This window comes from Cibotium barometz, chromosome 26 (assembly GCF_041138505.1).
Source record: "Cibotium barometz isolate CiBa-2024 chromosome 26, ASM4113850v1, whole genome shotgun sequence".
NCBI classification, from domain to species: Eukaryota; Viridiplantae; Streptophyta; class Polypodiopsida; order Cyatheales; family Cibotiaceae; genus Cibotium; species Cibotium barometz.
Window position 1 is genome coordinate 23,452,255 of NC_141071.1, and position 144,179 is coordinate 23,596,433.

The 144,179-nt window shown below is 43.3% G+C and overlaps 2 protein-coding genes across 3 annotated transcripts; both read left to right on the top strand.

Moving 5' to 3' along the window:
* The first annotated feature begins 6,509 nt into the window (after positions 1 to 6,509).
* LOC147623789 (transcription factor-like protein DPB) lies at positions 6,510 to 69,787 on the top strand. The gene is made up of 11 exons (XM_086820397.1): positions 6,510 to 6,820; positions 57,655 to 57,777; positions 58,249 to 58,516; positions 58,606 to 58,685; positions 58,800 to 58,843; positions 67,313 to 67,375; positions 67,464 to 67,610; positions 67,728 to 67,796; positions 68,187 to 68,288; positions 68,523 to 68,593; positions 69,024 to 69,787. Exons 1-11 carry the CDS (start codon positions 6,808 to 6,810, stop codon positions 69,313 to 69,315), a joined length of 1,272 nt encoding a protein of 423 aa, XP_086676523.1. The 5' UTR covers positions 6,510 to 6,807; the 3' UTR covers positions 69,316 to 69,787.
* Positions 69,788 to 115,217: 45,430 nt separating this feature from the next.
* LOC147623790 (putative beta-1,3-galactosyltransferase 2) lies at positions 115,218 to 123,464 on the top strand. 2 transcript variants are annotated; one of them, XM_086820399.1, is made up of 11 exons: positions 115,218 to 116,092; positions 116,427 to 116,493; positions 119,992 to 120,059; positions 120,161 to 120,363; positions 120,629 to 120,692; positions 121,237 to 121,309; positions 121,414 to 121,534; positions 121,659 to 121,746; positions 122,046 to 122,171; positions 122,287 to 122,396; positions 122,773 to 123,464. In XM_086820399.1, the coding sequence occupies exons 1-11, from the start codon at positions 116,001 to 116,003 to the stop codon at positions 122,919 to 122,921; spliced, it is 1,161 nt and encodes a 386-aa protein (XP_086676525.1). In that variant the 5' UTR covers positions 115,218 to 116,000; the 3' UTR covers positions 122,922 to 123,464. The 2 variants fall into 2 exon arrangements, with proteins under 2 accessions (XP_086676525.1, XP_086676524.1); XM_086820398.1 differs by having other exon boundaries at positions 115,357 to 116,092; positions 116,424 to 116,493.
* Positions 123,465 to 144,179: the final 20,715 nt, after the last annotated feature.

The following is a 144,179-nucleotide window of genomic DNA, read 5'->3' on the forward strand; positions in this document are numbered from 1 at the left end:
GGCAATATGATCCCTCGATCCACAATGATCTGCCGCCATACATCTGCAATGACCATGCATACTCCTCCCTGTCCACCCAAAGGACCAAACCCTGCAGACCAAAAGGTGTCCCATCTAGGCATCACCGAACCATATCTCCGGATCCTGCTCTCACCCAAGTGGTGCTCCTGCATCATCAAAATATCAATGCTGCCACCAACCAGGCATCTCTGAAGCTCCTGCCTCAAGCAACCACGATAGCGTATATAATGTGCCCCGCCAAGGCCCTGTACATTCCATGAGATGATCCTCATAGATGACCTGCTGAGGTGGATGCTGTCTCAGCCGTACGGCGGGCCTTCGCAAGCGGCTTAGATGGAGAATAGTCCCCATCCGAGTAGCTGCAAATCTGCCCACCCGGTGTACTGCAAGAATCACGGATCAAGCGCTAGTAGCTGTGTCCCATGGCGACTGCCTCCCGCTCAGACAGAGCAACCTTGTGTATACATACATATCCAGGGTCACGTGCTAAGTCTGCCACTATGCGAATGACCAAATGACGAATCCCTGAGGCATCCACACTCCCGGGATCCAAGAAAAAATGAGCCAACTCCCATAGTCGGCCTATCACATCTATCACCTCCAGATCGCTCACATGATGAGAAAACTCAATTGCCTGAGTCTTCAAAGTGCTAAGAGCGAGCTCTAAAGTCCACTCCCGGTCGCATGGGCCACATAGAGGGAACGAGAAGGCCACCGCTGAATCAAGTGCCTCCTCCCCGTGGGCCGGAGGAATCACTACGTGAACTCTGATGGGTGCTGGCTCTGGGTGCTGGCTCATGGGGGCCCTCTGCTCCAAAAAGCCGTGTGACGGCGTAATCAAAAGCCTCCGAGCGCTCTCTAGTGTCGAGGCGACTCAGCCGATTGCGGATAGATGATATCCGTGAAGCCCAAATCGGCATGGTAAGTCTCCTCTGTGGTGCTCGAGCGAGGTCGGTGCTCAGCGTCCTCCGGACTGCAGGTGAACGCCAGGGGACTGCCACAACCTCCCGCGGAGGTGAGGCGGGCGGGGGGGGGAGGAGGGGGGGGCGAGGGGGGTGGAGAGGGAGCCGCTGTCAAAACCGGAGCGGGGACGGGAGGAGGGGGGGGCGAGGGGGGTGGAGAGGGAGCCGCTGTCAAAACCGGAGCGGGGACGAGAGGAGGCAAAGGTGGAAGCGAGGGGGTGGGGGGGGACGGGGGTGGGGGTGGGGGGGGTGGGGGTGGGGGTGAAGGAGGGGGTGCTGGTATCTCCTGGTCCTCAGTGGACACAGGGGTCTCCTCCTGGAGGGGAGCAAAGCTGTTCCTCACGGAAACCCAGTGATGCTGAGACTGTGGCTGCCTGCTGCTGCAGCGGTCTCTGGGCGTGCTCTCTGGGCATGCTGTTGTGGTTGTCTCCCTCGACGGCGCCCCTGTCCAGGCTGCCACTCCGAGGTCTCTGTGGCCTGAGCAGGTGTCCGGGAGGCTGCCTGCTGCCGAGCCGCATCTGTGGTGGGCGGGCCATCAGGGGCCTGCTGTGGTGAGGGTCGGGGTCTCCTGCGAGGGCAGGCCTTGGCCAGATGACCGACCTGCCTGCAAATGAAGCACTGGTTCGGGAGCCCCGAGAACTCCAGTCTCTGATCAATCCATCCCCCCTATCCTAGGTAGCTGAATGACCTTAGGAAGGGAGGAGATGTCAGACACCAAAACTCTGACCAAAGGTAGCCCAGCTGCTCTGGCCACCACTGAAGCTGCTATGGGGCCAGTCTCTAGTACCGAGCCCACCAACGTTCCTAGCCTAAAGATACTCCCGGCGGAGTCCAGGGAAGCAAACTATAACATGGAAAAGGCGCTCTTCCTGCTCGGCCGCCTGCTGGGTCAAAGCCATGCTGCCAAGGTCTGAAGAAAGCCCGAGCACCCCTGATGTCAAGGGGACTCATGGCTAGGACCTTGGCCATGCTCTGGGCGGTCTCGAACTCGATCTGGTAATGTCCACGGCCCAGTAGCTGTACGTCCAGGATCTTGCCCACATCTGCAAGAAGGCGGGCTTGGAGAAGATCCCGGATCTCCCCTCTGCTGGGGCGAGTGCCGACTATACGGCAGATGGTGGAATGAGCCTGGAGGCGTTCCACCTCTGCGGTGAGGCTCGCTTCCTCTTCTGGCAAAAGAGAAAGCCTGATGGTCCTCAGGGGCGGGCGAGGGGGCTGCAGGGGAGTCCCTTTGAGGCAGGGCGGGAGGAGCCTCCATCAGAGTCTCAAGCTATGGCGAAGGCGAGGCGAAAGCGGAGATCCTGCAAGAACCAAGCTGCACATAGAGAGGCGAAAGACAAAGGCCGGAGAAAAAGGAAAAAACCCCCTGGGGGCGAAAATCTGCAAGAAAAGGGAGGGGGGGCGAGGCGGCAAAGGAGTAGCCCTAGGGGGGGCGGGAGCTGCGCGCAAGAGGGGTGGGGGGGAGAAAGAGCTGGCGGAGGGGGGGGGACGGGGCGCTACAGAGGGGAGGTGGGCGCGAAAAGGAGTAGCCCTAGGGGGGGCGGGAGCTGCGCGCAAGAGGGGTGGGGGGGAGAAAGAGCTGGCGGAGGGGGGGGGGACGGGGCGCTGCAGAGGGGAGGTGGGCGCGAAAAGTAGGGGGCGCGAAGGAGAGGTGGGGCGGCGGGCAGAACAACGAGGGAGGGGGGCGCAGTAGCGAGGGCAGGCGGGGGGCAAGGGGGGGCGCGAGGAATGAGGGGGGCGCGAGGGGGCGCGAGGAATAGGGGGGCGCGAGGGGGTGAGCAGGCAAGTAGGCGGGGGGGCGCAGGTGTGCAGGTAGCGCGAGCAGGGAGGGGCAGGAGCTTCAACGAGCCAGCAAATCAGCCGAACGCTATCTATCTATTTCACTTATTCTTATCAATCTACTTTTGAGTGTTGTGATTCCATCTTTGTCTTCTTGCTTGCTCAATCTTTATGTGTGTTGCTACTTTGATCTCCACTCCAACAAGAACAATGTGTCCCCCATTTGCTTAGTCCAACACTCACTGATGTGTTTGCATAGCCCACACAAGCATGCATCCTACTTTGGCAGGCATAATGCCAAGTCTACATAAGCCATCTCCTAACCATATGGCCACATTTGGTTATCATCTCAGTGTTTAAACTAGGAACTATGGGTGGGTGCTTATCCCAACAACTACTTATATACATAGGGGGCCTTGGCCATGTGTCCACATTTTTGGATTTCATATTATTCTACTCATTTTGTATAGTTAGGGCATTGATTTATAAGCTCACATACTTTAGTCATTTATTTTATATAAAACTTTATATGTATGGTAGGGCGTTGATTTATGAGATTACATGCTTTAGTTATTTAGTTTATGAAAAAATCTTATATGCTTGGATATATGGTTATTTTTGTAAAGGGAAGCTCAATTTTGATAGGAAAGCTATTATTGGCTCCTTGGTCTAATTTTTGCAATAAAATATTCAAATACACATATGAGAAGAGAGAGCCTCTCACGTTAGGGGGGAAATTGCACCCAATGCTTTTATCTTATGCTGTTATTCATGCTTTGACTTGGGTTGTTTAATTTGCTCATGTCATATATTTAAGCTCTCTAGTTGTAGATATGTATATGGTGAATTAATAGCTCCTTGACTAAGATATTTTCAATGATACTAGAGGTAAGGTCTTTTAAGAAGAGATTTTGGAGTTTGGAAACCATACAGAAAAATCACTTCTTAAAAGCTTCATGGAGAAAATCAAGATTCAAGGGCTTTGTGTGGAGAACAAAGGGAATGTAGACTATAATAATTGATGAAATGTGGAGAACAAAGGGAATGTAGACTATAATAATTGATGAAATGTTGTAAAAGCATTTACTCAATGCTCCACCCTAATGTTATTACTTGCGAGTGATGGATGTAGATGCTAGGTTAGCCATGGAAATAGAGAGGGGGTCGCTTTTATGAATCACACACAGGAGTTGGCTCCAATGTTAGCACTTAGACCACCCAAGAGAGTAAAACGAGTTCACATCTCCAAATTGATGATCAAATTTGAAGGACCCATTGACCTCACCTCGAGATGTTCACATAGATTTGTGAAACCTATGGTTAAACTAAAAAAATACTTCGTATGACACCATAGCAGATGTTCACAAGTCATGTATAGCCCATCATCAATGCAGCGCTTGAGCGCCATCACACTGCTATCCATAAATGTCGACGATGTCATTTATTACAATAATTCATGTAATCCACACAATCAATCCCGACATGACATTGCAAAATAGGCACAAACACATATACTAATAATACATTAGCTAAGTATTTTAACATGGAGATCACCCACACTAGCATGGCCCCAAATACATATACCAATAATACTTTAGAGACTAGATTATGGAATAAGTGAGTTTTGGGTAGTGGACACTTGTGAATGCCCATAACTTAAGTTGTAAATAGCTCAAAATATTGAGGCTCAATAATAGTGAGCTCTTGTTCTCTACTTCCCTCACGGATGCTCTTTGTTTTCATGCTTATGCTGCACTTGCTTGTATTCTCTTGTTTCATATGAGCGACTAGTTTCATTGGAGCTTATGAGTGTTGGTTTTGCTAAAGGGAAGTGGTACTAAGCTAAAAATTAAAGTTTATAGAAGTTTGGGAAGCTCCCATGGGGTGAACTTCCTTTGGGGTGAGTCTTCACATTAGGAATGAAGTGAACTTTAGGGTGGGAAGTGAATGAAACTTGGGAGATGAGATAAAGTGACGCACAAGAGAGGAGGAAGAGCTAACTAGAGAAGCTGTGGAGAAGGAGAGTGAACTTGGAAGAAGACTTGTAATAGTTCCTTGGTAGAAAGATCTCCCAATGCATTTTGCCTTGTGTTTCTTGAAGTAGGAATAGGTGTAAGGTAGCATAGACCATAAGGGAGAAGGAGGGAGGAGAGTGAAGTAGGCTTGCCATATTCTCCTCAAGCTTAGGCGATTAACTTCTCATTTAGTTTTGCACTTGTACTTGCATTGCAATTACAACTAACTCGCGCTCACATTCACCACCATGTCACGCTCACGCTTGCACACTTACACTTTCGTTGATATCTCCCACTTCTTAGTTCACTTGAGTTACAAGTATCTCCCACTTCTTAGTTCACTTGAGTTACAAGTAAGTCTATGGAGCTTGGAGCTTAGATCGCTTTTTCTATTTGGTGTAGCTCTTCTAGGAGACACATAGAAGAGGGGGGAACAAATAGATCCAACTAGGCCTTGTTCAAACAATGTAGATCCAATGGGTTGTCTTAGGCCTTTTTGTTTAGCCCACGCAGCTAGGAGTGCAATCCTCGAGAAAGACTTTGTGCACCCTCAATGAAATAAGTTAAAAAAATGGGGTTATATTTACATCATTCATGAAGTTAATACCACAAGTACCCCCTTAAGGACATGCTTTATTGATGATTCCATTTTTTCAATAATGATGTGGTTAAGATTATGAGTTTTGCACATGTTTGTCATTCTTACTTGAGAGTTTCTCACTTGTAAAGAGTTTGAGAGCTAGGTGTCATTCTCACTTTTGGACATGTTTGTCATTCTTTCTTGAGAGTTTATCATTTGCAAGAGTTTGAGAGCTAGATGTCATGGGCTATGTCATCGACTAGCTTCATAATGTTCACACTCTCTTGTGTAGCTAGAACATGATACATGGCACGTCTATGGCCTCTATACTCCAGAGAATGGCATCAATACAGGTTTGGAACCACAAGCCCTTATGTTTTTGTGGGGTTCATTTATCATTATCACCTTCCTCACTCATTTGGTTTGCAATGATCCTACTACACTAGGAATCTACCTTGTTTCATGTAGACAAATCCATGTTCTTTGGAATGATTCCAAATTCTATCGTATGACAAGTTCTTGCATGATGTACTAGTAACTCATCGTGAAGAACACCAAAGAAATCATTGGTGGGTCTAGAAATTTAGGAGAGGAGTGCTTAAACAGGTTGGTGTTGAAAATCATCCGTAAACTTAAATTATGTTTCATATTTTGTTACATGCTTTTCCTAAGAAAGGAAACATACAAGATCGCTTTTTAAACAAAGAAAAAAATCCATAGAAACATGTGTGTGTGTGTTTAGAGAGAGAGAGAGAGAGAGAGAGAGAGAGAGAGAGAGAGAGAGATTGGGCACAAGCAAGATAACAGTGGATAAAAACAAAAGACATGCATTTTCCACAGAGCATGGCAGTTTACCAAGAATAATGGTGCCAAGTGAATTCCCTCAAACTTAGCCTTACCTTCTGTTAACTATGCCAAAATTGGCATTGTTAACAATATCAACTTAATGTGGTCAAGTATGCTCTAGAGTCTAGGAACATACATAGATTTTCAGCATTAATTGTTATCAAATGCTACACGGCCCATCCGAAGGGGAGTGAGTCTTCTTTAATATGACATGACTAAGGATTCAGGCCAAGTATTTTCTTTTTGGCATTAAAGAATTGGCTATGTTTAGCACCCATTCTAAAGCATGATGGGTCATACAGAACTGATGACATGGCAATTAACACAAAATCTTCACTCATAAAGGGCCACAAACAAACATAACATACACGGTTGTTGTTGTGCAGCCTTGACACAGGTGACAGAAGTACCCTCTTCATTGTCTTGTGACAATACACCCAGAAACTTTTCCTCTTGTTTCTCTCTCTCTCTCTCTCTCTCTCTCTCTCTCTCTCACACACACACACACACACACACACACACACACACACACACAGAGTTGTCCTCTGGAAATCACCCTTCAACGCTGATCGCCTTCAAATGCATGTGTTAGCCTCCTTCCAACATGTTGCCCCGAGGTATGGCTCCGTTTCTTCAATTCTGTTGAGAGCATCTGATTTGGGTTTTGAAGAGTCTTTGATGGGTTAATCTTTTCTTTGTAGGCTCTTGAGATTCCGTGAAGCTTTTCTGAATTAAGTCGTGAAGATTCTGTCGATGTGGGTTAAATTCTTTAAAGATTTCCTTTTTTGGGTTAAGGTTTTCTGATTTGGGTCGTGAAATTTTTGCTGATTTGTTTACTGAAGCCTTTTTTTTTGGGGGAGGGGAGGTGGGGGGAGGGGCATAATCACATGCCTCCGTTTCCACCATTGCAAGAAAGAGAGGCTCTGTGTGAGCCTTTCATAATGATGTGAAGTCATATCATTCTTTTTTTTTCAAAACTGCACAGTTGCATTCCTTGAAAGTTTCTCAAAGAGTGGTTATTGCACAACTTTTTCTTTTCCTGTTGGAGAAGTTTGTGGGGGGATGGGTTAGTAGAAAAAGGATTGCTTGATTATATTCACTGTCATGCTTTTTACTCAGTAAACTTGTGCCATACACATGTGGTGCATCTAGAACTCAGCTGCATTTATGGGCGCAGTAATGAAAATCTTTAGTTGGTGTCTATGCCCCCTTCTCTGAGGTCAACCTGCTTCGCCCAGGTCCCTGACCTGCTGCCCAACCGCCTCCTGGGCTGCTGTTGACTGCCCAAGCAGCCCGACCAGCCTGTCCGCCCGCCCAATGGTTGACCTGTCCAGCCTGCCTGCCTGCCCACGCTGCCCGATGTCCTGGCTGTTGGTGCCCAGTCTGTCCACAGGGTGTAGGTTGGTCACAGCAGATCCAGCATTCTTTGTAAGAGTACGCTGGTGTTGAGAATTGTCAAGATTTCAGCTGTCATTACTGCTCCTTTCTTTACTCATCTCAGTGTATTCTGAGTTTCATGCTTTGGAGAAGTTCAAAGATCCAAACTTCGCACTGTGCACCCTTGAGAACTCGCAACAAGTATAAAGTGTATGAGCCTTCTAGGACTCTTTATTACTTTTTAAAGGTATTCTAAAAAGCACATTAACAAGAGCAATGGGATAATAAATGTGACTATCCTTGGTCATACAAACATCAGGGCCTTGTCCTTAACTATAAACAACATGAAATGTCCTTGATAAGCCATGTCTAATGTTAGTGCGGAGAGGTGCTGCCTGCAGCATAGTCTAATAGGCTGACAGTAGCATGCCGTGCAATTAAGGAAGAGTATGTGTGCTCGTTATTTGAGAACCTTCCAGCAAGAGCTTACCTTCTTCCAAGATCACCAAATAATGACCATAGCTTCCTACACTGGCCAAGTCAGCGATCAAATGCATACAAACTCTTTTCCCCACATTCAGCATATCTAAGGTTGAGTGTTTATGCCATTTGATGATTAGTCATGCAGTTGACCCAGAGCAAGCAAACAATTGCTTAACTTATAGTTCTACGTTGTCAAGTCATGCAATACCCTTTAAATAACCCCTCCCTCATCAATCAAGCAACCAATCAACCATCAAGCCTTTCCTCTTCAGCAGTTGAGCAGGGTGAGGGAGTTATGCCTGCATTTTAAGACACAAGAGAATCAGGTTTGGGGGAAAGCAGTGATTTCTATCAATTGGGGTTTCTATCTGAGTGCTTGTCTTTGTAACCTCAAGATATCCATTTGCACTTCTACTGTATATATGGGCGTAGGCTCTTAGAGTCATTACAAGTTAGAGTAGATTACTTGTGTATGATTGTGTTTTTGCAAGTCTTAAATTGTACTTCTTTCTATGTTAGCACTTTTATAGCATCAATAGATATTTTTGGTATTAGAGGGTAGGGTTTTTGCAAAATTTTCTTTTCCAGCATCTGTGTGTTGTCTTCTAATCAAGGGTCAGCCCGTAGAATCATAAGAGCATAGTTAGGGTTTGGGTAGCCTTTACTTCATTTCTATTTTTCAGCTTTTCATCATGGCTACAGAATGAGCAGACGAAGGCATTGGCTCATGCATAGCCAGATTGCCTTTGGATTTCAACTCAACGCCACTCTTGGAACACAGTAGATGACCACGACCACGAGGAGGTGGTGGAGCAGCCTGAGTGCTCCAATCATCCCTCCCAATTGCACTCCATGAGTCACTCCCAATCTCAGGTAAGGCGCCGATCAGAATGGCATGATTCGCCCATAGTTGGCTTTCCGTATGAGCCGGTAATCCCCAGGGTGGGTTCCCTCTCCCCGGAGTTCCCATTCTTCTTCTCCATCCCCTGTTCATCGTTGAGATAGTGCAAGAATCAGGGATCTGCCCATTAAATGGGAAGATGGATGGCAAGATGGGTACGAACTGAGCCAGGGAGATGTGTGCCACTCTTTGTGCAGCAGATGTGCTCCAACATCATCTTGTCTGGATGGTCTTGATAGGAGCTGTGATTAAGTGGTGGGAGAATTACTTCAGAAAATTGGGGCGCTTGCTGTCTGGCGGTTTTGAGGGAGTTCACTTATGTTGATTACGAATGCGGGTTGTAGAAGTAGTGCAAGGTGGTTGAGTACTTTAGGTATGGATGCATATTGGAAGAATTGGCGGAAATCGGAGGGGCTTGGAGAAAATTGGAGGAAATTGGGACAATTGGGGAAAATTGGAAAAAAATATAAAAATAGGGGAAAATGAGGAAAAAATTGCAAGAATTGGGACAAAATGGAAATTGGGGAGGAAATTGACAACGAATGCAGCGTATGGGTTGCTAGAACGTAAGGGATATATTTTTTTTCATTTTAAACCCAAACTGGAGAGAGGAACTACATTATTGATACTTGGGATGGTTTCAAGCATGGAGTGTAGGTGTTGGCTTAGTGGAAGGGTAGGTCAAACAAGCCTAGGTGTCTCGCCTCACTCCTAGACGGATAAGCCAAGGGAGCAAGAATTAGGAGTCTTTTGCTGTACTTCTTTGTTAATACTTCCATAGCACCTGTAGATGTACATCTGCGAACTTCTATAAACTCATGGTTGTGAAACCTAGGTGTTGGCAATATCTCAATCTCATCCTCACATGAGGAGCCAATGACAAAACCAGTTGGGATGTGACGTTTACATCCCAACTTGCCAGCCAATGCTGCCAAGGATGTTTGAACCATGTGGACTTGTGTGCTTGAACATGTAACATGTGATTTCTATGGGTTTCGGTAAGCATAAAACCCACTTTGTCAGGCCTACATCACACACATGGACAATTTTTTTGATTGTGGCACCTCTAACTGACTTGCTCAAGGGCACGAAGACTTGTCGTCAAAAAGTGTCCGTCATGGGCAAGGCTCTAGAGGCATTCTAGGCAATGAAGAAAGTTGCCTTTGAGTCACCAGCTTTGAAGTTGGCGTCATGGGACGATCCTTTCAAGGGGATTACCTAATACCGATGCCAGTAACCTTGCCATTGGAACTGTTTTACAGCAAGATGGTAGGCCAGTGGCTTACTAGAGCTTCAAGTTGAATAACGCCGGAAAGAATTATTCGGTGTATGACAAAGAGCCTTTGGGAGTGATGATGGCTCTTAAGCATTGAAAGCACTTCCTTTACGGGAGGGACTTCACAGTTAAGACATATCACCAAGCACTTAAATGGTTGCAAACCATGTCCAGTGCCCAATGGAGTGACAGGTAGTCTAGATGGAGTCAATTGCTCCAACAATTTGGGGGAATGATTGAATACGTCCTTGGCAAAAACAAACCCGTTGTCGATGCTCTTAGTCAAAAAGGCACAATTCAGACATTGTAGGAGTCCATTGTGCGGGAAATTCAAGGCAAAGACTTGGACAGTATGAAGGCACAATATTTAGATTTGGCAGAGTTTGGGACTCAATATCAGTTGGCCCTTAGTTTAGAACTAGGCACTATCGTATACGGGATGGTTGGTTGTTTTTCAAGAACCGTCTCTGTGTACTAAAAGAAAAGCGCCAAGTCCCTTTCCACGATGTCCATGATTTTCTTGCTGGAGGTCATCGGGGTATCAACAATACTTTGGAGAAGTTAGAGAGGTCATTCCGTTGGCCTAAGATGCGACGGGATGTCTACCAACACGTCCAATCATGTCAGATATGTCAAAAGGTGAAAGTTCCTATACAAAACAGGCAGGATTACTTCAGTCTTTGCCTATCCTTGAGGGACCCTTTCACGACATCAGTATGGACTTCGTAGACTCTCTTCTCGTCTCAGCTGGATCTAGAAAGACAGTGTGTATGTCAATTGTGAACAGATTCAATAAGTTTTGCATGCTCATTCCATGCAAGCAGACAGCCACAACCGAGGACATAGCTCGCTTGCTCATTCGGTTTTGGTAACCCGTTAGTGGTTTGCCACGGACAATCACATCAGATAGAGATCCTAAGTTCATGTCCCATTTTTGGAGAGCATTGTTTGACAATTTTGAGACTAAGTTGGAGCTGTCCAGTGCATTCCATCCACAAACAGATGGCCAAACAGAAATATAAAATCAATTGGCCTTTGACGTTCTCAAATCATACTGCCATGGCTAGCAATCGAAATGGGAACAATACTTTCCCTTGGTTCAGGCAATCCTAAATGATACTCACTCATAGAGTATTGGTCGGACAGCGTATCAGGCAACATTTGGTCGCCGGTTCTCATCGCTTTTGACGAGACATGTATCACCATCTCTAGAGGCCAATAAGACAACTGAGACATTCTTGGAAATCATCGAGTCAGTTAAGGAGTGCCTAGCTCAGCAAGCATATACCCGGCAAGCCAACAAATCCAGGCGAGATGTCAACTTTAAGGAAGGGGATTGGGTATATCTGCGTATCATGAAACAACGGCTAAAGCAAGTGGGCAAGCATTGTCCCAAACTTTCATTCTAAAGTTTTGGCCCATTTCCCGTCATTCAGAAGTTAAGTGATGTCTCTTTAAAAAAGTTGCCGGAAAGTCGGATTATGCACAATGTCTTTCATGTTTCTCGGTTGAAGCCATATGCGGGTCCAACATTGCAGGATATATCAGAGGAGCAACAACTGGATATGATTGACGAAGCTGAAGTCATAGAGCCTGAGCAAATTCTCCTCCACAGATAGAAGCATGGATCCGGTCAAAGAATACGCCAGTTTTATACGAAGTTTAAAGACCTAGGAACCCATGAAGCAGTATTGCTGGATGAAGAGTTTTGTCAGGAGTACCCTTAGTTGTTGGTGGCGGACTACTTGGAAGCCCTGAACTTGCTGCCAAGTTAAGCAAGAGGGAATGTCACGTGCACCCCGCACTGTGGTACAGAGTGACACACTTGCATGATCGTTAGTGCAACATTCGTACAAAAGTAGTACCTTTTTATAGGAATATTTGTCGTACGCCATGTGACTCCATTGTGAGCCCTCATTCCAGGGACAGTCAGGCACGAGCTACGCAGGTTTGTCCTTGAGCCTTAGAGGTCAGTTGAGCGTCAGTCCGCTTAACCCACTTGGAGAATTCTTCAGATAAGTGCATGTAGAGTCAGCCTTAGCAGTGGGGATGCATTAAATAGCATTTGCATCTGCAGTGCCAGCCAAAGTGACAGCCCATGATGTCATCAGTCTGTCCAAGGGCTGTTCACAGCCTTGGACAGCAGATAGAGCCTGTCGGCAGCCTGTAGAAGCATTATGTAGGCAGTCGGCCAGTACAGGATGTAAGGAAGCATCTGTCGGTCAGCATATGGGACTGCCTAGGGTTGCTGGCAGCAGGTGGTTGTAGCCAATCAGTGGGCTGAGCAGCATTTAATTCCAGCGCAGCATTTTTATCATAGCATTTAATGCTATTTATGCTACTGGCCGACCAGCAGCCTAAAGGCATCTAAAAGCAGCGCTTCACTTTTCATTTATTTATTCATCAATGAGCAAAGTTCAGCAACAACAAATCATCCAATCATCTCTAGGCTAACAAGGAAGATCCTCTTCAGCATTCAGTCCTACAACTATTTGGACTTCCTACAACTATTTGGACTTGCATCAGTGGCCCGAAGAGTCTTCAACAGAGCCTTGGATTGGTGGATACTCAGCCGACGTACGGTCTTCCTCGTCCTTGCATTGGGCATTCATATCGCTTGTTTCTCAAGCGTTGTACAACAGTCTCCAAAGAATAATATAAGCAATACTCTTGTTTGCAAAGAGGGGGGGGGGTGGCCTTCAGTGGGTATTTGGGATCCAAGAAGGTTTCATCTCCTTCACTCTCTCATTCTCTTCTCTCTCTACTTTGTGAATTTGGATACTAAATATTCTCACCACATAAAGGTATAAAGAAAGCCCTGTTGTGCATTATCACGATCAACCTTAGTGCATGTAATATGTATGGTGAGCTCCCAAGATTTGGGAGAGATCTAGCTTTGCAACATGGTTCTACATGGTGCTCATGTACTTTTCTAATAAGGTGGAATACAAAAGAACACACTCCTAAAATCCATGAGGGTTACTATTTTTGGACAACTCCCAATGGAAATTCCGTTCATGTCTTACATCCGTAAGCTAAGCAAATGGGGGTTGACATAATGTCTACGAGTTGAGATATTTTTAGAGTTGAAGTTTATGAGTGGGAACCATCTCTTAAATTGGGACATGTGGCACGCTAGTGTATCAAAGTGAGACAAGTAGCCTCACACTTGTCACCTTAGCTCTACACGTCATTATAGCTTTTACTTGCCATTCTAACTCATGAGAGCTCCAAATATATAAATTGGAGCCCTCTCTCTTCATTTGAGCAGGCTGTGTTGCTGCAAACTAGTCTCTACACTACTTCACTTTCCTCTACAAAAAGGAATTCTCTACCCCTCTATCTTTTCTATGGTAGTATTCTTGGTATATGAAGTGTACTTGAAATAGGCCTTTGTAAGGGCTGTGGCACGGGCACTTCGCTTATCTTCAAGAAAACAATAATTTCATGTGTAATACCTTGAGAAAATCTTGAAATAAACAAAAGAGAGAGACTAGAGAGAAAAGACACCACACTAGGGGTCGAAATAGCCTTGGGTTCCCCCCCGATTTATATTAGATAAAACTCCTTGGAGGAGTCTTGAGTACAAGTTCTTAGAGCTAGAGAGCTCTCTTGTCCTTTGTACATGTCTTAACAATGAGAGAATAGCTGAATTTATAGTTCTTGCCCAAAAGCACTTGAGAAAAGCGCTTTCAAACTCACTTATAGTCCAAAAAGCATCTTTTTAATAATAAAAGCTCTTCTCTTTTTAGTTTTTAAAAAGCTTTTAATCTTTTGCTCTCCGAAAGCTAGTCGCATCATTTCAAGCTTGAAGGTGACCATGCGTTGCTTTCGTACCATGTGTTAGTGCCACGTCACCATCGCCACACCATTTCTTTTTCCAAAACTTTTTATAATAAAAAATTTATTTATTTTTTGGATTTTTTGCACGCGTGTTGCATTTTGCCGCCCCAGAGCCATCTCCGTCTGCTGAGCCACCAATAGCGCCACTGCCTAGAGTCACCTGCCATTACCTAGAGCCACCTGCCATCCCCAGAGCCACCTCTGCCGCCATTGCCCAAAAAAGCTGCCATCACCACTCTGCTTTGTTTTGCGCTGCTCTACCCTCTACCCATTTCCCCCTGATTTTCAGTGTTGTTTGCAAATAGCACCGCAGCCAACACCCATGTATTGGTTGATTTCTGAAAACAGCTTTTACTTCATTTATTGCACACATCAACGATGTGAGGCTGGAGATCTTTAGACTTGGATTTAGTACTAGCCCTGTGAGATGCTCTTGGGGTCATCCTTGTGGTGTGTTCGGCATCAGAGATCTTGTGCTTCGACACTGACTTCGACCCGGACTTGTACATTGACATATTTGTTTGATATTGTATTCATTGCTTGTACCGGTCGTGGCTTGGAAAAGCCCATGGATTGTTCGTGAATAAATTCTTGAAAGGGAACGGAGCGATTAATCCTATCGAATTGATCTACGAGCTCCGACGACGTGCTGAAGTGACGTGAACCTGCTCTGCTGCCCCTGCCTGTCGTCTGTTGCCTCTGCATGTTTCTTTGCTGCTCTTGCCTGCCTCTGCTGCCTTTGCCTGCCCATCTACTGCCTTCGCACCCCCCTTCGCCTGCCCAACTTCTGCCCTTCGCTAGCTTTTCAGTCCCCGCCTGCCCTTCAGCTACCCCCGCTAGCCCCTCTACTGCCCACCGCATGCCTTCGCCTGCCCCTTTTGCTGCCCCCGCCAGCCCCCCTTTTGCTGCCCCCGTCAGCCCCTCTGCTGCCCCCCTGCCTGCCTTCGCCTGCCCCCTTTTGCTGCCCTCGCCAGCCCCCTTTTGCTGCCCGCCCCCTGCCTTCTTCAATCCCCGCCTACCCCTCTCCGCCTACCCCTCTGCTGCCCCCGCCTGCCCCTTTGCCCTTGCTTCCCCAGCTGCTCCCCGCCTTTGCCCCCCTTCCTCTGCTCCCGTTTTCTGAGCAGCTATTTTACCTGGATTCAAGTCGGCCGCCCACTTTTCTTGATTGGTCTTATGGCTTTTCTGCCGCAGCCAATCGCTCAGCACCCCCACTGGCTGGGAGAATCATCAATTTTTCACAAGACGAGCTCACCTCTCTTCAGCACGACATTGACCTTGAGGTCGAGACTACCCTTGTTGCGAGAGTTTATGGTTCCCACCCTTCTTGTTCACAGGCCCGTGAATGGCTTCTAGCAGCTCTCCCTTCGGAGCTGATTGTGCACTTTCAGGATACTCGTTTACGTGGTCAAGGCTTCTTCCAGGTGGACTTTCATTCTTCAGAAGCTACTTCTCAGGCTTTGGCTAGCAGCCCCTTTCCTCTTGGTTCTAGGAAGATTTTCTTCTTTCAGTACCAGGTGGGCTTTGATCCAGTGGTGGAGGATCAGCGCCTTACCCCCGTCTCACTACGGTTCCCTGCTCTTCCTCGGTCCTATTGGAAGCTTTTAGCTTCCATAGGGGCATCCTTTGGCCAGGTTCTAGAGGTACCAATCCTCCCGAGCTCTCCCGCCTCAGCTTTCGCGGCCGTTACCACCACTCTTGATGGTGTACCCCGAGTCCTTGTGCTTGTTCCTGATCCATCGATTACTGATGATCATGTTATGCTTCAGAGACCTGACGGATCTCATTTCTGCTAGAGGATGGAGATTGCAGGTAGACCTGACCAGTGTCGGATTTGTCGTCGAGGACAGGGTCACATTGCTAGAGATTGTCCTAGATCGAGGGACCATGCTAGGAGGCGGCGTGGTCCTGCCCATCAGAGGCCTTCTGCAGATGTCGAGACTCCAGCTGCTCCTTTGACACAGCAGACCGCACAGCGTTGGGTTGTGGTTAGGGATGGCAGGCACCCTCGGACCCCCGTATCTGCCCCTTCACCCACACTCCCTGTGGAGCACCCTAACCCCTATGCAGCTCTTGCCTCATAGGATGTTAATCCTTTTTTGGAAGATGAGGCGTTGCAGGCACATGATCTGGATCCCTCACAGGAGGATGCTGCATTACAGTTACAAGATGATTGCACCCTTGAGGATGATGTTGCACATTCGCATTGTCATGGTATCTCTCCAGTTTTGAGGACTAGCCTTGGCTTTTCCCCGGAGTGGGAGAGAGAGGTAAGGTTTACATCGTCAGATTTTCCCTCCCTTACCTATGCGAGATGTACTTCCGCCTCTAAAAGGGGGTCCTTCATCGACCACGAGATCTGGTCGTTCCTACTCTGAGTCTTTATGAGGATTGTCTCTTGGAACATTCAGGGTCTTGGGGGTTTTTTTCCACGTCGACGGAAACAAATTGTAAAAACCTAGCTTCATTGTGCAGTCACAGGTGGACCTATGGATATATTGCTCTTGCAAGAGTATAAACTGGATGCTAGTCAGTGTGGGAGATCAAGCAAGCTTCTCTCGGGACACATCTTTTGGTCACCGGTTGTTGGTACCAAGGGTGGTGTTTGTATCTCTATTTCAGCTTTGATCTTGCCTTGCATCATTGGACATGGTGTCATTTTGCCTGCGAGAGCGCAGTGGATCCTTCTTATGCAGGGTACTACACGCATTGGTATTCTCAATCTCTATGCTCCTAACCATAGAAGTGAGAGGATTGCCTTTTGGAAATCTCTCACTACATTGATGCCTCTTGCCGACCATTGGATTATTGGTGGGGATTTTAACATGGTTGAGATGCCAACGGATAAAACATAAGGACTTGGTGCATCCTCTTGAAAGAGCGTCTTGGGAGAGGTTTATACTCTCCATTCATGGTAGAGATTGTTGGCATGAGGATGACATTTTGAGGAGTCCATCCACACTTCTTTATTCATGGTCTAACAGGAGAAGAGATGTAGGATGTATCTATGCACGGTTAGACAGATTTTATGTGGATGATTGGGTGCTTGACAGAGGTGGACATACTTTGTTTGCTACAGGCACCTCCAAATCGGATCATTGCCCAGCGGTTTTATGTATTAGAGATCATGGATCAGCACCCCATGTACGCATCCCTGATCATTTGTTTTCAGATGCAGAACTATCGCGTCATATGCTTGATATTTGGAGATCTCATGACTTCGTACAGGTCTCTCAAAGCCTGGCCTCTGCTCTCTGTGATATTAGTGACTTTTATCACACATGTGCCCTGTCTAAGAGGCAAGAGGCCTTGGACTTAGAAAGGGCTATTAGACGTAGATTGGCTGCCTTGCAGAAAGAGCACGAGAAACATCCTCATGCTCAATGGGTTGCAGATTCTTTATGTACTATTAGAGCAGAACTTCATCACTCTCTTGAGCAGCGCGCGGAGTTTCGTTTCCATGCCCAGGAATCCTTTTGGACACAGATGGTGGCAGATGTAACAAACATTTCTTTGCTTCTCACAGCCCATCTCATGCCAGAGATAGTGTCAGGCAGTTGCAGGATTCACATGGCACTCTTCACTCAGATTCTCTCATGGTTAGACAGATTGCCACCGATTTCTATTGCCAGCTTCTTTTTGCTGAGCCGCATTTTGATATGAGATACAGGGCACAGAGGAAGGTTTGGAATGCATTGCCACATTTGATCACCGAGGAGATGTGTGCCGCTTTGGATGCCCCTTTTTCTATGTAGGAGTTCAGTCATGCTCTTCATGCCTTACCTCATGGTAAGTGTTTAGGGGAGGATGGCCTCTCCCCTGTTTTTTTCACTACTTTTTGGGATGAGATTGGGGCTGAGATAACATCGGCTTTGCAGGAGATGTGGGACATAGGTTCTATGCGTTCTTCTCTCACTGAGGGGCTTATTTATCTTATTCCTAAGAGCGGGGATAAGACATTGATTGGCCAGTGGAGACCTATCACCTTACTTGGGACTGCCTATAAGATTCTTGCTAAGGTAGTGAGCATCAGATTGCAGCCAATTTTGCAGGATGTTATTCATGATACCCAGAATGGATTCTTACATGGTAGGAGCATCTTTGATAACATTTTCTCGTTTTGGGAGGCCGTCGAATAGGCTAAAGCGAGCAATCATGTGAGGATTATGTTATTAATCCTGCATATTGTGTACTAATTACTACTTAAGTAATTAACTTAGAACAAGAACCTTCAGGAGAACACTTGAGACAAGATTGAATTGACGACTTGTTATTAAACTGAGTACAATAGGTCTCTTATATATGAGATGAAGAGACACATTTGAAGAGGCATGTCCTTTGATGAAAGGACATGACCTTAGACGAAAGGGTACAACTTTTAGGCTAAGGGATGTGTCTAGTCGATGTAGAGGCACAACCATTCACTAAGGGATACAACCATTCGTCGAAGAGATGTGGCTATTCGATGAAGAGGTACATCCTTTGACGAAGAGTCGCAGCCAGTCGAGGGTAGGGGTTCCCTTTGGCTGGTAACTCTTTGCATCTGCAACAGTAATCAGCAATGAAGAGAGAATCTGATATATAAACACGTCACAATCGTGACATTCCCTCCCATTTAAAATAAAACCCATGTGTCAAATGATAGACATCCGTTTGTCGAAGAACTCCTGAAGAAGGTTAGGGTACTGCTGCATTTCTTCATCTGTTTGCCAAGTGGAATCAGACTCATCCAAGTCCATCCACTTCACAAGAAATTCTGTAGTCAACTTTCTTCTTGTTTCCTTCTGTCTTACGTCAAGTATTACTTCTGGAACAAGGATAATATGGTCATCTTCAATTTCTGGTACATATGAAGATAAGTCTGGAACAGGCGAATCTCCTTGAATATACTGTTTAAGCCAAGATATGTGAAAAGTCGGATGAATCTTTTCCCATGACGGTGGAAGTTCCAACTTATAACTGACAGTTGAATTTTTCTTAAGAATTTTGAAAGGCCCATAGAAGCGAGGTCGTAACTTTGGAAAAACTGACTTCACTGTTTTGTAGCGGTGAGGTGCCACATATAATAAGACCAAGTCTCCTTCTTGAAATTCTGCATGTCGACGATGCTTGTTGGCCTGTTTTTGATATTTTTGTTGCACATGGACCAATTTATCTCGAACTTGTACAAGCACATCTCGCATCTCCTGAACCAACTGATCTGCCAACGCCACTTTGTGTTGTAAAACAAAGTTTGTAGGCACAAGAGGAGTATGTCCATATGCTGCTTGAAATGGAGTTAATCCAATTGCTGAATGATGGGAATTATTATAAGCAAATTCCACGAGTGGTAAATAATCTTCCCATGATGCCAGACGGAATTGAATGTAATGTCGAATCATTTCTTCCAAAATCTGATTGACTCTTTCAGTCTGTCCATCTGTTTGAGGATGATAGGCTGAACTGAATAACAAATTCGTGCCAAGAGATTTGAACAAAGACGTCCAAAAATGTCCAGTGAACTTTGGATCTCTGTCAGAGATGATGGTCTTTGGCAAACCATGCAATTTGAAGACATGTTGCACGAATAATGACGCAACATCTGGGGCTGAAACAGCTTTCTTGCAAGGAATGAAATGTGCCATTTTGGAAAATCGATCAACCACCACAAGAATCTGAGCATTGCCTTTGGATGAACGAGGCAAGGTGGTGATAAAATCCATACTGATACTTTCCCATCTCTCATTGGGAACTGGCAATGGTTGAAGTAACCCTTGAGGAAGTTGTCGAGAGGCTTTCATTGTTTGACATGAATGACAAGCTTTGACAAATTTGATAACATCTTGCTGCATCTGAGGCCAGAAGTATGTAGCAGACAAAAGTCGATATGTCTTGTTGATACTAGGGTGAGCAGCATAAGGGACTTCATGATGTTCTTGAATAAGAATCCTCCGCAATGAAGTATTGTGAGGCACACAAATGCGGTCAGAGAAGAACAGCAACTCATCCATGATAATATAGGCTGCAAACATGTTCATTTCTGCAGGACTGGGATTAGAAGATTTGAGAGCACGGAACGCATCTCCAAAATCTCTATCCGTCAAATATTCATTTTTGAAACAAGCAGGGATTTCCATTTGCACATCTGTGATGGCAAAATTAATGGCTCGAGGCATGCGACTTAAGGCATCTGCAACCACATTCTGAAGACCAGGAACATACTGAATAATCATGTGGAAATTAGCCAAGAATTCAACCCATCTGCCTTGTCGAGAGTTCATAACAGGCTGAGTGAAAATATACGTCAGAGATTGATGATCTGTACGTACAACTGAATCTGCTCCAAGAAGATAATGTCTCCATGTTCGATAAGCATGCACGATTGCCAAAAACTCCTTATCATACACAGGATACTTGCTTTGAATGGCTGAAAACTTTCTGCTGTCAAAAGCAATGACACGATCATTCTGCATCAAAACTCCACCAGAAGCACGATCTGAGGCATCTGTCATTACATCAAAGGGCTGAGTGGGATCTGCAATGGCCAAGACCGGGGTTGTCGTCAAGGCATGCTTGAGATCATTGAAGGATTGCTCAGCTTCTGAAGACCACTGAAGTTTGTCCAGCTTTGTCAGTTCTGTCAAAGGGGCAGCAATCTCCGAAAATCTATGCACCTTGTTGTGATAGAAGTTAGCAAGTCCCAAGAAAGATCGAACATCTGAAATGGTGAGAGGCAAAGGCCAATCCACAATCGCCTGAATCTTCTTAGGATCTACTGCAATCCCATTAGCAGAAATGATGTGACCAAGATATTCCACATGGTTTTTGAAAAATTCGCTCTTCTTTTTGTTGATGTACAGCACATTGTTGCGTAGTACTTCAAAGACTATCTGTAAATGCTCTTTGTGATCGACCATAGATCGGCTAAAAACCAGAATATCATCAAGATAAACGATCACGAACTTATCCAAGTATGGCCCAAAAATTTCATTCATCAGGGTCATGAAAGTGGCCGGGGCATTGGTTAACCCAAAAGGTATGACCAAGAATTCATAATGGCCATATTTTGTCCGAAAGGCTGTCTTGTATTCATCACCATTACGGATACGAATTTGATGATAGCCGGACTTTAAATCAATCTTGGAAAACACCTTAGCACCAAGCAGTTGGTCGAACAATTCATTGATGCGAGGTAAAGGAAATTTGTTCTTGATTGTCAGCTTGTTGAGAGCACGGTAATCAATGCAAAGTCGCATTGATCCATCCTTCTTCTTGACAAGTAAAACCGGGGCTCCAAAAGGACTTTTGCTGGGACGGATGTGACCTTTGTCCAGCAACTCCTGTAATTGCTTTTGTATCTCCTGAGATTCAGAGTAAGAAACACGGTATGGAGCTCGGGTTGGAGGGGGTTGACCTGGAATAAGATCAATCGGGTGATCCACAGGACGACGAGGAGGCAATGTCGTCGGAAGATCATTCGGAAACAAATCCTGAAAAGGCCTGAAGAAGGGTTGCTCCAAATAAGCAGTAGTTGATGACGAGGCTTGAGATTGCTCACTGGTTTCTGCTTCAATCTCCCGTAACATAACCAAGGATGTTGCACTGTCACGTTTGCGAACGAGACGTTTGACTTGCAGGGCAGAAACAATGGTGATGGGTTTGGCACTGAAAAGGCCATGAAGTTCCAGCTCTCGACCATTATGATATAATTGGATTGAATGGGAACGAAAGCTGATCACCGGATCATATCGATACAGCCAAGATTGTCCCAATATCATGTCATAATGTGACAACGGCATCACTGAAAAATTAAGGTGATCCTGGTAATCTTGAATCTGGAACTGGAGCTGTTGCACCTTTTGGTTACAATTAAGGAAGGAACCATCAGCAAGCTCCACTTGAAAAGCATCCACAAAATGTCGGGTCTGTAGGCGAAGCTTATGAACCAAAGAAGTGCCCACAAAATTAGTGGAACAGCCACTGTCCACCAGCACATTGATGGGATGGTCGCCAATGAAGCCAAGAAGACTAAGGACCTGTTTGGAAAGATTCACCGGAACAGGGTTGGTACTTTGGCCATTAAGCATCAGGGTACTGACAAACTCCGAAACGCGAACAGAACAAGCCATCTGTTTGGTCTTGTCTTTCACAGGAGGCGGGTCATGATCAGCATGGTGACAACTGTCCACCTGAGAATTGCACCGAGTGTTGGAGGGTTTAGGACGCTGAGGGCATTCATACCACCGGTGATCGCCAGAACAAATTGTGCAGAGGCCTGGGCGACTAGGTTGGGATGAAGGGGCAGTTGATGAAGAGGTTTGCTGTCCTGAAGAGGGTTCTCGCTTGAAATTGCGCTGATCATTGTTGCGACGGTCCTGTCGAGACCGATCTTGGTTTCTGCTGCTGCCAGAGGATTCGGTCTGAGAGGATCTTGCATTTGACGCGGAAGTTTGCTCGGAAAAGCGCGGCCGAAAGGACTGTTGTCCAGAATATGGTTGCCGAGAGTTGGGTTGTCCAGAATTAGGACGCTGGGGTTGGCTAGTCCCATTGGATCGATTCTGCTGGAAGGAACAGGCGTCGGAGGAAAGATTCCTAGGAGGACGCCGGTAATCACTGATGCGCTCGACATACGAGATTGCTTCATCCAGGGTGGCAGGATTATACTTATGGACTTCGTCTTGGATTGTGGGTTCAAGCCCGTCAATGAAGCTGTGAAGCTGGTCAGTGGGGCTGAGTGTCTCTATCTCCAGAGCCAATTTTTGAAACTCTGAGATGTACGCGGCCACGGAGCCAGTTTGACTCAGGCGGCGGAGAGTAGACCTGGCATGAAAATTTGCATTTGCAGGCTCAAAAGCCTTGCGAAGAGCACGCCGGAATTTATCCCACGTTGGAGTAGACTTGCCATCTGCAATCCTGCGTCGCCACCAGAGGAAGGCGGTATCCTTCAAGAGGGTACTGGCCAATGCCACCTTTTTGTTCTCGGGCAATTCAGTATTCGAGAAATAAACCTCCATTTTGTAGAGCCAATGATCAATTAACCGCTTATCACGGCGGCCATTGTAGGGCTCAGGTAACTTGATGTCCATCTTTCGTGTTTGTGCTGTGGTCATTAATTTATATAAAAGTTTAAGTTCAACATTGTCTACCTCGGCAGTCGGATCGGGAGGAGTTAAGGGATTGTCCTGCTGGCCCACCGAGGATGATGATGATGAATGTGGAGAATGCGAACGATGCGCTCGCTGTGACTTCCTGGATCCCTCGCGCTGATGTTGGTGCCGCTGCTGCATGTCTTCCATCTGGGATCTCATTGATGCCATTCCGTCGAAAAATGCCTTTTGCAAGTCCTCCATCTGTTGTTGGAGAGTAGTCATCAGCAAGGCTTCCATCTGAGGATCGGCGGGCGGCACGTTGTCGTGCGAAGTCGACATCTGGAGCACTCAGAGAGAGTACTGTGGTGAAGCAGGAAAGGTCCACCCGAAATGTAGAATGGAAGGAACAGCTGCTGGAGAGGCAGTAATAGGATCCGCGTACGTGAAGTCGGGGTCTTCCACTTCGTCGGGATCGTTTTCCGAAGTTACTGCATCGGCTTCCTCCAAAGAACTGGGCACTGGAGATAATGGAGTATAGTCGGGGACGAAGATCTCGTAGTAAAATGTCACAAGAGGGCGCGTGGAGGAGATATTGCGTAAGCCATCCACACTGCACTCTGGAAGAAAGTGTGCCAACTGCAGGTACCGTGATAGAAAATACTCGAAATGAGTAAGATGCAGTGGCTCGCAGGTGAGGAAAATAGTCCAAATTGCCCAAGTGTCGGGTTTGGTTACATGCGGGCTGCTGACATGAATGCGGTACACCTGAGAGGCCGGGGATGCTGGGATAGGAGAGGTTGAAAGACTTGGAATCCACCCAACATCGGCGGGTAGTGGCACTGATTCCGGAGTGAGGGCACGAGGAGGGCTGTGTTCGGGAAGAACAGCTTCGGGGATCTCGTCGATGTAACTCAGGTAAGAGATGTGCATGTCGGGTTCCTCCGGGAAGTTGTCCATGAAGCATGCACGTAGAGGGCAAGAGCACACAGAGTATGTGGTGTGGGCAAAGCCAGGAAAACCCACGAACAGCCAGGAAGAAGGGCGCCTATTCGCTGGAGAGAAGGAGGCGAGTAAGAACTAGGCAACATCCTGACAGCCGGGTGGTGGTTTCCGAGTCGCCCACGGTGGCTTGTTCACACCAGCAAATCCCAAACGGGCGGCCAGTGCGCGCCGGTTACGCACGCCTGTTGGGTTTGTTTGGGTTTTTTTTTTTTTTGGTGAATTCCACGTGGCAGTACACTTATTAATGTTGTGTATTGTTGTTTTTTTTTTTGAAGGTTGACGCTTCGAAGGCCGTTGCCGAGTGGAGGTGACGCTTCGAAGGCTGAATCGCCGAGTGGAGGTGACACTTCGAAGGCTGAATCGCCGAATGAATCGCTGCGAACAGTGTTGAACCAGCAGTCACTGCATATAGGAAGGCGGCTCACAACCGGCAGCCACGCTCAGCAAACAAGAGCGCCCGTTGGCAGCAACCAAGGCGAAGAGAGGGGGGCTCCATATTCAGCAGCGAAGGGGGCAGTTCCTGCCATGTTGCGAACGCCACCGGCAGCAGGGAGGGAGGGCATTCCGGAAATACAGCAGGGGGTCCCTCTCTGCTATACACACAATACGTGTATATGGGTGTGAGACCTTGTGTACTTGTTTACATTACTACAAGCAAGGATTCACGCCAAGTCCACCATCGCTCTGCTTCTTCCATACAACACCGAGAGGAGAGGTGGATGAGGGAGTGCCGCGGAGAGGGTGAGGGCTTCACAACCCACGGGTAGGAAAAAATTAGCTCTGATACCACTGTGAGGATTATGTTATTAATCCTGCATATTGTGTACTAATTACTACTTAAGTAATTAACTTAGAACAAGAACCTTCAGGAGAACACTTGAGACAAGATTGAATTGACTTGTTATTAAACTGAGTACAATAGGTCTCTTATATATGAGATGAAGAGACACATTTGAAGAGGCATGTCCTTTGATGAAAGGACATGACCTTAGACGAAAGGGTACAACTTTTAGGCTAAGGGATGTGTCTAGTCGATGTAGAGGCACAACCATTCACTAAGGGATACAACCATTCGTCGAAGAGATGTGGCTATTCGATGAAGAGGTACATCCTTTGACGAAGAGTCGCAACCAGTCGAGGGTAGGGGTTCCCTTTGGCTGGTAACTCTTTGCATCTGCAACAGTAATCAGCAATGAAGAGAGAATCTGATATATAAACACGTCACAATCGTGACAAATCAGCCCTTAGCAATTCTGCTCTTGGATTTTGAGAAGGCCAATGATAGAGTGGATTGGGATTTTCTTGAGGGTACTCTTAGTAATATGGGCTTCTCTCAGAGATGGATCAAGGGAGTTTCATGCATGTATCGTGATGCCCACAGTAGAGTTCTTGTTTGCGGTGATAGAGGAGAGCGGTTTCAGATTTCTCGCTTAGTACGACAGGGCTGGCCATTAGCCCCTTTATTATATATCATTGTTGTAGAGGCCATGAGCATCTTTCTCCGCTCCACTGCTGGTATTTCAGGATTGAGGTTGCCTCTTCGTAGTCATGAGGAGTTGGTTAACTCTGAGTTAGCTGATGACACAACCCTGTTTTTGGAGGCTTCACATATATGCTTATGTTCCTTCCGGGTTTTGTTCACAGAGGCTCATATTAGGACACCATCTTCCCCTCTTATTGCAGCCATTGTCAGAGCATGGAGAAGCATGAGATATTTTTTGCGACAAAGGCTTCCTAGGTCTTTGGACGAGGCTGACCGACAACCTATTATGTGGAACGAGTTCATTAGGGATGAGGCTGATCGGCCACTTGATGCATCTCGTTATATGCAATGGTTAGGATGGGAAAGATGCGCATACACAGTTCTTGCTTTTGGAAGACCTTTAAGAGTCTTCCGGAGGATCGGAGAGTTGCATCCACTCAGCATCTTAGGGGCTCTCGCATTCGTATTGATCAGATTGATGCAGCTATTCCGCATGAGTGGCTTTTTGGGACCTTTCACGGAGACTATCATCCGAGTTGGCTGGGAGTTTTTTCGAGGATAGGCATACCTCTGCAGATCATTGCTCTGCCAGGCCAAGAGGATACGGATTTCCTCTTGTATTCTATCATGCCTGGTGGGAGATTGAGGAGATGTAGTATGGAGGAGATCATACCGGTGTAGCACCTTCCTATCCTAGATGTGCGGCAGATTCTGAGTTCGTACAACATTGTTTATGGGGGTGCAGCATTGGACAGCAGATTTGGGGTCCTGTAGCCCAACTTATGGGCAAATTGAGTGGCCGAGCCATGCATGTGACTTGGGGGGCAGTTGCTTGGCTCTCCCAGTCTGGTCCGCAACTTTTTTATGAGGGCAGTGGTACAGATTCTATTTTTTTCATTCGTAGAGGTATTGCTCAGCATGGTCTATTGCAGGATGTTCCTCACTCTGATTATACACCCCCTAGACAGAGGATTGACACCAGTTGGGAGATTATTGCCAGTATTACAGCATGACAGATCTGGAGAGCTAGATGCACGGAGGCTATTGAGGGTGTCCAGATTTTTGGGTCCCAGTGCATTAGTACTATATGGGGTGATATCATCCACACTCTTATGGCTCTACTTGGGCTCGCATTCAGGGGCCCTCTCGTTCTGTGCAATCGAAGCGTGTGATATTTATGCGGGAATGGGACCATGGCATCTTCTTTTCCTCTAGTACCACAGGTCTTACATGGCATCATGATGCTCCTCAGTGGTTGAAATCACCTTACATATTGGGGTGATTCTATTCTCTTTCGGCTTATAGCTGTGATTGTTGTATGTTTTTCTCATACTTAATAGAAGTCTCTTTTTGAAAAAGAAAAAAGAAAAAAGAAAGGGAACGGAGCCTGTTCCCCACTCGGTGTGGTGTATTGTGCAAAGACTCCTTTTACGCTTCTTTCTCTTCCCTTTTCTCTCTCTATCTCTATAACTCTTGGATACGTGGTTGAGTTTGTCATTGCACGCCCCACTACAGTGGTATCAATGCAATGTTTTCTCTTGATGAAAACTTTCTGGGGTGACAGAACCATGTTAAGAGTAGAGGGAGATCAAGGGCCATACAAAGGGAACAACTATGAGGCTAATACAAGACCTCAAGATGGGAACCCAAGCCGAGAATCTGTTTCTCATGAAACCGCGACCATGACATCAATAGAGTATCAAGATTTTCAATAGTTTAGTTTCAATAGTTTAGACAATTTCTCCAAGATGAAGAGTTCTTAGCTTGGAGAGCCATGAAAGTACATGATCATAGAAGGGCTTAGATGTTTGAAGACTTTGTCAAAGATCAAGCCACCGAAGCCTACCTTCGAAGCAAAGGAATCACTATTGCAGAAGGATCTAGAGCTACCCGATCCGCCATCCATGGAGGACATAGAGAAGCTACCCCTAGGTCTGCTCTATCAGATGCAGCCTCTTCAGGCCAAGCAAGGGAAAAGAAGCAAAGGAGTCTTCAACCGGCAAAGTGGACTTCAAGCCGGGTGATAATAGCGTCAAGTTTGATACCTTTTATGGAAAGCGGGACACCCAAAAAGCCTTATCTTTCATCAAGCAGTTTGATGCGGCCGTTGCAGGTGAGGACTTCTCCAAAAAGCCCAAACTCCGCATGGTTCGTATGCATTTAAAGGATGCCGTCTTGAATTGGTGGCTAAAAGTGGTGCAAGACAGGACCGAGCCTACATAATGGACCAACTTTAAAACCATGTTCAACAAGAAAGTCCTTCCCGCAAACTTCGAAGTAGATGGGTAGAAGGAATAATGGGATGAGGTAAAACAAAAAGTCCGTGAGAATGTGGCAACTTACCTTAATAATTTTTCAAGTGTCTCATTGAAATTTTGAAATTTACTTCTTATACTCCCATTCCATCAGTAATGGAAATGCGTAAGTTTGTCAATGAATTGCAACCTAAGCTTATGCAAGCAGATTACATGGCGGGACCAAAAACTTTGGAAGAAGCACAAGACAAAGCCTTGAAGCTGAAGCCCTACACATGCCTTGGATGGTGGGCAAATCAAAGAACGAGAATCGAGATCCTTCCCAAAAGAAGAGGTTCAAAGGAGGATCCCACTCAAGGAAAGAGCCACAAGAGAAGAAGAACAAGAGTGAGGATAAACCACCACTTCATCAAAAGAAGTTATCTCGTAAGCAGCTTGAAGAAAATGTCAAAGAGGAAAAATGTTTCCAATGTGGGAAGAACGGACATATGGCTGTAAAATGTCATGATGGACCAAATCAAGAAGCCAAACCACCCCAAACCAATGCATTGCCAAAGGAACTTCAACATCAGGATGATACACCGCCAGAGAGAAGGCAACTTTTGAAGGCGTGGGGCAAAGTGGCTAACCCGTGCTTATCCATTATATTCATCCCTGAGTGGTTGAAGCTATGAACTTCCCTTCGGATAGGTTCAAGGCTTCTATTTTTGCAGGTGCCGCCTTTGAGGGAATGTCAGTCGAGGTGACTCCTATTTTGGAAAATCTTCGCTTACAGATTGGAGACTGTGTGGATCATGAGAACTTTGTTGTTGGCAAAGTTGGACATTGTGATGTAATTTTGGGTATGCCCTGGCATAAGAAGATAGACGCGGCTATTGATTGGGTTGGAAACAAGATTAGGTTTCCAGGCAAGAATGTAACTTTTGATGTAGGAGTTGAGGGAAATTCCATTCCACTCATTAGCCATGTACAAGTTCCTAAAGCAATAAAGCAATCTATTTCCTTGCACTTGATATATGTCAGAGATCCAAAGGAATTTGAGGGTGATGAATCACTCCCAACTCTTGATCATGAAAGGAAAGATTTCCTAAAGAAATATGAAGATTGTTTTGCAGATACTCTTCCAGGAGAGCTATCTCCAAAGAGACCGGAAGATCATCAGATTGACATCATGCCAGGAAGTTCACCTCCTAACAGACCTCCTTATCATGTGAGTCATTATGAAGCAAGTGAACGAACTATTGGAAAAGGGATTGATTAGACCTAGCTCATCATCTTTTTGTTCCCTAGTCCTATTGGTTCAAAAAACGGATGGTTCTTGGCGTATGTGTATTGATTACAAGGCTCTTACCAAAATCACCATGAAGAACAGGTTTCCTATTCCTAGGATTGATGACATCCTAGATAGATTGGATGGAGCCACCATCGTTAGCAGGATTGACTTGAAGAGTGGTTACCACCAAGTCGAGATTGTTCTAGAGGACATTCACAAGACCTCATTTAGGATTTACTTTTGGACTCTATGAGTATTTGGTGATGCCTTTTGGTCTTACCAATACTCCGGCTACTTTCAACCGAATGATGGAAAGGATATTTCGACCATAGAGAAAGTTTGCAGCTACTTTCTTTGATGACATTATTGTGCACCCAAAGGATGAGGATGAGCATCGAAAGCACTTGGATATGGTATTTCAAGAACTGCGGAAGCACAAGCTATTTGTGAACGGCAAGAAGAGTGAGTTCTTTTTGTCAGAGATTCACTACTTAGGCCACACAGTGTCCAAGGAAGGGGTTAGGATGGACCTAGACAAGGTCAAGGCTATTATGGAATGGTCAAAGTTGACTAGTGTGCATGCAGTTCGAAGTTTCCTTGGCTTATGCTCTTACTACAGAAAGTTCATCAAGTGGTTTGCTGTGGTAGGTAGTCCACTGCATGATTTGACAAAGAAAGCTGTGGGCTTTCGGTGGGCCAAAACTGAAAAAGAATCCTTTGAAGCATTAAAATTCTATGTTAGCAAAGGACCAATATTGATTATTCCGGACTTATCAAAGCCTTTTATGGTAGAATGTGATGCCTCAGGAGATTACATTGGAGCAGTCTTGAATCAAGAGGGCCATGCTGTGGCCTATGAGAGTCGAAGACTTCAAGGTGTTCTCAACCTCAGTACCCAAGGCAGCCGCCGTTTGTATAGAGATGAAGTTATCGGTTGCACAGTCATCAAACATGAATAAGGCGGGTTGATCCTTGATTTGATCCCAAGCCTTGCATACCATCCGCTCTTTTGCATCATGATTTGTGTTCCCCTACACATCGGGAACTGCATGTACATTAGCCTTGGTCTGCTTGTCCTCATGCTTTGGTTTGCAGTCAGGGCATTGTCGAAACATGTGCTCTTTGCTACCACAAGAAAAACATTTTTCCTCCTTGGCATATTGCTCTCTTTGCTCTGGAGTCAAGCCGAATTTGTTCTTCTTTGGGCCCTGATCTTTAGATGAGGTATTTTCAGCTCTACCTCCCTTGTGGGTCTCCCGGAAGTTCTTTTTAGGTAGCTGTCCACCTTTTTGCAGATTTGGGACAGCCTTGTCTTTTCCCTTTGAACCGCCTTGATCCTGCTTAATTTTGAGCACCAATTGCTCCGTAGCAAGAGCAGAAGCTGTGAGCTGTTGCAAAGTATGTTTGGGGTGCAATTCAATGCCTGAACGATAAGCTGGTTGCAATCCGGAGCGAAACTTCCTCTTTCTTTCATCCTCAGTGATTTGCATAAAAGGAGTTACCTCCAGCAACACTTTCCAAGACTTGTTGACATACTGTTGCACGCTTTCATTATCTCTTTGCTCAAGTCTATCCCACTTTTGGGTGAGAGTTTGCTCCGCATTTGGTGGCAAAAACTGAGCATAGAATCTATCCTTAAATTCATTATCTCTTTGCTCAAGTCTATCCCACTTTTGGGTGAGAGTTTGCTCCGCATTTGGTGGCAAAAACTGAGCATAGAATCTATCCTTAAATTCCTTCCAAGTGCAAATGGGATCCTTGGTGATCTTTTCAGTGATCCACCAATGAGCAGCGGTTCCTTTCAAAAACATGCTAGCATGGCGTACTTTAGACTTCTCTGTGAAGTCCTCATCGCTAAAAGCAATGTCAAATTGTGCCAGCTTTCTGGCATGAGGCTCATGGTCCTCTCTTTTTCTTTTCCCTTTATCCAACGGGGCAGCTCTATCTGCATGGGCTCCATGGGCCATCATGGAAGTTTCATGAAGCACGGTGGCATGTGCTCCACGAACTTGAGAATCAGATGCATGTGACTTATAAGGCAATGTCTCTCCATGAGACAACTCAGAAGGCAAAGCTCTTCTAGTGGGAGACCTGTCACCCCTACCATGGCATACATGTCTTGAATGCATATGACCATCATGCCCTCCATGAACACTAGCATACATATACCTGTCAGGCTTTGTGCCTTGTGGAGAAGACGCATGACGAGAGGTGACTGTCACCTCTTCCTTTTGCATAAAAGACCTCAACCTTTGAGATGCGGGATCTCCATGCTTCAAGCGAGGTGAATTTCTGAATTTCAGCTCTCCGTCTTCCCCCTCATTGATGTCACCTTTGCGGAGGAGGTAGAAAAGTGCCAACTTCCTTGGCTTCTTGCCCACTTCCCGTGCCATGGACTCAAAAGTCACATCTACCATTGCATCGGCTTTCCTTGCTTCAATGGCACTTCGCACATGGGGATCTTCATGCAAAAATTTTAACTCTTTCTCTTGTGCCTGCAAAAGCTTTCTCATATGTTCCAATTCAGCCCTCATTGCGTCAGGCTCTTCTTCTAGCATGACTGTCTTTCCTCGAGACAGTTGTCCCTTTGAATCACTATCATTAACCCTTTCAAGGGGCTTGTGCCTTCCTCGTAGAGCATCAGAACCACGTGAGGCACTTGATGGGCCCCTCGAATTAGGCACTTCCAAAGGGTTGCCTTGGCTGTCCACTGTGTTAAGTGTGCTAGAAGCGGGGTGTCCAATACACAGGTTCGTTTCCCCACTAAGAAGAGGGAAACAACCGTGCTCTGATACCAATGAAACCGATCCCGTCAAGTGGGAATAGACTCCGTTGGACACCCACACGCGTAATAGCACAACTTAATATCACAATTTGAAATGGACAACTTAATAACAACTGAAATTGGAAATGAAATGAAATGAGATAGATGGACACCAGCACTCGGGCCGGAACGGACCGACCCCCCCCTCAATATATGATATATTATTGGGAGTATTTAACAAATACAATGCTCCATGGGTTCAAAGAACAAGATGATGTCCATGTACAAATGAATACAGTACCAAAGAAGAGGTTCGAAGTAGATGTTCGAAGGAGAGCGACCACTTGAGTGGTCCAGTCTCTACGGTCCTGTGCCTTCACTGGACTCCGCGGAGAGCGCTCCACTGGTGTTCCTGGACCACGCACAAACATGCGCTCCCGTACTAACGCCTGGCTCTCCCGATCTCGGCACCTTTGGACCGCAGTTCTCCAAAAGCTTGGACTACCCGGCACCGAACGGGTGTTAGCCATAGAGAGAATCCCTTATTAGATTTACCACAAAGTTCTTTACTTAAATTTGAAATTCACTTACTTGTAGATTGCAGATGGAAGACCAATACCCATGGTGTCTGTGTGCAGCTACTTGAGATGAACACCAAGGTGCAGCAGCATGTCGTAAGGAGTAGTTGCCTGGGGAATAGTATAGCCTCCTGAAGAAAGGAGATGCCGCCTATGTAAAGGAGACACAACTGCCTGCAAAGGAAAACAACCACCCGCTGTGCAGGACACAGCCACCTTCTGTGGAGGAGGCGGCGTCGTAGCCGCCTATGGAGAGGATGAGCAGCTTGTAGGAGATGGAGAAGTAGCCGCCTGTATGTAGAGCACAGCCGCCGGCCGCCTGGCTGTAGGAGCATAGCTGCTGGAAATGAACACACAGCCGCCTGCTGTGGAAGGCAGTGCAGCCTGTATGGTCGCCTGACTGTAGATGCACACACAGCCGGGAGGCTGGAGAGAGGGGGTGGAGGCGTCTAGTCGCCTGCAGTAGACAGGCGCAGCCTGTTTGGTCGCCTGTAGAGCAGAGAGAACAGCCCGCTGAATTTGGTCTCACAGCCGCTAGGGATGAAGTGCACAGCCGCCTGCAAGAGGCAGTCGTCAACCTGCTGGACAAAGGGAACCGCTGTCAGCTGAGGGGATGAAGTTGGCGCAGCCTGTAGCGGAGGAGATGATCGCCGGGTTCCTTTACGATAGAGGTGGTGGCTCTCTTTTGTAAAGGTTGAAGTGGAGTAAACGATTACAGCTGGCCGGCTCCCCACGTTTGCATGGGGGCGGCCAGCTTCATGGTGGTGTGGGTAGGTGACAATGCACCCACCCCCACACACACAAGAGTTAAGTGTGGCTCCCCACCTTGGCCCCTAAGTGGGTGCCCACTTTTAAGTGAATGTGAACATACAACCTTATAAAATGAAAGGTTAGAGATAAAATTATTAAACCATTATGTGCAATACACTTACCACGTGTTCACACGCAACAAAACTCGTCAGAAGACAGAGCAAACTTTACGACTCACCGGCAGGTGTTCCCGGTCAGTAAGTGACATGTCAAGCAGGCAAACACAAAAATACAAGTCATGCGAAAACAGTTTAAAACATGCAAAACATGAGTGCATGTGCAAATAGTATCATGGACATATCTCCCGTTCATGGAACAAGTACAAAATATTTGTCGGGCACAAAAATGGCACGACGTAAAACATAAATCTTGGTCTTCCTATGGAGTGACAATCCCATAGGTAAAACACAGTTCCAGGTACGAGCCTCCCTATGGAGTGATAGTCCCATAGGCAAGACACGGCTCGAATACTGGCTCTTCCATGGCGTGACAATCCCATGGATAGAGCACAGTCCAGGTCATACACGGGTGGCACCAGTCTGGCTCCTGTCCATACGACACCATCTTGCTAACACACGGGTGGCACGAGTCTGGCTCCCGTCCATGTCAAGCAAAAATACTGGCCTCTTCACATGAGACACCGGCCTGGCCTCAAGTGAACGAGACACAAAACTAGAGATGGACCAAATGGTCGGCCAATTGGTGACACAAGTGATAGGCTGATTCAACTTATGTCCATGACCTTTCAACAAGTCGGTCATGGGTAGTGTGAGTTGAGAGTACTCTCACACAGATTTCTGAAGATAAACAACAAAACCGAGAAAAGAACGAAGTTGTTTCACTGTCTGCGGTATAGGCCAGGTCAGAACCTTCTGAACACGGTCATAGTTAATGCTCAACCCGTCTCTAGTGATCTTGTGTCCCAAGTAAATGATTTCTGTCATAAAAAACTCACATTTACTTAATTTAGCATACAGTCGATTGTGTCTTAAAATAGTTAAGACAATCGTGAGGTGTCTAACGTGATCCTCAAGAGTATGACTATATATTAAAATATCATCCAGGAACACAACCACAAATTTTCCTGGATGTTCATGAAAAAGATTGTTCATCATTTACTGGGAAGTGGCTGGAGCATTGGTTAACCCAAAAGGTAATACGAGAAACTCGTAATGGCCATATCTATTCCGAAAGGCGGTTCTTTCGACATGCCGTTCATGAATACGTATCTGGTGATAGCCACTACATAAATCTATCTTTGTGAAATACTTCGCTCCAGCTAACCGGTCAATTACGTCATTTGATCTAGGGAGAGGATAACGGTTCTTAATAGTCAGCTTGTTCAATCTCTTGTAATCTATACACATTCTCCAGGAGTTGTCCTTCTTTCTCCTGAGTAACACAGGTGCACACCAAGGTGATTTACTTGGACGGATCCAGCCCATCCTCAAATAATCTTCGAGTTGTTTGGCCAACTCATCTTCCTCAGCTTGGCTCATCCTGTAAGGTGGAATACTAAGAGGTTGAGCACCAAGGACCAGGTCAATACGATGATCTACTGCCCTTTCAGGTGGTAAGCCTGATGGCAGTTCCTTAGGAAATACATCTTGAAATAAATCAAGTATCTTCTTTAATTCGTTGCTTTCAAAGGCACTTAACTCATTAACATCCATTGTAGGTATGAGAAATGAAGAAAGTGGAATCAAGACACAATTGAAAGCATTATACAAAGAAGAATCCATTATATTTTCAAAATCAACTGTATTTACAAGAGGTCCCTGAGAGGGTTGTATACAATCACCTAAGATACAATATTGGGTGTTCCTATGTTCAAAAGAAAAAGTATGACTAGACCAATCTATCTAGACTTGAAGAGTCTTAAACCACTCAATCCCTAACAACAAGTCTACATGCACTAGATGCATAATATAGCACTCCAGAGTATCTTCGTAGTCCTGAATCCGGATCGGTAGCGTCTCCACCTTTCGATCCCATACTTGCTAACTCGTAGGTAGGCGTACCTCATAGGTACGATCGCTGGGTGTTGTGTCAAGACCCAATTTCTGCACAAGTTTGTAATTAACAAAGTTGTGTGAGCTGCGAGGGTCCAAAAGAATATGTATTCTATGGCCATTCACTTCTCCATAAACTCGGAGAAGATCATGCAAGCCAAAAACTTTAGAGTTGAATATACAATCAGAACATGAACTAGGGCGAGAAAGTACAGTAACTGACGTACCTGTCAAAGACAACTGGTTAGCTGCTTTTGGCTTGGTTCCTGGTTGGTGGTCTTGGTACCCTTCTGCTTCGGATACTCGTTACGCATATGTCCTTTTTCTTCGCAGATGAAGCAATGTCCCTCCTTCTTGAGCTTCAAAGCCTTAAGGAGACGTTTTTTCTTTGCTGGGGTTGAAGTAGAATTCTTCGAAGGTTGGTCCGAAGACTTTCCTTCTATCTTGCTAGCCATTGGTACGGAGAACTTCCTTTTGTGCTTGTTTCCCTGCTCGGTCACGGGTTTAGACTTGGAAGAGACCATTGTATCATCATAAATACGAACGGAATGAATGGCGTCGTCCAAAGTTTTGCATTTGTTTTTTTTAGCCTGTAAACGGTATGAGTCGGGTAAACCGGCTACGAAGAAACCCAAAAGAGTGGTGGAATCCATCTTCGTAGCTTTCATCTGCAAGTCCCTAAATTTTTGGAGATAGACCTCATAAGTGAGGTTTTGCGAGGTCATGGTCAAAGTAGCAAACTGGGCAACAATATCATAGTCATCCTCTTTCTTGAGGAATTCTTTCTTGAAGACTTCTTCAAACTGTGCCCAAGTCGTTGGTTTAGGGTTGAGTTCTTTCTACCAAAGTAAAGCTTTACCTGAGTGGAACCCTGCTGCTAACTGGATCTTTTTTCCATCGTCATATGGATGAAACTGGAAATGGACTTGCCACTTATGTAGCCAAGTGTCCACTATCTCCTTGGTAAGTTGCTTTTGCTCGTCCCCAAACTGTTCTGAAGTAATATTGGGGCCTAAAGCAGATGCCAAAGTATCCATACCCGAAAGAGTAGATAGGGTAGTGGTCAACAAAGAGATGGAGTTTTGTAAAGCCTGCATCTGCGCGATGACTTGTGCTTGACGTTTTGAGAAAGAAGCTTCGAGAGCAACTTTAAACTCTTGTAAATCTGATTTTGAAACAAAATCGTCGAAAAGATCGCCATCAGTGGCTTCCGTAGCCGGCAAATCTTCACGTATGGGCTCCAACTCGAATTCTTGGGTCTACATCTTGAAGAGGGCAAGATGAGAGAAAAGTTTGATCTTGCACAAAGAAGAGTGCTACAGAGCTTGAGAGCTTGAGAGATGTGTGGCAAAAAGCCTCCTCGAGGGGAATTTATAGGCTTCCCCAAAAGCTTACTTACTTTTGCTTTTGTTTAAAAAAAAATATATATTCTTTATAAAAAAAAAACATCATAAAAGCAAAGCATGAAAAAAAAAAACCCTTTTCCAAGGTGTGGGTTTATTAAAACCCTTGAGCGTAGGTTGAAACGCCGAAAGCAGTGTGGTGGTTAAAAAAAAGAAAAAGAAAAAGAAGTTAGAAATACCAAAACCTCCACCCGGCAACATGCTTTTCGTGTTTTTTCTGTGGCACCTTAGTGCCGCCTGCTTGCCACCCGTCCGCCTGCCTACGTGCGCCGCCTGCGATCAGCCTGTGTGTACGGGTCCGACTGCGAGGGTGCGACTGAAGTTGGCTGCCCACGCTTGCCTGCACATACCAGCCCACGTGCGCGTATCCCCTCGCCTGCCTTCTTCGCTCATAAAGGCTGTGCAACCCATCAGGCGTCCCACAGCTCTCAATCAACACAGCTGTCAAACGCTACAGCCACAGCCGGCAATACATCTCTCTCTCTCTCTTACAAAAATACAGCCAACAGGCTTTTACCTCTTCTCTCTCTTTCTCAAACTGTTCACACAGTTGCAAAACATAGCGCTTCTCTTAAGCAAAACAACCCTTACAATACCATAACCCTCTTCATGGGTTCCTATGACGCAAAAGCAACCATGCTGAATTTGAAAAAACAGCAGTATGTACAGAAAAACAGCAATCTTCTCGAACTCATACCTTTCTTTGACCTCTTTCTCTCTACCTACCGACTTGCTCATTCTCGAGGCTTGCTCTGATACCACTGTCAAATCCCCATAGAATCACCTCGTTGAACGCTCGTGGTACAAGGCTCCAATCCTGCAAAACAAACCAAACAAACGTCTAGGGGGTGCATGCCTGACTTACCTCCCAACCTTGACAGCCGTGGGCAAGCCCACAAGTCTTGGCTGTCCACACCGAGCCACGAGCTGAGCTAACTAGATGGACGAGCCAACCAATCTCTACCTCGTGACGTCCCATACTGCCACAAAGCTACCCTCGCGGGCCTCGAGACTGTTGCCGGCCTTGGCTGCATAAAGCAGGTGCACGTCTGCACTAGATCTAGGCTCCTGACCATAGAGCTCTCACAGAGACACGCGAGACTCTATGAACTAATGACTAACCTTGGCCCACCCTTTTATAGGCTCTTTGCCGGTCATCGGGCGTCCACACTTGGGCGCTCACCCGTCCATACTTGGGTGCCCGCCCGTTAGTCTATCCCTAACTCAGCTCGCCAATCAGCCTGCCTAGCTCCAAGCTTCCCCAAACCTCGAAGCTAGTCTTGTGTGCGTGTAGCACACGGTAGATACACACTGTGCACATGACATGGAATATGGATTATTATTGATATATTCTGTAAGCAAGCCCACGTTATTCCCGTGAAGAAGACTATCCGCATAGAGCATATGGCAAGATTATTCATTCAGCAGATTTTCAAGCACCATGGATTACCCAAATCATTGTGGGGAATAGAGACCCTCGGACTACTAGCTTCTTTTGGAGAGCTCTTTTCGACAATATGGGGACAAAGCTGATTTTTTCTTCGGCTTATCATCCCTAAACAGATAGACACAGTGAGATTGCAAACCTCACTATTTTGGATATGCTAAAGTATTATGCACTCGAAGCAAAGGATCAATGGGAGAAGTACCTGCCCTTGGTTGAGTTTGCTTACAACAACACCGTTCTTTCCTTGACAGGCAAAGCTCCTTTTGAGATTATTGGCAAACCATTGTTGTTGCCCATTCTAAAGACCAAGGAAGAGATCTTCCAAGCAGAAGAGTTTGTTCGAGATTTGGATACAGCCTTTGCACAGGTTCGAAGGGCTATTGAGACATCTCAAGCCAAGCAAAAGAAAGCTGCAGATTATCATAGAAGGAAGGTCACCTTTGAAGAAGGGAGTGGGTCTTATTGAGATTCGAAAAGGCTAGACTTAGAAAGTCTAAAGCTAAGGAGCACAAGGAACCCAAGCTTGTCTCTAGATATTATGGACCTTTTCAGAAGATCAACGAAGTATGTTATCGATTGGACCTTCCAGAACATTGGAGGATACATAATGCCTTCCATGTCAACTTATTCAAACCATATACGGGACTACCCCCAGAGGAGCTTGTATTGGAGCATCCACCAGAGGTGGAAGAACAAGAAGAAATTTTGCAACCGGAACAGTGTTTTTCATTCCGTGAGAAAAAGAGGAAAGATAGTGGTCTGAAAGTTTCTCTTGAAGTTTAAGAATTATTCACCTATAGATGCGAAATGAGAAGAGTACTTCAAGGACTATCCAGATATACTTCGAGCTTATGAGGAGGCGGCTGGTGTATTTTAAGCGCATGCTTAGACGTCTTGTGAACAAGACAGATTTAAGAGGGAGGGACTGTATACCTAGCCCTCTTCATTGTATATACTCATATTGCAGTGGAATTGATCATTATGTTGTTTATATAATGGTTAATTGGACATGCTCTAGTTTTGGGTGGCAACGATGCCTGAAAGCCCAAGGAGCAAGATTTGTATATGGAAGGCAACGATGCAAGATGACCCATTGGACGGCAACAATGCCAGATATTTTGGACTTTGCAGTCGGGTGGTCATTGGGGCCCTGATGGCCCAAATGACTTTATTGGATTTCACAGTCGGGCGGTCATTGTGACCAGATGGCCCAGAAGACTGTATTGGATTTCATAGTCGGATGGTCCATGTGACCAGATGGCCTTGAGCAATAGTCTGAGCGGTTTCCCTTGGGAGCCAGATAGCTCAGCATGGTTTCTGATGAAACCAAGCAGGACAATCCATGAACAGGAGGATCACTACTTGTGCTTTTGTCACCATTTGGCCACCCAAATGGTTCACTCTTGCTTTCACACTATGTACATATTGGATTGGTGTCCATGGCTTATGGAATATGCCTATGCAAGTGATTGACACGTGTCATGCTGTATAGTTGGATATGATATTCCGCTGGGACTTGATGTTATCATGCCCGGAATATCTGGAGGACTTGGCTTTCCGCTGGGACTTGTGCCTTTGTGTACATGCCCGGAAACGCCTGGAGGACTTGGCTTTCCGCTGGGACTTGTGCCTTTGTGTACATGCCCGGAAACGCCTGGAGGATTGGCTTTCCACTGGGTCTGGTATCGCATATACTTGCCTGGAAACGCCTGGTCTTATATGGTTTCATGAACGGAAATTGCTCATGCCAATGCTGCATTGCATAGCATCTTTATGTGCTTGCCTGCAAATGAAATTGCATGCTGTTTTCATGCCTGCATGACCTATGTGTAGTTCCGGGTAAGGGGACGCCCGCCCGTGAACCGTGCGTGTGAAACTGTCTGCTGACATGGTTGTGTGGCATGTGAACAGGTGGTAAGTATTACCCAATCTAGGCTCAAATAGCCCTTAGGACTTAGCCAATATTTATAAGTGAGTGCGTTCCCACTTTATTAAAGTTTGGGCGCCCAAAAGTCACTTATAAATTATGACCTCTTCCAAGTTCACACTCACTGAAGTCCCGAGGCGGACAAGACTCAATGTCCAGGACCTGATCCTCCCCTTTTACTCATAAATGGGCATCTCCCCATGTCCCTTCACCTGATTGGACCCCAATTCACTTACTTATTAAGAGAAATTCGTGTTTTCTCTTCATGAGGATTTTTGGAGGCTGAAAACTCTGTTTTTCCACCATTTCTCTCCATTTCCAAGCTCTCCATAGCCATACCCAACTTGCTAGGGTGTTTTCCAAGCTTCCAAGAGTGTTTCCAAGTGCTAATCACTCTCCTACTCACTCCTAATGACTGAAATTCAGCAAAACAGCTCTCATTTTTGCTGTAATTTCTGGTCTTTTTGCTGAAAACCCTAATTTCAGCCTTCCTTTCTCAAGTTGAACCATAGGGGAAGCTTTCCCAAGGTTCCCTTCATCCTCTTGAAGACTTTTGTCGCGAAGGATTGCGGCAAATCGAAGATATCAACACTTCTAAAGCTTCCAACGCGAAGGCTTCCGCTTGCAACAACTTCTATGAAGACTAGTAAGGTAATTGGACAATGTATTGTCATTACTTACTCAGTAGAAGGGCAGGACTCCTTGTTTAGCCGCCCTGTGTAGTATTTCTCTTGTCCTATGTGCTCTTGAAGATGTTGCTACCTTGCTTGGTAGAACATAGAGCCAATGGTAGAGAATATGGGCACTGAAGTCGGGCCGGGCATCAAGGCAGCTCCTTGGTGATCTACATCGACATACCATTGTTTTCTAAATGCTGAATTTCATATGCATTGGCATGGAGGATTTGGCAATGGATGCCCGTGAAGCTATGTATTGAATTTCTCCAATAGTAATACAATTTACTCAAGGGAGGGGTCGGCCGTTCCGGCTCATTGTGTGCCTCTTGTCAATTCAGCAATTTACTTCTTGTATTTGAGCAAGTGTCCTTCAAATCTTAGTGTATTTAAGTGTATTGATTAGCATTGTGTTCAACCAAGTTACATTGGTATCAGAGCATACGGTTCTCTTTCACTTCTATCGTGAGAGACGATCACCGTGAACACTAGCTATCTCTACACTTAGAACATTATGGACAGCCATACAATGAATGTTGGAGATGCTAATACAAGTGGCAGGGACAATGAAATGCATGCCTCCAATGCTTTACAGGATGAGCAAACTCATGTGGTGCACAATAGGGAACATGAATATGTGGGACAGCCGTCTCGTGGCAAAGAGAAGATGCAAGAAGAAGAGTCCATAGTCTTGAGAGCTGAACTTACTCGTATGCAGGCTCTTCTCCATGCACAACAAGAAGAATTGAATCTCTATCGCCGCGAGGATCCATTGGTACATGATCGTTTGAAGGCCAAGAAAGCTGAATCATGCAATGGCAATGATTGCTCAAGAGTTGCACATGCAACCGAGGGATGCAGCACGTGCATACTTGGCTCGTACCGAGGATGCCTATGCAGAAAAGGCAACCATCCCACATGTCTTGGAATCCCCACAAGTGCCCGAACAAGAAGTTATGTCTAAGAGGATGAACCTCCATGCGATGGGAGAGGAACAATCAGTGACTTCACGCCATGCAGGAATATCTCATGTAGCCCGTGAAGGATACAATGTTTATGGCAGTGGTCAAAATGTATGTCAAATGCCATTGCCGGCTGAAAATGTACATGCACAACACATGCAACATGGGCTGCAATTTTCTGTTGGTGCAGGTATTCCGCGTATCTCTCATGCCACTCATGCCTTCGAGTGTGCTCGTGAGGGAGAAGCTATGGCTGAAAATGTATCAATGCATGTTGAGGGGCCAGCCATGCCTCATGCTTACAGGGCACATGTATCTATGCCTTATGCATCACCTTTTGGTCCAAAAATGATGCCAGTCACAGGAGTTGTCCCAATGGACAAACATGGGGGAAAACATGTTGAGATGCACACACATGCATCAAAGTCTCGTGACTTCAAAGCCGGAGACAAATCTGTGAAGTTTGACACATATCATGGAGAGTATGATGCATCAAAGGCACTTGCTTTTATTGCCCAGTTTGATATTGCTTTTAGTGATGAGGATTTCACTCAGAAATCCATGATCCGGCATGTAAGCATGTTCATGAAAGGCACTGCTGCCCATTGGTGGCTCACGGAGAAGCTCTCACCGAATCCTGTTAGATCATGGAAAGAGTTCAAGGAGAGGTTCTATGCTCAATTCTTGCCTCCCAATGCATTGAATGAGATAACAATGAAGTGGGATTGGGTAAAGCAAAATGAGGGGGAATCGGTAAATGCATATGTACAAAAGTTTTGGAAAGTGCTTTTGGAGGTGTCTCCATTTATGCATGTCACCGAGGCGGAAAGGAAGAGAAGGTTTCAATCGGGATTGCAACCCGTGTACAAAGCGGGATTACAAATGTATCCTGGTCATACCTTACACCAATTAATCGCAGCCGCCACCGCCACCGAGCAATTGGAACTCAAATTGAGTCGATCCAATAAGGCTAAACCCTCATTTCAAGGCAAAGAGAGGGCTGTCCAAAACCTGCAAAATGATGGACAGCCACCTAAAAGGGACCAAAACCAAGCCAAATCAGGTCCAAAAGCTGAAAATAAGTTTGCTAACAAGCGCCCTTATAAGCCGGCAAACTTTGGTCTTAGTGCTGAGAAGAAGGAGCAATATATGCGTGAAGGCAAATGCTTTACTTGTGGCAGCACTGAGCACATGGCAAGAGCATGCCCAAATAAAAAGAACAAAGCTGAAAATGCTAATGTACCGAAGCCTAATGTGCATATGGTTCCGGATGTGCAAGGCAACACTTCACATGATAGCAAAGATAGGGTTGTATGTAAAGCTTGGGGACAGCTCAAAGATCAACCCGCTTTGTTCATGTTTGATGATTGTGCATCGGAGAATTTCATATCCACTCAGATGGCAGCTGCTTTGGGTATTGAAGTGGAGGACATGGGTCCTCAAATTGAAGCAGGGGCTGCCTTTGTTGGTAGAGAAGTGCAGGTCATGCCTATTTTTGGCAAGTTGCGCATACACATTCAAGGCTATGTGGATCATGAGGATTTTCTTGTGGCGCCTTTGAATGGCTGTGATGTATTGCTTGGAAAGCCTTGGCATACACGTATTGATCCGTGCAAGGCTTACAAGACTAACAGGATCACCTTCATGCATAAAGGCCGAGAACATGTAATTGATGCTGGTGAAGAGGGTGATACCATTCCCCTTGTATCTCATGTACAAATTAAGAAAGTAATGAAAAAGAGTGTTTTTGCGTACTTGATTTTTGTACGAGATCCTATTGAGAAAACTAATGTACATGTAAACACTCTTTGTAATGATAGGCTGAAATTTTTGCAAGAGCACAATGATTGTTTTGCTGATGAGTTACCAAATGAGTTACCACCTGTACGACCGGAAGATCATCGCATTGATCTTGTGCCGGGTAGCTCACCACCTAATAGGCCAGCCTATCGTGTAAGTGCATCCCAAAAAGAGGAGATCATGAAGCAAGTAAATGAGCTTCTTGAGAAGGGTTTGGTTCAGCCAAGCTCTTCTCCATATTGTTCACCCGTCCTCTTGGTTCAAAAGAAGGATGGATCCTTTCGTATGTGTGTGGATTATAGAGCTTTGAATAAGCTTACCATCAAGAATCGGTTTCCGATTCCACGCATAGACGACATCCTTGACAAGTTGGATGGATCGGCATGCTTTAGCCGAATTGATCTCAAGAGTGGATATCATCAAGTGCGTGTAGTGCCTCAGGATGTACACAAAACTGCTTTCAGGACAGCATTTGGGCTTTATGAGTATCTTGTTATGCCTTTTGGTCTTACAAATGCCCCGGCTACATTCAATAGAATGATGGATCGCATATTCCGTGGATACAGGAAATTTACAGGTGTCTTCTTTGATGACATCCTAGTCTTCTCGAAGACCGAACAAGAGCATAAAGCTCATTTGGCTATTGTTTTTGAAGAGCTCCATAAGCATAAACTCTTCATAAATGCAAAGAAGAGTGAGTTTTTCTTGTCAGAGATACATTATCTTGGGCATATTGTGTCCAAAGATGGAGTGCGGATGGATCCTGCAAAGATTGATGCAATTCGGAATTGGCCCGAATTGAGTTCCGTGCATGAGATCCGCAGTTTTCTTGGATTATGCTCTTACTACCGCAGGTTCATTCGGCACTTTGCATGGATTGCTTCTCCTTTGCATGATTTGACAAAGAAGAAGGCCGTGTTCAAATGGACTAATGTAGAGAGAGATGCATTCCTCGCATTGAAAGATGCAACTACTCATGGTCCAGTGTTGATCGTTCCGGATTTGCAAAAGCCTTTTTGTGTGGAATGTGATGCATCTGGAAATTGCATAGGGGCTGTCCTTAATCAAGAGGGACATGCCGTGGCTTATGAGAGTCGTAGATTGCATGATGCAGAGCTATCTCTTGGCATTTATGAGAAAGAGCTCTTGGCTGTAATTCATGCACTTACTATATGGAAACATTACCTTCTTGGGGCTGATTTCACTGTGAAGACAGATCACCAGAGTTTGAGATATTTTCTTACTCAAACTAAATTGTCAGAGAAGCATATGAGGATGGCCAATTTCCTCTCTATGTTTCATTTTCAGATCTTGCATACCCCGGGAAAGAAGAATGTAGTGGCCGATGCATTGTCACGAAAGCCGTATGTAGCAGCTATCTCGGTTGCCTCTCATGGGGACTTGTCTACCATGCGTGATTTGTATCATACGGATGCTGATTTTGCCACTATTTGGGCTGATTTGATGGCTGGTCATGCACATACCTCATATGTGATCAAAGACGGTTATCTCATGAAAGATAATTGCCTATGTGTAGTGTCTGACATGAGGCAAAAGGTTTTGGATGAGTGCCATGCTCCTCCATATGCTGGTCATAGAGGCATAATGCCTACTACGCACATGATTGAGCGGTATTTCTTTTGGCCAGGTATGCGGAAGGACATAGAGGCACATGTACGTGCATGTATCACCTGTCAAAAGGTCAAATTTGACAGGCAAAAGGCACCAGGTTTGCTTCAGCCATTGCCTATTCCCACGCAGCCATGGGAAAGTATTACAATGGATTTCATTATGGACTTGCCACGTACCCAACAGGGTAATGATGCAATTTGGACAATTGTGGACAGGTTTAGCAAGCAAGCTCATTTCTTGCCGGTCAAAAAGACCATCAAAGCTGAGCATATGGTTAAAATATATCTTGCACAAGTGTTCAAACATCATGGAATGCCGAAGTCCATTGTGGGGGATAGAGATCCCAGGACTACAAGTCTCTTTTGGCGGGCCTTATTTGATAATATGGGCACCAAATTGGACTTCTCATCAGCTTATCACCCTCAAACAGATGGGCAAAGTGAGGCTGCAAATTCAGCTGTGTTGGATCTCTTGAAATGTTATGTGGCGGATCAGAAGTCTTCTTGGGAGAAGTACTTACCGCTTGTGGAATTTGCATACAACAACACGGTGCATGCATCTACGGGAAAGGCCCCGTTTGAGATTGTTTATGGTAAGGTGGTTTTGCCACCCATCCTTCGCACAAAGGATGAGATATTTGCAGCTGATGAGTATGTAAGAGACTTGGATATTGCTTTTGCTCAGGTGCGGACAGCCATTGCAAGGTCACAAGACAAGCATAAAAAGGCTGCCGACAAGCATAGAAGGCAATTCGATGTTAAAGAGAATGATTGGGTATTGCTGAAATTTGAGAAAGCAAGACTTGCAAAGAGGCCTGGCAAAGAGGGTGCATATCCTAAGCTTGCAACCAGGTACTATGGACCTTTTCGAGTGATCGAGAAGATCAATGAAGTGGCTTTCAGATTGGCATTACCTAGTCATTGGCACATACACAATGCTTTTCATGTGAGTCTCCTTCGCAAGTATGTAGGGCCGGAGCCCAGTGAAATGGTCATTGAGGATCCACCAGAAGTGGATGAGCTTGAGGAGATCTTGCAGCCAGAGCAGATTGTGTATCACAAGGAACGCAAGCTTGCTGCAGGCAAAGTTGTGAGGCGTTACCTTGTGAAGTTTAAGAACTATCTTCCCATTGATGCTAAATGGGTAGATGAAGAGTTCTTCAAAGATTGCCCGCATGTGCTTCAGACATATTTGGATGCATTTCAGTTGCGGACAACTGTTTAGAAGCGGGGGGGAATGTCACCATTTGGCCACCCAAATGGTTCACTCTTGCTTTCACACTATGTACATATTGGATTGGTGTCCATGGCTTATGGAATATGCCTATGCAAGTGATTGACACGTGTCATGCTGTATAGTTGGATATGATATTCCGCTGGGACTTGATGTTATCATGCCCGGAATATCTGGAGGACTTGGCTTTCCGCTGGGACTTGTGCCTTTGTGTACATGCCCGGAAACGCCTGGAGGACTTGGCTTTCCGCTGGGACTTGTGCCTTTGTGTACATGCCCGGAAACGCCTGGAGGATTGGCTTTCCACTGGGTCTGGTATCGCATATACTTGCCTGGAAACGCCTGGTCTTATATGGTTTCATGAACGGAAATTGCTCATGCCAATGCTGCATTGCATAGCATCTTTATGTGCTTGCCTGCAAATGAAATTGCATGCTGTTTTCATGCCTGCATGACCTATGTGTAGTTCCGGGTAAGGGGACGCCCGCCCGTGAACCGTGCGTGTGAAACTGTCTGCTGACATGGTTGTGTGGCATGTGAACAGGTGGTAAGTATTACCCAATCTAGGCTCAAATAGCCCTTAGGACTTAGCCAATATTTATAAGTGAGTGCGTTCCCACTTTATTAAAGTTTGGGCGCCCAAAAGTCACTTATAAATTATGACCTCTTCCAAGTTCACACTCACTGAAGTCCCGAGGCGGACAAGACTCAATGTCCAGGACCTGATCCTCCCCTTTTACTCATAAATGGGCATCTCCCCATGTCCCTTCACCTGATTGGACCCCAATTCACTTACTTATTAAGAGAAATTCGTGTTTTCTCTTCATGAGGATTTTTGGAGGCTGAAAACTCTGTTTTTCCACCATTTCTCTCCATTTCCAAGCTCTCCATAGCCATACCCAACTTGCTAGGGTGTTTTCCAAGCTTCCAAGAGTGTTTCCAAGTGCTAATCACTCTCCTACTCACTCCTAATGACTGAAATTCAGCAAAACAGCTCTCATTTTTGCTGTAATTTCTGGTCTTTTTGCTGAAAACCCTAATTTCAGCCTTCCTTTCTCAAGTTGAACCATAGGGGAAGCTTTCCCAAGGTTCCCTTCATCCTCTTGAAGACTTTTGTCGCGAAGGATTGCGGCAAATCGAAGATATCAACACTTCTAAAGCTTCCAACGCGAAGGCTTCCGCTTGCAACAACTTCTATGAAGACTAGTAAGGTAATTGGACAATGTATTGTCATTACTTACTCAGTAGAAGGGCAGGACTCCTTGTTTAGCCGCCCTGTGTAGTATTTCTCTTGTCCTATGTGCTCTTGAAGATGTTGCTACCTTGCTTGGTAGAACATAGAGCCAATGGTAGAGAATATGGGCACTGAAGTCGGGCCGGGCATCAAGGCAGCTCCTTGGTGATCTACATCGACATACCATTGTTTTCTAAATGCTGAATTTCATATGCATTGGCATGGAGGATTTGGCAATGGATGCCCGTGAAGCTATGTATTGAATTTCTCCAATAGTAATACAATTTACTCAAGGGAGGGGTCGGCCGTTCCGGCTCATTGTGTGCCTCTTGTCAATTCAGCAATTTACTTCTTGTATTTGAGCAAGTGTCCTTCAAATCTTAGTGTATTTAAGTGTATTGATTAGCATTGTGTTCAACCAAGTTACAGCTTTGCACACCGATGTATGTTTGAATTTCTTTGACTTTGTGTGTTGTTTTTGATGTGTGGACAATGCTTGGATTTATGGCATGTGATAGTCCAATACCTGGAGTACCGAGTAGACGTGAATGATGCATACTTGTTTGTTGACTACCTTGTCTAGTTTTTGCAGACGGTGAGTATGCATTTATTTTCTCTAACGCATGTGACAGGTCTTGAAGACGTACCATTAGGACATTGGTCAAAGGAAAGGCATAGAGATGTTGCTAGATGAGCAGAAGGCACCACATATATGAGGAAAAAGACCAGATGCACAAGATCACCAGATGGGGCTACTACTAGGAACATATGGAATACTTGTATCCCACAGTTGACGACAACTGTGATATAAGAGGGAGGGAATGTAACTATTTGGCTCTCCTAGCTCTTTTCACATGATGGCAGTCATGCCCGGACACATGGACAGAATCATCAAAGCATGGGAATAAGGCTCATGAAGTTGGTACAGGGAAAAGCATCAGTCTTGGACAAAATGCAAAAAGTCAAATTGAGTTGACTGCGAGCTAAGGGAATCATTGGAAAGAGGACACTGAGCCAGATCAAAAAGCTGAAAGCCGCTTTTCCAAAAAGAAGCTCTAGGGCCAAAAAGCAAGGCCTTGAAGCTAGAAAAAGCATAAATCAAGAACTTTGGTCATATTTGATTATTATTAAAATATTTAAAAGAGAAAAGACAAAAGCAAAGCATGGCAAAAAGCAAGGACACCCCTTTAGGTATAAAAGCAGCGTGGATCTCTTTGGATGATATAGATCAACTCTATGGAGAGTAATCCACCTCTTTCGCCGTCAAGAGTACTGACCATCTCCACTTTTGTGTTGTTGCTCCATCGGATCGTCGCCGCTTGTGCGCTGCCCTGCAACCCTTGCCCCGCCCGAGCGTGCCACCTCTGAGCCGTTGCCCTGCAGCACCACTGCCGCCTTGTAGCGCCGCCGCTTCAAAGCCGCTTACGTCGGCTGAGCTGCCTATGCCGACTGAGCTGCCGTCGCCGCCCAAAGCCGCCCAGAGCCGCCTCTACCGCCGCTGCTTTGTTAAGTTCTACGTCGTCCTACCCTTTGTCCATTTCCGCCTGATTTTTAGTGTTGTTTGTAGATAGCACCGCCGCCAACATCCGTGTGTTGGCCGATTTATGAAAACAACATTTACTTCATTTATTGCACACGTCCATTGTGTGAACCTGGAGATCTTTGGACTTGGATTTGTACTAGCCTGGTGAGATACTCTTGTGGGTAATGCTGTCACCCGCCTGGACATTTCCCAGTATGAAAGGGGTCTGGTGGACTCCAGGATGTCTAAATATTTGGAAAGTACAAGCTTTGGGAATGGGGAATTATCCTGGAATACAAAGGACCACTCCTAAAATTTAGGAGAGTTGCTATTTTTGGCCTGACTACATTGGAAATTTGTTCGTGTCATTACATCTCGAATTGAGCACATACCAAGTGTTGGCAAAGTGCCTATGACAGAATGTCTACCAGTTGGGATATTTTTAGAGATAAAGTCTATGGAAGGACCCATCTCTTAGATCGGGACATGTGGCAAGAAAGTGGACCAAAGTGAGACAAGTGGCCTGACACTTGTTAGAAAGTGGATCAAAGTGAGACAAGTGGCCTCACACTTGTCACTTTAGCTTTTGTGTGGCTCTCCACTTGTCATCATAGCCTTCTCTTTCCATTTTCACTCATGGGAGCCCCAAATCTATAAATTGGCGCCCTCTCTCTTGATTAATTGAGGCTCTCTTGTTGCACACAAGCCTCTACCACCATTACAGGCTGCCCTAATGATGGGTACTCTCTTTCTCTCTCTCTTGAAGGCTGCCCATGAAGAATACCGGCTGTTGGGGACTGTTTTGGAGGCTTCCATATCACGAAGAAATACTGAAGGCAAGGGTATTTAATCATTTATTATGATTTCTAGCCATTGTACTTGTTGTACCAGCCCTTGTACCTGCTGTACAGCCACTGTTCTGGTTGTACCAGTCCTTATTGTACCTGTTGTACTTGCCACTGTGCCGGTTGAGCCAGCCATTGTACCTGCTGTACCAGCCATTGTATCGGCTGTACTAGCCACTGTACTTGTACCGACTGAATGGAGAGTTGTACTTGTTATACAGCTCTATTGCATGAAGACCCGTGGTTTTTGGGGAAGAATCAGTACCCACACGGAGGTATATGGATTATATTGTTGGTTCGACATTTCTACAGTCTGTGTTCCGGCTTGGTAGCCTCGTGTTGGGCTGTGTTATGGCATTTGTACATGGATAATCCGGCATCTCTTGTGGGTAGAGTAAAGCCCTCAAAGCTTGTACATGATATTATTCTCCTTGGGTAATAAAATACTCCAAGGGGGAGGGGGGTCGGCCCATTCCGGCCTCTATGCGGTATCACATGTGCAAGCTCCATTTTCAGCATTTGTGGATGTTTTGTTGAGCTTTATGTTTTATGCAAAGTGATGATCGATATGTGTTAAGGCTGTGGCCATGTTTAAATGTTTTAATATGCATTGATGGTATCAACAAGTGTGTCAAAGGCCCTAGTTCCCCGGGCACCCGCGAGTTACACATGCTTGTGGTGTGCTTGGCATCAGAGATCTTGTGACTTCAACTTGGACTTCTACATCAACATATTTGTTTGATATTGTATTCATTGGTTGTATTGGTCCTGGCTTGGAAAAGCCCATGGATTGTTCGTGAATAAATTCTTAAAAGGGGGCGGGGCCTGTTCCCCACTTAGTGTGGTGTACTGTGCAAAGAGCCCTTTTACTCTTCTTTTCCTCCCTTTTTCTCCCTCTATCTCTACAACTCTTGGACACGTGGTTGAGTCTGTCACTGGACGCCCCGCTGGGTTTACAACCGTGCCAGGTCCCTGATTAGGTAATTACACTCACAGTCCTCAAGCTTGTCGCCTTTCCTAAAACCTTGGGCTTGAATGAATATCCGATGCAAAAGAAAGAAAGGAGATGGTAAGGGCCTCTACTATTGCTGACCTATAGCCCCTTCTACTACTCCAATCATAGTTCCTAAGCATTTCTGGAACGTTTTATACCACGTTTTAGAGATGTTTTATTCGTTTCATATCTTTCTGAAATGTTACGTTTCATACATAAAAAGGGGGACTCACACATAAAGCTTGCTTTTTTAAGCACCCCACTTACTCAATTGGGATTGCCTGAGGCTACGCCTATAAGGTATCCTCTCCCCTTCCCAAAAAAAAAATGGAGCACTCTTTGTAAGGGCTATGGCACGGGTACTTAGCTTACCTTCAAGAAACAATAATTTCACGAGTAAAACCTTGAGAAAATATGAAAATAAACAAAAGAGAGAGCGTAGAGAGAGAAGACACCGCACTAGGGGTCGAAATAGCCTTGGCCCGGCTCTCCCTCCTCCAAGTTATAGTAGATAAAACTCCTTGGAAGAGTCTTGGGTACGAGTTCTTAGAGCTAGAAAGCTTTCTTTTTTTTAAAAAACATTTCAACAATGAGAGCATAGCTGAATTTATAGTTCTTGCCCAAAAGCACTTGAGAAAGCGATTTAAAACTCACTTATAGTCCAAAAAGCTTCTTTTTAATAATAAAAGCTCTTTCTTTTATTTTTTAGAAAGTTTTAATCTTAAGCTAGTCGCATCATTCCAAGCCCGTAAGATGACGTTGTGTTGCTTTCTTGTCACGCGTCAGCGCCATATCACTTTTTTTTTTCAAAACTTATTATTATTATTCTTTTTTGGTGCGCGTTGCATTTTGCATATCAGCAACTTGTATTTTGATGCTTCAGTGACATCTCCCTAACTTATTAAACAGTTGTCCTCAACTGTTAGGTCTTGCTTTTCTCTGTTTTTTTTGTGGGCTTATGTTATGTGTACATTATATTATGTGCATATACTAGGAGGCTAACCCAGGCATGTGAGCATGGGAGCACGGGAACATGCTCTAGTGGGACAAGGGTTAGATCTAACCTTGGGTTGGGATTAGGGTCAGGCAACCAATGTTGCACACATTAAAGCAATGAAGAACCACATACTTAACCTTGGTGTCCCATATCACCAAGAGGTATGCTAGAATGAGAAAGACGAGGTAGCTAAGCAACTAGTTGAATACTTGAGGATAGGTAAGATTAGACCAAGTAAGTCTCCTTGGGGTGCACCAGTTCTCATGGTTAAGAAAATAGATCAAGGTACCTGGCGGATGTGTATTGATTACAAATGTCTTAACAAGTTTACGATTAAAAATAAATATCCATTGCTTAGATCAGACGATCTTATTGATAGCTTGCATGGAGCTAAGTATTTCACAAAGTTTGATTTGTGAACCGGTTATCATTAGATCCGTATTGCAGAGGAAGATTTCCTCAAACTGCTTTTACGACATATTACGACCATTACGAATTTTTAGTGTTACTATTTGGTCTCACTAATGCACCAACAACTTCCCAATAGATGATGAACGATTTATTTCGAGATCTGTTAGGAAAATGCGTGGTGGTTTTCTTAGATGACATTCTGATATACAGTAAAACTTTGGCTGAGCATGAGAATCATCTTAAAGAGATTCTAAGAAAGCTCAGGAAGGAGAAACTGTATTGTAAGTTATCTGAGTGTGATTTCTTCGAGAAAGAATTATTATACTTGGGTCATAAGATTTCTCGAGATGGCTCAAGTATAGATTTGGATCGAATCCAAAAGGTTTTCGAATGGTTAGTTTCGCGTACGGTCAAGCAGTTAAGATCTTTCTTAGGTTTCGTGGTGTTTCCTCGAAAATCTGTCAAGGATTATTCGAAGTTGACAGTGCCTTTTACTAATCTTCTTAAGGGTAAAAATATGAAGTCTAATTCTCCGATTGAGTGGAATGAGAAGAAGGTACATGAAACTTTTGATACTTTGAAAAATAAAGTTTGAGATGCTCCTATGTTAGCCTTGCCAGATCCTAGTAGGCCTTACATTGTTGAGACTGATGCTAGTGATTTTGCGGTAGGCGCAGCTTTGTTCCAAGATGGGAAGCCTGTGGCCTTCGAGAGTAGAAACTCAACGATGCACAGACTAGGTACCCAGTTCATGAGAAAGAGTTGTATTTAATTATTTATTTTTTAAAGGCATGGAGACAGTATCTCTACAAGTCTCAGTTTATGATCTTGACAGATCACCAGTCTTTGTAGTACATTTGTGATCAACCGGACTTGAAAGGTACAAAGGCCAGATGGGCTAAGTTGATGCAGGACCTTGATTTCATGATTAAATACAGGAAAGGTAGCTTGAATCGCATTGCTGATGCGTTGGGTCGAATTGGTAAAGTTAATGAACTTAGCTTCATGGAAATTACTTCTAACTTGTACGATTCACTCCGGAGAAAATGCAGTACATATATTTTCTTTTGGAATTTGGTAGAATCAGGGTCCAACTCTGAGGTAGATCAAAACCTGGTGAATCAAGGAAAAGCCAACCAATTTTTTATTTAGAATGGTCTCTTATTCCAAAACGATAAGGTTTGCGTGCCGAATGTGCAAGAAATTAGACTCAGGATCCTCTTTGAGTGCCATGATGTACCATCGATTGTGGTCCAATGTCATCAATGTTCAGATAAACAAGACTGACTGCCTTAAATCTGTTGAGTTATTTCATCCTTCGGATATTCCATCTCGAAAGTGAGAAAGTATTTCCATGGATTTCATTATGGGACTTCCACGTATCAGCAAGGGTCACGAGGCCATTTTGGTAGTCGTGGATAGATTGACAAAGATGGCTAGGTTTTTACCACAAAGACAATAGTCGAAGCGTCGGAATTGGCTCACAAATTTGTCAAGCAGCTATTTAGATTGTATGGTCTACCTTTTCTGGTATTGTGAGTAATCGAGACTTTAAGTTCACGGCTCATTTTTGGCAAGAAGTTTTCAAGAAATTGGAAACTACTTTGAGTATGAGTTTCTCTTATCATCCGCGGTCTGATGGATGGGCAAACAGAGCGTGTGAATTAGATTTTAGAGGATATGCTTCGTGCATATATCTCTGGAAAACCATGGAGTTGGGAAAAGTATCTTCCAATGATGGAATTTGTATATAACAATTCTAAGCATATGACTACTGGTTATAGTCCGTTCATGCTTATGTATGGGTATCAACGCAGGGCACCTGTTGATGTTGGTCTTAAGGACATTGAGCTTGATGCATCGAGAGATTTCTTGCGTGATATGCAGGAAATGTTGACCCAAGCTCAGGATTCTATCAAGAGTGCTCAGGATGGAGCACGGTTTTATGCTAATAGGGGACGCTCACCTCGGTCTTTTGAGCCAGGAGCGTTGGTTTATTTGAGAGTTCCTAAAGATTCTCAGACTTTATCAACAGGAAAGTGCTCAAAATTATCTCCTAGATATTGTGGTCCATTTCGAGTTATATGTCGGATTGGCATGGTTGCGTATGAGCTAAAACTATCTCCACATGTCAAAGTTCATCCAATCTTTCCTATCAGCAGACTGAAAGAGAAGCTAGGAGGTGAGGATAACACAGTTACTCCTCACGAACTCGTTGATTTATCTTATGTTCCACATGATTCTGAAAAGGTACTTGAATTCAAGGAAAGGAAACTTCGTAATCGCTTAATCCTTGAGGTTAAAATTAAGTGGAAAGATAGGGAAATCGAGGATTCGACTTGGGAGTCAGTTGAGAACGTTCAGCGCAGGTTTCCTTCTTTTCATTGCAAGAGTGCAATGTTTTGAAAGAGGGGAAGTATGTTATGTGCACATTATATTATGCGCATATACTAGGAGGCTAACCCATCCTAGGCATGTGAGGCGAGCATGGGAGCATGGGAACATGCTCTAGTGGGACAAGGGTTAGACCTAACCTTGGGCTGGGGTTAGGGTCAGGCAACCACCAAGAGTCACACATGGAAATAGAGAGTCAAGAGTCACTTGAGAGCTCTATTATACAATAGTGGTATGGGGCACTCTCAAAGGATGTTCTCTTGCGTAGATCTCTTGCCATTTCATACTAGAGCTATGGGCTAGTGGATTGAAGGTAGACCTCTTGGTGGTATGGGACACCAAGGTTAGGTATGTGGTTCTTCATTACTTTGATGTGTGCACCCTTGGGCTCGGGGGTGGTCGGGTTGATGAGTATATGCCTGGATTATGTGTTTATGCATAGTGATTAGCTAGAGAGATCTTTAGAGTTTTAACAGCTTAGCTCTTCTCTCTCTGGCTCTTGAGACATGGTTCTTCATGCGGAATGTCCTCTTTTCTTGTGCTTGGCTTTGGGGAGCATCTTGCCCTCACAGTTTTTACCCTTCACATAGAGTGACCTTGGGTTTGACCTCTTTGGCAGATATTCCCACCCCTTGCACCTCTAGAGTTGCCCTCAGGCAGGAGTTTCCCAGCACCTGTCAAGATCTACACGCACCTGTTATATGTCAGAAGACAAACACGTGCACACATGCTTCTTTTTCTAGTTTTTAAAAAGCTTTTAATCTTATGCATTCCAAAAGCTAGCCGTATCATTCCAAGCCTGTAAGGTGACCTTGCGTTGCTTTCCTACCACGTGTCAGTGCTACGTCACCACCAGCACGTCACCTTTTTTCTTTTCAAAACTTATTATTATTATTATTATGCGCGCTGCGTTTTGCATATCAGCAACTTTTATTTTGATGCTTCAGTGACAGCTAATGCATGCATGTGTTCTGGGGCATTGGATCAGCGGTACCTTTCTACAACACACAAAAAACAACTACTAATCATGATTCGGCAGCACCTTCTCCTCTCTCTAAAGCTGGGGGCATCACTGCACTCCTATGGATCTAAGAAGGTCTGGGAATTAGGAGCAGCTTCCGCCTGTAGAAGTGTTACGTGCACGCCCGTGCCATGGCATCAGCATCAATATCTACATCATCATCTTCATCAGCATCAGTATCTACATCAGCATCTTCATCAGCATGATCTACAGCATAGGATCAGCAACATCATCATCATCATCACCATCTTCATCCTTTACAGCACTAGAGGCTGTGGGGTACCAGTTGGCAGGCCGCAGCCATAACAGGCCTTTGGGCAGCAGTCGGCAGCCAGCTCTGGGACTCTAGCAGCAGGCGCCACCATTGGGTTGAAGGTCAGCATCGTTTTGGGCAGCATTAAGTAAAGTGCATCAGAAATGGCAGATTCTCATGATTATTTGTCCACAGCAACTGGCTGACAGCACTACTGCTGGCTGACCTGTGCCTCAGTGAAGTATATAAGCATAAGTCATAATTCAGCAAATTCATTCAGTCATTCCATGATTCTAGTCATCAGTATAATATATGTAGAAGGGCTAGGGTCACCCCTATGGGGCTGACCATAGGCCTAAGTCATGCACAAGCAGTCACGTAACCTTTTTGTACCATATGAATAAAGAAAACCCTGACACCCAATCTCTCTCTTCTTCTCTCTCTGTTGTCTTAATCATCTTAATTCAACATCAATGTGCTTAATCAGGCTTTGGGCTGTGGATCAGTACAGCAAGGCTTCCGCACATGCAACAAGAAGAGCACATTGTTCCTATGGTTGACTGCTCATCATGTTGCAATGGCTTCTTGTATGCCACTACGGGTAGCCTTGGCTACTTGGCAGCCATGTGGAGCCTTTTGGACCATCCAACCCTGTGGTATTGGAGCTTGGGCCATCACTTTCTAAAAATCATTTTTTCCTGCTTCCCCTTTTCAACTTTGTATCTTCTATTGGGTAACAACATTTGAGTTTTCTGCCTCAGACAAGGGTTGCAATCCGTTTCTCTAATGAACTCTTTTTTAGGTAGAATCTTTTCTTTGGAAAGAAAATATGTGCCGATTTGAATTTTCATGAGAACTTAAGCACCATATCACTTTCTCTTTTCTCTCGTTCCCTTTTCTAACTTTGCATCCTCACGTGGGTAGTAGCAAGTTAGAACTTGAGCACCATATCACTTTTTTCTTTTCTGTTTCCCTATTCTAACTTTGCATGTTCAGTTGGGTAATAGCTTAAGCACCATATCACCTTTTTTTTCTTGGTTTCCCTTTTCTAACTAGCAAGTTGGAACTCAAGCACCTTATCACTTTTTTTTTCTTTGTTTCCCTTTTTTTACTTTACATTTGGGTAGTAGCTCTTTCTTTTTTCTGGTCCCCATCTTGAATGACTTATAACTAGCAAGTTGGATTTTATTTGCTTTCAATACTAAATATTTGGAGGGACTTGTCAAACCGAAAAAGGGGAAGAGGAAGAAGAAGAGGGAGAGGGAGAGGGAGGGCGGGGGGTTGTGGATGGTTGCAAGCCAACTCAGTTGATCAGGTTGTTACCAATGCTATTTCTACATCAATTGTTGCCATCATAAAATCTACGTTCCAATTACATGAATCTATGCTTGGCTTTTACTGAACTCATGCTTGTATAGATGGATATATGAATTATGGAAACAAATAAATCTTTGAGCTGGTTTGCATGCACAGGGTGGAGCTTTTGACAAAAAAATTTAGGAGGTTAATAGTCATAGAGTTTCAGGCCTTTTATGCTGCTTATTTTTTTTTCTTTACTCTAAGAAGGCCTCTGAATTCAGGTTCAATAAGGAAGGCAAACGATAACTCTGCAATCAGGCCGGCACCAAGAACAAAACACATCATATATGCATCGAACTTAAACGGTAGAAACAGTCATCGAAGTGGTCAAAATGGTCTTCCAAGTAAGTTTCTTTAGCCTTTGCACACAAGTGAGATAAGAATATAAATGATTGTCAGCGGGCCATTGCACGAGTGGTTATGGTGCCACATTTCTGAGAAGGGGGTGTGAGTATGAACTTCGACACCTTTACATATGTATATATACTTACGCATGCGCACGCGCGTGTGTCACACACACACACACACACACACACACACACACACACACACACACACATATATATATATATATTATGTTTATGTTTATGTGCATGTTTATGCTTACACATGGATACATTCACAACTCACATAAAAAGGTTTAAGATGATTACGGTTGGGACACTGTCATTGTCAGAAATGGGCACTTATTATTCTCATTCTAAGCTCTATGCCTATACTGATATAGGCTGCCTACTGAGCCCTTTAAGATTTTTCATAGTTCTTGTCTCTCTTGCAAATATCTTTATTCTGACAGGCTTTTTAAAAATATTCAGGGTTGTCATCAGATGCCAAAAGTATGGATGTTGGTTTGAAAGAGGCAGACTTTCTTCCTACGACCACAAACGGCTATGGTACAGCCATGCCGGGAAGATCTTCTCAAATGGTTCCGGGCATGTCAGTTTCCGTGGACAGTGGAAGTATGGATTCTCCATCACTTGGCAGCGACTCAGTAATGGTCAATCCTGGGACAAACAGTGCGGAAGTAAGGACTCAGAATGTGGAAAGTCTGGGGGACGATCTTGAGTCTCCTGATTATGCCGGGTTGGTAAATGTGTAATTCTTCATTTGAACAGAAAAATATGGCATTTTCTTTGATGACTGGGCTGGATTATTTTTTATTTTGTGATCAGGAGGAAAAAGAAGAGGGGACCAAGGTCGGGTCCTACTGGTGACAAAGGTGGAAGAGGGCTCCGTCACTTTAGCATGAAAGGTTGGTATGTTCCTGGTTTTGCGCCTGGTGTTCAAATGTTCCTGGTTTTGCGCCTGGTGTTCAAATGTTCCTGTGCAACTTGTGTGCTCAACATTTTGTCTGTGATATTTGCAGTTTGTGAGAAGGTTGAATCTAAGGGTCGAACAACCTACAACGAGGCAAGTGTTGGATATGTCTAGTTTGTTACCAGAAAACACGTTCAATTATTGTATGTGTGCATGCGTGCTAGTGCATGTGCGTATGGCCTGCATGCAGGTTTGTCACTCAATATCATGTGTGATCTATGGAGGGCTGACACAGCAACAACCGTTATGGAGGTCCCATCAATAGCTCATCACATGGGTTCTAACTTTTAAGTGTAGGCTTACGAAGATATCATAGGTTGGTAGTTAAAAAAAGATAGGCAGGTACACAATGAAAGCTTTTAAGTCTCTCCTCCATGCATGAGCTTCTGTGGTGCAAAGAGTGCCTAAGATCATCATTTTCCTAATAATGGATTGAAAATGTCCCATGAAACTTTACAAGCGTCTATTCATCATGTGCTGCTTCCTATTACAATGGTTTCTCTTTCTCTCTCATTCATCTTATAGACGCCCATGCTGTGTTAGCAAGCAAAAGAGGCTGGGATGGAAAATACGAAGCCGCAATACCTCCTCCAATGAATAAGAGCCACAATACCTCCTCCAATGAATAACGAATCAGGAATCCAGCTCCTGCTGAAGAGGATCCCACATGACCTTCCCAGAAAGCATGTCTTCATCATTCCCTGTACCCATAGGGCAGTGTACTGATAATACTAATTCTTCCCTTCGAATTTATGCTTCTTTTAAAAAGAGCAAAAGAAATTCCTTGGTGGTCAGTGTGTTGCCTTCATACTGTAAGCCGAGTGCATCCTCTACACTTGTTATCTGCAGGAGCCCCTGCTGGTCATGAGCAGCTCCCACCATCCCTTCCGCTAGATCTTACCCGTCTCCTTGTGCATGCACCTCCCTCTTCTTCCGTTCCTTTTTCCCTCCCATCACTTTTTCTGGCCGGCCCTCCGGCTTGGCCCTCCTCTCTGCCCGTGTCTGGCTCCCCCGCCCTCTGATTACCTGCATACATAGCCCCCTTGTTACAACCCCACCGATCTCCTAAACACGAGACAAAGGTGATTAGCACAAACCCCCTAAAAGGGGTGCAGGCTAGCTCACCTCACAACCGTAGGTTTTATGTTTCAAACCACACCTCGAGCCAGGGGCTAAGGTCTAACTCCCATAGATCCATGGCAATCCTTTGGCATGCCGATCTATGCTCTGCCACACATGTAGCCGGAGTCCTGATCAACCTCTGACCAATAGTGAGGTTATGACAACAATAACCCATGTTTCACTTACAGAGTGCCCTCTACTGCTATAAATAACCAAACTGTTATAAATAGCCACTACACATGGATTTATTAATAATAACCTTAGCCACCCATATTAGCTTGCTTTCTCCTAATCCCAGGGCTCCCCTAACCTTGCCAAATTAGGCTACTAATCTCAAGGATTAGCATAGGTATGTAACATACTTCCCATCCTTAGACATTTCCACTCTTGGAAATAAAATCTGTCTAAGAAAGAAAACTCGGAAACCTATGCTATAAACTAGCAACTATCTCCCAAGTCGAAGACATTCCCAGTCTTGGAAATAAACAGGGGAAACTCAAACTACTTCTAACAACTTGCTCAACCCCACGGTTCTCCTAAATGCAAAGCACGAGTGATTAGTACAAACTCCTTAAAGAGGGGTGCAGGCTAGCTCACCTCCCAACCGGAGGTTCTATGCTTTGAACCACCCCCTATCTATGATCTTGCATGGCTCGCCAAGGAGGCTGGCCTAGAGCAGTCACGAAGCTAGCTGTGCGTTGGGTGGCTACCCACATTCTTGAATACAAGTTTTGAGGCTTCGAGGGAGGCTACTGTTGATGCTAGGAGCTGGAGGTCTGTTTCAGAGAAAAGGCAAGGGGGGGCGGCTGCCTCGGTTGGCGATGACGGAGCGGTTGCCATGGAGTTGAGCCCCCTCTTGAAGGATGAAGGCCAAAGGAAGTCGACACTTGCCGAAAGAAGAACAGCCCGAGCCCAAAAAGCTTGCTTAGAAGGAAGTGGGAGAAAAGGACGGCGATAAGCAGAGGGGGGAAGGAGGAGGAAAGCAGTAGAAGGGGGCAGAGATGAGGGCATGAGGTGAAAAAGGGGAAAGGATCTAGTTGAGAGAGGAGGCGGCAGATGGATGCGTGAATGGGGAGGCAGTGAGGCGGGGGAACGAGGAGGAGATATAAGTGAAACCTAGGCTCATATGTTATCGTCTGGTTTGACGTTGTTGAGCATGGCCCATCGCGGATGTTTACCATGGTGCGACACCTATAGGGTGTGGCTTGGTGGTCAGGTCTTATTGTTCTCCAAGGGTGTAGCTATGGCTCCAACTCAGTGGAGAGTCCAGAGGACTCAATGGCTGGGAGGTGAGCCTTAAGCCTCGCTCATGCGTGGTTTCTTGTCAGATAGTTCCAGGGATGGGTCTAGGGGGACCTTACACAGAGAGGGCGGAGAGGAAGGGTGGCAGGAGGGAAGTGAAGGTGGATGTAGGGCCGAGGAGGCGGCAAGGGTGCACAGGAGGCAGATGGGAATACTGCGGGGGTGCACAGGAGGCGGGTAGAAGGGTGGAAGGCAGGGGTGCACAGGACTTGGGTGCAGGCAGAATGGTGGAAGGCAGCACGAAGAAAAGGAGAGGCAAGGGGCTGGCAAGGGTTGAGGTGAAAGGAGGAGGGGCTGGCAGAAAGAAGAGGGAGCGAAGGCTGGAGGGGGCTTGAGGGTGCACGAGTGCACAGACGGGGTGGGGCTTCAGGCTTTTTTTTTTTTGGTGGGTGTGTGGAGGAGGAGAGAGATCCAGCCCATTTGGATGTTGCACATTGACTGGATGGTTATTTATAGCAGTAGTAGTCACTATGTAAGTGACTGTTTGGGATTGCCAAAGGTGGAGCAGGTTTGGTGGAGGATCTTCCACCTATACACCTCCGAGCCTAGCACTATTCAGACCATCAGCTAGGGATCGATTATGTTGTCTATGAATACAGGGCCAGCATTGCTCTATGAGGAGGACAACATGGGCTATGAGGAGGACAACATGGGCCTCGTGCTCCTGGTTACCCACTTTCAGATCACAGCTACCCCTCCCTCTTTGGCCCTGGTGACTTAATTCCTCCGGTCCGCGGGTTGAAGACTCAGGCAGTTGAGTTTTCTCATCATGTGAGCGATCTGGAGGTGACAGATGTGATAGGTCGACTATGGGAGTTGGCTCATTTTTTCTTAGATCCCGGGAGTGTGGATGCCTCACGGATTTGTCATTTGGTCGTTCGCATAGTGGCAGACTTAGCACGCGACCCTGGATATGTATGTATACACGAGGTTGCTCTGTCTGAGCGGGAGGCAGTCGCCATGGGACACAGTCCACTGGCACCTAATCCGTGATTCTTGCAGTACACCGGGTGGGCAGATTCGCAGCCGCTCTGATGGGGACTATTCTCCATCCAAGCCGCTTGCGAAGGCCCGCCGTACGGCTGAGACAGCATCCACCTCAGCAGGTCATCCATGAGGATCATCTCATGGAATGTACAGGGCCTTGGCGGAGCACATTATATACGCTATCGTGGTTGCTTGAGGCAGGAGCTTCAAAGATGCCTGCTTGGTGGTAGCATTGACATTTTGATGATGCAGGAGCACCACTTGGGTGAGAGCAGGATCCAGAGATATGGTTCGGTGATGCCTGGTAGATGGGACACCTTTTGGTCTGCAGGGTTTGGTCCTTTGGGTGGACAAGGAGGAGTATGCATGGTCATTGCAGATGTATGGCAGCAGGCCATTGTGGATCGAGGGATCATTGTGCCTGGTAGAGCACAGTATGTCATTCTGAGGATGCATGATGAGCTAGTGGGCGTGCTTAACGTCTATGTGCCCAACCATGCTAGTGCTAGAGCAGAGTTCTGGACCCAGGTTACGGATGCATTGCCAAAGGCCGCACATTGGTGTGTCGGGGGTGACTTCAACATGCTTGAGGACCCGGCTGATAGGGTGGGAGGCAGTTATGTTACAGTGCACGGCACGGAGCTTGCAGCTTGGGAGCGATTTTGCATGTCACTGAGGATCACTAATGCATGGCAGCATGGGGCCTTCTTCCGCTCTCAGGACAGTCTTAGTTTCTCTCGGTCGGATCGCTGGCAGGGAGGGACTAATCTATCACGGATTGATCGCTTTTATGTGGGCGACTGGTTAGGGGAGCGAGGGGGCTCCGTTGGCATTCTCGCTTGCACCTCATTTTCAGATCATGCGCCAGTTATTTTGACACTTGAGGAGAGGACACGGGAGCCCAGCTTGCAGTTGAGGATCCCAGAGAGGGTACTTACAGATCCTAGTCTCGCAGAGGACATTGAGAGGATCTGGCATGATAGTCAGTGCTCTGACCAGGATGCAGAAGGCCAGTGTGCCCAGGGACTCATGGAGCTTAGATCTTTTCTGCACGCTGCAGCTTTGACACGGCTGGGAGAGATTCGCGAGCGGGAGCAGCGGCTGAGACGCAGCCTTGCTTCGCTTCAGCGCCTTCAGGAGCAGCAGCTTGCATGTGAGTGGGTGGCGTCCCAGCTGAGCCAGGCACGCCAGGAGGTTAGAGAGGCAGAGGAGCAGAGACATGAGTTTTACTATCGTCGCCAGGCCTCTCAGTGGACGCAGCTTGGGGATAGAGTGACTGGGGAGTTTTTTGAGATTACTGGACCCCGCCATGCTCGAGCAGGAGTCCGTCAGCTTGGGAGGCCGGACGGGTCTGTAGCTACTGAGCCCGGGGAGATCAGAGCCATTGCCACTGGGTTCTATAGAGACTTGCTTTCAGCGGAGCCAGCCACTGAGGCTCGGGATGCTTGCAGACAGATGGTGTGGGCCCATGTGCAGAGGAGGGTCACAGATCGTATGTGTACAGTCCTTGGTGCGCCTCTTTCAGAGGTTGAGCTTGCTGAGGCCTTGAGGGTCCTGCCGCGCCATAGTTGCCCAGGGGAGGACGGGCTGACGCCTGCCTTTTTTATGCGCTATTGGGACCTTTTGGGGCCGGGCCTCCGCAGGGGCTTTCAATATGTTTTGGAAACTGGGGTGATGCCACAGAGCTTTTCAGAGGGCTTGATCTTTCTCATCCCCAAGGGGGAGGGAGTATCAGATGATATTCGGCATTGGAGACCTATTACGATCCTCAATACTGTCTACAAGGTCTTAGCAAAGGCCTTGAGTTTGAGGATCCAGCCCTTCCTGGGGGAGTTGATTCATGCTACCCAGACAGGATTCGTCAAGGAGCGTAGTATCCTTGACAACATTTTCACCTTCTGGGAGGCGACGGCCCGAGCTAGATTTCGTGGTGAGGACTTGGTCGTGATGCTTCTCGATTTAGAGTCGATTGGGGTTTCTTAGAGGGCACTATGCTTCTCCTGGGCTTTGAGCCAGGTTGGATTAGAGGGGTGGCGGCTCTGTATTCCACAGCTCGCAGCCAGGTGTTGATTGCAGGAGGACGGGGGCCGAGTTTTGAGTTGACCAGATCAGTCCGTCAGGGGTGTCCCCTCGCCCCTTTTCTTTTTCTATTCTTTGCGGAGGCTATGAGCATGTATTTGACGGCAGAGGAGGTTGGTTTGAGAGGACTCCAGCTCCCAGTTCGGGGGGAGGACTTGCTCGATGCTGAGTTTGCTGACGACACGGCCTTATTTTTGCATGGCCAGGAGGCCAATCTTCTTCGGGCAGAGCAGTCGCTCCAGGTTTTTAGTGCAGCTTCCGGAGCATTGATCAATTGGCGCAAGATAGTGGCCTTTTGGATCAGTAGCGCTCCCACTCCGGCATGGAGCCCGGACCCCGGTTTTAGATGGATTCCTCTTGGCACAGCAGTGCGGTATTTGGGATGCCAGATTGGACTAGATTTGTCATGTGAGCAGCAGATTGCCTGCTTCTTCTGAGCATTCGGAAGAAGCTTTTGTATTGGAGTACAGCTCGACTATCCTTGGCCGGGACGGTGGTGGTGGCAAATCAGGTGCTGTTAGCGACCATGTGGTACATTACGTCTTGCTGGATCTTCTCGAGCTCTTGCATCAGCCAAATACAGAGGCTGATCAGGAACTTTCTTTGGTCTGGGCGGGACGGTCAGCCAGCTCGGGCAAAGGTTGCATGGGCAGTTATTACACTTCCGCTGGCTCAGGGAGGCTTGGGCATTATAGATCCAGTCGATCAGAGTAGAGCCTTATTGGGGAAGCTTATTGTTCGGGGGCTGCTTCCAGGCGCTGAGCCTTGGAAAGAGCTTCTCTTGCAGCGGCTGCAGGCTCGGGCTCCCCCAGCAGGGGGCACTTGGGCACCAGAGATTCGATGGATCTTCATAGAGATGAGGAGGACAGGCCTCAGTAGAGGATGGGAGGACAGATTTGCTTTGAGCATCTTGAGAGCTTGGGAGCTGCTAAGACCGGGGCTCTCTCAGCGTCCTCCTCCTTGTGTTGAGGAGCGGGCCAGACAGCCGCTCATGTGGAGCCCAGCGGTCGCACAGAGCAGGGTCATATGCTGGGTTCTCGGCCTCGTCTAGCCTGGGGACCTTTGGCGGCAGGCCCAGCACGTAGCTTTGGAGACTGGCAGGCCTTCTGCAGTCTACCAGAGGAGATCCAGGTGGAGAGGCTGAGTCACTTCAGAGGTGGGTTGATTATGAGGGATGACATTCAGGAGGCACTCACAGAGGAGTGGTTCACGCCTATCGAGCTAGTGGCCCCACGGTGGATGGGAGCCTTTACACAGTTGGAGATCCTGATTGCTGTCAGAGCTTGCACTGAGGATGGCAGATGCCTCTACTATGAGATTCAGGATGAGGGCAGACTTCAGAGAGTGGAGGTGGAGTCGCCTTTGGTTGCAGAGTGCACCTTTCAGAGGATACGGGTAGTGGCCGCCGCTTCTCGGAAGTGGCATATTGACCCAGACCCTACAGATGTGCTCCCGGATTGGCGCATATGTGATATGCAGCACGCCCCTTGGCCCGGCTACAGTGGGACCCTGGTGAGTACGAGTGGCACGATCCTTATGCATCCCTTGAGGCCACAAAGATTACCTTTTTTCAGTATACTGTTCAGTTGGGACGGCATATTTTGACGGCGAGGAGGATGGTCTCTCCTGCTGCAGCGGGGCACTGGCGGCTACAATGACTCTCACAGGAGTTTCTGGAGGATTTTTGGGCCCGGCTCTGGGCTAGTCGACAGGCCCGCAGGATCTCGGGCTGGGACCGCCCACAGGGGCTCAGCAGTTGGCACTTGGCTTGTCTACAGCGGTCTTCCGACGGCCTGCGTCCGATGCGGCCACCCTATGGAGACACAGAGACATTGCCTTTGGGACTGCCCTCAGGCGCAGCAGATCTCCAGAGGGTACGTATACCTGGGGTGCCGCTGCTTGGTCGACTTCGTCAGGGCCTGCTATGGGCTATGAGACGGAGCAGGACCAGCCAGGCCATCAGATTCATTAGGGGCCAGCCTCGCCTTGTTCCTTCACCGGATTTCTCGTCCGCCAGCTGGACAGAGGAGAGGGATCTACGATGGGAGCTCCTCAGCAGTATCACCATCTGGTTCACCTGGAAGGCCCGGTGTTTCAGGGCCTTTGAGGGGGGACTGGAGCCACCGGCAGAGACTGTTCGGGGGATCTGGCAGGAGTTGATCCACACCTTGCGGGGACAGTACGACTGCATTCGGGGCGACTCGGATGAGGCGATCTTGCGGCGCTAGGCCTTTCACACCACCTGGCGCAGCGGCCCCTTCTATACCCTTCACGCGGGGTCCCCCCGCTGGCACTACAGGCCACCTGTTTGGCTTTTCCCCCCTCCTATTGTATGATATAGCCATTCAGTTCTTTGTACTGATACTTGTACTTTTCAGCACCTAGGGAGAGTCTTCCTGGATGCCCTGCTTTTTTCTCTGCTCTGTTTTCTCTTGTGAGCAGGAGAGGATCTTTTGTAGCCCTACGGGCGGTTTTTTTTTATAACTAATGAAAGGATCTTTTCTCGGGAAAAAAAAAATATTATTGACGGGTCTGTCACCCTGAAGACCATCCATTTACACCCTTTCGGGTTGCGGGGAGTGTTTGACCAGCAATGACCCCCACCACCCCTCCCTCCCTCCCTTTTCTCTCCTATTATTTCTTGTGAGGGTTGTAGTCTGCTTTGAGCAGACACCTTGTTGCAGTTAAAAGAAGGCTCTTTTGTTGGAAAGAAAAAGAGTCGTTGACTCCTTAGTCGTCAAACGTTGGCAAACCAATGATAGAACCCTCTTCCAAATTTGGTTTATCACCAAGGCAATACAGATCAAACACTATTCTTTGAGAGATGTTTAATAAAGGAACAATGGCATGAGTGACAGTGAGCCATAGGATTGTTCATAGGTATAGTAGCATGCAGTAGTCGTACTTAACCCCTGTTTCCTCAAAAAACCTCAATATATTGTGTGTATATATATAAGCATTCAACATGTGTAATATAATTGAGTAACATGCTTAATGAACTGATACTGATGCGGACTTTCCGGATGTGTACCATTCACCTTCTGCACACACTGCATTCAATGTATTTGGCAGGTGGCAGATGAATTGGTTGCAGAGTTTACAAATGGTGAGAATTTGTTGGTTTCACCTGATCAGGTATTTTGTTGTAACCAGTGGATTGATGTAGTTTTCTGTCCCCTCGTCATTTTGGTCTGCCTAGTGAGAAAATTGTGCTTTTTTCCAGCAACAATATGATGAAAAGAACATCAGGCGGAGGGTATACGATGCCTTGAATGTGCTTATGGCAATGGATATAATTGCAAAAGAGAAAAAGGAGATCCAGTGGAGGGGTCTTCCTAGCACCGAGATTGATGATATTGAACCATTAAAGGTAAAGAATTCGCTTTTAAAAATAAATAAATAAATGTGTTACTTGATGATATTGAGCAATTGTAGCACAGAGCTTTGGTAGTCTGTGGCTTTATGATCAGTTGTTTTATGCGGATAGGCTGAACACATGCAAGTTAGAGGAAGGATCGAGAAAAAGGCAGCATACCTCAAGGATCTAGAAGAACAGGTAATAAAATGGAAAATGTTTAAAGGATTATTTGTATATTCAATTTTATGGCTACTTGCTGTCTGTCTGCATGGTGTTCTGTATACTTGTTCGATTATTATAAAAGAAAATTGCTGGATTTTTTCAAGCTCCAAAAAAAGCTTGCTTTTTAAAATAAATAAAAGCCTTTATGTTTTTTAAATGCTGAAACAAAAATGGTTGATTCCTTTGTCATTGCTCAGGGTTTTTATTTCAATGCTAAATATTGTTTTATGCTTATTTTTGTTTTAAAAGAGTGCTAATTTCTTTCAACTGCTTGATTTTTAAATGCTTAATTTTAACAAATAGATAGGGATATTCTCAAAAAAAGAGGCAGCTTCATACTAATTATTTTGTTGTCTTATGCTAAAGATTGTAGGGGTTCACAATTTAATAGAGCGGAATGAGAGTTTGTTTCAAGATACAGGCAGTGTACCTGGCAATGGAGTAGCCCTTCCATTCATCCTTGTCCAAGTATGTGCACACTTCTTTGTCATAATTAGAATGAAATCGCAAGCTGACCTGTAAGCATGACAGTCATAATTGTGGCCATTTCTTATCATGTGCTTTCTGTAAGCAGGATATTTGTAGCCACTGCTTTGCTGCTTTTTCTAATAAAGCATCTAACTCGCAGCTAGCAACCTGTTGTGAGTCATTTATAATAATTGTTTACAGTGTTCAGACTGTCTTTGTTATGCTTGGGTGCAGACTCGACCGCATGCCACTGTTGAGGTTGAAATATCTGAGGATATGCAACTGGTTCACTTTGACTTCAACAGGTAAATCTGCTAGAGTTCATGGAGTCCTTTACCAGATTTTTATCAACATTAGAAAAAATCAGACTGGCGGTCAAGTGTGAGTGCACCCGCACAGGCACATCTTCCTGTTGTCAGGCTGATGGCAAGGGTTTGATATACTGGACATGTACACAGATGTGTGGGTGTTTCTCACAAAAAAGAAAGAGTAGTTCTGTTTGCCTGTCTTTACGAAGCTGTCCTGGCAAACCAAGTTTCCGTACTACCATCTAGACCTGTTTCTGGTGAACATATCCAACATAATTATAAACATTCAATGGGGACCATGTGTGTGTGTATGTGTATGTGTGTGTGTGTGAGCGCGAGAGAGAGAGAGAGAGGGCGAGTTTTTTAAGACAATGTAATTCATGGCTAGAAAACTTAACTAGGGTTCTTTGCTAATAATCATGTGCAGCACTCCCTTCGAACTACATGATGATGCATACGTTTTGAAGGCAATGAAATTCTCAGACAACCCCAACACTGTAAGCTCAGACCCAAACGGACATGGAGTGCAGTCAGACTATCTCAATCTCATGGAGGAGGAAAACACTGCTGCTCTATGTCAGCGGAATATGCAGTATGGGTCTCCTTCTGGAAACTCATCTGTGCAATATCAACTAGGGTGCCCACCTGGGAAGAGCTCAACCTCGCTGCCTCTTCCTGGAATACTGAAGGCCCGTGTGAAGCAGGAGAATTGCAGTTAAGTAGGTGAGGGCTTCCAAACCTCACCCCTCACCTGGACTGGCATCACGTGTATTTTAATAATCTTTCGAAAAAAAAACATTGTTTGCCTTTTTACTGCATTGTTCTTTTCAGTGAGGAAGGGCACAAAAGGGTGTGTACAAAAAATCTTATTTAAGTACCTCTGAAATATGCCAATATTTATTTTTGGTATTATGATACTTGGTACCTGTTTCAAATGATTTAAGACTCTGGTCATTTCTTGTTTTGTGATGGCCGTCTTCACACAAATGCATGCCCCCAAGCACCTTTGTATGCTTGTGTGTAGGTGTGGGAGTATCCATGCATGTGCCTAGAAGCATATGTGCATTCGCCCATACGCATGTATGTAACTGTATTGAAAGGGAGCACTCACATCTGAAAATTCTTTCTTTAAGCATATAATGATGAACTTCTGATGCAGATCAAACACTTGAAAGGAAGATATTCTCAATAGCAAAGATGACAAAACTCTCTCTGACTGTGCTTAATTAGTCTTTGAGGTTCTTGTATCCAAGGTGTAACCTTTCGAAGTACACGTGGAAAACGTTGTCTATACAAGTGGTATAATGCACCAATAGTGTGTGTTAAGAATATGGTATTTAGTGCTTTTGTTGGCACAGCACGTTACCCTCACTAGATAGTATTGCAGAATATTGTTATAGATCTTCAATGTCTTAGTAATAATTGCATTGTACAAGCATCATCTCTTGTATACTTCAAAGTTCTTTTACATAGTGTGTAGGTGACGTATCATGTATGTTTTAGTCCTCATTGATGCTTGCTTAATCTTTCTTCACTAAAGAGTGGTAACATGTGCCAAATCAAGTTCAGGCTTATGAGTTTCAAGCACCATGTGTGAAGATTCCATTTCTGTCAGCAACTCTTCTTCTAAGAGCAGTGTGAATGTAATCATTGGGTGTTCTAAGGTAACAATTTGGAGTGATTGGTGAATATAGTACTGGGAACTTCTTATCAAATAGCCACCCAAGATGATTTCCTTAAGGTCATCAGGAGTAACCTGGAACTTACAAATTGTGTTTATCTATCCCTTCAATGAGGATGGTGAAATAGTCCCAAATTTAAACGTGTTTCTTGCTAGCATCTATCAGAGCAATGTGGCTAGGGTTGATTGTGGGTTGTCCCAAAGATACCCAAGTTATCTTGGATATGATGATTGTCCCAAAGATAACCCAAGCTTTTTTGGATATGATGTTGTGACTAGCTAGACTAATATGTTTTTTTTGTTTAATTTTTTTTTGCTTTTTTTTAAAGAGAATTGACCTAACCTTTGATAGGCTTCTCAAATGGAATCATGGATGTCATAGTTTCAACATTATTTTCAGTTTCAATTTCCCATTCTCTTGCGAACATTGGCATTGAATCTTGAATCTTCCTTCTTTGGGTCACTCAAAAGACTTGGTCAAAAGCACAATTATCTTGTCTCTAGCTCTCAACATTGTCAAGAGTGCTTAATGTAATGCCTAATATGTGCAATGGCACTGTATGTCCACTTATTGATGGAAGGATAGACGTGGTTGAAAGCATATTTATCCCGTCTCAAAAAGTGCTTAATGTGGTGCCTATTGTGTACAATGGCATATTGTAAGTCCATTGATTGTCCTTGGTAAGGTTTGTTTAGAAGCTTGTGAATTTTATGGAGATTCACGTGTTGTATTGGAATACCCTTCTATGTAGGCTTTTAAGTATAGGTACAAGGCATGGTGAGATTGTAGGGATGCAAAGATGAAAGCTACATCATTCTCTTTGTAAGGAAAGAGTGTATTTCCCAATACGGAAATGTGATGAGGTGTAGCAACACCTTCAGATTTTCTAGATCGTGTAATGGATCCATAGACCTCATCCGTAGATGTTTCAAAGGGTTGTTTTCAATAAATAGTGCCTCTTGCTCTTGAAAGAGAAATCGATACTCCACTTGTTTTTGTGTTTGGGTTGCCTTTATGGACTTGACATTGTATGCAGTTCAATCACAACAGATGATCTAGTTAGACATTTTGCTTATTGAGGCTCTTGAGAATGTTCTAATCTTGGGATGATGGGTTGGGCTTTAGTTCCTCGATTGGATTGTTCAGGCCACTAAGTGAGGCCTTGGACATTATTTCATCTTCGAATCCTTCTTTGACCATTATCAGGTTCCCATTGTTCTGGTCCATGCGTGAGAATAAACTTTCTTCTGAACACTTGTGTTGTCATGAATTGTAGGTGGAGTACTGCAAGTAGGATAATGTTCCACGATAATAGAAGTATTACAATATTTGTCTAGTTGTTTTCTTAGCAATTTTTATCCCTTGTGTTGTTTCTATTTAGGGTAATGAAACTTGATGTGTCCATGGGGTTTCTTGGATTTGAGGTAACAATTGCAGAGTTGTTGCACATAAACGGAGACATTGTGATGTGTCATGATGTAAAATTTTGCAGTGATCACAATATAGATATATACTAGCTTAGTGTATGGGCACTGGTTGGGTGATAGTTTTGATAGTATACAAAACACATTTGATCCACAAGTGGAAGAGGTTTTATGGATTGTATATTTGATTAATCTTATCCTCTTTTTGGAGTTCTTTACTAAAATTTTCAAGTAAGACTATGTAGAATTATGTGATTGACATTTTAGAGATCAATTTCTCTTTAGTCTTTGCTTCTATCGATTTAGACTAGTATTTCATTTGATAGTATTCTACATCATGTTGTTGCCTAAATGAATTGTTTCTTTGGAAAAGTGATCAAAAGAATCTACATTTGAGACTATGATCAGGTTTTTCTTTTCAATTCCATCAAGAAACATTGTTCATTTAACAAGAAAAAAGAGAGAAAAAAGAAAAAGTAAAGAGTAAAAATTAAAAGAAACATAGGGAATAATTTTTTGTAAGAGGGGATTGTTGGCCATACTTTTTTTAATATGATGGAAAAAAAAGAAAGCTAAAGGGGGCCTTTTAATTAGAAATTTAGAAAATAAAAATATTAAATTATGGGAGGCAAAGGGCCAGTCACTAGGGAATATGTATGAGTCATCAAATGTGTGAATAGTGGTGGCACACTAAGACATGACGAGTTCAATGCATGGCATATGTGATTGAAAATTATACTTGAGGCATGGACCTCAAGTCAAGGGTTAGTGGTAGATTTCAACAGTTGGATTAGTGTGCATAGTTCTTAAAGAGACTATTTTTTGGGTTCTATGTTTTTGATTTGTTGGAAGTTTATAATTTATGTGGAGGTTTTTGGGATTTGTAATTTATTTGTATTTTTTGAGATTCTGGATGTTTTTTTTGTTGATTTGGGAAGACAAGAGAGACTAATACTTTGTGGAAGGCAAGCCCCTATACTTTTTTGAGAGTACAATTCTTTGTCTTCTCCAAAAGTCCACTTTGAGGGGGGTGTCTTGAATCTCTAATTTTTCTTGACTTCTAGAGAGTATTTTTCCACGTCTCCAAGAATTTTACCCTATTCTCTAGGGCCTTTTGTTTCCCTTTTTTGGATAACGATATCTATCTAGTCAGCGCCCATTTGGGCATGATTTTAGGATGCGAATCTCTATTTGTTCATAGCTTGTTATTTATGATCTAGGACACATCATCAGAATATCTGATCCATTCATTTTGTAGAGGTCACTTACCACTTTTGTGTAACTTCTACTGCTGGGTGTCAACTTTTTTCGCCACCCCCTAGTTGTTTAGTCCTATTAGCATGTTCGATAGTAGCTAATAGTGCTAACTAATCTTATACACCTTCCATCTACTCAATCCACATTCTGGTTACCTAGAGTTTGGGGCATGCTGAATGCAAACTCCTGCAACAACAACATCCATATTACAAGCTTGCCTGTTCGATTGGGCTTATGAATTATGTAAAGTAGGGCTTGATGATCTACATGAAACGCAAACTCATTTGCAAGCAGGTAGTGGCATAACTTATTGATGGGGTCATATGGACGTGATTGTATCCACCAAATCCATCAAGGAAGAAGAGAAGCATCAAATCTATGAAAGGTAGAGGGGAAAAGAGTTGGAAATAGTGGCAGCATTGAGTGTCCTATAATGGACATACACTTTAAGTTTGCCATTCTTCTTTGGCGGAGTGATAGCTAACTTGCCTTTTCTATTGGACAAATGAATTCCACTTTGAGAAACTTATCAAATTTCTCTTTTACTTGTCTTGTGTAGTTTGGATTCGTCCAATACCTTTGTTATGCATCTTCCTTGAGATTGACATGCGATGCTGGGAGAAGGAAGGCTCAATACTTTTGAGATCTCTAACGATGCTTGTTTGTTCTCCCCTCACTATGTTGAGAGGCATGAATCTCCATATATCTTTGCCATTCTCATGTCAAAAATGATGTAGGCTACAATGCCTAGCTCTTTTGCCATGGCTTATGATATTACATTAACACTGGAGCCTCTATCTAATAGGACATTCATAATGAACCGCCCACAGATTCTCACTATTACTTTCTAGCACTCTTGTGTCCCCTTCTTGATGAATCTTCATCTCCCCTCTACATGCTTCTTCAGTAATTGTTATCTCTAATTTGGGACAAGTGAAAAAAATTGATGAAGTGTGACAGTGATTACAATTGCAATAATTCTTGTTAATGCCTTTGCCACAATTTTGTGTCCTAATTACATATATTAATAGTAGTGGTACCCTCCTCCTAGTGGTCCAACATTTCCTTATCCTTGTGTCCTTCTAGTAGTCCAACATTTCCTTATGCTCATCCAATATCTAGTAGCCCAACATACCCTCCTTCTAGTAGTCCAACATTTCCTTATCCTTTTCATCTTTGTTGAGGTATTAGGGCTTCAAGCTAAACTACTATTTGCTATGTACATGGTTACTGATGGCATTGTATCTACATACTTTTGTGGCATGCATGTTGATTTGACAAATAGCATAGTGTGGAGTCATATTGCAACCCTCCTTATAAGATGTCCATGGTTATATTTTGTGCACCAAAAGTATCCATTCTAGCTCAGGGGGCAGAGGGTGTTGCGCTTGTATCGATGAACTTGGAAAACATGGCAAGCAACCATTTAGTAGTTTTTTCCACCTTTTTACCCTTTTGCTTAGACTTGTTCATTTCCTCTTCCTCTAAGTCGGAATCAGATTCTTGTTCCGAGTCTCTGACTCATCTTTCGAGTCTTCTGAAATGGACTCGTGCTGCTTCTTCTTAGGCTTCTTTTGCTTGGAATGTGCAAGGTCCTTTTAGTAGCTGCTTCTACTAACCCATCAAAGACATCGACCACTACATCCACTGACTTATATTTGCGTGTGGTGTCAGACAAACCACTCTCCCAATGTTAGTTATGTTGGCCTATCCGTTGGTGCTATAGGCAAGCCTTAAGGGTGCAAAATTTCATGGTGTAATCTTCTATGGGTAAACAATTTTTCTTTAATTTCCACATCTTATCTAGAAGCCTTGGCAAAGGTGTTTCTTTCATTTGGAGCCTAATCTTCTATGGGTAAACATTTTTTCTTTAATTTCCACATCTTATCTAGAAGCAGTGTTTCTTTCATTTGGAGCTTAATCAAGAAGGCATCTTTGAGGTCAGCCACTTCTCTTGAATAAGGTTCTAGAAGGCTAATTTTTCCTTTCATCTAGAACTGTGGGCCTCATCCCATTTGCTACCCATATGTTTTTAAAATGTGCCACATGTGTCTACATCTTCTCCTTTCTTCCCATTGGTACTTCTTCATGTTCATGTTCTACTGATGTGCCATGTTGTGTGGCAGAGGAGGTAGCAGTGGATAATGAGCAAGGATTTTGTGGAACATGTTTTCTTTTGTTTGATGTGCCATGTTGTGTAGTAGTGGATGATGAGGGAGGATTTGGTGGAACATGTTTGCTTTTTTTCTGATCATTGAAAATGGTATGCTAAATTAGATTGGTTAGAAGTTTCATGCAACCTCAACTGCTTGGTCCTCCATGAAGTGATAATTGTCTTGCTCCATTGCCTTGTTGCATCTCATTTGCTTCTAAGTGCTAGATGATGATTATTGACGACTATAGCATTGCTGACGACTTGCTATAGGCAACTTGTAAATTTTACCGTGCACTACGTCTTCATGTTCATATTTTACTGATGTGCCATGTTGTATGGTGTAGGAGGTAGGGGTGGATGATGAGGGAAGATTTGGTGGAGCATGTTTGTTGTTGTTCCGATGGTTCAAAATGGTATGCTAAATGAGATTGGTTAGAAGTTTCATGCAACCTCAACTACTTGGTTTTCCATGAAGTGATAATTATCTTGCTCCATTGCCTGGTGTGCTGCTCGTTTGCTTCTAAGTGCTAGACGATGATTATTAATAACTTGCTATAGAAAACTTGCAAATTTTGTCATGCACTAGTGTTCTAGGGCCTGATCTTTCATCCCAGAAAGTTTGGAGGTTGTCAAGGTCTGCTTTGGTTACAGGGTCAAAATTAACAAGCATTCCACTCAAAAAGGAGAGAAAGATTCTTAAGTGATAAAAAAGTAAATACTATATGGTATGACTTTGCCCCACCAGCCATAAATGATGTCGTGGCTCAAGCAATAGGCACTCATAAATAAAATTTGAATAGAATTGTGGAAAATCATGGAGATATCAAGCAATTATGGTTGTACCAAGGGGAGGCATGTGCCATGACGGCTGGAAGGCCCTGGACTTTCTCAATCAAACGCCTAATTTGCATGTTTCTATTGTGTAACATCTCTTTGCTTCATTGTGCTTCCTACCCTCTCTTTGCTAAGCTATGTTGTGATCCTTGCCTTCTTTCACTCAGTCCTAGCTATCTCTTGCTTGATAGGATGGTGGAATTTGAATACATGTCGTTCACTCTATACAAGGAAGCAGACAAACATGCAAAGTGGCTGGAGAAAATGGGCCTAAAGTAGTTCCCAGAGCTACCTTGGGAGGAGCTCCAACACAACTTCAGAGCAAATGAACAGCTCGAACAGCTCCAGCATTCCAACATCATCACTTTGCCCTCAAGAGAGAAGAGGGAATTCAACCCCTTATACGTGGCAGAGGTGTTCCGCCTGCAAGTAGAAGGTGAAGTTGAGATCAAGCTAGCAGAAGATGATGACCTTAAAGCAACATTCCACCTGCTGAAGGGGAAAGCCAAGGAATATAAGATAACCAGAACTGTCGATGAGGACATGTAGAAGCAAATGAGGTTTGTGGTGGAGATGATAAACCTCACTCACAAGCCTTACTGCATGTCCATAAAGACATTCGGAATGGTGAAGGCTGGAGAAGCTGGCACAAGAGTGCCATGGGTAGAGGTGCTCTACCACAACCTCAAGGAGCAGATTGGAAAGCTCACTAGGCCCAACACAAAGATAAAAATTGGGCCGTATTTGGATGCGTTGTTCAAAGGAAAGGCTCAACCAGGGGCAGAGAAGGAAAAGGAGGAGAGCTCAAAGGAAAACGCCCCAAGAAAATCTAAAAGCTCAAAGCCCTCCAGGAGGCTATTTGAATTTGGTGAGAAGGTGGTCAGCACCAAAAAGGGAAAGACTTCCAAGAAAGGTGCCGATGGAGGAGCAAAGATGCTAAGCGGCCAGCAAATGAAGGAGGATCTAGCTACGTTAGGCAAATCTTTGTTGTCCCAGAACGTGGAGTAGTAGTAGTAGTAGGAGGGAACTGCAACACTACACTTAGAAGTGCAGCCTTCGCCCCCACAACTAGAATTCTTGGTGCCCTTATCAGCCCAGATGGTGCCAAGCCAGTCGAGCTTTCCGGAAACAATTGAGATGGACTGGGTGCAAGGTCATTGAACTACCTCTGCTGCAAAGGTGCATGAATGATGGGCCCATGGAGATGACAAAGCTGTAATCCATCATCAAGGAGAAGGAGGCCACATGTGCTCACAGCATAAAAGCATTGCAGGACATGATGAACCAATAGGAACCATTGCATGAAGAGTTGCGCAGAAGGAGGATAGAAGTTGGCCAGGTGGATGACTTGCGGAAGAAAATTAAGGAGCTCCAACACGTTAACAAAGGGTTGTAGCAAAAAATGGAAGAGATAAAGAAACACATGGCCAAAAAGGACTAGGAAGCCCTGCAAATGCATGATGATCTAAATAAGACCATAGAAGGGCAAGCAAGAATGGAAGCACAAGTCACCCTGATCCAAGAGGAGCACTTGTTGAAGATCATAAGGGATGTCCAGAATAGAGCTGACAAAGATAAAATAGAATTGGTGAAAGCAGAGGCATGACTAGCAGTACTAGATGCTAGGAGTATCCATAAATTTATGAGCTAGATGCTAGGAGTATCCAAAAATTTATGAGTTGGATGCAGAGAAGATGAAGCAGTGGGAGAGTCATGCAGTGGAAGACCTTAAGGAGGTGTGGGGAGCTTATTTGGAAAAGCTAAAATCAGTAATGGAAGCACCCACACCTTCCTGCAAACAAATAACTCCCCACCGATCAGGAGACAAAAATACGGATGGAGGATCTGGACATCCAGATCCGGCTCCATCCTCAGGCAAGGAACCAACAAAGACACTCGAGGCACCAGCCACACTAGTTGAGTGGAAAAAGAAGCAGGCAACATAGGTGGCACCAAAGCAGGAATGAAGATCCGCACAAGGAAAATGAACAGCTATGTCAGGAAGTAAAGACATGGAAAAGGAGATTTGCCATGTTGAAAGGAGAGGGAAAGAAGCTTGCAGCTAAAATAGACGCAAAAGGAAAGGAGATCGTGTCGTGGCTCGGTGCACTGGACCTTATTCCGGTGAATGAACTAAAGGAGCATACTTGGGTGGCCACAAAGAAGTTTGAGGAGAAAGAAAATGATGATGCAGCTCTACGTGTCCAAATTGAGGAACTAGAAGTGCTCATCAAAGAATGTAAGGAATAGCAAATGCAAGATGACCAGACCATCAAAGCATTGAAGAAAGAGGTAGAAGTAGCCACACCCACAAGGGTGACTAGGGGAAAATGGGCTCTGAAGACCGCAAATGCTGACATTAGGAAAAAAGCTGAACAAATGGATGCCATGAAAAAGGCCCACGCCGAGGAAATGCAGTCCAAATACAAGGGCCAAAAGGGAGGAGGCTAGGGAGAATGTACAACGCAAGGTGCAGGAGGAGTTAGGCTAGAAGAGCCTTAGTGTTTGGAAAGAGACGACTCTCAAATGCATGCAGCACATTTGATAAACTCTGCACAGCAGAGGCGGGCACCATGATGCCTTCCAACTGGGATGATATAGCCAAATTCACGAACAAGTTGGAAGCACCTAAAGTGGCAAGATAAGGCCAAAGCCCTTCCCCAACAGTAGGCGCAGGACAAGGCCAAAGTCCTTCCCTCGGATCTAAATCCATGTAGGGAAGCAATCAGATGTTATGACTCACAGATCTGGGTGAGGAGGCATTGGCTCATTCAAAGAGTGACGGTACTAGTGCCCCTCACCAATGGAGTCAACTGGCAAACAAAGCAAAGGGGACTTCAAGATCAAATTAGTCTAGAAGGCCACCCTATGGGTGGAAGTGGAATTACCCAGATTGATGTAAGGAGTGAAGGGGATTATTCTAAAGAGAGAGAGAGAGAGAGAGAGAGAGAGAGAGAGAGAGAGAGACGGATAGATGAATGGATAGTTGAGCTCATGAGTTCATGAGCTGAATTATTAGTGTATTGTATGCTTGAGAGATTAAGCTAATATTTAATCATGTCTTGTGGATTAGTCTATGTCTTGTCTCTATTCTGCACTGCATAGCTCTGTCCATTCTGTGTCAATTACATGCATTTCTAGATGTTAACTCCTATCCGGAATCATGAAGGATCTAGGTGTTAAGCTGCGCACATAGGCACAATTAACTCCCCAAGCTTAGGCATACTGGTAGCTCAACACGCCAGCGTTGGCTTGTCGCATTGGGTACAGTTGTATCAGTCGTCGCATTGGCTCTTCATGACCCGACTAGGTGGTTTGAAACCATGCAAGTGCCAGGTCTTGACCCAACAAACACCAAAACTTATTGTTGAAGGCTTGGAACTTTAATGCTTGTGTTAATTGTAGTCTTCTCGATTACTTCCTTTTAAAGCTATTCAAGTCAAGAGTCTTATAGAAGCATGTGTCATGGGGTCTTGCCTTCAAGAAGCAGAAAATGCAACTTCCTATTATGGGTACGCCAGCTCATTCATCGCTTCCTCACATGCAGTTGCCCCAACAAAGGGGTGAAGGGAGAGCTCTAAATGCCTACATGGAGGCAAGAAGAGATCGTCTTTCGTTATAGTTTGTCTCTCATAAAGGTGGGGCAAGAAGAAGAAGATATTGCAAGAAGAAAACCACTTATCTAGCATGTATTCATCAAGCAAGCACGATTCAAAAGCATACAAGTAAGCAAGAAGAGGGAAGGAGAGTTCACAAATAAATTATTGGCAAGGGAATGATTGTGTATTACTTATTGTAAAAAATGGCTTATATACAAGTGACTAGTTTTTACACTAGGTCGGCCAAACATAAAATGGTTCAGCCTCTATTATTACTAGTCTTAAGTAACTATGCACACTATGTCCATAGACTTTTTCTATTTGACATTAAGCATAGGGTAAGGCCACTTCATAAGTTCCTTGCATCTTTTTTGAGCGGGTATGATGGCAAAGCTCCTCTTACGAATAGGTCAAGGGGCAAAACCATGTTAACCTATAGAGTGGTACCTCCTTTCTAACAGTGGTTGTGTCCTCGCATCACCCAAGTCAATGTGTAGTGAAGTTTCTCTAATCTACCGTGGATAGTGTGGATGGTCCAAGAAATGCCATGGAGTTGGCCAACTGATGTTAAGTGCTATAGTTTGGGTATGATCCGTAACTAGATGCATGGTAAGGTGATGTAAAGCTTTAGGAAGCCCTAATGGCATGTAGCTTGTCAAGGCGGCATGGAAAGTGATAGGCAATGTAGAGTTTTCTTTATGTTTGGCCTCTATTGTTTATGGAAGTGGTGACATGAGGTAGCACGGTAAAAACAATCTACATCGTTCTACTATTCGTGTTGTTTTTGCTCTTGCTTCTCACTATGCCTTGCCTATATATCAAATGGATGTTAAATCTGCCTTCTTGAATGGAGATTTAGAGGAGGAAGTTTATGTGGAATAACCTGAAGGTTTTATTGCACAGGGTCATGAATATGATGTGTATTTATTACAGAAAGCTCTTTATGGTCTTAAGCAAGCTCCTCGAGCTTGGTATCAGAAGATTGACAGTTTTCTCCTTTCTCTACATTTTGAGAGGACTCATGTAGATCCTAATCTTTATGTGCTTATTGTGGATGATGATATATGCATTCTTGTGCTTTATGTGGATGATTTGACACTCACTGGCTCTAATTTGGATCTACTCAAATGGGTTCAAACTCAACTCACAACATCATTTGCCATGACTGATCTTGGACTACTCCACTATTTTCTTGGTTTAGAAGTGTGGCGATTTGCTTCTGGCATCTTTCTTTGTCAAAAGAAGTATACTTTAAGGTTGCTTGAGAAATATGGCATGCGTGATTGTGCATCACTCACTTATCCCATGGATCCTAATTCAAAATTATCCAAAGATGATGATTCCCCTGAGGTTGATTCTACAGAGTATCGCCAACTTATTGGTTCTCTACTTTATTTGGTTAACACTCGGCCAGATCTCTCCTATGCTATGAGTATTCTCAGCCAATTCTCTTCACATCCTCGTCGATCTCATTGGCAGGCAGCTTTGAGGGTTCTTCGATATCTTCATGGAACTCTTGAGTATGGCATTTCTTATGCAGGTGGAGATACACTTATTGGTTACTCAGATTCTGATTGGGCAGGGTGTATTGATACTAGGCATTCCATGTCAGGCTATTGTTTTATGCTTGGTAAAGGACTTGTTTCTTGGAAATGTCAAAAGTAGCGAATTACTTCTTCTTCATCGATAGAAGCAGAGTACAAGTCATATCTTGATGCCACTTTTGAAGCACTTTGGCTTTAGCAAATTCTGAATCACCTTGGATGTTCATCTACTCCGACACTCATCTACTCAGATTCACAGAGTGCTATTGCTTTAGCTAAAAATCCAGTTATTCGAGGACGATCCAAACACATTGATGTTCATTTTCATTTTGTTCGTGATTGGATTTTTGAAGATCGCATTCAATTGAGTATTGTCCTACCAAAGATAATGTTGCTGATTTGTTTACCAAGCCTCTTCCTCGACCTACCTTGGATTATCTTCTTCAGCGCGTTGGCATTGCTCCTCCCATCTGGACCTGAAGAGGAGGTGTTGGATAGGTGTCATCTCTAGATGGTGTCATGCTAGTGGCACAGTCTTTAGCCTCAAGGCATTTTTGGGATTTATAGCATTCATTTCCATTTTTTCCTATTTACACACATTTTTGGGTGGAGGAAAGGGTGGAGGAACTTTCCTATATATATGAGGCATTGTAGTTCATTTCTTATCAAGTTGGCTAGTGGTTCATTGATGAATTCTTGAGTACATTGTCTCTTCTCTCATCTCTTCTTTCTCACACATACCACCATCACTTCTTGCTGTGAGGGGTTTGTCCAAGGAGTTCCACATTCAACACCATGGGTGACAATGGTAGAAGCTACTAATGGTTAACTATAACATAAGAAATTGGAGAGCCTCCCTTGGGAAGCTCTAAACAGGTAGCACCTGCATCCCCATGACAAACAAGCAAGCATTGATGTGACGCCTTTCCCTTTCCATCCATGCATCCTTTTAATGGGGCGGCCACACATCAATTTTCTTGCCACCTCCATGCAGTTGTTTGCCAGATGTCTCCTCGCTTTCTATACATACTCCAATTGTATTTACACCGACAGTTTATATTCTTAGATTTTGTTCTTTTCGCTTTTTGCTCTTTCTAGAATCCTGTCTGGATTCCAATTCCTGATCTTGGTTGGATTCAAATTCTATTGCTTAAATACTTTTTGGTTCTTGACGCGCTTGTCCTGCTTGTGTTAGCTTCATTTTTTCGGAAGTCCGTCCGGAGAGTCTAGGAAATTTGTTCTAATACGAAATTCCACACAACAAGTTCTCTCACATGTTCAGAAATTACAACACCCAAAAAGTTCCTATGTTCTTCTAGAAATCATCATCTTTCTATAATTTCCTTATGCTTTTAACATTTTCATTTTGGTTTACATTTTGTTTTTTCTTGACTTACAGAGCAGGCAACTCGATAAGGACCTCATAGGCCGCTCCTCTGGCCCTCATGCCTCATTCTTGGAATTACGGGGCAGGCGACTCGGTAGGGACCTCGTTGGGCCTCTCCTCTGGCCCTCATGCCTTATTCCTGACCTTTACAGGCGACACGGTAGGGACCTCTCTAGGCCTTTCCTCTGGCCCTCATGCCTTATTCCTGGAAGCGACACGGTAGGGACTTCTCTAGGCCTCTCCTCCAGGCGTGGACTTACAGGCGACACGGTAGGGACCTCTCTAGGCCTTTCCTCCGGCCCTCATGCCTTATTCCTGGAATTACAAGCGACATGGTAGGGACCTCTTTGGGCCTCTCCTCCGGCCCTCATTCCACATTATTTTTATTGTTTTTTTATTCATACAATATTTCAAGGCAACGTACAACAATTGATGTATGTGAAATTGTCCAATTACTCACCTTCTAAATTCACTAGGTCGTCCCGATGATGGATCCAGATCCAGATCCAGATCCGGATCCGGATGTCGTGACCCTCTGTCCGGATTCCTGTCACCTTGGGTTGAGTGACCAGGACTTCTAGGTCGTATCTTTGGCTAAACCGCTCTGTCTACTTCGAAGAGTGAAAGCAGGACAGGATTCTTTCTCAAGACCTGTTATTCTTCATCATCTTCCACTCCTTCCAAGAAGTTTAGTTCCTCTACATGCAATGGTCGGTTGGCCAGGCTAATCTTGTCCTTTCCGTAATTACATGCTTACCTTCTTCTTTCTGTTCTAGAATGTAATCCTATCAGTTTCCTAATTGTGTTTGATTTTTCCGTTCCTGAGCCACGGTCTTCCCAAGAAAATGGGATACGCTCCTTCTCAGTAATCTTCAAGACTATGAATATGCAGTAGTGTGAACATACATCTTGTTACTTTAATTTGTTCTCCTTTGATGATTCCAAGTGGTCAAACCCTCCATTGATCAGCCATCTTGATTTGGAACAGAGCAGGCTACATTTCTGTGATTCCTAGCTTCTTAGCTAGGCTATCTGATATTATGTTGACTCCAGATCCTTCATCTAGGATGACTCATGACACTAGTGGTCTGCCCTCTTGTTTTTACAGTCACTTCCAGAACATCTATGTCGTAGTCTTGCGCTATTTCTACATTCTGCAGTCATCTTCTCCGTTTCTTGACTTGGCACAATTTGGCTTCTACTCATCCTTCCTTCTTCCTTCTTTTTATATTTTTCCCTATCCTGATCTTCCCTTGTTAGTTCTTTTATGTAGATTTGCTCCAGATACTTTTCCACTTCCTTTTCCAAGATGCTTTTACTGCTCTAAGCTATTGTAGGCCCTAGTTGGCACTCCTACATCCCTTCTTGAGTCATCTTCACATTGCTTAGTAGCTCTTCGCCTCTAACAATGTTTTTTCTCTTCTTGACTAGGCTTCTACTATCAGGATTCGTGCCAGCATGCTCATTTTGGAGTGGGCTTTCTTACACTTGTTAAGGAAAACATGCTAACTTGCACATAAGAAAGAAAGAGAGGAGAAGAGAGATACATACAAGGGTCGAGTCTGGAGAGTTTCACTTGGCCAACCCTAAGAGGGTTAACTCTTTGATGTGAAGCCGCTAGGGGCTCACTCCACCTCTTCTTGTGTCACCCAAGAAGAGATCCAATAGCTAGGTAGAGAGCAAGAAGGAGGGAGCTATGGAGAGCTCAATCTTCACCTCAACTAGTATGTAAAAGGGACTTAGTAGATCGCAAAGAGAGGGTAGAGAAGAAGAGAAATGAGAGCATTACCATCCCTACTTACATACACCGACAATCCAACATACAAGCAAGCAAGAACACAAGCCAACATGCTTCCACAAGCTTAAATGAGAGAGAGAGAGAGAGAGAGAGAGAGAGAGAGAAGAGGTAAGCTCAAATGAGACAAATGGGATTTTTCCTTTTCATATTTCATAAAATGATTTATGAAATATTTTCACATTTTATAAAATGATTTATATACAAGAGCTCATAATTACAATGGCTAGCTGCCCATTTACAATTGGGGGCCCAAAACTAGTCTTCCTAATTTCTCTGGCTCTATGTACAATTATTCCTCACATGACCGGCATTACACAAACCGTGAGCTCGATCATCCCATGTCTATTATACAATCAGCGCATTGTGCGGTTATAAAAGATAGATTAGAAGAGTGTAGCCACACAAAAGGTAATGTTAACTGGAGTGATGGGGTGAGCAGTGGTGGCCGGTGGTATCCTCCGTGTGTCCTTGCGAGATGTTCTCACCGCGCCACTGGTGATGCTTGGCGTCAAGGTAAGGACGCAGGATATAGATGTCCATGTGGTTCGTGATTCGGGTGATGGGATTCACTTGGAGTTGTCAACTGAGTAGGATGGCAATCGCCTGCTCAAACTTTGTACGGTTGAGGGGGTCCTGCCAAGTGAGAGGGTTGAGCGGAGGGTCGACCTCCTCACGCTCCAGTGTGGTGGCGGCAAGGAAATTTCTCCCTCATCGAGGTTTTGTGTGGAGGGCTGTTATGTCGACAAATGGGGGTGGAGGGGTGGTGGTCGAGGTGGAGGCTCCCGTTGGTGAGGCTTGCATCAAAGATGGGTGGGGGTTTAGTGGAGGTGGATGGGATGTCATGGAATGTAGTGTGCATTCCCAGCTATAGGGATAAAAAGGGTGGTGTGGGTGATGGAGATGGGGTGGTAAAATGGATGGGTGGAGAAGAAGGTTGTGGATGGAAGAGTGGGAGGGTGGATGTGCCTAAAGGGGGTGGAGAGGTTGGTTGCGGCTATGGGGGCAAGAGGAACTGGGTGGTGGAGGAGAGGAGGATCATGGTGGTGGTTGGGGTGGTAGAATGCCATGGCCATCATCGTCGCCGCCATCGTGGTCATCAGGGGCTGAGCCAGCTTCAACAGCATCTGCAGGGCCATGTGCCTGGAAGAAAGCTTCGGCAGTGATAGCTTCTTTGGAGGAAAACTCGAGAGTAAAGGTAACATGAGAGTCGTCGAACTGGCAGATGCTAGTGGCGGCCATCACTTGTTGCAGCTGCTCATGGCACCTATGGTAGAGGATGAGAAGGCCTTCGGTGGAATACGGGGGACGAGCATTCGTATAAACGGAGAGGTAGGTGCTATATTTACCATGTGCCAGATAATGGAGAGCCCCCTGTAGACATCTGGGAGGGGTAGGGATAGGGATAGAGGCCCTTCGGAACAGATAAGTCGATGAGCTCTACGGGGTCGTAGGGAAAGCCAAAATGGAGCAGTTGGCACCACGTGGTCAAAATGGCTTGGAGAGGGTGTTGGGGAAGTTCGTAGAAGTCGTGGGGGTGATTGAAATAAAGAAGGCCTTGGAAAACAAAGTGGGGGATGAGGGTGATGCTAGTGATAGGGAGCTTGGTGAGGAGGTATGTGTGATTGTGTCAGGAGAGGAACTCATCCAGGTAGAGGTTGTGTTGGAGGAGGTTAAGCTGTACGCTCTAGAAGTGGAGGTCAATGAGTTGGTATGGGCTTTGTCAGGGGAGTGCTAGGATATGGAGCTTTGTGTGGTTGTGTCTATGAGAGCATCCACCTTGCAATTGAGGGTGCTGGAGGAGGGAGCAGAGGGGGTGGAAGGGGACTTTGCTACTTGGGCTTTGTCCTCGCCGAGGTGCTCTTCCATCTAATGGATGGTAGCTTCATAAATCTCCCTGTATCTCAGAAAATCCCTTTGAGTCCGGTCAAGGGCTTCCTTCGTAGCCTTAGCTCGATCCTGGGTGTCTTGGGCAAGGTTATCCACAACCAACAGCTCGTGGTGTGCCTGCTGAGCAGCTTCGTACCTATTGAAGTTGCTATTGGAGGTCTGTAGTAATGCGGGTAAGGGCATGCCTGAGTTGCTGTGTCTACTCATCAAAGTTTCCTTAGAGTTGCATGTTAAGCAAGTTAGCCTGGTAAAGGTCCTCGAACACGTGTGGTACTCCTAGGCTTTAGCGAGCAACATCTCCCTCTGTGAAACTTGGGCCACTTCTTGTTGACGGTAGATGCAATCCTTCATCTGTGTGATCAGCTCTCTGGCCATGTGTGAAAACCCCTAAGCAAAGTTAGGCACATCCCCATGGGCTGCATGCACACTTTTTGCGTAAGCCTTGCTAGAGCGAAAAGTGCCAGAGTGTGCCTAGCAAAGGGTGTTCACTATATTCTTCTGTGCTATATGGGGAAAAGAAGGTCCAGCCTCTATGAATGAGGGGATATCAGCGAAGCGGTCCGAAGGTGGTGTCTCAAATAGATTCTACTGAAAGGTGGTGTCTCAAATAGATTCTACCAAAGGTGGTGTCTCAAATAGATTCTGCTGAAAGAAATCCTGCTTTTATTTTTTCTCCTCCTCCGTGACCTTTCGGCTTGCCTCTGCGGCGGCTGCCAGCTCCTCCTGTGTAGGGCTTGGACGACTGGGTGGTGGAGGGACTTGTTCAGTGGGCTGCTGGCTCTTAGTGTTTCCTCTTTGCTGGTGGGGACTAGGGAGAAGTCGGTTTGGCAGGGGTAGAGATATAATGGCAGTGTCGGGGCCGCTGAACTAAATGGCACGAGGCAACTCCTCCCACCCGGCCGCATAATAGATCACTCGTGTTAAAAAGGTGGCCACTACCAACTTCCCATGTGGGTTGGAACATACTCCATGCAGCTCCTTGAAAAGGTACTCAACCCAATTAACCATTTCGCCTTAGTGCACACGTGCCTTTAGCATGGCCTTGTGAAATATAGGAGCCTGTGCTCCACCTTGTGGTTATTCTTCATGAGTGAGTGCATTGTGTGGCCATTCACTTGCTTCATAACAGCCTCCCCAAGATAAGATAGGTGTGCGTGGGGTGCCGGGCATACTCCTCAAAAAGCGCCCCCCTACCGGCTACTTTCTCCTAATGGAGGTATGGTGGAGGACCTCTAAGATGAGCCTAAAGTATTAGACATGGTGCAGAGCAAGTGTGGGTGTGAGAGCTCAAGAGAAAATTTTGTAAGAGTTTGGCTAGAGGGAAAGGTGAAAGTGAGGAAAGGAGGGGGTGGGGTCCATATTTATAAATTTCAGAAGGGTACGACCGTGGCAGTTAAAATGAACAACTGTGGCATTTGTAGCGAACGACCACGGGGTTTAAAGCAAACGGCCATGGCAACCTAAGTGAACGGTCGGAGGCTTTCAAAAATGAGAAGGGAACGGTGTTCGCTTGCAAAATCTGGAAGGAATGAGCGTGGCCTTTTGAAATGGAGAAGGGAACGAGCGTTCGCTTCCAAAGTGTGAAAGGAATAGGTGTTCGCTTCTAGATTGTGAAGGAACGAGCGTTTGCTTCAAGAGTAAAAGTTGGTATGGCTGTGGGGGGTGAATTTTGAATGGCCATGGCATTTCACCACATGAGGTGGAACGGTCGTGGCAAATTCAGAAAGGCCATGGCACATCATCAAAACTTGAAAAGAGTATGGTCGTTCAAAATGCCTGTGGCTTTTTTTTTTGTGAGCACCTTGAATCAGGTTTTTTACACAAAGGCTATGCTGTTAGCACCCCATTGCAGGTTTTATACTGACCACGTGTCCAATTCTCCAAGGTGAGAAGTCGATTCCAATTTGGCGATGGCGCGATGGGGGGTATTACTTCCTTGAGGGATTATGAGGCAGGTGGTAAGGAAGTAATACCTGAGACTAAAGGAGTTGATGATAGCATTATAGTATTCCCTTGTAGCCTCAAAATGATAGGTGGGGGAGTTGCTGAGGTTGAGGGTATATCATCAAAATGGGGGTTATAATGTCACTGTGAAGCTTCTTCCTTTTTCCTAAGCGGTCTTTATGGTGGGGATCACCGTTGGTTTCCATTGGAAGGTAGGAGACTACTGAGCGACACGGGGTGGAAGTTGAGGTTGGGAAGATTTATGGATCCAAATATGATAATTGCCCTCGTAGAAGTGTTGGGCTCATAAGAGAGGTTTGGGGATCCACCGGTGGGTTGGTTTTGGGCACGGTTGAGGGGTTGATTGAGGATTGGAGTTCCGTGGAGAGCATGTAGGCCTACGTTTTTCCTGTACCCCTGTAGGCTTGTGGTTGGCGAATTTGTCACCGATGTGGGGGGGACAAGGAGCTTTGGGTGCTTGTGGATGAAGGGGAGGGTTGGTCGTCAGGGGATCCATAATATAGATTCACCCTCATAATAGCCTTGTGCTGCAAATAGCTTCTTAGGTACCCAAAACGGGGAGATGGCAGACCTAGTGGAGTGCTGTTAGTTTTGTTAGTAATGTTAGCAAGGTTAGAGTGGGTTGGTGGGTCAGCAGTTGGTGAAATGGCAATATGAGAGTGGGTTGTTGTCGTCGTGCGTGGTTTTATAGGGAGGGTGTGAGAGGCATTGATGTGGTTGAAATGATGAGCGGTCTCTTTTTAATGGGGATGGATTTGTGGGAGTGTGGTGATAGAATGAAGGTGGGTGGTAAAGGGGTAAGTTCTTGGCATGGGGGAGCAACGGGTACTAACTCTTCATCTATCATAAGAACAGTAACTTGGTTGAAGGCCAAGTTACCAACTGCTGCTCTGTAAGGTCATCGTTCGTGCTTCCCAGTCGATGTTGCACCCCTTATGTCCCATCCAACCCCTTCCAAGGAGTATTTCTTCATGCATGGTTCCTGTAGGCATCACATAGAACTTCCCTTCCACAAGGGATTGTTTCCAATGTGGAATAAAAGCGTGACTATGCTTAAACAATGAACATGCTGTGACGTTACAGTGGTAAAGATGACAGGGGTTTCTTTTAGTGAGGGTCCCCCAAGGGAAAGCCATGTTTCATGGGACATCAAATTGTAACTAGCCCCTCTATCGATAAGAGCTAATTTTTGGACAAAGCTCGTTGGGGTGGAAACACAACCCGAGCTAGCTTAACTTCCCATTCTTCTTCGTCAAGGTCGACCACTTGGGCCATATTAACCATGATGTGTCTCTGCCAAAGCTTGGCTTTCCTTGCTTTGGCCTCTTGTTGTAGAGTTTTTTCATAATTTAATTAGCTCTTAAGGTAGCCTTAGTGAGAGGGCTGTAGTAGCATTTAAGTTTACTACCATTGAAATAACCAGCCATTTCTACACCATCAAGCATTTTGATGCGCATTGTGCCTTGTGGTGTTATCTCAGTGACTAGGAAAGTTCCTAAGCCTCTGAGCTTGAGCTTCTTTTTATGTATCTTGGTACTGAATAAGAGGGCCATATCTCCATCATTCATTTCTTTGTCCTTAAGCTAGTCGTCGAACCATTGTTTGTGCCTTAGCTTCTCAACAATCATACTGTATACTGCTAAGAGGTATGTTTCATACTGTATACTGCTAAGAGGTATGTTTCATCTAACTTTTCAAGCTCATATAATAGGTGACAGCCTAAGATATTTCTAGTGAGCTTTTCTTGTACTACGACACGCAAACTGGGGACCAAGGACTGCATGGGCATGACAGCTTCAGTGCCATAGGTTAAACTGAAAGGGGTGGCATTGGTTGCTATCTTATAGGAAGTTCTATAGGCCCAAAGTGCAGCTGACAACTTTTGTTCCCAATCGTTGTGCCGCTGGCTTCCATGGTTTTAGTTAGAATGGCACACAAAATTTTGTTCGTGCTTTTCACCTTGCCATTTGCTTGTGGGTGAGTGACAAGGAACTCTTGTAGGAGGAATTAGAATACCTCATTAATGAAATGTGTTCCATTGTCACTGACGAGCTCAAGGGGGCAACCGAAGTGTGTTACGAAACTGATTCATAATAGAGGAATTTAGCAGTTTGTCATGCATTAGCTTTGTGAGTTGCACGAGCTTTCACCCACTTAGTGTAATAGTCCATAGTAACTATTATTTATCGAGCTTGAGTGTATTTGGCTGATGGGCTAATGGATCCAATGAAATCTATACCCCATTTCTCAAATGGTTGTATGGACACAATTGGGTTTAGGGGTATGTGGTCTTTGAAGTGGGGAATTACTGTATAGTGGCACTCATCACACCGCTTAACGTATTCTGTTGCGTCCGTCATTAGAGTGGGCCACCATAACCCAACAGTGAGGACCTTCTACGTAGTGATATCAGCTTGCAAAGTGCCCCTAGCACAGGTAGAGTGAGCTTACTCAAGAAGGAGCACCAAGAAGGAGCACATACTCATCTTCTCAGACACAACGGCATAGAATTTTATCTTTTCCCTACTTATAAAGTTGGCCTGCCAATGAGTTGATAGGGGAATGCCTATTTGACTAGACGGTGGGCTCAGTCTCTGTTGAAGAGAGGATCTACAGGTAAGCTATTGGCTAAGAATTTATCTTTTCCCTACTTATAAAGTTGGCCTGCAATGAGTTGATAGGGGGATGCCTATTTGATTAGACAGTGGGCTCATCCTCTCTATTGAAGAGAGGATCTACAGGTAAGCTATTGGCTAAGAAGTGTGCCACCTCATCGCCCCATTCAGGAATCAAGCATAGTTGGAATAGGGCGGCATCTAGTAGTTCATCATCTATTCCCACTGTGGTGGTTCACCATTAGGGATCCTTGACATGTGGTCTACTAGAACATGCTGAGAGCCTTTCCTTACCATCATGACAGTGAAGTCGAACTCAAGCAATATAAGCAGCCACGTGGTGATTATGCTTATCACCATACAGGGCTTGTTTACTAGGTATAGAAGAGCTATGACCAATTATTATCATGCTTTTGTAAAGAGTATGAGACGCAAATATGCATGATTATTTACTCTTATCCAAAGGACCTTCATTGGATACTTCTTATAAATGGCCATTGAACTCAAAGATAACATATTGGAATTACCTAAGTCACCCTCATTATATTTCATGACTCTCAAGTTTAAGAAAATCAAGTAATCAACATGACTGTTGATGAGCTAAGCAATGGCCATGTTAAAAAACTTAAAGCCAAAAGAGGTAAGAGACCTGCCCACTTTTAATGAGCTAAGCAATGGCCATGTTAAAAAACTTAAAGCCAAAAGAGGTAAGAGACCTGCCCACTTTTCCTATGAAGAGGTAATAGTAGGCATAATAGAAAGCTAAAAGAAGTAAGAGACCTGCCCACCCTACCTATGGAAGAGGTAAAAAAATCAAGCAAACAACATGACTGTCACATCAAAATTTTAGACTGCATTCTTCAAAGCAGTAGGAACTTTCTTGGATCTCAGCATAGCCTATCACCCCAAAACAGATGACCAGCCTGAAAGAGTAAATCAGGTAATAGAAGATATCCTTTGGTCATGCTTTGCGGCAACAAGGAACCCAAGAAGTGGTTAAGCCATTTGCATCTGGTCGAATTTGCTTACAATGCTTCTTATCATCGAAGCATTGAGATGAGTCCTTTCAAAGCTTTGTATGGACAAGATTGCCTTACACCGTTGACTTGGTCTGACCCATTGATCAGAGTCAAGATGTCCAGACAAATGCCTGATGACATTGTCCAGCAAATGCAATCAATCCGTAAAGATATAAAGACAGCCCAAGATAGGCAAAAGCAGTATGCAGATAAAAAGAGATCAAAGAGAGAATTTGAAGAATCAGATGTGGTCTTCATTCGAGTACGAGACCAAAAAGAAGTTCCTTATCTTTAGGCATTAGGAACTCAATGGAGTCTTTTTGGGCCCTTTAATTTGCCATGAGGTTATGGAAACGTTTAACTTTTTGATAAATAGGAGCCCACCGTGTAAGCAAAAACCATTGGTGATTAAGAGAGGTGTAAGAGTGGTCAAAGGGTGCACTTTTTTCCCCAAAAGGGGGGGGGGGAGGGGGGATTTTACAAATTTCGGACATCCATAACTTCTACATACAAGCTCCGATTTGAGCAGAGATTATAGATCCGTGATCTACGCATCAAGCCGTTTTGAAGCTTCTAATTTAGAAAATGTTTCTTCTTAAGAGAAAAGGTTTGACTCCCTTAAACTGCCAAACAAAAAGGGCCCAAGAAGACTCCATTGAGATCCTAATGGAAGTACAAGAAGCTCTCTCCCAGATACTGTGGGCCATATGCTGTTATAAAGAAAGTGGGCAATCTAGCCTATAAATGCACTGCTGTCCATCAGTAGAGATTCCTTGCCTGGAGATAATGTTACCCAGGATTACTCCATGTCGAACCCGAAATTGACATTTTTGTGGGTTCAACGAAATGCACTACAGCGCCCGCACTTTCCTAGCACTTTGCATAAATATGCAAGATGCTCCTTCTAGGTGGAATCGACACACAAAGGTCATCCATGAAGACCTTAAGGAATTTCCAAAGATATTCCTTGTAAGCCATGCACATGAGACGTTGGAAGGTACCAGGGGCGTTGGTCAGCCCAAAGGGCATAACATGGTATGCATATATGCCCCACTCAGTGGTGGCAAAGGTTGTTTTGTGCCGATCCTTGGGATCGATCAACACCTGATTGTATCCCACAGAATCCATCAAGGAAGCTATAGACTTCCTTTCCTGCTACTCGTTCTAGCACGTGTTCTGTGAAAGGTAAGAGATAATGATCCTTGATGGTGGCGGCATTGACTTTTTTAAGGTCGATGCACACTCTGACTTTTCCATTCTTCTTGGGCACTATCACAATGGGTGATACCCATTCCATATGCTCGATCTCGTAGTTGAATCTGGCCTTAATAAGTCTGTCGATCTCTTTTTCTTGCGGATCATCTTGGAGTATTTTGGGTTCATCAGATAAGTCCGTTATTTCATTGGCCTGGCTCCATCAACCATTGGAATGGAGTGCTGGACTACTTCTGGAGGTACACCTTTCATGTCCATGTACTTCCAGGAAAAGCAATCCTGGAATTCTGTCAGTAGAGTGATAAGCTCAAAATCTTCTTTTGTAGAGAGGTTTTCTCCAATATACACCGGTCTTAGGTCCTCATCACCAAGGCCTACCAAATTTATCTGCTTGACCTTGGTTGGACCATCATAAGAGGTCCTTGGTTGCCCACTATCAGACCTTTGATCCAAATCATATTGGACAAATCGGTCGGCCATCTGGAAGGTCTTAAAATGTTTAGGCACTTGTCTGGTCTCTTTGGCTTTAGCACTTTCTTCATCAACTACTAGGCGTTTTGGCTTCTTTTTTAGCGAGTGCTTACTTTTTGTTACGTGCTTTGCACGCTGAGTGGCAAAGCTTCTCTGATTCTGGTTGTTTGGACTCGACATGATCTGCTGACTGTGGGATGGTCGTGTGGATCACAAAAGGGAGCTATTAGCAAATTCCTTTTGCCACATTTCATTGAAGTGGTCATGTGCTTCCACCGCCCCAACATACTTGAGCCAGTGGGTATCTAAATCTTTCAAGAAGACGTATCATTCTGGCCCAAGGAATCCCTCAGGCGCCTGTGAGTTCTATGGGAGCGCACACTCCTTGATGGCTTTGTTCTAATAACTTGTTTGGGTTCTTGGGTGGCGACATTGGGCAAGTATGCTAAAATAAGCATATATAGAGATGTAATCTCCTACCCGTCTACTGTAGCAAACCTTGTGCCAATGTGCCCAGGCAAAATGTCCAAGGTAGCAAGGATATGCATCCAGTTCTCAGAGACTTCCGGCTCTCGAAGAGCTGCACACCCTTCACCACCCTTTTCATCTTCAAGTGTCTTGTGGCATGTCTAACACAGATGGACTGTCGCTCGTAGATCACGTTGTTGTGACAAAGTCCTCACTGAATGGTCTTCCACTCATAGGGGATACCTTCCACGTGCGTAGATTGATCTTGAATGTTTGGTCCTTTCTCCGAATGTATATGTGGTCGGTATCCCAATCATGAATCATTTTTTATTCTCTCATGAATGGTCTACTAAGGATGCAGTCTCATAAGAAACTGGCTAACGACCAAAGTTCATCACCACAAAGGTGTGAAGGTAAGTAATTCCCGGGATCTTGATTTTAAGATCCCCTTAGTAGACCGATGGGTCTAGCTGTGGCTCCATCAGCAAGTTTGACCAATAATGAAGTGTCACCCAAGGTAGGTGCTCCCCATTTTTCCCAGCATTGTTTTGTAACAATCCTCACTCCTAATCCTCCATCCAAGATTGCTATAACTTGGAGGCTATCAAAGGTTATCGATAAAGCCGATTGAGTTTGTCTCCTTTGAAGTATTGTCCAAGTTTGTTCACTTGAACTGTAGGGGTGCCAGTTACCTTACCAGCTCCATAGATTTGTGCATGCCTACCCCGGGGCATCCTTCCATCCAGCCTTTCAAATCATTCCACATACTTGGTCTACCTTGGAGCAAGGTGCCGATAGGGATTTGGATCTGAGAAGAGAGGAAGGAGAAGAGACTTGCAATGTCTCTTAGAGTTGGGATGTCGCGAGGAAGGTTGGTTTGGCTTAGTATTAAGATTTTTTGTGTATAAGGGATGGGAATAGGGATTTCAGTGCTCGTTCTCTTAACATGGCCCCAGGTTTCTAAGATATTCGGCCACCCTGTCTCCCTACTGGGGTGGGGGGTAGCTCTGCTATAGTGGAACCTAGTGCTTCGGCTAGCCTTTGTGGGGGTGGCTGGTCTGGGAGCTCTCCACGATATACTTGAGCTTCTTCCATAGGTCTGAGATTTGAGACCAATCGGCATGGTTCAAGATAGGCTGTAGGAGGCTCATCTTCCATTTGTACTTGGCATTCCTCCTTGACCAACTCTTGGGCTGCCAAGAGTCTCTCTTTTTCCTCTATAGTGTTAGGATATTGAGTGAGCTTTTTTGGTAGTTGGTGCCTGTCGATAGGTTCCTTGGCTTGGTTAGTAGAGCGTAGCAAATCTTCTCCTTCAGATGAAGAAGTTAATGGATGAGTTGTCATGCCATCTTCTGAACCACTTTTGATAACTCTCGCCCTTGCCAATCTTTGTGGCTTTCTTTCTTGAGCGCTTAGTCGCTTGTGCTTGTTCAAGGGCACTAGCTTGGCCCTGGTCTCATGAGGTTGATGCCTCCACTGTAACGTAAGCTATGGCCCTCTGCCTATTCTACAGTCTAGTTTACAGCACGTTAAGTGGGACTGCTCCGTCTTTAACACTTAGCAAGTTAAGGCTGGTGCTCAGATTTGCATCGTGAGCCCTTCCTATTGTTCTAGTTCTTAGCGGACAATCCTTATACATGTGATCAATACCACACCCAATACACATGGAAGTCAGGGTGGGAACACCTGCACAGATACTCGCCATCCCTTTCCTGTTGGGACACTCAGCCACTCAGTGAGGTCCCGCATAATCATAGCACTGTATGGGTGGTCGTTTAACCATCCTATTCATGTCTTTGGCCTGTTTTGGCGGCATGGGGGCTGCTAAGTACACCAGGTACATTTGGTCTGCCTCCATAACGTAGTGACTTAAGATTTGAGAGGGTGGGCTTGTGGCTCTAGGGTTTGATAAGTGTTAACTTCTAAATTTCCCCCCTCGTTCCATCTTCAAAGATTTCAGTCAGAGTTAACTAACGAACTGGTGCAACTCTTGGCAGTGGGGGTTGAGGTAGAAGAATCGGGGGTGGTAAGGGCATTTTGGGAACCTTAAGGATTCCTCTTTGGGCCACTTCTTGGCCTAGTTGATGTGCGTTATGGAGCGCTAGTGCTAGCAGAGCCAGTGGTTGCCTGGTATTGGCTGGCAAGGCCTGAGGTAGAGCTTGAACTAGAGCAGCTTTCTAATGATAGCAGTTGGAGACTTCATGATTGCCCCATTTTACGCAATATCTACAGTAGAGGCTAGGACGGAGTCTCAAATGTGGACACGCTGTGCCGGTATGGTTAGGACAGCAGACTGGGCACCATATAAAATCCCTCTTTGGATAGAGATGGGGTTGACCTCCTCGTTCCTAACGTTAGCCAGTTCTCCATTTGTTGGGTCATTTGTTGCATTAATGTAGTTGCCAATTTCTCTACATGTTGTCCTAACATGGACTCCCTTTTTTTTCATCTGGCTTTGTGTTAGTGGTCTTAAAAGAAGCTTCTGTTGATGTGCCCTCATGAAGTTCTCAGGAACATGTTCCCTTGAAGTTGTTCTCAAAATCCATAGCACTCCTGTATCATTTCTCAAAGGAGGTATGGCCCAAGGCATACAATGAGTTGTATAAGGGCACATCATCACCCTCTAGAAATCTCCCTATTAATCTTTCGTCAGAGAACTTGTCTCTAGCACTGCAGCGTGAGTGGAGATATCTGACTCTATTGATGTAGTCTCTGATGGTTTCTCCTTCCTTCTATCTAACGTTATGCAACTGCTCCACTGGGCTCCATCTGATGCCTTGGCGAGAATATCCTACCTTGAAGGCCACTTTCAAGGCTTCAAAGGTGGCCTTATCTTTAGCGTTCAAGGACCTAAACCATTGGCATACTTTGCCATCAAGGGTGAGGCCGAAAGCACTCACCTTGACTTGATCTTCTACATGGCCAACGGCTTCGCAAATCTGACTAAACATCTCCATGTGTGGGATGGGATCTCCAGTACCATCAAACTTAGTGATAAGCTTCAAGATGCTAGTGGGTTTAGATCCTTATAGGGCCTAACATCCGGTACAAAAACTAGGGCCAAGTCCATCATCCCAAGGACTAGAAATGTCTCACCAAAGGGAAAGGTTCTACCTAGGCCCTTCACATCAACTCGGTCCACCTGTATATGAGCAGTACCCACCACAAGGAGTTTACCCTAAGTACCACATGGGACCACAAGGGGTACATGCTAACCCACCTATCATACAAGGGCCTCTAACGGTATATTATTCTCCTAGCCATGCTCCTCCACCACCAACCCTTCCTCAAACTACTCCTGCTCTAGCCATGGCAAGACTAACACTAGAAATGTTGAGATTATCCATGGCAAGACTAACACCAGAAATGTTGAGATTAGCCATGGAAATAGGGAGGGGGTGGCTGCTGCAGGCATCACACCCCCAACACAAGTACAACCCGCACACTTGCACCAAGATTAGAGCAAAAACATGCACGGCTCTCCAGACTGGTGGTTCAGTCTGGGTTCATTGGCTTTCACTTTGCCCTATCACTTTGCCCTATTTCTGCTCTAGGATCTAGAGACAGAGTGGGCTCGCTTTCTTGTGGTTGGTCCATGCCTCTCACCCTAGGTTGCAATTCTTCTGAGATTGGGTGTTTCCTAGGATAAAATTGCAGAGCCTTGAAGCAAGGCTTCTCTGCGAATGTGTGGGAGAGGTAGGAGGTTGCTCTTGGATAGATGGTCTGTCCATGCACTGAAGTTCATGCTCTCTTGTCTCGAGATCAGGAGTTCCTCATCTCATGTTGGGATGGTCTTTACTTTCACTGGTACTGTCAAAGACAAGCACTATTTGACTCCATGCGATATTGATCCCCGTGATGGGTCTGACCTTATAAGCAAGGGAGCTTCAGGAGAGTTTACTTCATCGAAAAGAGGGTTATTTTGCACCAATCTACCCGATCGTAGGTGCATGGAAATGTGGAACTGTTGTGCAGAACCCCTCTGTGAAAAGACTATTTTTTTATAGTATGGTTGTACGCTTTAAAGTGGAACAGGCGTACGCTTCGAAAAGGAAAAGGGAATGGGCGTATGCTTCATAGGGGAGACTAGTACGAATGTTTGTTTTCATAGAAGGGGCAGGAACAAGCGTGCGCTTTGTAAATGAAAAGGGAATGGTCATTTGCTTTCCAAGGACAACTGGCAGGGACGTTCGCTTGTGAAATGAAAGAAGGAATGGGCGGACGCTTCAAAACTCGAAAAGGAACAGGTGTTCCAAGTTGGGTCCAGGATGGAACAGGCGTGTCAAATATGCCACAAACATTCGCTTCTTGAAGGCTGAATGGAATGGCCGCTTGCTTGTGAATGAGAAAGGAATGGACGTTTGCTTCCAAAGGTTGAATGGCACGAACGTTCGCTTTCAGAAGGAGAAAGGAACGGGCTTATGCTTCACAAATCAAGTGGCAGAGTGAATGGCACGGGCGTAGCACATTTGGAATGGTCGTGGTAGTTTCAGAACGGCTGTGGCACTGTTAGATTTGGAAATTTTTAAGATTTGTCTCAGAATTTAAGGCTGTAGGTCTAACAGCCACCAAGTATATTCTATGATAGTTCAGTCATACCCACTTGATAGTTCAGTCACACCCACTTGATTGAATGCAATTAAATACAATTAATGCTTAATTTAATGCAAATATTCCCATTTTAATGCAACTACCACATTCAGCCAGAAAATCTTATTGGATTTGGTCAGTTGAGGAAGGGAACGGCGGAGGTGGCAAATATGGAACGGCAATGGCTTGTAAAGTGAATAGACGTTCGCTTCTTAGAACAGCCAGTAGAATGCAGTTTCACCTAGTGTTTTTCTTAAATTCTTGGTGATTCAGGTGTTCTCCCACTGATTTTTAATGTTTTTGATTCAATAGAGAGCTAGAGCTAGTCTCTAGCTATCTATAGGTGTCTGCAAAATACATAATTAAAACTAATAATTTGAGATTAATTTGCTAATTAAACTAAGATGCAAGCTTAAAGAAAAAAGAACAGAAACTCAACGTTAAGGGCAATGTGAGAGCACGTCTTTGCTCCTCCCATGCTTGGTGAAGAGTTGAACGCTCCAATGCTCGATTAACCTCCAATACTCCAGGTAATCACCATAAAAAACAAAACAAACACAAAATCAAACAACCGACCGGTGGATTTGTACTCCAACCAGGCTAATCAAAGACGCTAGCAAATGAATAGAGTGGAGGACCCTAAACCAAATGCACTCCCCGACAACGACACCAAAGATGTTAAGGAAAACATGCTACCTTGCACATAAGAAATAAAGAGAAGAGAAGAGAGATACATGCAAGGTTCGAGTCTGGAGAGTTTCACTTGGCCAAGAGGGTTAACTCTTCGATGTGAAGCTGCTAGGGGCTCACTCCACCTCTTCTTATGTCACCCAATAATAGATCCAATAGGTAGAGAGCAAGAAGGAGGAAGCTATGGAGAGCGCAACCTTCGCCTCATGCAACTAGCATGCAAAAGGGACTTAGTAGATAGCAAAGAGAGGGTAAAGAAGAAGAGAAATGAGAGCATTACCATCCCTACTTACATACACCAACAATCAAACATGCAAGCAAGCAAGAACACAAGCCAACATGCATCCACAAGCTCGAATGTGTGTGTGTGTGTGTGTGTGTGTGTGTGTGTGTGAGAGAGAGAGAGAGAGAGAGAGAGAGAGAGAGAGAGAAGAGGTAAGCTCAAATGAGACAAATGGGATTGTTCCTTTTCATATTTCATAAAATGATTTATATACAAGAGCTCATAATTAGAATGTCTGGCCACCCATTTACAATTGGGGGCCCAAAACTAGTCTTCCTAGTTTCTCTAGCTCTATGTACAACTATTCCTCATGGTGGCCGGCATTACACAAACCGTAAGCTCGATCATACCATGTCTCTTATACAATTAACACATTGTGTGGTTACAAAAGATAGATTACAAAGAGTGTAGCCATGTAAAAGGTAATGTTAACCAGAGTGGTTAACAGCACAAGTTGAGTGATTAGTTTTTAAGCCCCTTGCTTCCCTTCTCACTGTTTTTGGCTTGTGCTTTTCTTCCGAATCAGCATCCTTGCCTGTCCTCATAGTCTTGGCAGATCCTTGCAACCTTGTCACTACCATTACTACTGGTGGCTCTTCTTGATGCTCCACTACCCATACATCCACTATCACCATATTTATTACTGCAATGGCTCCTATTGTGTCTTCCTCCCTGCAACCTTGCTTCTTGCAATTCCTTCTGATGACACTTTAGTATGGGACATTTAGTTTGCCTATGCCAAGATTGCTACAGTAGTAGCATATTAGTCCAGCTCCTCTTTGTCCAAATCTTCCATCTTTTTCTCTTCCATAAGGTTTGTTGTTTTAAGGTCTAATGGTGACTTGATTCATGACTGGAACCTGTTGTTGCTATTGTTGTTTCCTTTCCACTGCTCTCGAATTCCTATTCCAAGTGTTGTAAAAGTATGTGTCAGTGGTGTGGTTGCTCTTATGGCACATGGCTGCTATGTGGGTTTCATGTTACACTCTTCTTTTTGTGTGACCCTGGTGATTACACTTCGTGCACCAGACGTCCGATCTCAATCCAGATCCTGCATATCCTCTGGCAAGCTTGGTCAGGGCGACCTTCAGTTCTTCCTAAACATCCACTTCTTGCTTTCCTACCTCTCTTCTTTCCAAGGCTTTCTCTCTTCGACACATTTGAATCTTGATTGGAATCTGATTATGAGGTATCTTCACCACAGGATCTGACTCGAATGTTTATTCATCTTTCTTTTTCCTTTTGTCATCTCCTTTCCTTTTCTTCTTTGAGTTTTTGCTTGTCTTCTTCAAGATCCCTTCGGCTCTGGTTGCTCCTACTACCACTTGTTCAAAGGTGAGGGTTTCCAAATCATACAAGGCTACCACTATTTGGAGCTTCTCCCTCAATCATCTCCCAAACGACTAACTTAGTGTGGCTACTCTGTAGGTTTGTTTGGCTAGTCCAAACTCATTAAAAATGCTTTGAATTTTGTTGCATAGTCTTCTGTTGGCCTCTTCTTTTAAGTCAACCTTTGCAGTTTTTCCAGCACCTCAATGGTGGTCTTGTTTTTCTGGAATCTTTTCAAGAAAGCTTTCTTCAGTTCTTCAAACATCTAGAAGTGCTCGAGACCATACTCAGCATACCAGCTCTAGTGGCCTTACCACCTAGAGTTATTGCAAAGTATTCTATCAAAACAGGGCTCTAGTGGGCAAGAAGGTGTTCTCGAAGGTGAAGACATGAGCATCTAGATCCTCCTCACTCTTGCCTTTGGATTTTGGGTATTTCAGAGACATCCTTACCACAGCTACTGGTTCTTGTTGTTCTTTATCTTCCTGCCTCCTGTTTCATTGCTTTTCGTGTTCTTCCTCTCCCTCTTCCTACTAGCAGCGTTACCGCATTGCCCTGCTTGAACTTTCTTCATTCTCCATGCATTGTCCTTGCACTCCTATGACTCCCTCATGAACATACCCGGCACAAGAACGTGCAACACTTCCTCTCTTGATCAACCCGGACTAGCTTCTCTTGATCAACCCGGACTAGCTTCTCTACGTCAAAAGTTTTCTAGGTAAATATACATGTCATGTACAACTCAATTCAAGCTTCCCATGTAGAACTAACCTCTACCTTCCTACTCCCCTTTGTGGCATACCATTCCCCAGCAGGATTGCCAAAAGTGTCAGTGTCCGATTATGTTGCCATATATATAGGCAGTGATGTGTGTGAACACACTTAGGACCGCCGGGGCACTTTTTCCCTCTTTAGGAGGTTTTTTCCCCCGGCTTGTATATACGCCCATCCTTCTAGGGCTAACTTATCTTTTGTACATTGACACAATCTAATACACTTTGTGTTGTGTGCATTCTTGCTTCTTCTCCAAGCTTTGTGTGCTTTCCTACAACCCTAATTCCAACAATTGGTATCAAAGCAGGCATCGGCTCTCCCAGGGCTACGCCGCCAGCACCCTCTGACTCACGTTCTCCGATTGAGGTGAGTTTTCACGAGCGCTTGCAGGTCCCTATACTCTGCAAATATACTCCTAGGGCTTTGCGTTCGAATTTGCATATGAGGTCGTTTCGGGCTCCATTTTTGCATTGCAAGTTCTACACAGGTGTTTTCGTCATTTTCTGCAGAAATTTTGACAGTGCAGTTTTCTGCAAAACAGGCATACGTGTTCTATTGTGGATCGTGCTACATAGCACAAGTTGTCTTCTGTTCAGTCTTTGCTTCATTACAGGTAGCTTTTACATCAGTTTTAGTCAGTGGCCATGGCTGATAATAGCAATGATGTATTTCGCATGTTGTTTGCTAAAGACAAACTGGATGGAGACAGCAACTACCCACTTTGGGCATACATGATGCAGCATGTTTTGGTTGCAAAAGGAGTGTGGAACATTGTGCAGGGTATGGATGTACGTCCAGGTTCTGTGGATGTAGGATCTGTTGAGGATGTTGCAGGTTCTAGCAGCTCTACTGTTGCTACTGTTTTACCCACGGCTGAACAAGCTCGTTGGGATGGTAAAGATGCGCAGGCTCATGCCTTGATTTCACTTTCTATCAAACGTAACATCACCCCACATATTTGTTCAGCTAAAACAGCAAAACAGGCTTGGGGTATGCAGGTCGTAATGAGGTAAAAATCGCTTACCTGCGTAAAGAGCTAGAATTGAAGATTATGCAAGAAGATGATGACATGAATGTTTTTCTTGCTGAGATTAAAAATCTCAAAGAACAGTTAATTTCTGCAGGTGAGATTATTCCTGATCATTCTCTTGTGCAGACTGTTCTTGATGCTTTACTTGAGACATATCAGACTTTTGCTTCCACGTGGAGACTTCTTAATGAGGACAGACCTGATGCTGTCAAGTATGATACTTTAGTCAACAAGCTCTTGCAACAAGAAGCGTAGTCCAGGCAAAACAGGGCTAGGCAGCGTGCAGTTGATCAAGCATTTATTGCTGCCCAGCAGAGCAGAGAAGAAGTGGTAAGGCAGCCCCTTCCACTGTTTCTTCTCCTATGTCTGCAACTTCTTCTCCTTCCACAGGTAGCAACAATAAGTCTGAGAAGGCTCTTGATAAAGGCAAGAAAAAGACCACGTGCAACTATTGTAAGGCAAATGATCATGTCATTAAGAATTGCCCTAAGCTAAAGGTTAAAGAGGCAAAGAAGAAAGAGTCAAATGCAGCCACAATAGCGGATGCTTCTACAAATGCAGATTTTGCAAATGTTGTGCAGGATACAGAATGGGCGTTTAGCGTGTATTGCCAGTATGACCCATCTGTACATGATACATGTTTGGCAGTTTCTGTTGACTCTCATGTTTGGTATTTTGACAGTGGTGCTACAAAGCACATTACCTCGCATCGTGATATGTTCACTTCTCTTGAGGTTGTCCCTAATGGGAATACTGTCACATGTGCCAATAATGCTTCTTACCCAGTGAAGGGCGTTGGTAAAATTATGCTTACGGCTGCAAATGGCAGCGCTTGCACACTTTCAGATGCTTTGTATGTGCCAGGGATAAAGAAGAATCTATTGTCTGTCTCTGCGCTTGCTAGACTTGGACTTGTAGTCAAATTTGTGGATGACAGATGTACTGTTTATGATTTGACTTTTGGTGATACGATTATTGTATCTGGCACCTTGTTTCGTGGGCTGTATAGGCTCAATTCTTATGACAAGTGTGTGGAAGATTCAGCAAATGCAGTTTCTAATGAAAAGGCAGTTTCAAATGCAAAACTATGGCATGCTCATTTTGGTCATCTGTACTTTGCTAGTTTGCTGCGTTTGCAGAAATTTGATATGGTTGCTTCATTGCCCCCTCTTGAGGCACCATTGAAACATGTTTGTGAAGATTGTATTTTGGGCAAAATGCAGCGTTCTGCATTTCCAAAGGATGGTTCTGTGCGGGCCACTCGCAAATTGTAACTTGTACATAGTGATGTATGTGGGCCTATGCAAACTCCGTCATTTGGTAAACACTTGTACTTCGTGACTTTCATTGATGATTACTCGAGGCATGCATGGGTATATCCACTGAAGGCAAAGTCCAAAGTGTTTTTGTGCTTCAAACAGTTTTTTCTTATGGTTGAAAATGTATCCAATTGTACTGTGGGCACCCTCCGTTCTGATCGAGGGGGGGAGTACTTGTCTAAAGAGTTTGATGCATTTCTGGCTAGTCGTGGGATAAAACACCAATGTACAATGCCGTATACCCCTCAGCAAAATGGTGTTGCTGAGAGGAAGAACAGGTCACTTATGGAGATGGCACGATGTATGGTCAAGAGCCAAGCTTTGCCATATGCGTTTTGGCTTGAGGCATGTGTGCTGCATATGTACTCAACAGGTGTCCCACTAAGGCCTTGCAGTCTATTACTCCATACGAAGCTTGGCATGGCAGGAAGCCTTCTATTGGTCACTTGCGTGTCTTTGGTTGCTTGGCCTATGCTTTAGTGCCTGTGTAACAACGCAGAAAATTGGATGATAAGGCTGTCAAATGCATTTTTGTTGGTTATAGTGTTGAGAGCAAGGGTTACAGATTGTATCATCCGCAGTCAAAGCGTATCTTGATTAGTCGAGATGTTGTTTTTGTGGAAGATGCTGTGCAGCCTTTGTTATCATGTACCAAAGAGACAGGTGTGAGCTCACGGGATGTATTTGATACATTGTTGCCTCTGTTTACAGGTGGGAATTCAAATGTAAGTCCTAATGAGGCAAATATTCAGCCTCTGTTTTACAGGTGGGAATTCAAATGTAAGTCCTAATGAGGCAAATATTTAGCCTATGCAAATTTCAAACGACATCATAGATCAGCCTATTTCTGATGCAGATTTACAGGATGTAATTCATGAGGATAGGGCTGAAAATGAGCAGGCTAGAGGTATGCCTAAATGGCTGGTGCAAACCTTGCGTGATAGTAAGATTGATGCACCTATGACTAGTCGTACTCGTTCAAGTTTTCAGCATGCCTCTTATACATCAGATTGTTATGCTTTGGCTGTGTCTAGTATGTGTGAAGAGGAAGAACCTCTTTCATTTGATGAGGCACAAAATTCAGAAAATTGGTTGGCTGCAATGCAAAGTGAATATGATGCTATAATGAAGAATGGGTAAAAAGGCCATTGGATGTAAGTGGGTTTTTAAGTTGAAACGAAAGCCAGATGGCAATGTTGATCGCTCTATAAGGCTAGACTTGTTGCAAAGGGTTATGCTCAAGAAAAGGGCATTGATTTTGATGAGACCTTTGCTCCCACTTGTCGTATGACTACCATTCGTAGCATTTGTGCATTGGTAGCTCATAATGGTTGGAATGTACATTAGCTGGACATAAAGATTACGTTCTTGAATGGAGATTTGCATGAGGAGGTGTATGTATCGCAGCCTTGTGGTTTTGTTCAAAGAGGGCAGGAAAACAAAGTGTGCAGGTTGAAAAAGGCTTTATATGGTTTAAAGCAAGCTCCACGAGCTTGGTATGAAAAGATACATGCATATTTGACTGCACATGGGTTTCAGAATAGTCCAACAGAAAGCACTTTGTACGTTAAACGTGTGGATGGTGTACATCTAATCATTGCTCTCTATGTCGATGACATGCTGCTCACAGGACCAAATGAGAATCATATTGCTGATTTTAAGGCTGATTTGAATGCCTCTTTTGAGATGTCAGATTTGGGGCATTTGCATCATTATTTGGGGATACAATTTAAGCAGTGTGATGGAGGTATTGCTTTGTGTCAGACAAAGTATATTGAGACATTGTTGCGGAGATTTGGCCAATGGAGACAGGTTTGAAGTTGAGTCTTCATGATGCTGGAGATCACTTTGATGTCACACTCTATCAGACAGCTGTTGGTTGCCTCATTTATGTATGTATTACGAGGCCGGACATTCAGTTTGCAGTCTCACAGGTGAGCAAGTTTATGCATAGCCCAGGGTCTCAGCATTGGAAGGCAGTTAAACGCATCTTTCGCTACTTGAGTGGCACCATACATCTTGGGTTGTTTTATCCCAAGGGGGGATCGTTGCCGCCAAATTTACATGCTTTTTCAGACTCAGATTGGGCTGGTTGCTATGACACAAGAGTGTCCACAAGTGGTTTTTGTTTCATGCTTGGTAGCTCATGCATATCTTGGTTGAGCAAGAAGCAACCTACTGTGGCCACTTCTAGTTGTGAAGCTGAGTGTGTGTGGCTCAGACGGCTTATGGTGGCTGACTTGGGTGTTGGACAGGAGTCTGCCACCTCTATCTTCACTGACAGTCAAAGCGCATTGGCAGTTGCGAGAAACCCAGTTTTTCATGCTCACACAAAGCACATTGAGGTGCATTATCACTATGTCAGGGAGAGACTCTCAGCAGGAGAGATCAGCTTGGCCTATATGCCAACACAGGACAACCTCGCCAATCTTTTCACAAAGGCGCTTCCTCGTGAGAAGTTCAAAACTTTCCGCAAAGCTTTGGGCTTGCTCCCCTTTGTGGATTGATCTACTTCGGGCATGGCACTCCCCTATACATGAGTGCCAGCTCTCGTTCACACCATCACTCCCAGGGGGGATTTGTTGCCATATATATAGGCAGTGATGTGTGTGAACACACTTAGGACCGCCGGGGCACTTTTTCCCTCTTTAGGAGGTTTTTTCCCCCTGCTTGTATATACGCCCATCCTTCTAGGGCTAACTTATCTTTTGTACATTGACACAATCTAATACACTTTGTGTTGTGTGCATTCTTGCTTCTTCTTCTCCAAGCTTTGTGTGCTTTCCTGCAACCCTAATTCCAACAGGTTAAGACCCAGCACTTAACGCTATTTCGGACCACCTAGTTGGCTCTTGAAGAGCAGTGGACTGATACAGTTGTACCCAATGTGACAAGCCAATGCTGGCACATTGAGCTACTGGTCTACCTAATATCGAGGAGTTAGTCATGCCACCTACACGAGATTAGCACCTAGATCCTTCATGATTCCAGATAGGAGTTAACATCCAAACAGGCATGCAATTAACACAAAATGGACAAAGCTATGCAGTGTAGAATAGAGACAAGATAGAGACTAACCCACAAGACATTCTTGAATATTAGCTTAATCTCTCAATCATACAATACACAAGCAACAATTCAATGCATGAACTCCTAAGCTCAACTATCCATTCATCTGCCCATCTCTCTCTCTCTCTCTCTCTCTCTCTCTCTCTCTCTCTCTCTCTCTCTCTCTCTCTCTCTCTTTGGAATAATCACCTTCACTCCTTATGTCAATCTGGTTACTACCCATTTTCAAGAAGCTGTTACAAAAGTTGTTACAAAATAAGAAATCTTAACCCATAATAGTTTGTTACCAAAATGGGACAAAGTTTGGGTGTGGTGGCCAAATGAGTTAGTTGGCCACCCCAACAATAAGCTCACATAGTTAGAGGAGGACAACAATCTAATGAGTGCCACTTTCTCTTCCAACAAGGAAAAGGATGTTAATGCTCAAAAGACACATATTCACGATATCTAAGAGTAATACCATAATAAAGAGAAAGAGCTCACAAAATCCAAGGTACTCAGACTTGAACAAAACAAGCTGAATGTAGAGTAATCAAGCTTGACACAAGCAAGGAGCAAGGTCGAGGACTACAAGAAAAGATTCTCGGGCGGGGGGGGGGGGGGGAAGCGAAGATCGCAAACCTCACCCATTAGGTAACAGAACAATTTAATAGAAGCCATGCTCAAGCCATAGAACATTACACGATAAGCTAGTACAAGCACAAGAAGAAAAGGTGGTTATGCTTAAAAGCCACTAGAATGTGGTAATCCACCATCTACAAAATAGATACAAAGCACATGCAGATGTAGTAAAATCTCGAGGTGAGCTCGCTAAAGAAAAAATGGAAATGCAAGCCTCACCTCAAACCTTCTCTTTGTATTTTGCTACACTAACCCTCTCTTTACTTTAATTGCACATTAACATTTCCAAAGACCAATCCCCTATGATATGGTCAGTATAGCCCAAAACATAGATAGATATGATGAACATACTATAATGATGTCTATTCTTCATGATGGTGACCTTTATCTATCTGGCCCTATAGCTATATATCGTTTAACTTTTATTACATGCAACCTGCCCTTAGTACTAGCTAATTTAGAAGTCATGTAGGCTAGTTTGGAATGGTACCAAACCTATGGGTGGTTAGAGGCTTATAGCACATTATTATACCTCAAAATTCATGAGAGCATACAATTCCCCCCGCATGGTATTATTAAATTACACCAATATATTTTTTAACATCTAATAGCCATGCTTATTTCTTTGCTAATGATTTACCCAAGGAAGTACTCTATTAAACCATAATATAAGAGTGGTTACTATAAGGGACTTAAGCATATAACGTCCATAGTGTGAACCTAACTACATGAGCTAACGCTATAACTATGCCATAACTATAGTAAACAAAGTTGGCTGCTTGTAAACCACTAGCAACATAAGAACCATAATAATCTCACCAATCATGCAAGTAGCATAAATCATCCTGGTGTATCATCCATACCCACACTAGTTGAGCTCGATATTTCAACACTCCTGCTTGAGCTTAACTCCACACCTTACACTCCAAGTAAGCTTCTAAATTAGAAAAGCTTATTTGTACCCAATGCCTTCTCCCGCTTGAGCTCAACTCCACACCTTACACTCTAAGTAAGCTTCTAAATCAGAAAAGCTTCTCTATACCCAATGCCTTTATGAATACCACAATTTGTAGATCAAGGGCAATTAACCAAAAAATTAGAAAGGATCAATCTAGTGCTACACCGAACGAGAAAATGCAGACATGTCGTGGAGGTGCTACTATCGTAGCACACCAAGCTTAATGTTTATAGTCAGATGCATAAATGAGCTTAGCCTTCTATAATGGTGGTTGAATGGGGTGTTGAACTTTGTGGCATTCTACAATGCCTCTACCATCATAGAAGCTACAAGCAAAAGTGAAGGTGATGGTGTGGACACCGCTTCATTAAGAGAAAACCGTAGCTATAAGGCCTCGCCAACATGTTATTGGTTCTCTATTTTGTATTACCTTTCCCTTGTGATGCAAATACACATCATCAAGTTGAAGGTGATGTTAAGGGCCGCTTGTTGAGATTACCTCCATTGTAGATCTGCCCAAGGGACTATTGTAGTAACTCAAGCTACCACCTGTCCGTGAGTGTGCTAATGCAAGCTTCTTACTAAGATCTTGGTAGTGGCTAAGCAAACTCAGATGGGTGTAATTCATTTTTTCAACCTCCACATCAAAAGGATGCAACCTTAGCATGTTGTCTCTCATAGGTGATGTTTCATTTATTGCATTTTTTGTTAGCGCCTTTTCTTCTACCCTTCTCTAAACCTAGATTTTAGTGCAATTCAAAGAAATTCTCATGGACAAGTTCTTGGAAACATTGAGGGTACCAACTTGATTGCTAAACTTTTGTAATAACCATAGGTGATTGATTGGAACACTTGTAGTGCCAAGATACAAGACATGTAAGTGACCACCTTGCTCCATGTATGTCTCATTCTTACCAATTAACTTTCACTCAACACACAACACAAGTGTGAGTGACCACCTTGCTTTGTGTGTGTCTCATTCTCACTGATCAACTCTTAGTCAACACACAAAGTCTTGAGCTCAATGTCCAATGTCAACATAGTACACTCTTAAAGAAAAGAGCACACTCAAATCAAATGCAACACGCTTAGAGTACAACACACAAGATAATAGCATTAAGAAGAGGTTGAGAGATGAATATATGTAGAGCAATATAATGCCTAGCAAACAAAGAGACATTGAGCCAAAAAAACTTATTCCATTGAAAACTAGATGTGACTTTAGGTTAGAGACTAATATACTTTTGAAAGTCGTAACTCTTTGATAGAATCTTTGTCAATCCAAAAGATAGAAAAGTTCAAATGCTAACTCTTTTTATGGAGTTTCCTTGCTGTCCATGTTTGTCTCACTACTTGTAGTATGTGTGGGTTGTGCTATGTGGACTTACACCTTTTAATTTGGAAAAGTATCTTGAGATTATATAGCTAACAATGAGCTTCCACGTGAGCTTGTAGAATGGGTGGGTTGTTCTATATGTGGAATTACACATCTTTGTTTGGAAAAGTATCTTTGAGATCATATAGCTATAAATGATCTTCCCTTTGAATTTGAACATGTAGCTTAAAATCAAAAAACATTTCACCCTCCTTTATGTGCATTATAATAATTCTTAAACTATAATAATATGTTACCACCATCCACTTATGAAAAACCTCGTCTATAAGCTATAAAACTTTATGTGCATTACAATTATTCTTAAACTACAATAATATGTTACCACCATCCATTTATGAAAAACACATCTATAAGCTATACCATTATGAGCAGTATGAAACTAGGATATCTTATTTCAATGACTTCCTACATGTACATTTTCCTTAAATTCATAGCAAGGACTACGTTTATAAATTTACTCTTAGTTTTTGTGTTTCAATTATGTAGCCATGGACTTCTTTGCACACATGCCTTGGGCAAAAACTTTTTCATCTGGTTTGATTATAAATTCATATAAGTCTTAACTCATCTCTTGTTCATTTCGCATAGGCCTTCCCCATACATGTGGGAAAGCTAAGATCATCTAGAAATATATAAACACCATTGCAAAAATAATTAGACCTTCACACTTTCAACAAAAATTACATTACAAGAATACTGCATGCTAGGATGGATATAGGTGTTATCATCATATCTTATGAGTTTGAAATATTGTATGCTTTAAAGCTAAATTATTTTGATAGTAAATCCACTCTAAATTTTGTGGAAAGCTAAGACATGATCTTTAAATCTTTGGAATGGTATACACAAAAAACTCAAATGTTAACATGTACCATCAATATTGTGGCTACTAGAATGCATTAATGAAGAACTATAAAGATGGTGTAGCTACCTTTGAAGTACGCACAATCTTGCTTATGAAGTTTCTAACTCAACTAGGATCAACTTTAAGTTTCCACATTGATATGAAATACTTTAATAATTCATGTAAAAAAGGTTTTTGAACAATCTCCATACTTTCCAATAGCTTATTTTTGAACAATCCCCAATAGCTTATTATCCTTTCCATGCATATGCCCAATAGATCACAAGGGATATAATTTCATGGTGTTTTCTTATGCTTATTATATGTGTAGTGTATAGGGCTTGTTTTTATATTTGTCCTACCTTTTTAGAACCAATGCACATAGGTCACAAGTCCTCCATGTGCTTATAAAATACACATGGATTACATTGTTATCTTTTCCATTATCTTAATCTTGTGATTGTCCCTTTCATCTCACAAAAGCAATTCTATGACGCAAAAAAAGATGAATGAAGAAGATAAAAAATAGAGAAGTGGGGGTTGGGGGGAGAAGGAGGTGAAGGAGGTGAAGGAGTGAGAATAATTTGTTTTGAGTTCTCATTTCATCTTTGACGAAGAAATGACTATATCCACAATCTTTGAAGATCTTCAAAAGCTAAGAAGAGCTAGCTATATGCGTCATTCAACATACTTAATGGAAGATGTGATGAAGAAGTGCCTTAATGTGTAAAGCGCATGAGATAAAGTTGTGCTTATAATGCAAGTAATGAAGAATCTTAGTCACTTTCATGCAGGCAAGCAATATAATCTTACTTAAGATGAGTTAATAATACATGGAAATGCTTTATTTGAAAATTTTCCAGTGAGATAGTTATACTAATTGCCAAATTCATTTAATAAACTTGATAAAATACATGACAAAATAATGCTTTAATTTGTATATTGTGCAATAAAATTATGCTTATGATGCAAATAAAAAGAAGCATAGTCACTCTCATACAAGATAAATTTATGCTTATGATGCAAGAAAACAAGAAGCTTAGTCACTCTCATGCAAGCAAGCAATGTAATCTTAAGAAGAGTAAATATAACTAGAAATTAATACACATTTAGTATGTTGTATCAAAGTGCACTCTCATCTTGTTATGATCAAAAGTCTAAACCATCTTGAACCATTGCCATAGTTTTAACGATATTTTTTAAACACTTTTACAATTTCAAGTAACACATCATGCAAGGCACATAATTCTTCTTTTGTTGGCAACTTTTAACATACAATCGATATGGTTTCTTTTTGTTAATGAATCATATTTTTTTGAGTTATTATTGTAGAATCTTCTTTGCATGCTCTCTTTGTTAGGGTTACCCATGAGTCACAATCATGTTTATTCTTTTTTACCATTTTCTTGTGTGCTTCATAAAGTCTATTATTGTGGCGTGTCCTGAGAAAAATAAAGTTCACTTTCCTTCCATCTTAAGTTCAATATTTTTTGTTTGCATTATTAACAAATCGATATTTCTCACTATATAAGTGAGACTTTGTATTGATTACATTTTTTCTTCATGGTCTTTTTTCTTTATATTTCTCAATGTATGAGTGGAACTTCATATTTAACCATTCTGTTGATTGCCTTTTTTCTTCATGGTCTTTTTTTTAAATGTATTTTTTTTTATCAATGCCAATACATTTTGTATTGAATTATTAATTTCACAAGAGAAAAATCCAAGTATTGGATTGTCTTACGAATTGGGGCTCCATGGTTGTGTTGTTATCTAAAGATAGCCTTGGGAACATATCATAAACAAGGTTGTGTTGATGTCTATAGATAGCCTTGGGAACATATCATAAACAAGGCCATTGAGATTTATATACATAGTAACACACTTTTCTCCACTATTTCTTCCCTTGTGTATAACCTGGAATGGCATCTTTAAGTGTGTGCTTGAAGAAAGCATTATCGAGGATCTATACCATGTATGCAATAAAAAGCCTTTATAAATGAGAATAAGCATCAAATGATGTGATTAGCGAAAGTAACTCATGAGAATAAACTTTTTTCCTTTTAGATGTCTATAGATAGCCTTGGGAACATATCATAAACAAGGCCATCAAGAGTTACCTAAACAATAACATACTTTTCTCCACTATTGCTTTCCTTCGGTATAGCTTGTAATGGCATCTTTAAGTGTGTGCTTCAAGAAAGCATTGAGATTACCATCATCGTGGATGTTTACCATGTATGCAACAAAAAGCTTTCATTAATGAGAATAAGCATTGAGATTACCATCATCATGGATGTTTACCATGTATGCAATAAAAAGCCTTGATCAATGAGAATAAGCATTGAATGATGTGATTAGTGAAAGTAACTCATGAAAATAAACTTTTAGATGTGCAATTTCTTTAATCTTGAAGATGAAAATCCATGTTCCTTAAGAAGAGTTGTTTTGATTGTTTTGATTTTTACCAACTCTCTCATGCATGCTTGTGGCACATGCACTTTAGTTTTGTGTATGAATGGATTGGAGTTGGAGAAAGTAGGCTCGAAAACCCGTGTTCTTGTTCATGGAGTTATCATTCTTTTGTTTGTTGGTCTTGTGCATGGAGATCATGGGATATGGGGAGGTTGAGTACCTGGAGTGCAAGAAAAGTTGAATTGTGTGATGTGTGCATGACAACTACAAGCATGATTGATCGATCGTGTTGCCATATATGAACTCTTTAGGAAAAGTAGCTCGGTTTTCAAGTGATCAAAGTTATTTTTTGGTTTAAAATAAATGGCATTGATTTTTCAAGAAGAAATTGAGAATGGTGTTCTTCACACACACACACACACACACACACACACACACACACACGTTACACTTAATAGGTACGCATGCACATGCACACACAAATGCTTGCACTTATGCACACATACGAGGATGCACACACGTTACAATTAATAGGTATGCATGCATATGCACATACAAACACATGCACTTATGCATGCGCACTCACATGTGCACATACATAAAGTTTTGCACATTGGTTTTTAATTGGACCACCATGGGGTAACTTAATACATAACCTATTTTTCAAGAGTTGTCACAGTTTCGTCTTGTGACCTCGTGCGTAAGGTGGGTGATGATGGTGCCGTCAAGGTTAAAATTTGCAACCCTACCTTGGACTTCAAAATCGATGGCCTACAAGGTACCTTGGCATTCAAGTGATATACCCATTACTCAACAAATTGTGTCAGGCAGCCGGGGGAGGGGAACCTTCTTTTGAAACCCAATTTTCTTTTTTTTGTTTTTAAATTTTGGCGAGAAACACGGGTTTATATGCACTACTCACACACCCAACTCCGGTTACAAGGACGCGCAACACCGTAGAGAGCACGGATTGAACCCGCACCATTGGGTGGGACTTCGTCCACTTTAACCACTCCACTACAGCCATGTTCATAGAAACCCAATTTTCAAAGGCTGGTTGCTTCTGAAAGTTAAAATGGGTTTTGAAATCCACGACACCCTTCAAATTTCCGCACTCGGGCGATCGAGTTGAGCCAAAACCACTTGAGCAAGAGCCAATTGACAAATAAAACATAACTTCAACAACACTTGAGTAAGATCCAATTGACAAACAAAACATAGCTTTAACTAGACTTTTATTGTATTGTGGACAATGGCCTTTTACCAAAGCTTATGACATACTAATACACATTTCTTTGGGGGAAAGGCATGCAAGAAAATGCTGAATTTGCCGCTGAAATGTCTTCATGGAGGGGGGACCACTAAAGGCATGCCAAGTGTACAGAGTGTGTGGGGATGACACGTGGCTGGATACTAGGGGGCAGAGTCATGTATGGGGGGATGCAAATGCAGTCTTTTTACTTCATCAGGCATATGATGCTGGCAGCTTTTCTTTTTGCTTTTAGATTTTATCCTTTTTTTCTTCATGGGAAATCCCAATCATTCTGACAAGCGGCAAGCCCCCAGGCCTGTGGCTCTTTGGGAAAGCCATCCCCATTTCTCTCTCTCTCTATATTTGCTTCTCTCTCTCTTACATCATATGAAATTTAAACAAAAACACATTTCTTTAATCTCTTAAAATGCCAATTTCTAATTTTCTTCTGTATTTTTTTTGGGGGGGGATAAAGTCCAAGGCTCCAAAAGGCCCCTTTTCCCCACCTTTATGAGATATTTTCTATTTTCTGTGTATGTTTCAGAAGCCCAATTTTCCAACCATTACTGCATATTTTTTGTATTTTTGGGTGAATATATATATATATATGTGTGGGTTTCTTTTTGGGTCAATGTTTGAAAGCCCTTTTTCCCACCCTTTTTTCACCACCCAGTTAAAACTGTTTTCATCTTTATTGATTATTTAATGTTAATTTCACCCCCTTCCACAGCAAAGCCTCCTGGGTCCTCCTTTATGTACAGAAGTAGCCCAGCCTAGTTGTACAAGTATAACAGGCTATCTACCATCATCAACACCATCTTCTTACGTCTTCACCTTACAAAGCCCCATTCCAACCACCCCTTCTAACAGAAAATTTGAATGCCCCCATTCTTCCCACACAACTTCTTGCAACATTTTGCATGTGGGTTTTTGTTTCTGGACCCCCCCCTTCTCACCTCTCAAATCAAGCCTTCCCCCAAAATTTACAGTTGGGTACCACCAATTTACCCTAATTCTGCCAAATTGAGCAGCTGGGTACTCAGGCTCCCCTCCCAATTCTGCCATATGTAGGTTCACAGAAAACTTTGCAGTTGATTGCTATTGGGTACACCAGTGTACACTTATTTGATAGAAAATCTGGCAGTTGATTGATACTAGGTACACACAAAGTACACATCATTTTCAATTTGATAATTGGGTACACCATTTTCACTCAAAATCTAGCAGTTTATTGATATTGGGTACACAAATAAACACCAGGAAAGAAAGGGGTTTGGGCACACAAGTTTATACACCAGCAGCAGTTTGATTGCTGTTGGATACAAGGTAATCCTGCTAAGTTTGGCGATTGTTTGATTTTTGGGGTACACAAGGTATACCCCAGGGACCACCAGTCTTTGCAATGGAAAGCCTTGACAGAGTTAGGAAGCAAATCTGCCTCAAATTCAACCCGCCCATTAAAAGTTAGCCAAGCGCACCAGTTTCTGTATCTAAAACTTGGCTGATCATCTAAAATGGCGGCTAAATTGGGTGGAGGGCTGTCTTACAGATGGATCATCATCCTGTGTATTGCCAGTTTTTGCATGGGATTGCTATTCACCAACAGGTTAGTTTTTTATTCATACACTTATTCACTCATACCTTCGTAGTTAATTTATATTGAATCGATTAATTTCCCACCCATTCTAGAAAGAAATCATATTATCTATCTCAGCAATAAATCCTTGTTACCCAGTTTGCCAGTCACAAAAAGATCTAGGCTTGCCCTAATTTAGGTATTTGTAGATCCCTCTTTTCATGACAAAATATGGATCTAATGTTCTCCTGGAGAATTAATTATAGAATTATGAAAAAAAAAACAGCTAAATTTGTTTTCTTTTTCCCTGTTTTGGCTTGTTTTTTGTTGAAAGCTTTGTGTGTTGTGTGTGTTATAAAAGCAGAATGTGGCTGCTGCCAGAAACAAAGAGTCTTGCACATTCAAACGCTGAAGGATGTGAAACCAAATCTGTAAGCTGACATACCATTAATTCAAATTTGGGGTGCTTCTCTGCAGAAATTTACTGTGCAAAATTTGCCTACTTGCATGATTATTTTTTAATGTATCATTGAAAAGGCATGTTGGCGTTATTGTAGTGTCAATGTAAGGTTTTTGCTGATGCTTACATGCATCATAGATTATTAATGCCCTCAGTATATTAATGAAAAAATATGTTGTCATCGAGGTGTAATAAATGTTGTGTTTGGAAATTCAGTACAAAATATTATAACTAAACATGGTCACTCATAGCCATCAGTGAGCATTTATTTTGCCATCTCCACTGGCACTCATGGCATCATGTGCACATGTTCTCCTCTATGTAGGGTATATCATAGAACAAGGCATCAAGGCTCAATGTGTCCTCTGTGTGTGCACGGGCACGTGCACGTGCAAATGCGGGTATATGTGTGCAAAATAGACCTATTTTTAATTACCCAGGTAAGATGGGATGTTTTCTTAGAATTGAGGCTCCCAAGAGAGGATCTTTAGTAGTCACTTGATCCTTAAACTTATATATATATACCTAGATGAATCCAAGAACATGCCCAAATTCACCTTTTAGGAACGTGCATGTTATACACTCATGGTAGTCAACCCACAAGACTATATAACTACTCCATTATGCATAGTATGGACTAGATACTATGACATCCCCACTAACATCATCAGTGCCCAATAGTGGGTGTAGAACTCTATATCAAGATATGCTCTCACACACGCACTCCACACACACACACACACTTTTTTTTTTTTTTGTAAAGCCTCATGACATTAATTACAGGTGGGAAACCTCAAAACGAGGAAAACCCACCAAAAAGACCATATACAAAGGAGACTACTAGAGTGTTCACTATGTTCAGTGTGAACATAGTTAAACAACTAAAAGCAATCCGTAAAAAGAGCATACAGAGATGAGTCAATCTCATGAAGAGAGAGACAGTCATATAAAGATTGCTGAAGAGAGGAACGGAAGAATGAGTAAGCATCCAAATGAGGCCCAGCAAAAACTATCCTGTTGCGAGACTGCCAGGTAGTCCATAAAGCCCAGTAGCGAACCCAATCAAAGAAGACTTTATAGGATCTAAGGGGTGAAGGGAGAAGACCGAAGATCCAAAAGTATTTGCCAAAGGGTGCCTGTCGAAAGCGGACTCTCAAACGTGTAGCAATCCGATCCAATAAAGTCCTAGTCAGAGGACAACTCCACAAAAGATGAAAGACTGTCTCTCGAGAAGCACCACAACCATGACAAGTTGAAGATGCCAAAAGTCGCGTAGCCAAGAAAAGGCCGACTGGCAAGACTCCAATCAAGCATCTCCATAAAAAAATTCTACTTTTCAAAGGAAGACTGCATTTCCAAAGAGAATGAAGCCGCTGTTTCCACCAAGCCTGACTTTTATGAAGATGCCAAATCTGATTCGCATGTTCTTGAACCCAAGAGGCAGGCAACAAGAGATGATATGTCGAACGAACCGAAAGTTTAGCCATTGATAAAGGGCCTCGTGCAGGTTGTTCTCTTCTAAGGCTCCAATCAACCAAACGATCAGAATGATCCAAATCTGCAATTGGTTCAAAAGGAGCAAGAAGCTCTCGAATAAGCTGCCAGATTGATCTATAATGCATCCCCAGACCAAATTTCCCGGCGGCAACCACAAAAGAAAGTACATGGCCACCAGCATCCAAAACATCATCAATAAGATAAAGTCCTTTCTTTGAAAGGAAATATGCCTTCCTAGGCTCACGTAGAGCCAAGGGTACATCAAAAGCCTTTGACCAATGAATACTCTCCAGGCGAAGCGAAGAGGATTGCGCATCAAGCCTAGGATTCCAAAAAAGATATTGCGTAACCTGTTTCCATGCAAAAATCAACTTAGATGAAAGAGGACAGCCGACAATTTTTCCATCGAAATGGCTGAAAATTGCATCCCAATACGTAACAGTCCACTTTCCAAAAGCCGGTGAAGACATATGCATACACATATGACCCAACATAATAGCCCATGGCTGGCGCTGTTGTACAAATTCCAACAGCAAAGTGGATTTACGAGCAAGCACATGAAAATGAATATTCAATATGTTCAGGCCACCATGCATCTTTGGAGAACAAATCTTTGGCATTGACAAAAGACGAAGACCCTTTTTACGATGTTGAGTTTTCCACACAATTGCCATTGCGAGAGACATAAACCGATCTATATCAGCTTTCCTCCACATAATCAATGGAAGAAAGAATTGTATGTAAGCCATTACAATAGCCTGCACTATCCTAAGACGTACATGAAGAGGCCAAGTGGAAAGCTGCCAATAATCAATTTTGCGATTCAGTCTTAGCATAACCCATTGAATCATTTGTGAAGATGACAGCTGCCAACCCAAAGGGTAACCCAAATGACGAACGATATGTCCAGCAGGAGGTATTCCACCGGGCCACAATACATGATGCCATTGCTGTACGTTAAGCGCAAGCAAGGTAGACTTACGGAAATTTACTTTCAAACCAGCAGCCAGACCAAAAAGTTCCAAAGCCTCCATTAGTCTCTGAAGATCTTGTTGCGTATTCTTGGGCATAAAAAAAGAATCATCAGCATAAGCCTGAGCCAGGAAAGTACGCCCAGCAAGAAGCTGTAAGCCATGCAATTCACCAGTGGCTTGCAAAAAATCCAAGTAGCAAAGAAAAGGATGCGTGGCAATAGCAAACAACAAGGAACTAAGCGGACAACCCTGGCGAACTGAACGTCCCAATTTCCAAGAATCCGAAAGAGAAGAGCTCAAAATCAAAGAAGCATCACTGTCATTATAGAGCCAATACACAATATTTTGCCACTTCGCACCAAAACCAAGATAACTCATCGTCATAGCTATATAATCCCAATGCACGGAATCAAAAGCTTTCTCGATATCAACCTGCAAAATGAGTACATCCTGCTTAGTGTATTTGGCATATTCAATGGCAATATAAGCATTAGCCAAATTATCATTGATTTGCCTCCGAGGCACAAAACCATATTGCGCAGGATGCAAACCATCATGTAAAAATCCTTTAATACGATTTGCCAACATCTTAGTCAGAAGCTTATAGATGACCGGCATAAGAGTAATGGGCCTCCAATCAGAAAATGCTTCACAAAGATCCCATTTTGGGAAAAGCTCACACACACACACACACACACACACATAAGAGCATATATTCACACAAAGGCCTTCGTACTGAGTTTCTATCAAACCTCCGGAGATGCAAGGCAGACTCAGCCATAATGAAGCCTAGTACTAAGGGAAGTAGCAAATAGAAAGAATTAGTACAGCAAGTAAGTAGTTGATAGGATCATAACAAATAGAAAGAATTATTACAACAAAAAAGGTAGTTGATAGGGCATATGCACCACTAAAGATAGAAAGAATTAAAGAATGAACTTTTTTCACAATCACCCAAATAATTAATTGATTTTTTTGTGACCATCTTGTACGCTCAGAGATCTGGACTTTTTGAAGAAATCAGCATGCTTCCGGGAGATGTTTCAGAAACCCACCAAGCTACTGGGTTAGTGTCTTGCAGTTTCTGTTAACCTGTTTTTAGTCCTTGTCCTAATGTGATTTCTAAATGTGGATGCAATGTGGTGATAACTTATGGACATTTGACAGCTCTATGTCAGACACAGAAATGGAATTGGAAGCATGGAGAGCCTCAGAAGCAAAGGAACCAGACGGATCACCGGCACCAGATGTTTTGGATTGGAGCAGGGCCCCCAATGGGCATCAGAAAGTGTTTATTGTCATTGGAATTAACACTGCATTCAGCAGCAGAAAGCGCAGGGACGCTGTACGACAGACGTGGATGCCAAGAGGTCTGATTTTAAATGTCAGTAAAAAAATCTCTGGTGTTGATGAAGTGTCAAAACAGTTCTTGCATATGCAAATGTATGCTCAGTGTTTGTGTATGTATGTGTATGTCAAGCGGTCTGAACTTAAAATAAATCCCCCTTATTCTCTCTGCCCCCTAAAAGTGATCTTGTGTACACTTCATTTAAGAATACGAAACCTCTAAAGTTCATTCCATGCATGTATTGTTTGCATGTTCCTTATGATCCTTACATGCTCCTTGCTGTGCAGGTGAAAAGTTGAAGAAACTGGAGGAGGAGAAGGGCATTGTCATCAGATTTGTGATTGGCCATGGGTAAGAAATTTTTTTTTGTCAGTTTTTGATTGGGGCATCAGTGGGGAAAAAAAAGATATCACTTGAGTGCACACAAGATGATTCTTTCTTTAGTTTAGGTCTATTTATAGTCTTTACATTTACAGGAGGTGTACTGTATATTTAGCTTCTTATGTGTGTGATGTGCACAGTAGGGTGTTGAATATTCATTTTATAAACATGTATACCTGCAGGAGATAATGCATGCATCCATACCTACATACATTGGCCAATGCCTTACAACACTCATTATCCCATGACAGACATATATAAGTACATACATATATGCGTACATACTTAAACCCCCTGCATGAGTGTGTGCAGGGGGTTTAAGTATTAACTAATGTGTGTGCGCGCACACACATTAGTTAATACTCTCCGCAAGCAGGTGATCTGGGGTTTTTTAGAAGAGACCCATGGAATTTATAGAAACTCTTAATAGCCTTTATTTTCTGCATTGATGTACTCATCAGCATAAATTATTGTCTTGATATGATGAAGTGACTCAATGTTTTCTTTGCTACAGTGCCACACCAGGTGGTATTTTGGATCGGGTCATTGAAGCTGAAGACTTGCAACACCATGACTTTATGAGACTGGTGAGCAGTATGGTTAAAAGTAAACCCGCCCTCAATTATATTTAGCTGCCAAGGTTCGCACATCGTTTATCTCAAAAAGACCAAAAATTTCTCTTTATCTGCAGCCACACGTTGAAGGGTACCATGAGCTATCAGCCAAAACTAAGATCTATTTTGCAACTGCTGTTGCTATGTGGGATGCTGAGTATTATATAAAAGTGGATGATGATGTGCATGTCAATCTAGGTGAGGAATCCATATGAAAAAAATAAAAATAAAAAAAAATTGCTTTGCAGTGGTTGCTATGTTACCATGCCGTTGAACCATAGTGTTTCACAAAGTAACCAGGAATCTTCCACTGCATGTGTAGGAGCTCTTGGGGCAACCTTAGCTCGACATCGAACCAAGCCTCGTGTGTACATTGGCTGCATGAAATCTGGTCCCGTCCTTGCACAGAAGTAAGGTTTCATTCCAGTTTGAATGGCCATTGCATGCAGAACCAATGCATTAATACAATTTATGAGGGGACTCACAGATGTGACACACTGCCCAATAAAAGGGAAGAAGATCTCATCCGCCTGTAAGAATGGGCAGGGGATCTTCCTTATCCAAGCCCTGCCTGTCCAATGGGCAGGGGAGATGTCTGTAAAGACCTTGAGATTCCCTTGTCATGTGGTGCCACTCAACAACTGCATTAGTTCAATCAGAGAGACCTCAAGGATGCTGATCTACACCTCTTGGTGGATTTGTTTTACAGGGGTGTCAGGTATCATGAGCCAGAGCATTGGAAATTTGGTGAGCAGGGTAATAAGTATTTTAGACATGCTACAGGGCAGCTGTATGCCCTCTCTAGGGACTTAGCAGTGTATATATCCAAAAACCTGTAAGTTCTCAAAAGTCTTCTGATTCTGTTTCTATGGGGTGTGCAATCAGCTGCAGTGTAAGATTTTGGGGCTTTTTTGGCCTGACTGGATTAGGTCGATTGCTGTGCTTTACAGGGACATCTTGCACAAATATGCCAACGAGGATGTCTCACTGGGAGCGTGGTTTATCGGTCTTGATGTTGTCCACATCGATGACAGGAGAATGTGCTGTGGTACTCCACCAGGTAAAGTTTTTTTTACCTGTCTTGTTGAAATATACTAGGACCATTTGTCATTTGAGTCTATTGCACACTAAGGTACTTCATCACCTATGGGTAAACCATGGCCTCTCCCTCTTCCCAATGGGTTGAGCTTGGAGAGAAGCAGGATTGTTGACTGATAAGCAGGATCTCTACCCGGGGAAAAAATAAATTTTAAAATCTATTGCGTTCTCTCTGTTGTGCGCAATGTCATTAGTCCTCCTAGGACTAGGCTGGTTACACAACACTCCTTGCCCATGGGGAGTTGGGACAGGCAAGATTGATGAGCTGCCATATTGGGTAGGATGGCCTTTTGCCATGTGCACAACTTGTTATAACTACAATCTTCTCTTTTTTGCAGACTGTGAATGGAAATTGCAAGCAGGCAACACATGTGTGGCATCCTTTGATTGGTCTTGCAGTGGAATTTGTCAACCCGTGGACAGATTGAAAAGTGTTCATCAAAGATGCGGTGAAAGTGAGCGGGCTTTGTGGAATGTTGTGTTTTGAGAGATTTTTCACGGTCATCTTCATTGGGAATATGCGTCTCCAAGTTGTCTCCTAGTTAATGGCATCATTTATACCGGATTAGACCGGTTCTGTTAACAGCACCATAGCTTCTTCAGGCTGCCTTTCAAGCAAGAAAGGGCCTCTGAAGGCGAGTGATTTTTGCAGTTTTTTGTGGACTACTCCATCCAACCCTTCTGCCTAAACAGGCTAAGAGAAGCTAATTTTTCTCATGAGTTGGGGTTAGGGCTTAATCTGGTTATACAACCTATCAAGGGGGGCCATCTTGACCACCCATAGCTAAGGATGGGAAATTTCGCCCAATTGCGCGTCCCATGGGCGGGGAGATATATGTAACTGGCCTTACTATAAGCATGAACAAAATCATTTAAATGAGCTGGAAAAGTTGCCGGCCATGCAAATGATGACCATCCCTCTGCCTTGCAAAGGGATTGGGCTTATGCAGGATGAATTGATGCATCATCTTCTTACAAGAATACTTAAATACCTTAATGTATAACTAACTATGAAGTACTTCTATACATATAATCAACTGGTCTTTTTGCTCTTAAATGGTTTTAATGTGCCCTTCTTGAATTAGATGGATGTCATCAAGGAGTGGTGGTGGTAACATATCATAATGGGGCTTGTTTTCACACAGCCTATGGTTGCATCCTACGAGCAAACCAGTGGCCACTCCACAACCAATTTCAGGCCACATGCTTGTGATTGTGATTTTCACGGCCGTGGGCCTGTATCGGTGGGCCTGTATCATGCTGAAATCTCGAAACTAGTTGCAACTTGCAGGAGAATTAATGTAGAAGAGGACAGAATTGCCCAGAAATCGAGTGGTTGTGAGTTGGACGCATAGGATTTCCTTACTGTTGAGTTACAACTGGTTGCTATCCACAGCAATGCGTGGGAATTGGCCCTGTGGATGGCAGGCTGGCAACCTGGTTGCCAATTGAGGATTTAGAATATTGAACTACCAACTTCATTTTTTAAAACCATGTTAGAGAATAGATCTGGGGCCACTGTGTTATTACATCAGGCTCCAAAGTTCTAAACCCCTTCTAAAGACTCAAATGCTTGGGCCCTGAAATGTTTGAAGCTAAGGTTTTAACGTCCATCCAAGCTCTGCACGAATTTGAATCCGGTTTCCAACCTCATGGGGCTTGGAAACATACCTATAGAATGGAGTGGTTCGTAACTTAGTCTAATGGCTACAATACTCCATCTGCATGAGAGTTATTGTGATGAAAAGTTTCCCTTCCGCTTAAAGTGAGATTGAATACAGAATGTAATCCACACATATTGCCAGCTACCTTGATTTGGCTCTGAAACAAGGTTAGAGATTTGATCACAAGGTTATGGAATGGGGTGCGGAATTTGCCCCATTCCAAACTTGAACCCAAGGTATAAACTGGCTAGCTTTGTGAAATTATATACCATCAAGCCATTTTTAATCATGAAACTAGTACATGAAAGCTCTTTGATTGAATTATAATCATGAAGGTCAATGCCCATTTTGTCTTCCTAATGCTGGCGTTGTGGCAGCTTCTTGAAGCCCATTTTCAAAGAGAATCAGTTGGGCTTGTAGTTTGGTATGAATGAAACTGCTTCCAGACCCTCCTCTTGCTGAACCCAATTGCTTCCCAAGGACAGCCCATTTTCAAAGTCAGTTGGGCTTGTAGTTTGGTATGAATGAAACTGCTTCCTGACCCTCCTCTTGCTGAAGGAGAGCCATTGTTTGAGGCAAAGAACTTGTACACTTGTCTTGATGAGGACTGCTCAAGAAAGGTTGTCTAAGCGAGCTGAGGCCATAGAGAATTCTAAGCATGGCTGCATAGCTAAGTGATGGCATGGTTCAAGAAGAGGGGCGACTGAAGTCTGTGAGCCTAGGTTGGCAGAAAAAACATGTGGTTGCCAAGTTGCATGACAATAAGTACTTTGTAGTGGTGGCACTGGTATGTCACTATGGGGCCACAGCAGACAGCAAGCAATGGGGGTGCACTAGCTTCGAAGAAAGATGCAAGAGGGCGATCTAAGTGATATGATACCTGGCAAATAGGGTCCCCAAGGCCAATATAAGTGATGTTGCTTGGCATTTTAATACACACTAATAGGATCCCCTAATCCTTGAAAAATAAATATTCAATTCATTAGTTCAAGGAAATGTAATATGTATTGAACATGGTGGAGTCCACTCTTTGTGCATGTAGTCAGACCTTGATCTTGAACACTTCTGAGATATCTTGAATCAACCTTGGCCATAAGAAAAATGACTTCATTTCAATTCGATAGCAACTCGACATTAAATGGTTTTGATCTCACCTTTGAGTTTTAAGTTTTGCTGGTCTGTAATGATGTTGATGCATCTCAAAAATTGAAAGGATTGCATGATTTGTTTGCCAGAGTCCTCATTGCCTTCAGCATTCTTTTTTGCATTCTCAATGTCCTCCTCCTCCTCCTGTTCTTCTTTGGAACCTTAGTCTTCCTTGTCTTCTTTTGCGTCCTTGGCATCTTCTTTTTGTCTTCATCTTCATTGTCCTTGTCCTCATCAATGTTCGGACCTTTTCTCTAATGAGGAATTAGCCTCCTTATCATCAACATCTATGGGAATTTCGGCCTCGACCACTTCGTCCTCGGAAATGTCCTTTAGGCTTGTCACGAGCTGCTTCTTCCTTGGAATATCTTCTTTCAACTGGACCTTAGCCATTTCCATATCACTAGTCTGCTATTGACTCTTCTTCATCATGGGTGTGTAGGAGGCATCTGGCATTGATCTCTGAGGGTTTCTTCTTGTGGAGTGTTGTCCTTGATTCTGGATCCATGTTGTGCCAAGCTTTGTGAGGGGTTTGGATGAGGGTCTCTTCAAGTTGTGGAATAAGCAATGCCAAAACCATGCTGCATATTCGGCTCACTGGATTCCTTGCACTCCTCAGCCAACTTCTTCTGCTTCTTGTGTTGCCAGCTTATCCTACTCTCCAGTGCTACCGCCTTCTGTCAGTGCACTTCCGATAGTGGCACCTTATGGCCCTTGGTACAAATTCTCTGCACGGAATCCAATGGGTCTCCTTGGGTTTGCTTGCCCATCAGGAGGGAATCTGGATCTTGGTTTCCTTGTCCACCCACGAGAGGGCGAATCTGGACCGTGCAATCTGGAGGGATTATTTCCCAGAATCCATACAGATATGGCACCAAAATGTTTTTTTTTCCATTTCCATTAAATATATTATGTGAGATTTTCAACAAGAATAAGAAAGAATAAGAGTGTTTCATTTCCTAAGGGAGATCAATATATATTCGAACACACACATACCCACATTGTGTAGCCCGACGAATGGCATCAAACCTGGGTCTTCTCGTCTCGCTGGAACCCAACCGTTCTACCAACTCGACTACGCACCCGTGGCCTTTAAGGTTTCATTTTAGTATGTAATGATTAATACTTGAAAAAGTTTATGAAATGATGACCCCCATATCCTCTCTATTTAAGACAATAAAATGATGACCCCCCATAATCTTTTCTATGTTTCTATTTGCATACATTCACCCAAGATGCTTTCTATTTGCAATCCTATCTATTTAAGGCAATAAAATGATGACCCCCATATCGTTTCTATTTGCATGCATTCACCCATATCCTTTCTATTTCAGGTCCACAATTTTCTATAAAAATCCTCAAAGGGCTCACTCAACGAGTAGAGGGAGGGGTGGGGGAAACCCATATTCTAAGGTTGTATTAATATACATGCCACGTCAGGTATTTGCCACATCAGCATTCCAAGTGTCATAGCATTACTGAGCTCTCGAAGGATTTCTTCATGCTGCGATATTCTTAGATGTGTCCTTGAGAACTGTGGTGAATGGAGGCATAGGACACGTTTTATTTACACCCCCATTGCTTTCTTCCAATATCCAAGCTTAGAGCAGTATGCGGATATTTTTACATCATAAACCCCCAAGCTCACTAGATGTGGTTGACAAACAGCCCATTATGTGGGATGACCTTATTAGAGATGATCTTGGCAAACCCTAGGTGCAGCAGGGCATCTGCACTAGCCCAGCTGGGAGACATGCAACAACAATTTTCAGATGATGAGAGAGAGTCAACTGCCCAGCATCTCAAGGGGAACCATTGATAGAGTGCAAAGGAGCACGGAGGATATGGGTATCCATAGCTGAGCTCTTAGGAAGATTTACTCTAGCCCACACCTTATTTTTGAGGGTAGGGGAGCAGATCATGTTGTACTTGTCCAAAGGGGCATAGCTCAGAGATGTTTGCTTCAAGATATCCCTCAGTTACGATGCACACCATCTCCATTGAGTATTGACACCACGTAGAAGATTATTACTAATATCAAGGCATGGCATATCTAGAAGTTGAGATGCTAAGAAGCCTCCGAGGGTATTCATGTTTATGACACCAATGTATTTGCAGTATATGGAGTGATATTGTTCATACTCTTTTGGCCACCTGGGTCCGTATACAAGGATCTTCTCGAGCTGTGCAAACAAAATGCAACAAATATTATAGCAACAACCAAATGTAGCAGTCTTATGCCTACTTATATATAGCAGTCATACTTCCTATGCAGCAAACAAATAGCAATCTTGTGCTTGCTTGGTGACTGCTACCTTTTAAGAGAAAAGTGTGCATGCTTATTTTACATATCAACTTTTTTCTAAGGTTTAAAGCCTCATTTTTAGAGGCCAACATTGGACGAAGTTCCTTTGAGAAGTTGAAACTATACTTTTTGTACGTAAGCTAAAGGACATAAATAAGGTTTAAAGCCTCATTTCCAAAGGCCATTATTGGACAATGTTCCTTTGAGAAGTTGAAACCATACTTTTTGTATGTAAGTTTAAGGGCATAAATACATGTTGATGTATCTGTCACATCCAAATGATATACATAGCGGAGGCAGTGAATCGTATTTGCACAGTGGCTTTTGGGTTTCATGTGGCCAACATGCTATTGTCCGTGTGACATCTACTCTTAAAATGAAGGGTGGCCATCTACTCTTAGAATAAAGGGTGGTCATGTGTGAATTTTGTTGTAAATGATGTGCATAGCCCATGACATGGTTTTACACATAATCGTGGAAATCGTTTGTGTGTGAAAGACGAGCAAATAACATTTTGGGGAACACCAAAATTGTGGTATAAAGAAAATTAAAATTTGCATGCGAGAAAAAGTAGAGACGATAAAAAAAAGGCACCCTTAAAGCTGCTCGAGGATATTAACATTGGTATAGATAATAAGGGAAAGAGGAAAAAATGTAAGACCTTATCTTACAAGGAGCTTCTTTAAGCAATTGATGAAGGGCTATGCAACTAAACTCATTGTACACAATTTCAAATTCAAGCATAGAAATTAAGGGAGTGTTTAAGAAATTTTCATTTTCAAGAAGTTGTAGGGGTGTCTATCATTGGCTTTACAAAAAAATACACATTTAAGGAGCGAATGAAATACATAGTACACACAACATAATGATCAATGTACTATCCTTCTCCATTTTACGTATCATGTCAAAACATAGAGAAACAATTAAATAATCAAGGAGGTGCATTTTTACATTTCAGATGATAAAACACATGATGCCCTATTTGTTCAACATTGTTTTTTTGCTTTGGTCATGAATGATATAGATATTTTCTTCACTGGAAGTGGTTTTGAAAGATGAAGATATTCACTTCACAAAGGGTGTGGTTAGTGTGGTCAAATGGTCCAACTTCACAGTTCAAGGTAGCTAAGCCATGCTACGATGGGCTCACAAATGTGAAAGCTAATCTTAAAAGTCACTCTTCTTGTACACATTAATTAGCTTTAAACTTAAGATATCAACAATTGAATTGGGTTTTAAAATAAAATACATGTAACATGGCCACCACTACTATAGTGTGGTCAAATGGTCCAACTTCACAGTTCAAGCCACCACTACTATAGTGTGGTCAAATGGTCCAACTTCACAGTTCAAGCCACCACTACTATAGTGGTGGTTTATATATAGAGAGAAATCACCTAGCATCGCAGTCATGAAGCAACCATGGCCCTTATATAGCAGTCATGGCCGCTATATATAGTAATCATAGCAGTCACTTAGCATGTTATGGAAATGTGAATTGTGGAATTATTTGATATGTCATATATGTGGTATTTATAGTACGCTCATTTGCCGCACGGTCGTGACTAGCTACGCATGAGAGCGTGGAGCAGTGGTCGCATCGTGATGGGCGATAAGTGGGATTTAATGTGTCTTGTGTTTTTGGTGAGCAAATCAGTGCACGGAGTAGCGTGGGTGTGATGGATTTTGGCCGGTGCGTGGCCGTCGGGTTTTGGTGTGCACCGATGGTTACTCGCCCACCATAGTTTCATTTAATTAAATTTGCTTCCAATTGAATGTAAATAGCCAATCTTGGAGACCAAGTCACTTTTTGATATAAATAGCCCAAAGTGGAATGTATCAAGCTATTTTGAGCACTTTCTTTTTGCTAATAAATAAATACATGCATGAGGAAGCGTGCTCACTCATGCATGGGGGAGATTGAACCCACTCTTTTGTCGTGCATAGTTTTCTATTTATATTCTTCTTGTTTTATTTGCCAACTTATGTTATGGCCATGGAGGATATTTAATAACATTGGTGCAAGATCCTGTGGAATCCAAAGCAAGAGAGAAGGAAAAAGGACATACCACTACATCGTGTCAAGAGCTTTAGGATTTTAAAAGACTTGAATTATTTTCAAGAAATGTATTTTTTTACAGCCGCTTATGGTTTTGAGGGCATTGAAAGCTTTGGGCTAATCATGAGTAACAAAGCCCCCTGTCTCACAGATGGTAGTAACATAGAGCCACAAATAATGATCAACAATACAAGGCTGCCGTGAGGAGAGTAAGTGCATAACGGGCGCCAGCACCATGCGCCAAGTACAATCACACAAATAGCTGGCATTCCATCAATGAAATAGCACACGCTTAGGCCTAGGCATACTCTCTCATCCCTCGAGAGGTTGGAGGAAGGCCGTCGGGCACCACACGCCGTATCGTCACAAAGCTCACAAAGTAGCGCACAAAGCTCGTGCTGGCATGCCCGTGTGAGGAGGGAGGTGAGCAGCAAGGAGAGCTCTCTCTCTCTTATGCACAAGGCCATATAGCTGGCAGTACATGACACTGGTGACAGCGTAGCATACGGGTGAAAGTTCGTTTTTGTAGAAAAAAATTGCTTCATTTTCTCTCTTAGATAGCTATGTGGGCCTCTTTACACGGGCTTTTGCTTGTAACCTTGTTCCTCATCTTCTGCACCATACATTAATCTAACCGTACGGATAAACTTGGCTCATCCAATGTAAACCCATCTTGAAGAGTTTCGTTTGCAATCCAGCATTTCTATAATGGTCGGTTGGGATTCAATCCAGAGAATTAAGGGCTCTTCTCCATAGTCACAAAAGGCTTTTCCCACCATCTTTCCTCTTTCAAAGAAGGCTCGTCAAGGCTCAAGCGTGACATCTAAAGCCTTTAATTAAAAAGCTTTTTGCTTTCAATTTTATTTTCTTCATCATGCCGTCATCAAACGACAACTCGTTGCAACACAACTCTGACATGGATACCCCTTTGCCTGATGCTACTCTGGAACAACAAATTCTTTGTTACAACAACTTCAAGATGTTGAACACCAATTACAAGACCGCAACAAGCAATTGCGGGACTCGGACAACGCTGAGGATGATTGAATTGCTAGAATTTTGCAAGTCGCGTTTGACGCTCAACAAACTCGCAAACAACAAAAGATAAGTTGTCACTCCTTTAATTTTTCTCGCTTCTATGGTCGCAAAGATAGAAAAACTATTTTGTCATGGTTGAGTCAATTTGATGACTACTTTGTCGAAGAAAATTTTGTCAGGCGTGACAAAATGAAGTGCGCCACCAACCACATGAATGATAAAGCTGCTTTATAGTGTAACTTGGTCTGATAGCATTAATCGCCCTACCACTTGGGCCTCGTTCTAAGAGAAGGTCAAAGAATCATTCTTACCACCTCAGTTTCATCTTCATGGGCCCCGTGCATGGTTAAATTTCTCACATGAGTCAATATACTGAGTTTTTTGGCAACACCTCTTACTCCTTCACATGCTCGAAGATGTGCCTAAAGATTCACTTCAACGTAAATATGAAGATGGAGTTCAACATGGTATACAAGCAAAAATCAACACTTTGAAGCCCTCTTCGCTCTATGAAGCAATTTCTTTTGATCACAATGCAAAGAAAGAGTTTCAATATATTGCCCAGATGGTTCACTCTTCTCAAAAGGCTACTCAATTTCACCAACCTCCAACGGCAATACAAAATTGACAATTACCTTGGGTAACAAACAATCATAATTTTTGTAAACCTTTTGTTACTCCACGCACTGACACTTTTAACAACACTCGTGCACCTACTTTTCCAACTAAAAATGTATATAATGTGGCTAATTCCAAGCCAAATGATGTAAATTCAAAGCCTTAGCTTAGCCACAATACTGTGCACGCACCACGTGTTGATTCGTAGCACAAATATTATAATAAATGTCATAGACCTGGCCCTGCTAAGCTTCCAAAGGACAACCCTTCATCGACAAAACTCCACTATATTGAAGAGGATAGCGCTATTGATGATCTTGATTTCGCTCTAGATTGGCCCTGCTAAGCTTCCAAAGGACAACCCTTCATCGACAAAACTCCACTATATTGAAGAGGATAGCGCTATTGATGATCTTGATTTCGCTCTAGATTAGAGTGAAGATGCTCTTCAATCCGAGGTGAGCAACACAGAATCTATTGATCCAGGTATGCTTCCCTTACTACATGCTTTATTACAAATGAAAGGTCATATAAATGGTTTTGAAGTATGTGTTTTACATGACGATGGTATTTCACATGACTTCATCTTTGAAAAACTTGTTAAGAAACTCCAACTTGAAACGTCTCCTTCTGTTAAATCTACTTTTCAAGGAACTAGGTATAATGGCACACATGAAATAAAAGATCTCAAGATTTCTATTGGTCTTATAAGGAAAAACAAAATTTTCTTATTGCACCTCTGCACTCCACAGATGTCATTCTTAGTATGCCATTTAGACACCAACATAATCCACAGATTGATTATTATACACACACTATGTCTTTCAATTTCAATAATCAATCTCTCTCTCTTTATCTAGTCACTCCTCTCTCTCTTTATCAAGTCACTCTTCTCTTGAAATGTTTCCACTCATCTCTCACACACAAGCATGTCGTGCATTAAGGAAACATGAGAAGGCATACATGATTTATGTTAATGAAGTGGAAAAGAAAGAATCTTCTCTCTCACCACAACAACAAAAATTTCTTACTTCTTTTAACAATTGTTTTGCGGATGACTATCCTCCCTGTCTACTCCCTTGTCATGGTGACTTAGACCATAAGGTAGAACTTCTTCCAGGCATTCAACCACCTCACAAAGCACCATATAGACACAGCCCTTTGCACCAACAAGAAGTGTAATGTCAAGTAGTTGAATTGCTTAACAAAGGTCTCCTTTGCCCTAGTAGCTCCCCGTTGTGTGCATGTCTTGCTTGTGCAAAAAAAGAGTAAAACCTTTAGGATGTGCATAGACTATAGAGCATTAAATAAACTGACTATTAAGAACCGCTACCTAATCCCTAGAATTGATGACCTATTAGATAAATTGAAAGGTGCAAGTGTCTTTAATAAACTGACTATTAAGAACCGCTACCTAATCCCTAGAATTGATGACCTATTAGATAAATTGAAAGGTGCAAGTGTCTTTAATAAAATTGACTTAAAGTCTTTAATAAAATTGACTTAAATTGAAAGGTGCAAGTGTCTTTAATAAAATTGACTTAAAGTCTAGGTATCATCAAATTTGCATGGACCTTACTGATATCTTCAAGATTGCTTTCCGTACACAATTAGGACATTATGAATTCGTTGTCATGCCCTTAGGTCTCACTAATGCTCCTGCCACATTTGCACGCATGATGAACAAACTTTTTATAGATTATAAAAACTTTGTGATTGTTTTCTTTATGCTTATTTTAATAATGTGTTTGCTATTCAAGTGCAATCTTTCGATGCCATGATTGACTCATATGCTAATGATCCTGATTTTTCACCGTCATGGAATGCCATACATGCTAACAATTCTTTGCAACTGAATGATTACTCTTATACAAATAGATTTTTATTTTTTCAAAAGAGACTTTTACATCGCTGCACCATTTATTAGAGAACTAGCCATAACTGAGATGCATGCTCCTGCATATATGGGACATAGAGGAATTCAACCCATAGTAGCTGCATGTAAAGAATATTTCTTTTGGCTTGACATGAAACATGACATTGCAAAATTTGTGTCTAAATGTATTATTTGTCAAAGAAGTGAATACCATCATGGTAAATCTTTTGGTCTTTTAATGCCCCTACCTATTCCCAAAGGTCCATTGGGAAGAGATTTTAATGGACTTTAGTACTGGTTTACTAACTAAGTCCTCTCATAATGATATGATATGGACCATAGTTGATAGATTTAACAAGCAAGCATACTTTGTACCCTGCAAGAAAACCTTGTATTCCCCTCAAGTTGCTAAGCTATTCATTAAGACTATCTTTCCTCACCATGGCTTTCCCAAAGTCGTTCTCTCTTACCGAGATGGCCACTTTTGCAATCATTTTTGGGTTGCTTTATTTAATAATTTAGGTTTTAAAATGGACTTTACATCTGCTTTCCATCCAAAAAGCAATGGCCAAACTAAAACTACCAACACCAACAGCACTATTATGGATCTTCTTAGATCCTACACTATTGAACGATCCTCTAATTGGAATCATCATTTGCCTCTACTTCAATTTTCTTACAACAATACCCCCATTCAGCTCTACTGGTCGAGCTCCCTTTGAAATTATGTATGGCAAGAAATTTCCTATTCCTGTCTCTACCATAACTAGTGATGTTCCAGCTGTGTTGATACTTTAGCTCATGACCATGCTACTATTCTAGCTAAAGTTACTGAATCTATTAAGTTAGCACAATTGAAATACACTGGTCATGCCAACAAGAAACGACAACAATGAAATTCAAAGAAAATGATCTAGTTTGGCTTCGCATAGAGAAAAGACGCTTAAAGAATATCGCCAAGCATCCTAAGATCAAGTTGGCTCCTAGATTTTATGGACCGTTCACAATTATCCAACAAATTAATGAAAATGCATTCAGCTTGAGCATCCCTACTCACTGGAAGAAACATAACTCATTCCACATTAGTTTATTGAGACCCTTTAAAGGCCCCACTCCTATTAACATTGTTATTGATGACCCTCCTCTCCTCGAGGATGACTCTGAAGTTCTAGTACCTGAAAGCATTATTGACCATGACCAAACAACCACCCGTACTGGCACTGTGTATCATTGTCACTTGGTGAAGTATAAGAATCATTCTATTGAGGAATTGTTATATGTGCACATTATATGTGCATGTACTAGGAGGCTAACTCACCCTAGGCCTGTGAGCATGGAAGCATGGGAACATGCTCTAGTGGGGCAAGGGTTAGGTCTAACCTTGGGTTGAGGTTAGGGTCACGCAACCAAGGGTCACACATGGAAATGGAGAGTCAAGAGTCACTTGAGGAAAAGCCAACCAATTTTTTATTCGGAATGGTCTTTTATTTTGAAACGATAAGGTTTGCGTGTTGGATGTGCCGAAAATTAAACCGAGGATTCTATTTGAGTGCCATGATGCACCATCAGGGTAGGACATCCTGGCATACAACATACCTTGGCTTTTGTTAGAAGGACCTTTTATTCACCAAAAATGAAAGATTTTATTCAGAGGTATGTGGTCCGATGTCAACAATGTCAGATAAGCAAGGCTGAACGCCTTAAATCTGTTGGGTTATTACATCCTTTGGATATTTCGTCTTCTCAAAAGTGGGAAAGTATTTCCATGGATTTCATTACAAGACTTCCATGTACCAGCAGGGGTCACAATGCCATTTGGGTAGTCGTGGATAGATTGACAAAGATGGCTAGGTTTTTACAGTTAAAGTGTCAGAATTGACTTACCAATTTGTCAAGTAACTATTTAGACTGTATGGTCTACCTTCTGATATTGTGAGTGATCGTCAGGACTCTAAGTTCATGGCTCATTTTTGGGCAAGAAGTTTTCAAGAAATTGGAAACTACTTTGAGTATGAGTTCCTTTGATCACCCGCCCGCAGTCTAATGGGAAAACAGAGCGTGTGAATCAGATTGTAGAGGATATGCTTCATGCATATGTCTCTAGAAAACCATCGAGTTGGGAAAAATATCTTCCAATGATGGAATTTGCCTATAACAGTTCTAAGCATACGGCTACTAGCTATAGTCCGTTTATGCTTATGTATCAAAACTGAGGGCACCTTGCATCGAGGGATTTCTTGTGTGATATACAGGAAATGCTGACCCAAGCTCAAGATTCTATCAAGAGTGCTTAGAATAGAGCACGATTTTATGCTGATAGGGGATGCTCACCTCAGTCTTTTGAGCCAGGAGCGTTGGTTTATTTGAAAGTTCCTAAAGATTCTCAGACTTTGTAAACAGGAATGTGCTCAAAATTATTTCATAGATATTGTGGTCCATTCTGGTTATACGTTAGATTGGCATAGTTTGCGATGAATGAATTAAAACTACCTTCTCATATTAGGGTTCATCCAGTCTTTCATGTGAGTAGACTGAAAGAGAATCTAGGAGGTACGGATAATACAGTTACTCCTTAAGAACTAGTTGAAGTTGAAGATTTATCCTATGTTCCACATGAACCTAAAAAGGTACTTGAATGATGCAGGGAAAGGAAACTTCGTAGTTAATCCCTAAGGATAAAATTAAGTGAAAAGATAGGAAAATCAAGGATTCGACTTGGGAGTTAGTTGAGAACGTCAACGCACAAGTTTCCTTCTTTTCATTGCAAGAGTGCAATGTTTTGAGAGAGTTTTGAGAGAGGGGAAGTATGTTATGTGCACATTATATGTGCATATACTAGGAGGCTAACCCACCCTAGGCATATGAGCATGGGAGCATGGGAACATGCTCTAGTGGGGCAAGGGTTTGAGGTTAGGGTCACACATGGAAAGGGAGAGTCAAGAGTCACTTGAGGACCCTCCTATATAATAGGGACATGGGGCACTCTCAAGGGATGTTCTCTTATGTAGAGCATTGTATCTACTCTCTTGCCATTTCATGCTAAAGCTACGTGTTGCTGGAATGAAGTCATATCTCTTGTTGGGCACGGGACACCAAGGTTAGGTATGTGGTACTTCATTATATTTATGTGTGCACCCTTGGGCTCAGGGGTGGTTGGGTGGATGAGCATATGCCTGGTTTATGCATGTTTATACATAACGGTTAGCTAGAGAGATATTTAGGGTTTTAACAAAAATCACAGTGGATTCCTGAAACATCGCTTACCCCGCACTACTGACACTTGATTCTAGCATACCACTCACATTCACATTGATTCTTTTATGGACACCGATTCGCCACTACAACAACTAAGGCAATGTCATAGTTCTTCCACATGTTTTGGTGTGGATTCATCGATTTGAGGTAGCACATTCATTTAGTGTCGATTCACTTGAGGCAAAACATTCATTTAGTGCCAATTCATCGATTGAGGTAGCATGTTAGTTTAGTGCCGATTCGCAGACTAAGGCAGCACATTGATTTAGTGCCGATTTGCCGACTGAGGCAACACGTGAACATGAGGTTAGCCACCCTTTCTTTTGTTTATTTCACATAACTGAGGATAGTTGCTTTTTTAACTCCAAGGTATGTTATGGAAATGTGAATTGTGGAATTATTTGATATTTTATGTGGTATTTATAGTATGCTCATTTGCCGCATGCTCATGATTCTCTACGCTCGAGAGCGTAGAGCAGTGGTCGCATCATTGAGGGCAGATAAGTGGGAATGTGTCTCGTGTTTTTGGTGAGCAGATCAGTGCATGGAGTAGCGTGGGTTCAATGGATTTTGGCCGGTGCGCAGCCGTCGGATTTTGGTTACCTTTCCATAGTTTAATTTAATTAAATTTGCTACCAATTGAATGTAAATAGCCAAGCTTGGAGACCAAGTTACTTTTTGATATAAATAGCCCAAAGTGGAATGTATCAAGTTATTTTTGAGCACTTGCATTTTGCTAATAAATAAATACATGCATGAGGAAGCGTGCTCACTCATGCATGGGGGAGATTAAACCCACTCTTTGGTCGTGCATAGTTTGCTATTTATATTCTTCTTATTTTATTTGCCAAGTTATGTTATGGCCATGGAGGATATTTAATAAGATAACATAGCAGTCATAGCGATCACGTAGCATAGCAATCATGACCTTATAACACTTATGGCTACTATGTGTACCAATCGTGGCTACTATATATAACAGCCATAGCCACTATATATAGCAACCATGGCTATTATATATAACATCACGTAGCAGCCATCCACTATATATAACAATCATGGCTACTATATATAACAATCATGGCTACTATATATAACATCCATAACAATCATGGCCCTTATATATGGTCATGGCCTTTATATATAGTAGTCATGGATACTATATAAAACATTCGTAGCAATCATGGCTCTTAAAGAATGGTCGTGGCCTTAAAATATAGTAGTCATGGATACTATATATAACAGTCATGGCAGCTTTTTATAGAAATCTTATAGCAGTCATGGGGCTACTATATATGTTATGAAAATGGAAATTATTGAAATGGTATTTTTGTGATGTGTTTCATTTATCATGGATATTTATTTTTTATTATTTGCCACATAGTTTGTGACTTACTGCAAGGTATTAGTCACACCGTATTGGGTAGATAGCCACTAAATAAAATATTTGCCGCATAGTTTATGACTCACTACAAGGTATTTTTGATTATTTGCTGCATAGTTTATGACTAACTACAAGGTATTTTTGATTATTTGCTGCATAGTTTGTGACTTACTACAATGTATTTTTGATTATTTGCTACATAGTTTATGACTAACTAGTCACACCATGTTGGGTGAATAGTCACTAAATATAATATTTAATATGTGTTGTTGATAGAGCAAATCAATGGGGGGGGCATGGCTAGTGTGGACTCAATAAAGTGTTGCACATGTGTGCACATTTTTTGTGACACTATATTTAATTATTTTATAGCCAAATGGTGGCCAAGCACATTTGTACATATGGTTTATTTACCCTTAATAGGTTCATGGGCCAATTTATTTAAAGTTATAGCAAGGTTCATGCATAAAAGCTGACTTTTCTATTTTTAAGAGCAAGGTCCAAAGTGGAGTGTAAAACTATTTTTGGCTCACAAATAATACAAAAAGATATCTAAATACACTTGCTTGAAAACATGAGCCATCAAGAAAGTGGAGGAGATTTAACCCATTTTTGTGTCATACATGTTCTTCTTCTTTGTGTATTCCAGCAAGTTGGATATATTTTTATGCTATGGTTTTGAACAAGCAATTAGAGAGAGAGAGAGAGAGAGAGAGAGAGAGAGAGAGAGAGAGAGAGAGAGAGAGTCATGGGGGTTATTTTGATTATTTTTGTGTAAGTTGACCATCACCCCAATGCAAAAATAGTAATCAAAGCCAAGGACAAGTCCAAATCTTGAAGCAGTGAAGGACCAAGGAGGTGAAGAAATTGAATGGAGAAAGGCCAAATCAAAGGTTTTAATCAAGCCTTGAAAGCTAGAAGTGATTTTATACATTGGGTATTGTCCAAAGGTCCATAGGAGGTGGAAAACCATTTATGGTTTCACAAATCCATTCAAAATTCCAAAACTATCTTTCTATATACTAATCCTCTTCTTAATTAGGCACCATCGATGTGTTTTGCAAGCATAGGAGGCTTCAAATCTACTCAAACATGATCAAACATGATCAAAATCTTCAATTCTACCCTCTCCAACAATCAATGGCTCTAGGAAACTCCAAATAGATTCCCTTCTTTTCCATGAATTCATTTTTTGTGAAAAAACCATGTTTTAAAGCTTGCAAAATACAAGCTTTTAACCTTAAAAAAGACCATAAATTTTATTTTTTAAATTTTTTTCTCCAAATCACATGTTAAAAAATTGTATAGCTTCCTTGAGAGTTTCAAATTTTTATCCATATTTTTCAAAATTTTTCAACCTTATTATTTAGTGAACCCTTGTGCATCCTCTACAATGCCTACAAATCTTTATTTTGTGATGGTCAAATAACACACTGAAGCAACTTAGTGGTATCATCTTTCTTCTTTGGCTTATACAAGGCAAGGTGAACCTCTACCTACATTCTGCACACCGTGTCATCTTGATCAATCCGATCATGATTTGCATTGTGCAAACGAGGTTAAAATTCTTTAATTTCATCAACCAAAATTTATAATGAATCCTTCTTCAAGTGCTGATGATTTGCATAAAAGCATCGCTCATGGCTTCACCAACTCCCCACTTTTAATGTTCAATATGCACAAGGAATCCAAGATAAGTCATTGCTCTTTTACTTTTGCAAACTTTGATGGTAAAAAGGATGGCTGCTCTATTGTTTCATGGTCAAGCCAGTTTGATGATTATTTTGTGGTTGAAAGTTTCTCAGAAAAGGATAAGATCAAATGTGGAATGTATTACGTCATGCTGCCCACAAACCACTCACTTGGGTTGATTTCCAAGACAAAGTCAAGGAGTGTTTTCTACCACCCTAGTTTCATCTACAAGCCATGGAGAAAATTTTCTTGGAATGATCATATCTCAGTATAGAGAGCATTTTTTGTAGACTTTACATCTTCACATGCTTGAGGATGTCCCTAACTATACTTTGCAACAAAAATATGAAGATGGTCTCGAAGAAGGTATACAAGCAGAGGTGAATATGTTCAAACCTCCTTCTCTCTATGAAGCTATTTCTTTAGCTTACAACACAGAGAAAAAGCTTCTCTCCATCGGCAAATTTGTTTGGCCTATGCAAGGTCCTCTCCCATATAATCGGCAATCATCCTTTGTGGGTAATAATCATCCATTCAGGTGATCTTTTCAATCCAATTCTTTCACTTTAAATTACACTAATTCTCAAAATTCATGTGCACCCACAATTTCTCTTAAAAATGTATTTAATGGACAATACAAATCTTATAAATTCAAACCCCAAGCCTAGTCACAATAGCACCCAAAATGCTTCACTAAAACCCCCTAAACATGGTGTTATTTGTCACCGTTGTCAAAAAACAGGCCACATTGCGGTGAATTGCTACTCCAAGTGACTACCTCCAAAGAAACCAAGTGCTACAATCCACTTCATCAAAGAAGAAGCTCATGAGGATGATTGTAACATCGCTCCAGATTGGACCAAGGATACTCTTCATAATGCTAAGGTTAATCAAGAATCAACTGACCCTCTAGGTATTCCTCCCCAATATTTCCATTCATTATTGTGCATGAAAGGATCCTCAATGGTAGTTAAGTTTGTGTTTTACATGATGATATGGAAGCTCACATGTTTTCATTTCTGAAAGGCTTGTTCAAAAATTACAATTGCACACCTCTCCTTCTACATATAAAGTCAAATCTACATTTCAAGGAACTCATTACAATGGTACATTTCAAGGAACTCATTACAATGGTACATTTCAAGGAACTCATTACAATGGTACACGTGAAAAAAATCTTCAAATTAAAATAGGGTCATACAAGAGCATCATGATTTCTTGATTGCACCATTGCATTCCACGGATATTATTCTTGGCATGCCATTCCATTCACCAACACAATCCTAACATTGACCTCACACTCACACCATATAATGGTGCATTGATTTCTCTTTCTAGTGATTCTTCACTTTTCCATTGATTATACACACTCAAGAAAAAAGAGAACTTGGAAAGGAAAATAATACATACATGATTTATATGACAAAGGTAGATAAGTCAATTTAATGCTCACTACACACCAATGCTTTCTTCGATTGTTTTGCTAATGATTATCCACCTGACTTACCTCCCTCTTGCCTCGAGGATCACAAAATAGGACTTATACTACATAGTCAACCACCACATCGTGCACCTTATAGACAAAATCCTTTACAACAACAAGAAATTTATTGTCAAATTAAAGAATTGTTAGATAAGGGTTTAATTCAACCTAGTAGTTTACCATTTTAAGCCCCTATCTTACTAGTCGAAAAGAAAAACAAGACTTATCGACTATGTGTAGATTATCATGCATTAAATAAAGTGACCATCAAAAATCATTACCCTAGAGTAGACAATTTGCTTGACAAGTTAAAATGTGCTCATGTATTTGGCTTGTGTGGATTCCCTTCCCTTGCCATTCAAGCTTCAAATTTTCCACTACTTATTAGGTTGTTCTTTTGTCCATTTGTGTTGCTACTCAGGTCTTGATGTGGTACTCGTTTATCCATCTTGCATGTTGATGGTTATTCCTTGCATGTTAATATGTGCATGTCAATGTGGTTTTGTCTATTTCATGCCTCATCATTTTATTAGCTTGTTTTTATCATCTTATGGATTGTGTGTAGGTTATCTCATTTCATGAGTCTTCTTGTTTGAGTCTTCTTGTTTGAGTCTCGTGATGACTGCCTTACTAGTGTTGTTGGAATTAGGGTTGCAGGAAAGCACACAAAGCTTGGAGAAGAATGCACACAACACAAAGTATTAGATTGTGTCAATGTACAAAAGATAAGTTAGCCCTAGAATGATGGGCGTATATACAAGCCGGGGGAAAAAACCTCTTAAAGAGGGAAAAAGTGCCCCGGCGGTCCTAAGTGTGTTCACACACATCACTGCCTATATATATGGCAACAAATCTCCCTTGGGAGTGATGGTGTGAACGAGAGCTGGCACTCATATATAGGGGAGTGCCATGCCCGAAGTAGATCAATCCACAAAGGGGAGCAAGCCCAAAGCTTTGCGGAAAGCTTTGAACTTCTCACGAGGAAGCGCCTTTGTGAAAAGATCGGCGAGGTTGTCCTGTGTTGGCACATAGGCCAAGCTGATCTCTCCTGCTGAGAGTCTCTCCCTGACATAGTGATAATGCACCTCAATGTGCTTTGTGCGAGCATGAAAAACTGGGTTTCTCGCAACTGCCAATGCGCTCTGACTGTCAGTGAAGATAGAGGTGGATACTCCTATCCAACACCCAAGTCAGCCACATAAGCCGTCTGAGCCACACACACTCAACCGTAGCTGTGAAAGCTGCCCTGTACTCAGCTTCACAACTAGAAGTGGCCATAGTAGGTTGCTTCTTGCTCAACCAAGATATGCATGAGCTACCGAGCATGAAACAAAAACCACTTGTGGACACTCTTGTGTCATAGCAACCAGCCCAATCTGAGTCCGAAAAAGCATGTAAATCTGGCGGCAACGATCCTCCCTTGGGATAAAACAACCCAAGATGTATGGTGCCACGTAGCGAAAGATGCGTTTAACTGCCTTCCAATGCTGAGACCCTGGGCTATGCATAAACCTGCTCACCTGTGAGACTGCAAACTGAATGTCCGGCCTCGTAATGCATACATAAATGAGGCAACCAACAGCTGTCTGATAGAGTGTGACATCAAAGTGATCTCCAGTATCATAAAGACTCAACTTCAAACCTGTCTCCATTGGAGTAGCAATAGGCTTGCAGTCTTCAAGGCCAAATCTACGCAACAATGTCTCAATATACTTTGTCTGACACAAAGCAATACCTCCATCACACTGCTTAAATTGTATCCCCAAATAATGATACAAATGTCCCAAATCTGACATCTCAAAAGAGGCATTCAAATCAGCCTTAAAATCAGCGATATGACTCTCATTTGGTCCTTTGAGCAGCATGTCATCGACATAGAGAGCAATGATTAGATGTACATCATCCACACGTTTAACATACAAAGTGCTTTCTGTTGGACTATTCTGAAAACCATGTGCAGTCAAATATGCATGTATCTTTTCATACCAAGCTTGTGGAGCTTGCTTTAAACCATATAAAGCCTTTTTCTCAACCTGCACACTTTGTTTTCCTGCCCTCTTTGAACAAAACCACGAGGCTGCGATACATACACCTCCTCATGCAAATCTCCATTCAAGAACGCAGTCTTTATGTCCAGCTGATGTACATTCCAACCATTATGAGCTGCCAATGCACAAATGCTACGAATGGTAGTCATACGACAAGTGGGAGCAAAGGTCTCATCAAAATCAATGCCCTTTTCTTGAGCATAATCCTTTGCAACAAGTCTAGCTTTATAGCGATCAACACTGCCATCTGGCTTTCGTTTCAACTTAAAAACCCACTTACATCCAATGGCCTTTTTACCAATAGGCAAATCACACAAAGACCATGTACCATTCTTCATTATAGCATCATATTCACTTTGCATTACAGCCAACCAATTTTTTGATTTTTGTGCCTCATCAAATGAAAGAGGTTCTTCCTCTTCACACATACTAGACACAGCCAAAGCATAACAATCTGATGCATAAGAGGCATGCTGAAAACCTGAACGAGTACGACTAGATATAGGTGCATCAATTTTACTATCACGCAAGGTTTGCACTAGCCGTTTAGGCATATTTCTAGCCTGCTCATTTTCAGCCCTATCCTCAGAAATTACATCCTGTAAATCTGCATCAGAAATAGGCTGATCTATGATGTCGTTTGAAATCTACATAGGCTGAATATTTGCCTCATTAGGATTTACATTTGAATTCCCACCTGTAAACAGAGGCAACAATGTATCAAATACATCCCGTGAGCTCACACCTGTCTCTTTGGTACATGATAACAAAGGGTGCACAGCATCTTCCACAAAAACAACATCTCGACTAATCAAGATACACTTTGATTGTGGATGATACAATCTGTAACCCTTGCTCTCAGCACTGTAACCAACAAAAATGCATTTAACAGCCTTATCATCCAATTTTTTACGTTGTTGCACAGGCACTAAAGCATAGGCCAAGCAACCAAAGACACGCAAGTGACCAATAGAAGGCTTCCTGCTACCATGCCAAGCTTCATATGGAGTAATAGACTGCAAGGCCTTAGTGGGACACCTGTTGAGTACATATGCAACACACATGACAGCCTCAAGCCAAAACGCATGTGGCAAAGCTTGGCTCTTGACCATACATCATGCCATCTCCATAAGTGACCTGTTTTTCCTCTCAGCAACACCATTTTGCTGAGGGGTAT

What these genes read in the sequence shown, in the direction of transcription:
- LOC147623789 (XM_086820397.1), top strand. An exon ending in GAGTCTCCTGATTATGCCGG is followed by an intron (nt 58,517 to 58,605) that starts GTTGGTAAATGT and finishes TTTTGTGATCAG; the next exon opens with GAGGAAAAAGAAGAGGGGAC. An exon ending in TGTTGGTTTCACCTGATCAG is followed by an intron (nt 67,376 to 67,463) that starts GTATTTTGTTGT and finishes GCTTTTTTCCAG; the next exon opens with CAACAATATGATGAAAAGAA.
- LOC147623790 (XM_086820398.1), top strand. Translation starts at nt 116,001, where the DNA reads ATGGCGGCTAAATTGGGTGGAGGGCTGTCTTACAGATGGATCATCATC. An exon ending in GGATTGCTATTCACCAACAG is followed by an intron (nt 116,093 to 116,423) that starts GTTAGTTTTTTA and finishes GTGTTATAAAAG; the next exon opens with CAGAATGTGGCTGCTGCCAG. An exon ending in ACAGACGTGGATGCCAAGAG is followed by an intron (nt 120,364 to 120,628) that starts GTCTGATTTTAA and finishes CTTGCTGTGCAG; the next exon opens with GTGAAAAGTTGAAGAAACTG.